Source organism: Podarcis erhardii (assembly GCF_964252035.2).
Source record: "Podarcis erhardii genome assembly, chromosome: 1".
Lineage (NCBI taxonomy): Eukaryota > Metazoa > Chordata > Lepidosauria > Squamata > Lacertidae > Podarcis > Podarcis erhardii.
Genome location: NC_138497.1, coordinates 21,692,297 through 21,810,150, shown reverse-complemented (window position 1 = coordinate 21,810,150; position 117,854 = coordinate 21,692,297). Strand labels below are relative to the sequence as shown.

At 42.3% G+C, this 117,854-nt stretch overlaps 2 protein-coding genes across 4 annotated transcripts; one reads left to right on the top strand and one right to left on the bottom strand.

Annotated features, from left to right (window-relative positions):
• The first annotated feature begins 8,755 nt into the window (after positions 1–8,755).
• On the top strand, positions 8,756–93,787 carry PPP4R4 (protein phosphatase 4 regulatory subunit 4). 2 transcript variants are annotated; one of them, XM_081859671.1, is made up of 25 exons: positions 8,756–9,664; positions 10,616–10,689; positions 40,174–40,276; positions 55,928–56,075; positions 57,087–57,160; positions 61,588–61,694; positions 64,002–64,109; positions 66,907–67,028; positions 67,183–67,305; positions 69,873–70,042; positions 70,844–70,963; positions 73,873–73,950; positions 75,437–75,520; positions 75,969–76,151; positions 77,835–77,940; positions 79,707–79,854; positions 82,092–82,236; positions 83,039–83,080; positions 83,171–83,245; positions 84,646–84,721; positions 85,926–86,003; positions 86,667–86,760; positions 88,375–88,442; positions 89,297–89,439; positions 93,592–93,787. In XM_081859671.1, exons 1-25 carry the CDS (start codon positions 9,545–9,547, stop codon positions 93,667–93,669), a joined length of 2,667 nt encoding a protein of 888 aa, XP_081715797.1. In that variant the 5' UTR covers positions 8,756–9,544; the 3' UTR covers positions 93,670–93,787. The 2 variants fall into 2 exon arrangements, with proteins under 2 accessions (XP_081715797.1, XP_081715798.1); XM_081859672.1 differs by having other exon boundaries at positions 89,297–89,447.
• Positions 93,788–98,307: 4,520 nt separating this feature from the next.
• Positions 98,308–113,793, bottom strand: SERPINA10 (serpin family A member 10). 2 transcript variants are annotated; one of them, XM_081838950.1, is made up of 5 exons: positions 113,667–113,793; positions 110,972–111,697; positions 107,339–107,612; positions 99,346–99,493; positions 98,308–98,521 (listed from the first exon to the last, which is right to left on the bottom strand). In XM_081838950.1, exons 2-5 carry the CDS (start codon positions 111,669–111,671, stop codon positions 98,330–98,332), a joined length of 1,314 nt encoding a protein of 437 aa, XP_081695076.1. In that variant the 5' UTR covers positions 111,672–111,697; positions 113,667–113,793; the 3' UTR covers positions 98,308–98,329. The 2 variants fall into 2 exon arrangements, with proteins under 2 accessions (XP_081695076.1, XP_081695077.1); XM_081838951.1 differs by having other exon boundaries at positions 110,972–111,693; positions 113,667–113,747.
• Between the last annotated feature and the right edge of the window lie 4,061 nt (positions 113,794–117,854).

The following is a 117,854-nucleotide window of genomic DNA, read 5'->3' as shown; positions in this document are numbered from 1 at the left end:
GCACTTATATCATTTCCCTTTAAGTGTCTACTGTTCTGACCCAGCAAGGCTGTTAATGTTCTTAATACAATGGCTGTATGGATTTGAATGTCACTTCAAGCTTCACCTAAGAAAGAACCATGTTATTTTCTCTTACTTTTCCTATTGTTCTCCTCCTCTTGCCCTCCCCGCACCTCCGGTGTTTTTCACTGAGAGAAGGGGCATGTGGAGAGTAACATGATGAGCGGGGAGGGGGGGGGTGAGTTCCAAGTAGCTAAAGTGCACTGCCAGAAGACACAGCATGCTATTTTCTCCTGTGCAATCGAGAGCATTTTGCAGGTTGATCTTGGCAAACCCCCCCCCCAAAAAAAAACATGTACAGCTTAAATTATACACCAGAAACAATGGAGAGTTTTTGAGTTAAGCATGAAGACAGACAGATGGCCGGAACAGCTTCTCTTATACTGTGACACATAGGCAGAGACAGCAAACAGGAGATTTCTGGAAGGGAAAGGATGGGGCCAGATAGTGAAATGCAATTATTGCAATAATTAGTATGATTTCATCTCTCTAAGACTATCTCCAGTTGTTTCTCAGTCATTAAGGTGTTTGAAAAATATTCCTTGATGCATCCGTATTAGTAAAGAGAGGCTGAAAAGCAGCACCTTGAAACCATTTTCTGTCCTTGGAAATCATTACTATACATTACCTCAGAGGCACAGGCATAAGGAGATTGAACCGCTCTGCCAACTCCTTAGGCTTTGAGGAGGATTGTTCAGGTGGCTTCTGCAACTGTGCCTTTAACAGACGCTTGATCTTCAGGGATTGTGCTTTTCAGAGCAGGAGAAAGATTTTATCATCTGCTAATAGCTACAGATCAAGCTGCTGTTACAGTAGGATAGCCATGTGTCCAACTTTACAGCCCTCTATTTCAAGGGAGGTCAAGAAGGTCCTATGAAAGGCTCTCTGATCCTAGGTAAAGGTAAAGGGACCCCTGACCATTAGGTCCAGTCGTGACCGACTCTGGGGTTGCGGCGCTCATCTTGCTTTACTGGCCGAGGGAGCCGGCATACAGCTTTCGGGTCATGTAGCCAGCATGACTAAGCCGCTTCTGGCAAACCAGAGCAGCGCATGGAAACACCGTTTACCTTCCTGCCAGAGCGGTACCTATTTATCTACTTGCACTTTGAGGTGCTTTCGAACTGCTAGGTTGGCAGGAGCTGGGACCAAGTAACAGAAGCTCATCCCGTCCCGGGATTCGAACCGCTGACCTTCTGATCGGCAAGCCCTAGGCTCTGTGGTAGTCCAGTTTAAAAATAAAAAAACTAGAGAAAGAGGAGCAGGGGCTTTGAAGATGCCCATCAGCCATTAGCATCCGGATAGGAGACTGAGCAGGCACACAAGCCACTATCTTCTCAGTTATGGTGAGATGTGTTTCTAGTAATTTTTTATAAATGTGCATCTATAAATGTAAATTAGACTATGCAAGGTTTACGCTAATTCTTTTGGCCGCTTTTTTGTGATGCATTCCCCCCCCCCCTCTTTTTGGCAACACATAAGTTGCCCTATGTTACAGGCACAGCTGCAGAAGCCCATTGGAAAAATTGGGAACCCTATTAAACTCTATCATGACAAAGAACTGACGACCCCAAATTATTATTTGTTTGTTTTGGAAACTGTCACCTTGCCTGGCAGCTCCTCAAAGTGGATGACACAAGAGTCCAGTAAAAATGAAAAAATGCAGAATTAAACTCAACATAAAAAAGGCTTTGATCTACAACATGCTTACTGACACTTCCAAATAACTCTAATAGCATTGTGAAACAGGGCTTGTCCTTCAGAAGCCATGCTGGCTTTCCTTCAGCAAGGTTCATTATATGCTTCTCAACTTTTAAAAAACAAAACAATAAATTCCACCAGTTTTCGCAGGAAAAATGTTAAGCTAACCAGCCTATAATCTCTAGGATCCCCCCCGCATCCTTTTTGAAATACTGGCATTAAATTGGATTCTTTCCAATTCTTCAGGAATGGAGGCTGATCTGAGGGACAAGTTATGTGTTTCCATTAGAAGATCTGCAGTTTCACATTTGACTCCTTCCTCCTTGAAGCATTACGTCTTCAAATCGACAGAATGACATATCATGCCAGTTCTTTAAAGTACAACACGCTTTAAAGAATTTGAAAGTTGTAACACATGAAGTTCCCAGTCTTCCCTACCAGCTGCACAAACATTGTTACATAAAAAGAATTCAGGGCCTTAATGAATTAAACATTTTTTTTGTCAAGCCCCTTCTTTACAACTTAACTGGAAAACGGTTTCTACTTATTTTTCAATGCTATTACAAACACCTTATGAGGAAATCCCTTCCACAGAAATTACTTGTGTCAATTGATTTTGAACCTCAAGGAGACATTTTCTTTTGAGAGACTGGCTCACATTTTTATTTATTTATTTAGTGGTTTTATGTAATGTGATCTTGTGCCACCTGATTAACAGAACATCAAGGTTTTAGGATAATGATTATGTTTGTGTTTCTTAAATATTCGTTGTGTTTTGTAAGCCTCCTTGATTTCAGCTTAGAAGACACGGTTGAAATTTAGAGAGCAAATGATGAATAAAAATGAGACCCTTTTTGAAAGGCGTTTATAAAGCCTTAAGGGCTTCAGTGAAGCAAAAAAATTCACAATAGTCCAGAATTTAAGTGCCATACTATTATAACTTCTGTCTGAGCCATAATGCCTGCCTTCAAGTTATCAAAACGTGTTCATGATTGTCTCCGACTCATATCAACTAAACAACCAATATCAAGGTTCTTGAGTCACAAACCAGATCCAGGCGCTCTTGGAGGAAACTGATTTTCTAAATCCATTACAGTTGGGGTTTAGACCTGGTTATGGTACAGGAACTAACTGCATTCATAGAATCTTAGAGCTGGAAGGGACCCAAGGGTCATCTAGTCCATCTCCATGCAATGCAGGAATCTCAGCTAAAGCATCCATGACAGATGGCCATCCAACATCTGCTTAAAAACCTCCCAAGGAAGGAGAGTCTGCCACCTCTTACTCTCAGAAAGTTTTTTCAAATGTTTAGTTGAAATCTCCTTTCTCACAACTTGAAGCTGTTGCCTCGAGTCCTACCCTTCAGAGCAGGAGAAACAATAATGTTCCCTCTTCCATGTGACAGCCCTTAAAATATTTAAAGATGGCATTGATTGCTCTGTATGATGTCAGGATAGAAACAGGGAAAATGTGTCCCTGTTCATTTTGACTTTTCAGCAGCTTTTGATATTATCAATGGTGGTATCCTTATCTGCTCCATCTGGGCTGTGCAGAAGAGTTTCCCAGGTGATTTGCAAACTTCTAGATCGATGCATATAAACTTCCACCCACCAGGTGCAGTTGGTTAAATGTGTTGGCCCTACCTGGTGCTAAGTTCTTGTAATATTGGCATAGCTTATTCTGAAGAAGAGTAGTAGTGATAGGGAATAGTAGTCCTGTTCAGTCCTAGTTCCTGTCCCCTTGTGTGATTAATTGTGTGAAGCATGGGAGTCTGTAGGAGTTTTTCTAGAGGAGAAGACTGACCAAGTAAAACACTGAAGGGGGCAGGCAAGCCAGTTTCTCACTATATAAAAATAATGGAAAGAATAGTGCATGTACAAATTTGTCTTATACCTTAGGTTCTAGAACTGTTAGACTTTTTTTAAAAAAAGAAAGTAGGGGATTCAGAAATCCAGAGGTGGGTGAGATTGGTGAGGACTCCCCCTACCCCATGGATGCCCATGGTATGAAGGACAGAGTGAAGCATAGATAGAGTTCTGCATCCAGAGGGAGTTGATGCATGTAGAGCAGACTTACCTCTATATACATGCACCCACAAAACACTTGGATTGTAGGGGAATTACACATTGCTGGGAACTGCAGCTGGTCAGAGTGCTGCTACACTCATTTCCAGCTTGTTTGCAGGTTTCCCATAGGAGGTCTACATGGTCTGATCCAGCAGGGTCATCTTATGTTTATTTATTAAATGCATTTCTATCCCACTTTTCTCCCAAATTAGGACTCGTAGAGCCAATGGGGATGTGGGTGTCATGGGTGCTGCCTTGCTCTCTCTTGCACAAACTGTGACAACTGACAAAGGCTACATTGTCTTCTGAATGTGGTGTAGCCTTTCTTCATAGGACTGAAGTCCTGCTTGCTCTTGGGAGATGAAGATCTCTGTAGCCAAAACACATACAGATACTACCATTCAGTAGAGCCCATGTGTTTTTGGTAAAGAAAAAAAAGAGATGGTACTTTTGAGGCTTTTCCTACATTAGTAAAACGAATTGTTTTCACTAGGTGAAATTCCTACTTTAAATATGTTGTCATTTTAAGTGTTGGTTTCTTTCTCCTTTTCTTGACAAAACATTTGTGCCTTTAAAAGCTGCACAACTGCCAGAACTTCAACAGACTAGACCTCATTACTGTTTCCAATCTACAGAAAAAACTGTCCTAGCTGAATTACTACATATTGGGCAGTTGCTAAATGCACAGTGCACCTATCTGGATAGAAGGTAGCAATCATTGTTGTCATCATAACCTCCTCATATATATGACAAGGGAGAGGGTGGGGGAAGTGAAATATCTGCACGTATAAAAATTCCTAGAATAGAGATGCCAAACTGCCAATACACACAAGCCCCGATAAAAATAAGAACATTACTTAACACAGCTTCCAGTTTGTTGCTAAGAAACTACTGCTTCATAGTTTCATTATTTTCGTTTGCAGAAACATTACTGGTTGTTCTCTTGCATCTTAGTATCTGCTTAGTATAAAAAGTATAATTAGAATGTGCATGAAGTCAAATAATATTTCACATAATTTGATTTCCCCCCACCCCAAGCCTTGTGGGGTCAGTCAGTCTACCATTTCCTGTTAGTGTAGTGAGTTATCCAGCATAACATGGAGGAAAAGGAAGAGTTACAGGAGTCTAGAGAGGCAATGCACTAGCAGCAAAGCATTTTGAGCGCAAGAATGTCTACTGAAATCATTTTTCAGTACGGCTTTCAGCAACAGCAGAGTAATTTGGGGCTTGTAGCCTTGGGGTGTAACCCTAAATCCATCTGTATAAATGGAGGTATCTCCTGTAATTAATGCTGTTCCGTTTGTACAATAGCACTCAGGCCTTTCCATACTGTGAGTGAAAGCGTGCCCCTCCTTCACTTCAAACCTTGCTTGCCTGCTGTTCCCAAATGCTCATCTCCGGTGCCATACGCTTGCTATCCATGACCAACTGTGCCTGTTTTCTGTTACCTGTCCCTGATAAATAACTGTCCCTGTTTGTTCCTCTTTATTTCTGCCTTTTCCTGAGATGCTTTCAAAACTCTGTTGGTGTGCCTGTGATGTAATGCTCTAGAGAGCTTTCAAGGAATTTATATATAAAGAAATATGAAAGATTGCACAAAACTGCATGGCAGCGCTATGGAGGTGGGATAGATGTGCATGCAACTCAGCGGGGTGCAGTAGAAATGCAGCCTTGTTTGGCACATGCAGTATTAAATGGAATGAGGTCACAACTCAAATAGAAAATGCCAGACAAATAGGATGCGAGCCATAAAGATGTCAGGGCAGAATCACACTGTTATCTATGTTCATGGAGAGTAATGACCAATGTCTGCTTGTTCAGGGTGTATGTCATTTTAATCATTTTATCCTATCTGTGGTATAACCCTGTTTCTTTTCAACATTAAGTACATCTCAGATTATTATTCCTTACTTTTTAAAATGAAAGCTAAGAGTCCGGGGGCCCTGCTGCCATGGGGTATGGTACATGTGCACAAACCTGTGCTGTGTAGAGCAGCAACAACAAATGCAATTCTTGCCTTTGAGCTGATGGCAACATTCCAGTCACACACAACTCAGAGGGTTCTGTACCCTCCTCACACATATCTCCATGGAAGAGGAAAATTTCCAGCCCAGCAAAACAAACAAACAAAAACAACTCAAGGAGACTGCAGGGCTGGTGAGGGTGCATGGACTTGGGAGACTCAGTGCTTGCCAGACAGTGTGACCTGGAAGGCCACATCCAGCCCCAGGGCGTGAGGTCTCCCAGCCCACTGAGAACACAAAATTGAGGAAATTGGTTCTCCATATTTATTCCTAGCAACTCTTGGCAGAATTTTCCCCAGGGAATGTCAGTTCACCCTGCCCTTTGTAGGATCTGAACGATGAAAATCTGTGTATCTAGTTCTGATTCTCCAGTGCTCTATGCGAACAGATTAATTGACATTTATTGGTTAAAAGTAACAGTTAATTGACTAATTAAATTGGCGGGCTCACCAATAAATATATAAAGTGCCAGTAAAAGTGTATTCAGTCTTCCATTACATCTTATTATTGAAAATGAATTTTGACATGCCTAATTAGGAAGCAACCACCTCCAGGCCCAACCTTAACATGAAACAGCATGAAAGGTTTGCCTTGGGTAGCACATTCCAAAGGGGTTGTCCCTCCTGTCTCTTTGCATATTCAGAGTCACCTGATTCTTAAAAGTGACTTCTGAAGTATAAGCAGTGGAATAAGAAATTGTTTATGTCCACAGCAGTATGGGCAAGTTGCAGAGACATCTAGGACTTGTTCCATCCTTCCTGTGGGTGCAGAAGTGAGGAAACACCACCACATTTAACTATTTCTTTACCATGAACCAAAGCAACTCTCAGTGTGCTTCCAGATAGGTGTTTATTGTGGAAAGGTACTCCTCATGCATGCAAGCTTTTTACAGCATCCACAAAACAATGCTGGCCCCCCCACCCTTTTTTTTTTTTACGTCTGTAATTTCCCAGATATAGCTGGGATTTGGCTTTAAAAATAGCTCAAAAACTACTTTTTTTGAGATTCTGCAAAAAATGCTCCACAATCTTCAATCTTTTGAAACATGGCAACCTTAACTGTTGTCAGTGACCAAGGACCAGCTTGCAAATGAAGCTCCCATCTGGATGTATGTGCCCATAAGGTGGCCTGTCTCATTACAGTGGCCAATGGGCCTGAGTTGATGCAAAAAACTAAAGATGAATTTCAATAGGGACAAATGTAAGGTGCTAAACTTAGGCAGTGATAACCAGCTGAACAAATATAAGATGGGGGGCACCTGGCTTGCTAGCAATACATGTGAAAAGGATCTAGGGGTCTTGGTGGACCAGAAGCTTAACATAAGCCAACAGTGTGATGCCGCAGCAGCAGCAGCAAAAAGCTAATGCTATTCTAGGCTGCATCAACAGAAGTATAGTGTCCAGATTGAGGGAAATAATAATACTACACTATTCTGCCTTGCTGCGTTTTTTTCGTTTTGGCAGGGGAGGCCCAAGAGCATAAGGAGGCCCTGCTGGATCAGGCCAGTGGCCTATATTTTGATTACATATTTTGTTCTGTGAACTGCCCTGAGACCTCTGGGTATAGGACGGTATATGAATTCAATAAAGAAGAAGATCTGGTCCAGCCTCCTGTTTTCACAGCGCCCAACCAGACGTCCCAATGGGAAGCAGGGCCAATACATTTTGGCACCTGAGGCAAACCATTGTGAGGCCTGTTGTACAGGTGGCATGGTGGTGTGCGCATGTTGCTAATAAGGGGGCAGATTTGGCTTTCACAGAGTGCGCTGCTGTCGCTGTGTCAGCGGGTGATGCGTTCCTTGGGGGCCAGGTCTGCTGCCCCTGCTGATCCTTGGCCCCCTGAGGCCATCACCTCACCTTGTCTTACAGGTGGGCCGGCCCTTGGTCCCTGAGCACGTGACCACCCCCCTCCCGAGAGGGAAGAGAGCAGCCAACCAACGGCCAGCAGCCGTGGATTAAAAACGCCGTTTTATCCTTCACCACCTGAAGCGGGGCAAAGGGGTTGACAGTGCGCGTAGCAGGCGGCGGCGGCGGCAGCGGCTAGTTTCCTCATGAGGCGGGCCCATGTAGCAAACGGGAATGTCAAATTTGCCTCCGGGAGAGGGGTGGGAAACAACAAATTAAGCCGAAACGGAGCCTTGCCCCGTCATATATAATATAATACTGTATATATGATGTGCCTGGACCGTCTTTCCGGGCGCGTTGCGATATTGGCGCGCTCGGGTCGGCCCTTTTTGCCCCTCCGGGGCCTCTGTAGCGGCTTCGTTGCCCTGGCGACGGGCTCGGCGCTGCCACACTGCCCGCGGAGGCGAAGGCGGCTCCGGCTCCCTCGCCCCTCGGGCTCCTCGAGTCGCGGGGGAGGGAGCGCGGCGCCTCTGGGAGCTGCAGGGCGAGGGAAAGCAGGCAGCCCGCCTGGGCCCATGAAGCCGCGTCCCTCGGAAGGGCCCTGAGTGGCCCAGCATCTCCCGGGGTTGGCATCCGGCCTTCCCGGCTTGGCGCTCTCTTGTCTCTCTCTCCGCTCGCGGAGCCCCATCCTGGCCCGTCACCAAGAGGGGGGCGGGGGAATCGCTGCGCTTCGGGGGCGGCGGGAAGGCAGGAGAGCCGCTCCTTTGGCGGGGGTGGGAACGCACCGCACTCTCGGGCTTGTATATATGATAGAGTCGCTGCGTTTCCCTCCGTAAGCGCCCCCCCCCAAATCCATCTTTCCCGCCCCCCCAAAAAAGGGGCTATAGATCTTGTCATTCGCCCACCTCCCCGTTCTACCACCCAAACCACCCAGTTCCCCCCGGGAAGCTTCTCCCCTGTTGTTGGAGCATCTAGGAAACGGCGCCTGCCCTCCCTAACCAACCAACCCTTCTTCTTGCGGGGGTGCAGGTCCGCACGCCCCCTAAATTCACATTTAATCTAATCCGCACGCCCCCTAAATTCACATTTAAAATACAAACCGATAATCCCTTTGCACTCGTTCGGGGAAGAAGTTGTCGATTTCTCCTCCGCCCCCCCCCCCCACTACAAAACCCTCTTCAGTGTTAGCTTTCAGGTGGGCACCTGCCCCCATCTGGAGCAGGGGGTCCCAAGATCTGCCTCCTTTCCTGAGCCAAAGAGGAGAAAAGTTGCAGCCTCAGACCCGCCTCCGTGCCCTACCCCCACGCCTTGCATTTCCACCCTTAGCGCCCCCACCAAAAAGAGAGAGGGAGAGAAAAGCAAGCAGGAGCGAAGTGAAAGGAGGGCGTGCGTATATGCGTATGTGTGGTGGAGGAGGAGGAAGGGAGATGTTGGTGTCTCCTTCTCCCTGGAAACGCTGGAGGGACTGAGGCGAAAGTGAAGCAGCAGGAGTGAAAGTTTCCTTGCCGGAGCCTGGGCTGAGTGGCGAGTGATGCTCTTGGAGCAGCAACGGCGGCGGGCTGTGCTGGTGCCGCATTGTGTTTGCTGAGGCTCCTCCTGGGCGGTGGGGGCTCAGTAGCGTCCTACGAAGAGGAGGAGGAGGAGGAGGAAGCAGCAAGAGCAGCAGCAGCAGAGCAGCCTCTACTCGCCCACCTCCACCAGTGCATCCTTTTAAGACGAGAAGAGGGTGTTTGTTGCCTGCTTGCTCTCTCCTCTCTCTCTCCCACCCTCTCTCCCTCTCTCTGGCCTCAGTGCAATGTGAAGCTTGCACACAACCCTGGTTTTGTCAAAGACTGGAGCTCCAACCTAGTACATGCATCCGATAATCATCTTCTCCTACAAAATGGATTTTAGCCAGAACAATCTATTTGGTTATATAGAAGATCTGCAGGAACTTACTATTATTGAAAGGCCAGTACGCAGGAGTCTAAAGGTATACCTCTCTCTCTCTCTCTCTCTATATATATATATTTAAAACTGTACTTTCTAATCAAACTGCAGTTATTTCAGATTGGAATCTATTAAATAAATGGTGCTACTATCTGCTATATGCAGGCTCAGCTTGTTTTACACAGATAAGGGCATTAAATCATGTCATCCGACAGTAGAATTATTTCAGAAATGGGGTTTTAAGTGTGAGGTGGGGGGAGAAATACTAGATATAAATTGCTTTAACTTGAATTAGGTTTTGTGATTATATAATTTGGGATCTTTTCCCATTCCTTGCTTTCAGGATGTAGTTTAATAAATGGTGTGGGGGAGGGACTATTCCTGATTTTAAAAAAGTGCACTACCTAATTTTTGAAATGTTACCAGAGATTCTGAGTATTAAAAACCAAAGGCCTCAAAACCCTGGAACTGTTTATAGACTTCCAGGAGACTGTTCCAGAGAAAGTGAGTTAAAAATTACAGCCTGACATTCTGATTCAGAAACTGAGGAAGGGGACAGCTATAGACCACATGTTTTGCATGCACAAAATCCTAGCTTCAGTTCTTACTGTCTCTAGTTAGCAGGGTCAGGAAAGATCCTTACCTAAGAGCTTGGAAAGCAGATGCTAGTTGGTATAGATCATATTGAGCTAAATGGATCAATGGTCTGACTCATACAAGACAGCTTCATAACCAATTAAGCAGGAGCACTTGAATTCATTTTCCATTGGCATCTTTTTAATTTCATGTACTCTGATTTAACTTATTTGTGTTTCAAGCTGTACAACATAATTAACAGCATCATCCTAGGCATAGTCACTCAGGAATAAGTCACAGTGATCTCAATGATTAAGTATATATATGTACTGTAAACTTGGGGTGGAAGTAGTTGTTAACAGATTCAAGCATGGACTTGAGATGTTAATTATGTTAATTTGTGTTTCACACTTGACAGACACCAGAAGAAATAGAGAGATTGACAGTTGATGAAGAACTCAATGATATTGAAAGGGCTGTATATCTACTCAGGTATTTCTTCAGATAATGTTGTAGAGGGTTTTTTAATGTTACTTTTTATCTAAATGTTTCCATCTCCATGCTTCATGGTTTTTTTTAAAGGGTTTTTTAGGGTGTGTTTTTTTTTTTTAAAAAAAAAAGGTTTGGAATAACACCATGGAAGAAAGTTTAAAATGTGTGATGGTAGCATTTTATTTATTAAATTTGTATAAGGCCCTTCATGCACATAGTAGCATGAGGAAACGATGGGCATGCACAGATGCTTAGCTACTTTCTATTAAGTTGGCTACTTTCTACTATGGTCCTTCCCTCTGATGAGTTGGGCTGCTGTTGTTTTTCTTTTTGAGGGTCACCAAATTGTGTGGTGGTATTAATAAGATTTCACATTGACTAACTCCATAGTACAACATAATGTTTTAAAGGATTTGTTGTGTAGCACCTGAGAAATGCAGAGATGCAGATAACATAGACACAATCATATCTGGTACCCTTCCCCACCCAGTCTGCTTGAAATGCTTACTTAAAAGATTTTTAACTGCCTTGAACATTAACTGTCCGAAACATGGGCTTCCATTGACTTTCATGTAGATATCATCTCTGAAGGAGGTGCTGTTCTGAAAGATTTTCATTTAAACTTGCATTTTTATACAATGCTCACTAATTGAAGTGCCAGCTGTAAGCTTCCTTTCAGTTTGATCAGTTATTTTTAGAGTGCTCCAGAGCCATGTTTGTCTCGGTCTTTAAAATGTGCTCTGCTAATATAATCTATTTGTAACTTTTTAAGCCAGCATTTTTATTTGCCACTTATGATTCTGATAATAGTTCCTATCTGGCAATAGCCATCATCTTGCTCTGTTTTTTGTTTTTGTTTTTTAATTATCTCACTCACATGTGATTTGCAAGTACTTGCTTGAATTCACCATTTACCTTTTTCAGTGTTATCAATAGTATACTCTTCATGCAGATATTGGGTTCCATAGCTCTGGGTGACCTTTGCGTTGTTTGGAGACATAAAATAATTTTGTACAAGGCTACTACCTCCACCTCATGAATATTGTTCCTCCAGTCTGCAAACCACCTCATATTTAATCACTTGCCTGGTCAACTTAGATGAAAAGGAATTGTATTCAGGAAAGTGAATGGACGGCCAGAGGATGGATGGAACACTCCATTGCTGCTGCTCCAACCTCTCTTAGCAGGCTACAAACCTTTTAGGAGGCTAGTAACTTTGGGGGGCCTGTTTAAAAAGATATGGTAAATAATGAAAAATTGTTCTTGCACCATAGTTTGTTATTTTTCAAATGGGAGCCACATCTCATTTCCTTGGGCAGCCAAAAGAAACTGACCTCCACACAATCCAATATTTATGTGTCTTGACTGGGTAAGCAGAGATTGGACCAATGTCTGCTCACTGATCACTGTAGTAGAGGCCACTCTGGTGGCTGTCATTGGTGATTCTATGCCTACCCTTAGCGTTTGCACAGTCTGAAGATGCAAGGCAGGTTTCTGCCACTTTTTGGCCTCACATGAATAGAACATGTTGCAAGCTGTCAAAGATGGAGAAAGAGAATAATGCAATTGTATTGGAAGGTTGCAGGCCTCAAATATTTTTTTGAAACAAAAAAGTTTCATTAAGATAAGATTTTATAATTGCTGATGTAGCTAGATAATTGCTAAGATATGATATATTTAACAGTTCTTAAGAGTTTAAGAGGACTCTTAACTGGTTTTGTATTCTTCTTGACTCCCCCCCCCCCCACTTTACTATATGGTGGCCCAGTTCACCTGTCATAGTATACTCTAGTTCATGGTTTACTATGAATGCACTGAGTTGAGCTGTTTCTCCGCTCTTTGATCACAATGGGGAGAAACAAACTATGACCTCTAGTTTAGTATTACAACAGTTACGTCTGATCCTGTTTTGTTCCAACAAACCTTGGTCCCTGTTTTGATTGTAATGTTAAGCCAAATGTCATGGCTTGTTTCTTCCTGGCATGAGCTGGGAAGAGGGTGGGGCAAAACCGGAGCAATTTGCTTGTGCACAGTAAGCCATGGTTTATGGCATATGGCATGAGAATAAGGTCAATTTGTAGTCTCGTGTTGGTGGAACACAAATTCTTTTGAGTGTTCCTTTCCTCTGTTTTGGCTTTTAATTGTTTTCTTTTTGAGACATATGGTGAAATAAATAGTGTTGAGTGTCATCAGTGTTGCAACACTAGCATGCTTTTCTTGTTTGGGTAGTCTAGTTGTTCCTTGGTGCATTCCCGCCGCCCCCCCTTGCCCCGGCCAGTGATGCCAACCTCAACTCCTATTTTTTTCTGTACATTCAGTGGCACATAGAATACCTCTTCCTGATTGACCACACTTTTCAGAACAGGCTTTTCTGTAACAACTGCAACAAAATGGGTTGTGTTTTTCCCCCTATAGACTAGTTTTGTTTGTTTGCTTGTTGTTTTTTGTAATTCTATTTTCTTCCAGTTAGACATTTATTGTCATATTTCTGGCTGAACATCACCAGCATGCTGTTGGCTTGACTGATATGTGTTCTTTCTTTATTTTTTTGCTGTATGATTCTCTCCTTGAATCTCTAGCATTATTACATAACTTTTGGACATTATTTCATTATGGGCTGGTTCACATTGTTCCCCAGAACACAGGCTCTACTTGTAGTAGGGTGCAAGAATGAGCTTTGGGCAGACATTTCCTCCTTGCCTCTGTCTTGCACATAGGCTTTTTAGAATCTTTTCTAGAATCATAGAATTGTAGAGTTGCAAGGGACTGCAAGGGTCATCCAGTCCAACCCCTTGCAATGCAGAAATCTCAGCTAAAGCATCTATGGCAGACGACCATCCCACCTCTGCTTAAAAGCCTCCAAGGAAGGAGAGCCCACAACCTCCAGAGGGTGTCTGTTCCACTGTCAAACAGCTCTTGCTGTCAAGAAAGTTCTTCCTGATTTTTAGTTGGAATATCTTTTCTTGTAATTTGAAGCCATTGGTTTGAGTCCTATCCTCCAAAGCAGGAGAAAATAAGCTTGCTCCACATATTGTTGTATGCAGGTAGTTCCTGTCCATCTACCTATCCCCTTTTTGCAGCACATAGATGACAGGACTACTTTTGTAGAAATTTTTACTTAATTGTAGTGTGCAAATCTGCGAATTGACCCAGGGTGAACGGGGTGCTGCCACTGTGTGCTGTATCAAATAGCAGAGCTTTCTCTCGCTCTCTTGCTCTTTCTTTCTTTCTTTCTTTCTTTGCCTTGCAAGTGAAACCTGCCTTATTAGGACAATTGACCTCCAAACTTTGCTAGTTTCCATTTTATTTTGAAATCTGAAGATTTTTGTGTGAAATGTGTAAAAATGAGTGTGCTTTTTGAATCTGGATTGTAGGGGGAAATGTGTTGAAGGTAACATTAAAAAAATATATATTTGACAAGTTGTGCCCCAGACAACATGGGAATAATGAGGTCATTTGACTTGATTGGTCAAACCATGGAACTTTATATTACTCCGATTTCATGTTTTGTACCAGAGAAATAGGAATAGCATTGAGATACTCAATGACCTGTTCATCCCAGGATCCCATCTCTAACAAAGCCACTTACTTGGTCACCTGTGCCAAGTAAGAATTGCTCCAAGAGGTCAGGAGTTCTTACACAGCCACCAGTCAGCCTCATGGATGTAGGTAGGGGGAGGCACCTGCCCCCCTAAATCAGTGCAAATCAATGCATATCTTAGGTTCTGTCCCCTTAACAAAAGCCTGCATCCCCAACAAAAATCCTGGCTACACCCATGGTCACCCACTTCCCCTTGCACCTGGAAATACTTTTATTAGAAACAACACAGAAAGCATTCACAAGGTATACACAGGGTATACAAAATGTACAAAGGTATACACAGGGTATAAAAAATGTACAAAGAGAAATACTCAATTGACAGCCAAAATGTTAAGGAAAATTAATTTGAAATATCCAAATTGGGGGGTTGGATGGAAGAGAGAAAAATCTTATATGAAAATGAATCTGTAATAATAATAAAAAGACAGCTATTTCTGAAAAACATTCCTGAGAGCATTGCAGACATTATTAATTATTTTACATTTTATTTATTAAATTTATACCGCCCTTCATCTGAAGATCACAGGGTGGTTCACAACACAAAAAGGCAAAATACATAGTAAAGCAAAAGCAAAAACAAACCAATAATACCCCTCTCTCAAACACATTTAAAAGGTCGCTGAATGTTACTTAGCCAAAGAACTGGTTATAGAGAAATGTTTTTGCCTGGTGCCTAAAAATAGGTAATGAACTTGCCCTGGGATATTTCAATTGGAATACTTTTTGCCCTATTCTTTTTGTGCCAAAATTTGGCAATCTTTCCCTAGTTTGCCCCAAAAGAAAGCATTGTGCTTGTGTGTCCTGCCTTTGCAGTTTATTTGCACATGATCAACACATACCAAATTTTCTTACAAGTTAAGGTGACTTCTGATTTTCCCATTTTTGTCCAACATTTTGCTTGTCCTGCTTACTCCTTGCAGTTTCTCCTAGTTCATACTTATAGCTTACTGCTATCCTTTTTGCCTTTTTTCTTTAACTGATCAAAATATGTTCATAATAGTAGCTATACAGTGGTACCTCTGGTTAAGAACTTAATTTGTTCTGGAGGTCCATTCTAAACCCGAAACTGTTCTTAACATGAGGTACCACTTTAGCTATTGGGGCCTCCTGCTGCCGCCGCGCCGCTGCCACACAATTTCTGTTCTCATCCTGAAGCAAAGTTCTTAACCCAAAGTACTATTTCTGGGTTAGTGGAGTCTGTAACTGAAGCGTCTGTAACTTGAAGTGTCTGTAACCCGAGGTACCACTGTATGTACTCAAAATGTTCTCACATACTCTTGTCATCCTTTCATCAACTCTGTGGGGTAGATCAGTGTTATTATCCCCATGCATAATACTAGGGATAGGAATAGGGACAGAAACGGAGATAATATTGGCAACTGAGGTGAGATTTGAATGTTGAACTTTCTGATTCATTGCTTAGTCACTGTGCTATACAAGTGCTGTACTTCATTTTAGGCTTTATTATCCGCCTCTGAAAAGCAGTTCAACATGCAATTGCATTCAACCCTTATGATTACTAATGTTACAATGATGTGAGCATGTGGTAAGGTAACATTCTAAATATCATTTCCCCCCCAGTACAGAAGTTCTTACAAGGGAAAGTACACAGACTATGATACTTTCCTGTTCTTGAATTTGACTTCTGTTGCTTTTGCTTTGTTATCCTGTTCCATATGTATTTGGAAAAGCCACTTTAGCCTCTCAGACCACCTAATTAGAACATAAGCTCTAATAGGTCTTGCCTCTTGGGGCTTAGCTTCTGACTTGGGAGAGCCTCAGGACATTACTTTTTGATGCTCAATACTCCTCCGCCTCCTTTATTGCATTCTCCCCTCCCCTTTAAAACCAAGGCCTTACACTTTCAAAGAATAACATAACCAATGGGTTATGCCTCTTGGGGTATTATGTATTCTTCTTAAAGATTGGGGGAGAAACTGTTTGCTGCTCATTATCCTTGTGAGGAGTCATTAGAGCTGCCACTCATGGTAAAAATGAAGAAGAATCTTAACGTGCGCATTTATCTAGTCATACATTTTATTGCCTAGGATCATGCCATTCATCTCATGTACCAAATGGTCCAAATATGTAAGCCAAATTTCTCCTCTCGACCCTTCAGTGAGGAAGGATCTTGTTCCTCATGCACTTTGAGGCTTTCGTTTGAAGAGAAAATGTGATCACCTGAGGGAAGCGGATGGGGGTGGGGATCTTGGCAAGGGAAGCCTTGTTACTCTTTCACAAAGGTAGCTTTCATGAATGGTTGTGTGTAACAAGTGCTGTCAGGGTTTCTACAGCAATTACAGAGTATTCATCAAAAGCTGGAAAAGTTTTATGTACAAGGGAAAGGATCCAGGAGAAGGGCACAAATGGAAAACAGGGACCAGCTATTCCTGATAGCCAGCCTAGTTGCCCCAGAGTAAGACAATGGACAGAGGGTGCATTTCCTCTTTAAGAGGTGGCATTCAAAAACATGTACAATCTTGATGCTGAACCAAATGTATTGAATTTAGAAGCACATATAGATATGCCTTTGCATGGCATTTGGAAATGCATTTATGGCAGAAATAGCACACGTGTTGCAAAATACCCACTGCAGCACTTCTGGAAGTTTGTAACGCTGGCTATTGAGCTGTCAATATTTTTGTCCCTTGGGTCACCTCCTCGCAGATTGTACCAGATCTTGAGTTTGTAATAAGTCAGGGACAGCCTTTCATTTTAAACACCCATGATATTTTATGTTTGTTGTAATTGTAACTTTTTGCACTGAAGAGAAATTAATTATTGCTTCAGAACAAATACACTTGAACCAGAGAAGGGGGAGGAGAGAGTGAAGGACCCATATGGATGCCATGTACACAATACTGAAAGTATTAGTTATGCTGTCATGCAGGCATTCAGATGAAATAGTTAGCTCTGGGAGGAAGAGCAGAGAAAATGTTGCTCGTACTGATGCAGCCGAGCTTTTGGATCAGGAAGCTTTGCACTGATATCAAGCAACGGATGAGTCACTGGCTCAGCGTTGCTTGTCCTGAAATTCCACTGATAATTGTAAACAGTAAAATCCTTCCTATTGTTTTCATTAAGTATCTGTTTCAAGATTATGGCGTGCAGTGAGATGTTGCTACTTCTTCCAGTTTAAGTAGTAGTGGGGTGTGTATGTGTATGTGTACATGAACACAAATGCACACATGGGACCTACAGCAAAATATTGCATTGTAACGTGCTCGTGTTCAGGATGCCAGCCAGCCAGATTTTTCAGGATACTTCATTCTGGCATCACTGAGCCCTGGATTTCTAACCACATTCTTAAAAGACACTCAGTATTCTGTGGACATTGAGCATGCTAAATTTGGATGTTTCTCCCACCCCCAGGGCCTCCTCACCCTAATTTTTAAAGATTACATCCTCAGTCTTGAGGCTCCCCAAGCCTGCTGCTTCCTCCATCCTATGTGTGAATGGTGCCATTTTAGCTACGTGAGGCTTGACACTTGGCGAATGAGTTCATTATCATTGTGTGTGGGATGCTTTTGTATATATATTTGTATTTTGGACCATGAGAAGAAAAAACAAGTAGGGGAAATAATATATGGATAGATAAGAACAGAAAATTATTCTGCATGTTGAGTATATTGTTTTTATATAGGTTTATTCTTGTCTCCTTTTATTTGTGATTCACAGGTTGAAAACTGTTTTAGCAGCACATTAAGTACCCTTTTAATGTCACCCTCACTTGTGATGTGCTTACTTTTTTAAAAAAAACACATTTTGTTTAACATGTCACTACTACTAGTCAAACTATTAAATTATTTTTGCATATAATGTAAATTTAATAGGTTTTATGGTGGTCAGGGCAATACTTCCTTATTCTCCTGATATCTCTAAAATTTAAGATGCTGGGGGGTAGTAATGAATGATAGGAGAAGCAGAACTCTGCTAGTACCTTTGGTTTTTGTATACCATTGGACTGATCCACCAAGAGTATTATATTTTCTTTTTTCATATATTTTTAAGTGTGCAGTTCAGCTCTTGGGCATTCCTTAATGCTCATCCTTAACTGTTACACTGTAGATGTTTTTGTACTGTGATTTTCTTTTCCAGCTGTGGAAGGATGTTAATTCTCTTACTGGAAGTTTTACCAGCTGAGCCCTGTCCCTGTGTGTGTCATTAAGATACACATAAAGAAATAAAACACAGCAATCTTAATTTTGGAAAATGGTGAATTACAATAAAATACAGTAAAACTGACAGTTAAATTAGAAGGTGAAACCATTTTGTTGGCTGAGATCAGAATACTGGAATTTTAGTGTATGAAAGTGGTGAGGGGCCCTGATCCAGAGAAAATTAGTTACACCAAGAGTTCCGCTGAAACCAAGAAAATGTTGGTAGTAACTCACTTAAGTCTCACTGATTTCAACATCATTCTAGATTCAGGTAGGTAGCCGTGTTGGTCTGACGCAGTCAAAATAAATTAAATTAAAAAATTAAAAAATTGTCCAGTAGCACCTTAGAGACCAACTAAGTTTGTTCTGGGTATAAGCTTTCGTGTGCATGCACGCTTCTTCAGATACACCTGAAAAAATCAATTTTTTATTGATTTCAACATGGCTTAGGCAAGGATCTGTTCCAGGATATGCATGACTGTGTAAAAATTAAGTTCCAAAAATGATAAATTAGATATTTGTTTCATTAATTATTTGAGTGTGTGTATGCCAACCTAGCAGTTCGAAAGCAAAAGTGCAAGTAGATAAATAGGTACCACTCCAGCGCGAAGGTAAACGGCGTTTCCATGCGCTGCTCTGGTTCGCCAGAAGCGGCTTAGTCATGCTGGCCACATGACCTGGAAGCTGTACGCCATCTCCCTCGGCCAATAAAGCAAGTTGAGCACCGCAACTCCAGAGTTGGCCACGACTAGACCTAATGGTCAGGGGTCCCTTTACCTTTACCTTTATGATCTACACATATGAAACCTTTCCAGTGGCTTAAATGAGACCTGGGCCTTTTCAGTAAATAATCACTTACCACCATTTTTTCATTCCTGTGTTAATATAAGTGCTCTCTCCACCCCCCCTTTCTTTTTTCTTTCTGTTTTCTTCTCCCCCTAATGCCTCAACAAATGAAACGGATTTGTAAAAATGTTACATGGAAGAAGAAGGAAAAAAAAAAAATACGAGGCACTACACTTCTGTAAAACAAGAAAATCCTTAATAAAAAAAATATATATATATAAGTGCAGCACCTTTTAAAAAGCTGAGTATGAATCAGCTGTGGCAAGAAAGCAAAGTCACCTTAAATGATTCATTCATGCTGTAAGAAAGCTGTCTCTGATCTATGGCTAACACCTAATAAGAAAGAAAACATGGCAGCTTAGCTTGATATGGTGTAGCTGTTACTTCTGAGAACCTGATCCTGGGCAATGGAGACAGTTCAAAAGATGAAATAATGTGGGTGGGGAGGGGATCCTAAACTTAACTAGTGATCCCATTATTTAGCTAAGGTCCAGAAAACTGGCAACTCAGAGAATGGGATGACAATAAGACATTAAAATGGTCCTGTCAGGTGGTATTTTGGGAAGAACTGAGAGAATGGTGCTGTTTGACTTTGTCAGAAGGTAGCAGACGTTATCAACAGTTAATTTTTTGATAAATAAAAGCACACACAGAGACATGAAATAGCTAATATTTGGAATAGGCTCAAAATATTCTGTAACTTGAACGTCTTCATTTGAGGAGAGCATGGAGCAGGGTGTGTGTATGTGGCCTGAGTAGGGGTGTGGCTTGGGAAAGAGGCCTGAAGAGTTTTTTGAGAGCTGAAGTGCCACATTCAGTCCCTGGTCCTGAGGTTTCTTACCAATGTTTTTGAAAATCCTTAAAGAAGTTGCACCAGTTTACATCACTTTAAATTAAGATTTGAGTCATGAACATACATGTTTTCAGTGTTGAAGATTTAAATGAACAAATTGTCTTCCCAAGAATTTGGATTGTGTGAAACTTTGCAAAGTTTGGCATGCAGGGAAGTACGGTGTGGTTGTTTCATCATAGTATTCATTTACATTAACCTCACTCATATTGAATGAACTACAGAGCATTAGGCAGATTTTGTGATAATCATTTGTGAAGTAATCACATGGCAGCTTCACCAGCTACTACAGTTTGCTTGTAAGATGACAAAGCAGTGCACATTTGTAAGATGACAAAGCAGTGCACATAAACTTTCTATCTTTGTACCATTCTACTGCACATAAGGGTGATGTGGAAAAAGTAAGATGTTGATAAAAGCAGATGCAAGTTTGCTGTATGTTGGTTTGTACAATTATAGCACAATCTGTGCATGCTGTTAGATCAGTTTGTTGGATATAAAATGGTTTCTTAAAATTATTCCCTTACGGTGACATAGAATGTGCAATTTTGTGGATTGCACATTTATCTGAAATATGACACACACAGCAGTGATTTATTCATACTTTTGCCTCTGCTGTACGTCACGCCTGAATCACAGTTTTCCCCGTAACAGTATAAGCAGGACAACTCAGGCCAAGCAATTTGAGGTACACAAAGTGCACCATTAAAATGCATTGCCCTAGCTGGAGCATTCCCTTCTTTTAAGTGCTGACCCATCTTTAACGGAGTTGTCAGGTTTGCATGTGCAGACTATGTTCATGAAAGAGTCCCATGTGTACTTGAAAAAGCTCTGAGTCGCAGAGCTCTTGATCAGTGTGCATGAGTCCAACTGTAAATAGTTGCCAGCTTCTCATTCTTGTATCCGTCTGTCATTCCACCTGGAGATCTCAAACTGCTGCTTCTCCACTGGTGATGGAGGGGTGTGTGTGTGTGTGTGTGTGTGTGTGTGTGTGTGTGTGTTGTAAACTGCTTAGAGATTCTGTTTACATTCAAACAGTATGTAAATTTTGTACATTATCACAAACCTAGCCTACTCTAGATACGCCTTTCACATTGATCTGCAGACAGCTTCATTCATGATAGCATTTTATACCTCAGTGGAACTTTTGCAGGCAAAAACTGTAGGACATGATGGAACAATAAATGTTACATTGTATTATCCAGCAGTGCTGCATCTCATGACCAAGATCCTCCTATGTTTACCTGCAAGCAAATGCTGCAAGATTCCCCACAATGTTTATTAATAGATTCCTCAGTGTAGGTTCTACCTCTTTTATTGCTTCTTGTACAGTGGGGCTGAGGGAACTGATGAATTGGGGTGGGGGCTTTAATTATTACATTTCTTTTTTATTTTATTTTACAGCAAACTTTATAAAAGAAAGAAAAAGTGATGAAAGGAATAGATCATTAAAGCCTCATCAGGAGTTGAAGATAACCAAGGGGTATTAATTGCTATTCTCACATGGAACAGGAAGCAATAAAATGAGAAGACCCTACAAGCAGGAAGCTTTTAGTTAAAGGCCTAGAAGTTTCACTAGTGTAGATCATATTACCCTATTGTATTATCAGCCACCTTGTGAAGTAAGTAGGTTAAGGACCAGTGCCTGATTCAAGGTCACAATTGAGTGTGGATTTGAATTCTGACTTTCCTGGTCCAAGTCCAGCACTATGTTTGCTATACAATGGTACCTCAGGTTAAGAACTTAATTCGTTCTAGAGGTCCGTTCCTAACCTGAAACTGTTCTCAACCTGAGGTACCACTTTAGCTCAGGTGGCCTCCTGATGCTGCCATGCTGCCGGAGCACGATTTCTGTTCTCATCCTGAAGCGAAGTTCTTAACCCAAAGTACTATTTCTGGGTTAGCGGAGTCTGTAACCTGAAGCGTATGTAACCTGAAGCGTCTGTAACCCGAGGTACCACTGTACTGGCTTTCAGAATGTTTAAAACATGAGATCTCCCTGCCTTACCTGTAGTTCAAAGGGGTACAATCCAGGAAGTTCTGCAGTGTGTGCTATTTTTGCATGTTTGAATCTTTAGAACTTTTCTGATTACGACTGCATGTATGTTTCAGGTATCGTACCCATTGTCCATGACCTTATCCTACATTAATTTAGTGGAAGGTCCAAGTAGTGTCTAAAAACTTAAAACTGTATGCACAGTTAGGGTCCTTTCCTTTTTGAGGACACCTGATAATGCAGAGAGAGACCACACAAGTGCAAGTTGTAAACTTGTAGGCTTTATCCTTACCTTCTCCTGAATATGGAGATCAAAAGGAGGGATGGCGCATCCCTTTCCTTCCATTTAATGTGTGAAAAGGGCTTCTAGCTTCAAAGGCATGAGCGGAAGGATGAACACCCACACAAGCTTGTTGGTGATTTCCAATTACTTCTTCAGTAAGAAGGAAACAGCATGTCAGCTTGCCATTAAGGAAATGCTTTCCACTATTTCTAGTACTGTGTAGCTAAAGCTTTTCTAGACGGGAGATATATTTCCTTATGTTTATAGCATTTCTTTAATTTTAAGATTGTGAGTGGGGGAGTTTTCTGTTGGCAAACAGCAATTAAAGCTTGAACTTGGTGAAATAAACTCTGAAAAAGAAAGAAAGAGGTTACCGGCATACACTTGATTTGGCAATGTCTCAAAATAGCCATTTGTCTGAATTATTCCATTCTTGCTGGCAGTTCTTTCGTCAGAAAACAAAGGAATAAGAAACTTGGATTGAGCAAGCTGATCTTGGTAAACAAGGTTACTATGATACATAGCTACAGTAGCATGCAGCCAATTCTTGTTTTTATTTAATCATAGTTAAACAACAGTGGGCTAATCATGTTGACTATCTAATGGTAAATTAAATAAACCATTGAAATGTAAGGACTCCCTTCTTTAAAACAGAAGTAGTAGGAAACCTGTGTAGAATTAGCCCATTAAATAATTCAGACACAAGCTTTGTGGCAGGTAAAGGCCAGTTTGTAACTAGATATCTTAATGAGAACAGCAGCAAATTAAACTAAGTGTATAGAGTGCGTTAGTTTTGGTTCCAGACAACTGAGACAGAGAATGTGAGTAAGGTGAGATCTTTTGTACTAAAGGTCTTCTAGCTGTCGAAGTGGGAGGTGGACTTTCCCAGCAAGGTGTGGAGAGTTGCCAGATTGGCTTCAGATTTCTTTTTTTCTTTTTTATTGACATGAACAACTTAAAAAACAACAACAATCAAAGCTTAATAAAACATTAAAAGTTCATAACGGGTAAAAAATAAAGAAGAAGAAGAAGCTTGCAAAAAGCCCAATTCCCAAAGCCTTGTGAATAGTAGTGGTGATATTAATATAAAAATAGTAACAACAACACCTTTTCACCTGTGTCTCTGAAAGAAGACACGTGAGTCCGACAAATGGGCTTCCCAGGCTCTTGGGGCCACTATTGAGAAAGAAGGATGTCTTTCGACCTCCCTCAGTGTCTCACTTGGGCCAAGTCAGACAAACAGAAATGATGAGATTCTTCTTTTAGGCTTTGTGTTTCACTACAGCACCATTAGTGCATACTATTATTTACAGAGTACAGTGGTACCTCAGGTTAAGAACTTAATTCGTTCTGGAGGTCTGTTCTTAACCTGAAACTGTTCTTAACCTGAAGCACCACTTTAGCTAATGGGGCCTCCTGCTGCTGCCACGCCGCCGGAGCACGATTTCTGTTCTCATCCTGAAGCAAAGTTCATAACCCGAGGTAATATTTCTGGGTTAGCGGAGTCTGTAACCTGAAGCGTATGTAACCTGAAGCATATGTAACCCGAAGTACCACTGTATCATAAACCTAGCAACTCCCCTATGAGGAAAGATTACACTGTTTGGGGCTTTTAAGTTTAAAAAAAAGGTGATGTTTGTTTTTATATGAGGAGGTGCTCATTTATGCCACCAGACACCCACAACTAGAAGAGCTGCATGGTGTGCTATTTCTGCACATTTTAAATGGCTGCTGTCCTCCTGCCAGTCTGTTTACCTGGGGCCAAGTGTGAACTGTGTCAGAGGAATAGTATGGGCTCCGCTCTTTCCTGGGCTCAAACTATCCTAGGGAGACTCACTGTATGAAAAGTTCTGTTTTGTAAAACCATATTGAGGAAAGAGTGAATTGGGTTAAGACCTTAATAGATTGCTATAGCACCCTGTGGCTTGGTTAAATAACACAGCAAGCCTACCCCACCTTCTTTGTCCAGTTTATGTAGATTGCAGTTTGGTGCTTGCAGGAGTATTATGGCATTGTGTAAACAAAGGGTGAAATGTGACTAGCACCTGCTTTCCATTGCTCAGAATGTTCTAAGATGCTTGTAGACCGATAATTTCTTGAGTGTTAGGTATGCCTGCTCAGATTGCCATAAACTCAAAAACTTATGTTGACCCCTGTATTTATCTCTGCTAGCCATAACAGACTGGGGATAAGTGGAATTAATGTAGGCAGCACAAGGGGGGGGGGAGATTATTGTGCAATTGCTCCATGCTAGCTGGAACTTTTTTCCTGGTACCTTTCACTGGTTTTCAGGTTCAGGCCCGGGAATTTCCTATCCACAGAAATGGTGTGTGTGTGGGGGGGACATCTTTGGAGAACCTCTGATAGAGCATGCAGTATTGGGCAAGATGGACTAATGGTCGTGTGTGTGTGTGTGTGTGTGTGTTTCTGCTTGCTTACATAAGCACATGTGCCCCCCCCCAATATCTCAGATTCATATTTTCATATAACAGAAAACACATTTTTCTTCTGCATAAAATGTTTTCTTTATCAGATGAAATAAGACTGTACCTGTATTATTATTATTATTATTATTATTATTATTATTATTATTCATATGCATATCTTCTGTGGGTGTTTCTAATCTCTTTGTGTAGAGAATGTAAGCACAATCAGAAGTGGCAACTATGCCCAAAGCAATGTCAAACTTGTAACATTGTAATCTCCTAAAATTTTGATAACAAAATTTTAACAACAGATTAGTAACAATTCACACTGGTTGAAACTGATGTTATAACTCTGCTATCAGCACTGAAATTAGCAGTTGGGTTGCTGCCACAAAGGCAATGATATGTATCTGCAGTTCTTTTTTGTCTTGGCAACTAGTGCACTCTGGAGATGGAGAACTGAAAACCTGGAAGGGAAGTTGATGTTGACTAATCACTGATGCCATATGCTGAGTCTTCTCAGCTAATGGGTGAATGAATATTAGACATATCATGTCTTAAAGAATATGGTTCTTAAATTCTAATAGGTGAAACAAAGAGGATAGTAGCAATGGTTATTCAAAGAACATGGTATCATTGAAGAGGTTGTACATAAAGTACAGTAAACCCCAGCACTCCCAATTCAATTTCTATAATAGCTCTTGATATTGTTACAGGCTGCTACAATCTTTGTCAGCTGGTGTGAGATTCCACGGGTCTTGGCACTCAGCCAGGTTTGTGGTTCCTTCAGAAATTAGGCACAGCAGACACTGCAGTGTCTTTATGAAATGTGGTCTTTATGAAATATCTTTATCTAAGATTTAGTAAAAATCTTAAAAAGCAAAAAAGCCTCATAGCAATATATACACATGAGAGGGTAAGCTAAGGGTCTTTGCCACAACTGGGTGCTTGCTGGAGACTTCACATGATGTGATTCTCAGTTTTGTGAAAGTGTCTAACATATGTTCAGCTCCTGGGCTACTGCAGTGGTTAGAAATTCAGTAGAGTGTCAGCCGGGGCATGGATATCATATACCATACTTTTCTGTGTATAAGATGAGCATTTTTTATTAAAAAATTATGTCCAAAATTGGGTGTCTTCTTATACATGAATAGTGCATATTTGGAAGTTGGAATTGGTTTGTGTCACAAGCCGGAAATTGTCAAGCGGGTATTTGGCATGTTATTGGTGTCTGTTACAAGGGCTGTTGTTGACTGGCTGTCACTGCAGCTCTAGGGCAGGTGATTGGCGGCTTCTGGTGTTGTGGGGACAGACGATAGGTGGCCTTTGTGACGTGTGCAAGTGGTAGCGTAGGCCAGGCGAGTGAGCGATTTTTGACAATTCCTCCTAAAAAAAGCTGAACAACTTTTGGCCACCCCCCCAAAAGCTCAACAACTCAGGCCAATCTCCCCCCATTTTCTTAATTTTGTGTCCCCAAAAATAGGGGGCATCTTATACATGGGAGCATCACGGAAAAATAGTATGTTAAGTATGGTACGGTAGTATGTTAAGAATTGGAATGATAACCTAAGGAAGAGGAATTGTGGCGGGAGGAAAGAGAGATGCTTTAAAAGTGGTTGTGGGCCTTATCAAGCATTGGAGAGTAATATTCTACATACTTTCAGCAAAACATTTCCTTTGAAGACAGTAGGACACTCTGGATCCCTTGCCCTGCGTTTTACCTTTCATTTATTGTTCATTGCCACAAGAACATAAGCAGAGCCTTTCTGGATCAGAGTATCCATTTAGCTCAGCATTTCAATTGAAACACTACCCTGACCTGAAAACCAAAGCAGGCAAACAGTGAGCACAGTCATGCTTTTGATTTGTACAAGAGATTTCTTTTTTTAAGTACAAAAGGAGCCCATTGTGCTAATTTTAAAGCTGTTTCTTCAAAAGAAGTCTTCACCTGTTCTTGAAGTCTCTAGTTTTTCTTTGTAATATAGCCAGACATTTTCACACATTTGTGGCTTGACTTCCATAAGTATTCATATCCACATTAGTTCTTAAACCTGGCTATTAGTTTATGTTCCTGGATGAGCTTCCACCACTTTTGGTTTATCCACTTGACCCTTTGTGGTGATCATTGTAGCCTCTGTGTTGTTTTACAGTGGATGTGAATCAGAGTAAGTGTTTTGTATAGGAAAAATCCATAATACGAATCAGTATGAAGCATTGTAGCTTGACACCATTGGTACAAACTGAATGGAACAAATAAATGTCCATCTTTTGCTATTCTTGCCATTTGCATTTTGCAGTCACAAGTGATTGACCTGGTAGGAAAGAATTTGATCGTGTTTAATACTTTGTTCATAGCTATGTGAATTAAATAAACTAGATATGAAATGTACATTATGACTCAAATGCTTCTAGTTGTCCAAAAACTTTTCTGTTGTGTAATCTGCTGAATCACCATTAGCAAGCTACAGTGTCTGTGCATTTGAGCCGTTATTTGCAAAAAAACAAAAAAACAAAACAAAAACAGAACCACCAGTTGCTGATATTATGGAGCAAGGCTAAGTTTTCATCAGTGTCAGATATCCGAAGGAAAGATATGCTTGCTTTATTTAACCATGACCTTCCTTATAAGCTGCTTCCTATATTAGTTTCCAAACCAGAGTAAGTAAATATAGAACTTGTTCCAGTTGAACATAGGCAGAGTGCATGGATATATGCAGAAGAGTCCTAGTGGCCTTATTCCTTGTTTTCCTACCAATGTGAGAGTGTTAAGTTGAATAGCAGGGAAAAGGAGATTTATACATGTGTTTTGTTTCCCATGAGTTACTTGTGCTCCAGAGCATAAAAACCTCCATATGTGTGTGCTATGCTTGTCCTTGACTGAATCCATAATATCAGGGGAAGCTTACTGCAATCTGGGCTTCCCAACACATATATCTCTTAACAGCGCAGACATTTATACTGATTTATTGTTCTGATGGTTATTAGTGTGTTTATGTACTTCTGTATTGCAGCTTATGTATTGTGCCCCACCCAGACCTCTGATAAAGGCTGTACATATAACTACAAGTATCTATGTATTTGACCCAAATACTATTTGGGCAAAATAACTTAGTGATGCATTTGTATACATTTCCCTTAATTAAAATTCATACTGTGTAGTATATGTGTGTGTGTGTGTGTGTGTGTGTGTGACTTCATATGCCTCATATCTGTATGCACTGTTGGTGTGTGAGCATCTACTCTTGGGTTTTCATTTATTTCTGCAGCAGAGTTCTTTTTACATAAAAGTTTCCCTGCACTTTCTACTTCTTTACAGCAGCAGCAGCAACAGCAGCATTCCAGCTATCTCTTAGTGAAATTCCCATTACAGTCATACCTCGGGTTACAGATGCTTCAGGTTGCGTTTTTTTGGGTTACGGACCTGCTGAAACCCCGAAGTACCGGAACAGGTTACTTCTGGGTTTCGGCGGCCGTGCATGCACAGAAGCACCGAATCACAACCCGCGTGTGTGCAGACGCAGCGCTGCGGGTTGCAAACACTGTGGGTTGTGAACGTGTCTCCCGCATGGATCACGTTCGCAGCCCGAGCGTCCACTGTACAGGAATAAACACCATTTGGCTCAGAGTCTTTATTATTTACAAAACTTTACATTGGTCATCAATAAAGAACAAAACAAATAAAGAAACATAATCTTTTCCTCCTTTTAGCCATCCGGCCAGAGACCTAATGCTGACTCATTCACATACTCATTTACACTGACCCCAACTTAGTTGATCTCATGCCCTGATAAGGACACCTGTTCCTGGGGAAATTTTCCGTTCCCTAGCAACTTGTTCAAGGCCATTTACAAGTTTCTTCTAGAATATTCCAACAACCCTCCTGACTTGAAATTCTGCCTTGAACACCTGGTATTCTCCCCCCTCCTTTTATTCAGTAAGTCCCAATACCATAGTCAGCATTTGAAATTTTACAGCAGTCAAATGCTTTGTAAAAATATCTGTAGTCATAAGCTCTGTGGAACAATATCTGAGCTTGAGCCACACTTTAAAAATGCAATATTTCACATGTGCATAGAGTATATCTAAGTGTTTTGTTTTAGGTAGTATCTGGGTTATCGGAGTCTATAACCTGAAGTGTATGTAACCTGAAGCATATGTAACCCGAGGTACCGCTGTATGATAAATGGTTCCTTTAAGGTATCTTAAAACACGTTTCATTGCATTCCAATCTTGTTGTGTTGGCTTGGACATTTTTCTGCTAAGTATGTCAGTTGCATTTGATATGTCAGGCCTGGATATGTTTGCTAAATAAAGCAAACTTCCAATTACACTTCTGTATTTGTCAATATCCTCAAATTCTTTTTCATCATCTTGCTTTTAATATTCTAGAGTCATTGGAGTAGCAACTGGATTACAATTCTCCATGCCATTTGACTCCAGCAGAGCCTGAATTTTACTACTTGGGCTAATCAGAAAAGAGCCTGATTCATCTCTGTCTATTTGCATGCCTAGGTAATTTGCCTGTAATCTGTTAGAAGTTAGATTTTTCTATTTTACCTTATCCAGTCAGCTGTTCCAACTAGTAAGAGCTCACAAGCTGGGTGGTTAATAAATAAAAAAGGAGGAGACAATCAAGCAAATCAACATTATTCTAGAATAGAACACAATATGTATTACAGTGTCCCTTTACCCTTTGGGTCTGAAAATTTTAAAGTACAGTTGTACCTTGGTTTTCGAACAGCTTAGTTCTCAAACGTTTTGGCTCCCAGTTTGCGAACTATTTTTGGAAGGCGGACGTCCAGTGGGGATTCTGCAGCTTCAAATTGGCTGCAGGAGCTTCCTGCAGCCAATCAGAAGCCGTGCTTTGGTTTCCAAACGTTTTGGAAGTTGAACGGACTTCCAGAATTGATTCTGTTTGACTTCCAAGGTACGACTCTATTGTAAATTGATCTTGATTTTCTTGTTTTATCTATTTGTACACCACTTTGTTGTTGTTGCTGATGATGATACAATAAAGTGGTGTACAATTTTTTATGAAATACAGTGGTACTTCGAGTTAAGTACTTAATTCGTTCCGGAGGTCTGTACTTAACCTGAAACTGTTCTTAACCTGAAGCACCACATTAGCTAATGGGGTCTCCTGCTGCCGGCATGCCGCCGGAGCCCGATTTCTGTTCTTATCCTGAAGCAAAGTTCTTAACCTGAAGCACTATTTCTGGCTTAGTGGAGTGTGTAACCTGAAGCGTATGTAACCTGAAGCGTATGTAACCCGAGGTACCACTGTAAATAAAATCAGCTGGACTCCAACTTAGTCTATAGGAGTGGATCCCTTAGAACTTACCTTTAGAGATGATGGAAAGTTGACTGTAACCACCAGCCATTATTGTTGAGAAGGCAGTTCTAGATGAATTCTGTCTCTAGTATATTTAACTGTCCAATCCCTGACCCACTGACCAAGTTTATATAGCATGTTAAACTTTAGTGAAATGTGCAGAAGCAAGAAGGAGTTACCACGAGCCTTAGTCTCTTGTGGTCCCCCTCGCTTTTCTCCTCCAGACAGAAGGAAGACTTCAGTAGGCTTTTGCTTTGCTGAATCTTGCCTTCCTTTGTCCTGTGCATCACAGCTTGTGGTTTATAATAAATTCTGGTTAATTTAACAACCCACGGTTCAAAGTTTACTTGTTTTGAAACTGAGCTTCTTATATGCCCAGATGACAAAACAAGCTGAGATTTGGGGAAAGTGGTGTGTGTGTGTGTGTGTGTGTGTGTGTGTGTTGGGAAGCTGTTGAAGTCCTCTTCCTGGCTACCTGGTTGGAGGCTTGTACTGGTTCCTTCCATACCATGCACATTTCACTGGATGCCAAGTTGTACCCTAGCCTGTTTTGTAATATAGGTTTAACAGTTGTTGATGTAGGTCTGACTGTATATAAATTTAAATCTCCCATTGGTCAGTGGGAAAGAAAATCAAGGGGTAGCCACTAACAAGTTGTGCCCTCAACCGAGATCTAACCATGGACGGAAGGAGTATTGGGTATGACACATGTGTGCTCCTCTCCTGTGCTGCCCATGACCCATCTATGTTTCTGCCCTGTTTTGCCTTGCATATATGTTTGGTGGTGGAGCCGCTCAGTCAGCAGAACGACTCTGCTAGCATATCTATAACTGTGGTGTCATATCTTGTATTCCTCTAGTGCAGGGTTTCCCAAATTTCAGTCTCCAGCTGGTTTTGGACTACAGTTCCCACCAACCCTAACCACTGGTCCTGTTAGTTCGGGATGATGGGAGTGGTAGTCCAAAAACAGCTGGAGACCTAAGTTTGGGAAACACTGCAAGTGTATTGGGGCTTCTGCCAAATCCTAAAACCTTCTTGATCAGTGGTTCTTGAGAAGCCTTACCTCATGTCATGCACTCGGCTGATTAAATTATTGTTTCTTTGCATATGAGTAGAAACAATAGTTCTGAAGCAAAAATTATACTTTCTTTTTGGGACTTCTGAGTAGACTTGGCAAGGATTGTTTGAGCCCTAACAAAGATGATTGATTGGTTGTGCCCATGTTTTGGAAGAAAATAGGTTTTTAAAGTTGGTATTGGTCACGGGGACTTGCTTGATGCTAAAGACAGTTTCCTAAATATATCTTGAGTTGGAGGATCACGGTTAATATGCACACTTGAGTTGCATGAAATCTGTAATTTGCATATCTTTCTCAGGAATATGCAAGTTCCTGTTCTGTGAACGCCTTGTACTAATTCTATCGCACTCTGATAATAGTAACCTTTAATTGTGAAAAGCTTTCAGTAACTCATGGAAATTTTTACTATGTGGGTCAGAATATTGAGTGCTAATAATTCGTGGTGAATTTGGGCTCCATTTTATCTTGAGGTTTCTTATTTAAGTAAGTCACATATTTAAATGTATCTTTTAAATCACAAGGGATTAGGAGCTTGCTTTTTATATTTTATCTATAACAATAGTGAACTGAATCCTTATGAAGTCTGAATGGCCCTATCCATCAACAAGAGGGAGGTGTAAGCATAAGAGGGAGGTATCAAAGGTTTGCAGAAGTACAAAAAACCACATGCACAACCCTTTAGAAAAAGGCCCAAAGTGGTGGAGGATGTGAAAGACAGCCCAGTGAGGACTAACCATGCTTAGTGGGCTTAAGATGGTAGTGAAATGGAGTATCCTGCAAAAGGGCATGAACATTTCTTGCTGAACAGGAGCACTCCAAACCACAACATTTTGTTGCCATTCCTACGTGTATTAACTCAACATAAATATTAAAACCTTGACAGATTGAGCTTTGTAGCTAAATGAGACTCTGGTTATTACGATTTGTGGAATTGTTGTATTTTAAATTGATTTTATCTTATATTTCTGCATTGTTTGTCCTTTTTTGTACATCATTTTGGAATTTCTTCATATGTTAAAGCAGTTTATATATATTTTAACACAAATAATCATACTGTTGTTGTCAGGATTCCAATGAGCTTTCAGGTTGTTCAAAAGTTATTTGGAAGACTGCACATCATTATGATGGGAGACATGAATGGGGTCGTATCGACAAACATGGATAAGTCACAAAATCAAAATGTTACAAAAGACGGCAGACTGCCAAAGACCTTTTTTGAAATGGCTGACAATATGGACTGGATTGACATTTGGAGAACTAAGAACCCCCTGGGAAGAGAGGGAACATTCTTCTCTGAAGCCCAACTGACTTGGACAAGAATCGACCAAATATGGATATCTAGAGGTCTGGCACCCAAGGTTAGAAAAGTGGAAATCTGCCCAAAGACCTGCTCCGACCATAATGCGCTGAAGATGGATATGACACTTTTGCCAACCGGCTCCTTTAGATGGAAGATGAATGATAGCTTGTTTAGAGATCAGGAGATTGTCAAGAAGGCCCAAAAAACTCTGAAGGATTATTTTGAAATAAATATGAACACTACGGTGGAAAAAAGAACTATCTGGGACGCAAGCAAAGCTGTGATGAGGGGGTTCTTGATACAACAGAACACTGTAAAGAAAAGAACACAAAATGAAAGGAAGGATAAGATTTTGCAGAAAATCAAAGAATTGGAGAAGAAATTAAGATCAAATCCGAAGTCACAGCCGATTCTGAGAGAAATTAAACTGTATCAAGCTCAATATTCTAAATTGATAAACCAAGAAATAGAATGGAAGATTAAATTAATGAAACAAAAAACTTTTGAATCGGCAAATAAATGTGGGAAACTGCTAGCCTGGCAGTTGAAGAAGAGACAGAAACTAAATACAGTTACAAACCTAGAAATTGAAGGAAGAAATATCCAGAACCCCATGGAAATTAGAAAGTGTTTCCAGAGATACTTTAAAAAATTATACACTCAAGGGCCGCAAGATGAGGTTGAGATTAAACAATTTTTGGAAAGAAATGGACTAACAAAGTTGTCACAAAAAAACAGATTAATCCTGAACAACAAAATAACACAGCAAGAGATTGAACAAGCTATCCAGAACATGCAATTGGGCAAATCTCCAGGGCCAGACGGTCTGACCTCCAAGTATTATAAGACATTAAAAGACTATCTGATCCAACCATTGATGGAGGTCTGTAATGAAATTATGGAAGGGAAGAAGGCGCCGGAATCGTGGAAGGAAGCTTTTATCACATTGATACCAAAATCTGAAGCTGAAAAGACACAACTTAAAAACTATCGTCCCATCTCCCTTCTGAATGTGGATTACAAAATATTTGCAGACATTTTGGCAAGTAGATTTAAAAGAGTTCTTAATGAAGTAATTCATAAAGACCAGGCAGGCTTTCTCCCAGGCAGACATATGTTTGCAAATACTAGGAACATTATTGACGTTTTGGAACTTTTGCAAACAGATATAAATACAAAAGCAGTGTTAATTTTTATAGACGCGGAGAAGGCCTTTGACAATATTTCTTGGAAATTTATGAAGGGAAATTTGAATGAAATGGGAGTGGGACGGGGGTTTGAGAATGGGATTGACGCAATATATTCAGAACAAAAGGCTAAACTAATAGTTAACAATGTGGTCACAGAAGAGTTCAAAATTGAAAAAGGAACACGACAAGGCTGCCCGATTTCCCCTTTGTTATTTATTTCGGTTCTGGAGGTGCTCTTGAACTTGATCAGAGGGGACCGGTTGGTGGAAGGGATTTAGGTCGGAGCGAAACAATACAAATTGAAAGCTTTTGCAGATGACCTAGTTTTGACTCTGCAGGAGCCAGAATCTAGTACGAAAAGAGTATTACAACTGATACAGGATTTTGGTCGGGTGGCAGGATTTAAATTAAATAAACAGAAAACTAAAGTGTTGGGAAAAAATTTGACAGATATAGAGTCGGAAAGGTTTCAGAGAGAAACAGAACTAACTATGGTTAAAAAAGTAAAATACCTAGGGGTAAACATAACAGCAAAAAACCTGAGTCTATTTAAGGATAATTATGAAAAATGTTGGTCTGAAATTAAGAGAGACTTGGATAGTTGGACAAAATTGAAGCTTTCTTTGTTAGGCCGAATTGCTGCTATCAAGATGAATGTATTGCCAAAAATGTTGTTTTTGTTTCAAACATTACAGATTGTGGACAAAACGGAGTGCTTCCGGAAGTGGCAGAAAGATATATCCAGATTTGTCTGGCAGGGCAAAAAGCCCAGAATTAAGTTTAAGATATTAACAGATGCGAAAGAAAGAGGGGGCTTCGCCCTGCCAGACTTAAAGTTGTACTATGAAGCCGCAGCTTTTTGCTGGCTAAAAGACTGGCTACTTCTCGAAGACACTGACGTGTTGGACTTGGAAGGTTTTAACAATGCTTTTGGTTGGCATGCATACTTATGGTATGATAAAGTTAAGATCAATAAGGCCTTTAAGAACCATATTGTCAGGAAAGCAGTGTTTAATGTCTGGACAAAATACAAAGACTTACTGGAAAATAAAACTCCAAGGTGGCTTTCACCTCTGGAGGCTAAGGCCCTAAAAAGACCCAATATGGAGGCCAAATGGCCAAAATATTGGGAAATATTAGAAAAAGATGGAGACAATTGGAAATTGCAGAGTTTGGATAAAATGAAGGACAAAGTGCGAGATTGGTTACATTATGCTCAGATTAAAGAAGTTTTTAAAAATGATAAAAAGTTAGGGTTCCAGGTGGAGAAATCGAAGTTAGAAACTGAATTGTTAGAACCAAAGACTAAGGTATTATCTAGAATGTATAACTTGCTGTTAAAATGGAATACACAAGACGAAATGGTTAAATCGGTTATGATAAAATGGGCACAGGACATTGGGCATAACATTATGTTTGAGGACTGGGAAAGGTTGTGGGCCACTGGGCTGAACTTCACCGCATGTAATGCTCTGAAGGAAAATGTAATGAAAATGATATATAGATGGTACATGACCCCAGTTAAACTTGCCAAAATATACCATTCGTCTGATAATAAATGTTGGAAATGTAAAGAAAACGAAGGAACATTCTTTCACCTCTGGTGGACATGCCCTAAGGTGAAGGTCTTCTGGGAAATGATATATAATGAGCTGAAAAAGGTATTTAAGTATACCTTCACTAAGAAACCAGAGGCCTTCCTTCTGGGTATTGTCGGCCAGAAGGTGTTAAAGAAGGACCGAACATTCTTTATGTATGCAACAACGGCAGCAAGGATACTCATCGCAAAAAACTGGAAAACCCAAGATCTACCCACACTGGAAGAGTGGCAGATGCAACTGATGGACTATATGCAACTGGCCGAGATGACTGGCAGAATCCGTGACCTGGGAGAAGAGAAGATGGAGGAAGACTGGGAGAAATTCAAGAAGTATTTACAAAAACATTGTAATTTGGTTGAATGCTAAGAAGGATGCTAGATTATAAAAAAACTGGCCACCACTAAATTAGATTTGAAATTTGATGATAAGTGAGATTAAAGAAAATATAAAATTTTTTGGAAGAAGTGCTAGATTATATTTGAATGAGTGGACATGAGATTGTAAACAAGTTGATAATTTGTTTGGAAAAAACTTTTAACGATGTAAATGGGAGCGGGAGACGTGAGGGAGTCCAAAGAAGTGATGAAATTATGTCTGTGATAGAAGTAAGACTGTTTATTATTTGTGCATTTATATTTAAAAACTTTAATAAATATTTATAAAAAAAAAAATATTTGGAAGACTGCAAAGAATATATATTGCCCCCAGCCATGTGAAATGACTTTTTGATATACTGTGGAGAGTCTTGTCATTTCTATCCTTTGTCCCACTATGTTTCATGATGCGCAGCTTGAACAGATTAGGGCCCACTGAATTCAACTGGAGTTGCTCCCAAGTAATTTAAAAACTGCAGCCTTACTATTTCTGAGGCATGCATCCAAAACTGTTAATGGATCTGCTTATCCACTTAGTAATGGTGATAAGAAAGCTTTCTAAATATGTTTCTGAAGGCAAGGCATTGAGATAAGCTCATATTCAGAGTTTGCATCAGTCATTATCTTGAAGTCTATTTGAGCAGAACGCTCTGCCTTGACTTCAGAAACATAGTGCTAGAGCAGGATCCTCCAGCTTCTACAACCTTCAGCATGCTCTAGACTAGCTAGAAAAGTTGAGCTTTGTATTTATTGGGCGCAATCTATTCCTGTGTGTGTGTAGGGGAGGAATCAATAACGTACATGTAGATCTCGCAGCCTACTCCTTTACAGACCAATAGCAGAAGCATACCCATGACTACTGGATTGTTCTGTCTAGGAGGTTTTTGCATGGAAATAGCTGGAGCAGAACTTGTCCAACTGTGCAGATCTTCCTACTGGAATCAAAGAGTGTAGATATTGTACAGTCTTGTATGTATATAACAGCACAAAATGTAACACCCAACTCTGCCATTCCGCTAGCAGAGCAGATTTCCACTTGAACAATGCATAGTTAACTTGGTAACCCCCACTCAAGTTGCAATAAGACATACAAGCAAGGCAAACATTCCCATAATATATACAAGCATTCTAGGACTATAGTTCAGTCTTTTTCACAGGCTCCATCAACAGTCTTAAGGGAGCCCCAAGGTTGGTAAAAGTTATTTAGGGGGCTTGGCACCCATTCCCCAAAATGCCTAAGAGGACAGACTGTAGTCTGTAGCCACAGGATATTGACTTAGTGTTGCCATTGGGGTTTTTTTGTAGTTGGTGGGGTGATGACAAACTAACTGTGTGGAAGCTGGGAATGGGATGAAGCTGGGAATGGGATGAAGCGCTGAAATCCTGAGCAACAGCATTGAGCACTGCAACATTTTGTTGCAGCACCTGCTTGTTTGTAATCTAATATCACAATATACATAGCTTAACTTCTATAGAAAAAAATTGAAAATGTAGAAATGATTTTCCCTCCATGAAAACCTTAGCATTGTGAAGTTTGTTCACACAATGGCAGAATAGTTAAGTTGACTTTAAGTTTTGGGAGAGCTTTCCTGTGGTTAGTGCTTTTAATAAAACGACAGTTTCTAGACAATGCTGAATTTGCAGCAACCCCTGATTGAAATAAAAAGTGTGTATGTGTATTTTGATACATCTTACAGTGTTAAAACTGCTGGAGTGACCACAATATGATAGATGGTTTTAATTCAGAATCGCTAAAGAGCAGAGGATCACCAATTCTGCTATTTCAGTAGAAATAAAAGAAAAATCTTCCACAGTTGGAAAATTACAGCTTGTGTAGGTGTTAAAAACCCTCTGCTTCTCATTTTAAATTGACAGCAAGCCAGCCACTTGGAGCTTTTTTTTTTTTTTTAAAAAAAGGAAAGGCCTCATTTTTCTTTAGAATTGCATATCATCACACCACTTTTTTGCGTTAACATTCAGTTTACACAAATGCTGGCTTCCTCTTTGTGCCAAAATGAATGAATCTCTTCCCATCCCCCCCCACCACATCATTTTATTGGTTAAGTTCACGGAAAAGGATTCACATATGTGTTTATTATAGTATAGCATGTTAACGTGTGATGAAGATCTTTTTTTTAAGCAGGATTAATATGAAAAAGATTTATCTAGTACAGAATTAAGAACTTCCCATAAAGACAAATTGAATTGGAAGCAATTCAAAACTTTGCTATAGTTTGAGAGACTGACACTGTGTACTTAACATTTCCATCTGGACCCTTTTATTTTTTAAAATATGTGTGAATTTATTAACAGAAACATGAACATGTGAAAGTGCCTTATACTGAGTCAGATAGTTAGTGCATCTGGGTATACTGTCTTCAAGGTCTCAGACAGATGTATTTTCTAGTAACGCTATCTGAATTCCTTTTAACCATACATGTTGTAGTTTGAATCTAGAACATTGTGCATTCAATTAGGAGTTTTTTGAGTTATGTGCCTCTTTCAACTACAAATAAGCAATGAGCTTATTCTTATGTTCCTTATCTTTCTTCCCTCCCCAGCCCTTCAAAAGGACCCCAGTTGAATATCCCTAAAGTTTTTATAACAGATGTTATATTATTCAAGGATAATGATTCCCCAGTATGAGAGTTGTCTAATACATATACATACATATACCGGTATATCTATATTTCTATCTATTAGTTAAATTAGTGAAATCCAATATTCTGCATAATAGCCTGCCTTATTACTGAAGAAACCCATTCTGATTGTATGTCAGGATGTAGATTGGAGTCCGCAACTGAACTACTGTAACTGAATGTTGGTTTTCATCTCAAATTTGTCTACTAAGGGTATTTTCCCAGCACTCAAGTTACAGTTTCCCCCATATATAGCATAAGGCTCAAGTGCCAGAACCAGCTATTGTGAAGCTCCTAAAATATCATCCCATACTCATGTTATAAATTTGTCTCCTGTCCTGTCTGTAGAGAATCCCATGGGTGAGAAGAGATTCTGGAAGGAGCAGGAGTAGGCAAAGGGGAAGGGCCATAGCTCAGTGGTAGAGCATTTGCTTTGCATGCAGAAAGTGCTTGGTTCCATCCTTAGCATCTCCAGGTAGGGCTAGGAAGGGATTCCTTGTCTGAGACCCTGGAGAGGCACTCCCAGTCAGTACAGATTATACTAAGCTACATGGACCAATACTCTAATTCAGTATTATGCAGCTGCCTATGTTCTGTTCCTATGTAAGCCATAGACAATCAAAAGCATACCAGCCACTCAGTCAGTAGCAAGTACTAGCCTAGAGGAGCCAGACTTTGGACAACTCCATGTTAACAACTTGTTCCAACAAGGTCTGGAACTCAACTGAGCTGTTGTGGCAAGAATGGACAGCCTGCAGCCCTACAAATATTGCTGGACTCCAGCTCCCATTAGGCCAGGAAGCATGGCCAGTGGTCACAGATAATGGGAGTTGCAGTCCCACAGCACCTGGAGAGCCACAGGTTCTCAATCCCTGCTTTATGGGGAGGAATATAGAAGAACCTTTTCCAGGTTCTGCTCCCTCTGGATGAAATGGTTGGTGGATGAAGGAGGAGTATCTTACTTTGAAAGCAGAGCTACAATAATTTGTTTCCAAGCACTTAGCATCTTCACTCCTTTTGGTCACTGAGATCCAGCTCCAAGGGCCTTCTGGCGGTTCCTTCACTGTGAGAAGTGAAATGACAAGGAACCAGGCAGAGGGCCTTCTTGGTAGTGGCACCAACCCTGTGGAATGCCCTCTCATCAGATGTCAAGGAGCTAAGTAGCTATGCTACCTTTAGAAGGCATCTGAAGGCAGCCCTGTATAGGGAACTTTTAAATGTTTAATGTTTTATTATGTTTTTATATATCTCGGTAGCTGCTCAGAGTGACTGGGGCAACCCAGTCTGGTGTTTGGGGTGGTATTATTATTATTAATAATAACAATAACAATAACAATAACAACTGGTTAATTGTGGTTTCAGGGTTGAGATTACATTCTTACCAAGCCCCCTCAAGTTAGCAGTTGCTTTTTTGGTGATGCAAAAATACTACTTGCTACGCATCTGGAAATGATAACACTTTCATTGGCTTGTAACAGTTTCTTGCCTCAGCTGCATGTTGCTTCTGTTTTGGTAAAGCAATTAAAATGGTGTTTTAAGGATACATTGTGACTTTACTGAATGCATTTCAATCACATCACATCGGAGGTAGAATGTTTTCGTTGTGTATTGTTATGCTACTTCTAGTTAATTAAATGAAGATTTGTGTTGCATGCACTTTTAAATTAAATTTCAAAACGTTAAATACGTGTAATTTATGTATTGTAATGTTTAAACAAAAGAGATATGAGCAAAATTTATTTTTTTTGTCTTTTGCTAAAGATGTTCTCATTGCAAAATACTTTAAAACAAATGTGTTTTTTTATAAGTTCTGGTCAGGATATCCAAGGAACAAGCGTGGTTGCAAGTCTTCCAGTTCTGATGCGACAGAATCCTGCAGAGACGCTAAGGAGAGTCCTGCCAAAAGTTAGAGTAAGTATAGTTTGCCTTACTTTGATTGTTGTTTTTTATCTTCTTTAAAATAATTGAATGCGACCCACATCCCATTCTTGCTAATGACAAAGCTCCCATTGATTTTAGCAGTTGTGAGTCAGACCTTCAATAAAGAAGGCAACAACAGAAAACATGTTTTTCAGATTGAATAACATACTCCAATAGCACTGTATTGGTAACTCTTTATAATTAGTGTATTTGTATGAGATTTTAGTTATTTAACCATATATGGAAAATTAAAACTGCTAGCTATCCTGATGAGATGAATGCATGTTTATTGCATTATTCTGGGATATCAGTGCTATTGGTTTCCAATAGTTGTCTCCAGTCAATAATTTGTCTACTGGTTTATTTATGCATTTAAGGCTTGCTTATACTATCCAGGGCTGAGGGCAGATTACAAAACATTTATATTTTTTTTAACAAGGGAGTGACAGAGGCAGGTTTTGACTCAAAAGGGCTTGCAATCACACACACACACACACACACACACACACACACACACACACACAATGTTTTAGTTTGAAAACTTTAGACTTTTCACAAACCCTTAGGTATAATTTTAATTTCCTCCTCCAAAACCCTAAGCTTTCACCAAGAGAACTCCTTCCACCCAGTTCAAACACCTGCTCTTTCACTTACATGTTTTATGTGATCCAAAGAACCCATTATTTAAGGAGCTGTTCAGCTAGCTCTGGGCACTTAGTGTGGCCTTGGACTTGTCATTCTTGAACAATAGTGCTCCATCCTGTGTTGTAAGATGAAAAGGCCTATGGAACACGCAGAAGCTCTTTGGTACACCTAAAGTAGTGGAGGGATTGCAGACAATAGTGCCTCTGTGTAGACTGCCTGTGCTAATGGAATCCTGTTGTAGCTTGGAAATGCTTGTATAAAATATGAAGTTGTTTGAGATCCTTATTGGAAGCCATGGTCCAAGTGTCCTTCCCATCCGAGTTGAGGAAGGTGGAGACTGGTGACAGTGTCTTCTTGGTGGTGGCACTATGGTTGTAGAACAACATCCCAAGGGACACTTGAATGGTGCCTACCCTTCTAACTTTTAGGCACCAGATAAATACATTCATGGGGGGTTTGGAGCTTTTAATTAGATTTTTCTTTCTGTGCTGTTGTTTTTATTGTTTTCTGGTACGCCTATGAATTTCTACTTGTATACATTCTTAATCTTACTATTTCCTTTTGGATTTTTTCCCTCTAATTGGCTTTCTATGAACTAGTGTTTTATTTTTGTTGTGGCTGCTTTGGATATTTAGAATGTAATTCTATGCTGCAGTCTGACACTTGAGGTCCTATAGGTTTAGACATGAGCCTTCCTATGCTGGTGGAATGTGGTCATGACTCAGTCATCCAAGCCATTCTGCGTATGACGTTGTGCTGTCAGAAAGGCTGAAATGGGATGGGAATGTGGGCAGCATGGCAAAGAAGCACACTTAATTTGTATCCTGCAAAATAAGTCTCCATCTCCATTGCAGAGCTAGAACCAAGAATTTTACTCCCACTGATTTCAGAGTAAGGGGATTTTAAATTTTTTTTAGCCAACAATTAAAGATTTTGACTGTGCTGAGGTTTCAGAAGGAGACAGGCTTAACATTGGTCAAGAAAGTGAAATACTTGGGGGTTAATATGACAGCTAAGAATGTGAATTTATTTAAGGATAACTATGAAAAATGCTGGACGGAAGTGAAAAAAGATTTAGAAATATGGTCAAATTTGAAGCTTTCATTGCTAGGCCGTATTGCCACGATAAAAATGAATGTATTGCCAAGAATGTTGTTTTTGTTTCAAACACTGCAAATTTTGGATAAAATGGATTGCTCCAAGAAGTGGCAGAGAGATATTTCTAGATTTGTCTGGCAGGGCAAGAAGCCCAGAATAAAATTTAAAATACTAACGGATGCAAAAGAAAGAGGTGGATTTGCCCTGCCAGACCTTAAACTGTATTATGAATCAGCCGCATTTTGTTGGCTGAGAGAATGGCTGCTTCTTGAAAACACTGATATTTTGGACTTAGAAGGTTTCAATAATGTATTTGGGTGGCATGCATATCTGTGGTATGACAAGGTCAAAGCACATAAAGCATTTAAAAACCATATTGTTAGGAAAGCATTGTTTGATGTCTGGATAAGATATAAAGACCTACTTGAAAATAAAACCCCAAGGTGGTTGTCACCGATGGAAGCAAAGGCTCTGAAAAAGCTCAATATGGAGGCCAAATGGCCGAAATATTGGGAAATCTTGGAACAAGAGGGAGATAAACTGAAATTGCAGAGCTTTGAAAAACTAAAAGACAAAGTGCGAGATTGGCTTCACTATTATCAAATAATGGAGGCATACAAATTGGACAAGAAAATTGGCTTCCAGGTGGAAAAATCAAAATTGGAAACTGAACTGTTAGATCCCAAAACTAAGATTCTGTCAAGAATGTATAACTTGCTGTTGAAATGGAACACTCAGGACGAAATGGTGAAATCTGCTATGATAAAATGGGCACAAGATGTGGGACACAACATTATGCTGGCTGACTGGGAACAGTTATGGACCACAGGTATGAAGTTTATGGCATGTAATGCCTTAAGAGCCAGTGTGGTGTAGTGGTTAAGAGCGGTAGTCTCGTAATCTGGTGAACCGGGTTCGTGTCTCCGCTCCTCCACATGCAGCTGCTGGGTGACCTTGGGCTAGTCACACTTCTCTGAAGTCTCCCAGCCCCACTCACCTCACAGAGTGTTTGTTGTGGGGGAGGAAGGGAAAGGAGAATGTTAGCCGCTTTGAGACTCCTGAAGGGGAGTGAAAGGCGGGATATCAAATCCAAACTCTTCTTCTTCTTCTTCTTAAGAGAGAATATTATGAAAATGATATACAGGTGGTACATGACACCAGTCAAGCTCGCAAAAATATATAATTTGCCCGATAATAAATGCTGGAAATGTAAAGAGACTGAAGGTACATTTTTTCACCTTTGGTGGACGTGCCCAAGGATTAAGGCTTTCTGGGAGATGATTTATAATGAAATGAAAAAGGTATTTAGATATACCTTCCTGAAGAAACCAGAGGCCTTTCTCCTGGGCATGGTTGGCCAATTGGTGTTAAAGAAGGATAGAACTTTTTTTATGTATGCCACAACAGCAGCAAGAATACTCATCGCGAAGTATTGGAAGACACAAGATTTACCCACCCGGGAAGAATGGCAGATGAAAGGTGACGGAATACATGGAACTGGCGGAAATGACTGGCAGAATCCGAGACCTGGGAGAAGAGTTGGTAGAAGAAGACTGGAAGAAATTTAAAGACTATTTACAGAAATATTGTAAAATTAAGGAATGTTAGAAGGATGCTGGAATGAAGTTATGTGGCTTTTGCAGTAATGTTATAAAGGAGTATTTAAAGATGGATTGTTAACAGGTGAGAATGTAAAGTTACAATATATTAAGATAAACTATTAGGATAAAAGCAAAAATGGAAAGGATTTGCTGAAATAATTAATTGAACTAGAATACAAAAAAGGGAGGTGCGAGGAGGTCAGGGAAACAGGTAAATGAAAGTTAAGATATGGAAAGGTTGATTTGTTTTAATTGTTTTTTATCTTTTTGTGTTTTGTATTTTTCTCTTCTTTTTCTTTTCTTTTTTATTATTGTAACTTTTTTGAAATCTTAATAAATATTATTTAAAAAAAATATGATTTTGACTGTGCTGTATGTGTTGTTTCTTTGTTGTCAAGGATTGATATACAGGGATCCATTCCCCCCACCCTTGTAGCGGAATATAGTGTTTTTAAAAAATGTTTTTAGAAGTTCTTACTGTTTTTAAATACTTTATTTTTATTTTTAAATTGATTGCTTTGCTTCTTTGCTGTCTGCTGCCATGACCCTCTTTTGTGGGAGGAAGCATGGGAGTGATGATGATGATGATGATGATGATAACACTACTAATAATTATATATGACCTGGGGGGGGGGAAGAGGCTTGATGAGATCTAAGACAGTGAGCTCTCTTTTATCGACTCAGTCAGGTCCCCTGTTCCATGATGGATTCACAAGTGAAATGGATGCTGCCAGGGTGTACGAGACAGTGAGCGGGGTTCAAAAGAGATGAGGGGGGAGTAAGATGGGTTGAGAGAAGAACTCCATGCCCTCCTGAGTCGGCCACTGGAGGTCGCTGCTGTCAGTGTGTTTCTGTGGCTGCCTTCATTGCATGTCCTGGTCCCTGCTGTTGGCTGCTTGCCAGAAAAGTGGCTCATGAACCTTTGAGTGGCTGATGACCCCTTGTCCTAGGTGGGTTCTGTGTGCTTCTTGCAGGCATCTTGCCTAAGGAGCTATGTAGGTTTTCCGTTCCTGTGTGTATGTGTCCTCACGTGTGGTGCTTGTAAAACTGGTTGTGAGGAGCATTAGGGGATTCAAGCCCCTGTCTGTAGGGAGAGATGCATGGGGACTAGCAGTTGGGGGAACATCATTGTCTGCGCCACTGAGGCTGATGGAGTGGGGCGGACGTGGTGTTGTGCATGTTTTGTGTGTGGTGAAGCAGGTTGTGTACCTTAGCCCCTTCATGTATGCTTACCATGTGGTGGACGCTGGCAGAATTTTCAGGGACGTTGTGGGTGTGTCTGTCATTGCTATGCTGTTTGTGTGTTTTCTGTGTTGTGTGTTTTCACCTTGTCCCCCTTGGGCCAAGCACGCATGGATGCAGCAGCTGTTCCATCAGTGGAGTGGCAGCACAATATTAACGCAGAATTGCTCTGCCTATTTTCGCAGCCTCTTCAGTCTGACTTACAGGAAGCATTTCCCTTTTGTTTAAAGATTTGTTCCCTTAGATTTCCCTTTTGTTTAAAGAATTCTATTTTCTTTCTGTTACAAGTGTGACATCTACTGAAGGGTTCAGTTGTTGTTAGTTGTTAAGTATGTGGCCTTCTAGTAAGGAAGTAGTAGGAGTCCTAATGATAAATTGCCCCCTTTTAATTGGCTGAGCCATGTGTGGCATTTGAAATCTTGCCGACTGAAGTTCTGGAACACATCTGAACATTTGTTTGTGGGTTCTTCTTTCATTTAAGTTCTGAACAAAGTGGCAATTTTCTAATTTAGCCCAAGGGCTCTTTAATATATTTCCAGCATACAGTATTCCCATCCGCCTCTTTCTTCCTGTGTTTCCCTGAATTATTTGATAGACTTTAAAGGTCATCCATAATAGTGACTGTGGAGGCTTTGGGGGAAAAAGAACAAATGGAAAAGGAGTAATAATTGTAAGTGCTTGCAAGAGCCTCAGACTATCATTGCTAATAATTTGGGCTAATCTTTTTCATGTTGTCATGGCTCTTATTCTTAGGTGGTCTGCAAGTTGAAAATTACGTTGGTTCACTTCTCTCTTTAAAATGACAAGATGAGAATAAACCTTTGACTTATTAAAAATGTCAGCTTACATGACTATAGTGTTGTGATATGGATATCTTCTGACTTTTTACTGAAGGAAGAAGACTTCTAAGAATAGCTTGACTGTGAGGTCTCCCTCAGCAGAGGAGGTGAAAAGTATTTTGAAACATACTGCCTGTTTGGGTGCTATTTGGCCCTTGGGCTTCAGGCTCCCATGTAACCCTCCTCAACTCTCACCTTTGCCCTCAGCACAGAGAAAAGGTGTTGAGTGAGGGCAACCTTCTACCTTTAAAATATGAGTTCAAATAAATAGGAGGTTTCTCTGGTGCATTCTTTTGTCTTCTGCAAGCAACAAGATAAATGGGATAGGAAGTGTACAAGCCCAGAGATTATATTCAGAAAAACATGTGGGAGCTCAAATTTTGTAAGCCATCAAGGGTGTACACACTTAGTGTCCCTCCTTCAACCTTTTTGCATTCAGTTCTGCAGTAACAGCATTTTACAGAATGCAATTAGATTTCTCCAATTAGGAATCCTGATTATGCAGGGTAGGACCAGGAGCCATTTGAGTCATTAGGGGAAGGGCTTGTGTGGACAGGCATCTCTTCCCAACCCATTATATGCCCACATGTACTCTTTTGTTGCCTGGAGAGGGCTTAGGCCTGTTTCAGATCCTACTCTAAAAATAGCATCCTCATCCAAAGAAGACCTGGGCAAGTGAAGTTTCTACTTCTTTGAGTTGCTGTTCCTAGCAGTTGAATGTTATAATTTGAGATGACTGTTGTTGCCATTAGTAGTATTGCACAAAGTTCAGGCTTGCTAGTAATTATTTATTTCAATACTGTGGCATCTAGATTTTTCAGAAGTATGTTAACATATTAATTTGCATTTATTTGAATATACTGTATAAGCTAAATCATTTTGAGATTTCAGGATAGCATACAAACAATCATTGGGGGGGGGAATCTAAATATAACAAAATGGCTTAAAGCACAACACATTTTGCATTCTGTCATTCTTATCCTGCTCAGCTAACACAATCAGAAAGGTCTTATACTGCTTTCAAAATATTCACAGGTTTTCTGTAGGTAGTTTCACCATTTCTTAGAAAATTTTATTTCAGTGGAGTGGAAATGGTTCTTCAACACATTTTTTAACACACCCAACAATAAACATGGTTCTTAACTTTGCCTGGGAATGTGGTTGATAATTGGATAATCTTGCACTAATTATTATTTCACGTCAGAAAACTAGCTGGTCAGCTGATGTGGAACAGCCAAGCAGTGACTTGTTCTTGGGTGCCGAATAGCAAGTAAATCCATGACTACTTTTGCCTCTCTTCTTAGATGGTATATCATTCTATTATGGCTGTAGTCCAACCTGCTCCTGTTGACATTATTTTGTCATATATCATGGGCTGAATAATGATTTTGCATATCAGCATTGGTGAGGACTTGGCAAAAGCAGCAATTATGCCTGCCCTGTGTATCCTTCCATGCTTTATGAATCATGGTTGGGCTACCATGAAACCCAAAACTCCTCAGTCTCCCAGCTCAGTGCAGTCTTCCTATTTCACTTGCAAATGGCAGTTAAAGAGCACTCAAGCCAGGAGGCAAGAAATGAATTATTATTATTATTATTATTATTATTATTATTATTATTATTATTATATTTATTAAATTTGTATACCACCCTATACCTGCAGTTCTCAGGGTGGTTCACAGGATAAAATATGTGAAGTCCCATTTGTGATCATGCTTCAAACTAACGTTATAATAGTCTGACCTCATGTAGTCTGGTTCTAATCTCTTTCACATGAATAGGAAGTGGATCTGAGCTGCAGAACTGATACAGTTGAGCCTTTCATCCCATCCTTGGCTCCTAGTCCTTTTCATCTGATTTTTTTCATGACAGGATGCAGTGGGAAAGGAGTGAAACGAACACCAAGACTTAGGGTTTCTTCCATAACTGGAACAGAAGCAAGGGGGGGGGCGCATCTTGCTACATCCTCCAAGGTTGTCACCTTTGACAAATGTCTTATTTGTCTAATGGGCAAGCCAGCACTGTTCATTCTGAGTTTCTTGCTATTGCAAGCTAAGCAGCTGGTATGTGGGAGAAGATTGGAAGGAGATGCTTAGTATGCATTAAAAAAAGGACATGTAATGGTTTGCTCCCGGAATCTTGGGATTTATGCCACTGTTTACAAGCTAGTTAAATGTAAACCATTCTGAGAAGATGGATTTAGACAGAGGAGTGGCTCATGGGCATGCTCTAACATCCTCAAATTATAATAATGACACTGGTCCTCAAAACGTTCTTATCAAGGTGTGGCAATGTGATAAATACAGATTCTGTAAATCTGTGACTCCTGGCCTGTTACATACGTTCTAAATAATAGAATTTTAGTGTGAGGACGATTGCTTTTGTTCTGGTAATGCCTTAGGGGTGTATCCAACGCTGCTCATGTATAAACAGAGCAGACTTCCGCTTATGCAATGGGACTTCACCTTCCGCTCCTGCTTGTAGTCTGCTGTGTTCCCTCAAAATCTGCTCCAAATGATTGAAGGAATGCACTGGGACAGCTTTTGGTAGTGCAAGGGGGACTGCAGGGGAGAGCAGGGAAGTTAGGCTCCTCTTGTGTAATATTGGGTCATTCCCATAGTTAATTTTCTTGCTGAAACTCAAAAGCCAAGTTGGCTTAGTGCTCAATATGTCTTGCAATCAGTATTGCAGGAAGTGTGCACATTACATACAAGGATGATGCATTCTTTTATTTCAAAAAAAAAACTGTATTTTCAAGGAGAAGGAAGTGAACATCTTTGTAAATCCTGATCGCTAGGATCCTTTTGGGTCAACAAAAGGAGTAGTGCACTTATGGCAAGTTCAGTTTAAGTGCATGTGAGTTAGAGCTCAGGCTGCCCAATGGCCCAGCACAAGGTTTGGTTTAGTAACTTCACTCCTCTAGGTCACAGTTCCAAAGCTGCCATTGTTTATCTTGGGAACAGAGAACTGACCATCATTTGAGAAGGCTTTTAGATATCATCTGTTACCTTTCCCAAGCAGCAACCACTATTGCACGAATCCCCATGGGACCTTTCTTCTGGGTAGGCTCTGATACTTTTAAAAGACTGTGGCAGGCAGCCTTTTGATCATTGCGTTTATTTATATACCGCTTGATTTTAAGGAAAGCTCCAAGTGGATTACAAAAATACTGGAATGAAATAATGAAATCAACAGTGGCCAAAAAGAAATAAAACATATGTAACTTCTCCATGTCTCTATAGGCTTGCCTAATCAAAAACATTTTAAGCAGGCACCAAAAAAGAGTACAGAGAAGATTCCTGCCTGATGTCAATAAGCAGGCAGTTCCAAAGTGTAGGTGCTGCCACACCAAAATATTGATTTCTTAGAAGTATGGATCTAGTATTATATGCTACCCATAACAGTGCCAGTTCTGCAGATCCAAGTGGTCGAGTGGGTATAAATGAGATCAAGTGACCCTAGTCTGCTCATGCTCCTAATCTGTTGGTGCTTTCTTGCCTTTCTCCCCAATGTTCTGTCACTCTCAATTTGTTTTCCCACCACAAGATATCCGTGCCTTGTTCTATGAGACTTTAAGGGATGTTCTATGTTCTAAGGGATATTTAATGGCATTCAAGGGCAAACCCTTAATGAAAAATCAGAGAAACTTGGAATTGTAAAATATATTTGAATTACACTTATCATCCAGTAAAATGCTAAATATAGCTCTTTAATCAAGGCACACAGGCACTATGGTGAACATATCTAAATCTTCCTCATTAAACATGAATAATTGATTTTCCTTATAGTTTTATGTTTCATATGTGTAATTCTGGGTTGACATTTCCATTTTGAGCTGTCATGGTTGTTCGTCTTGCATAGAGGAAATGACGTGCGCACGTTCTATTCTTGCAACAGCTGTCAGCAAAATCTTTAAGCCAGGATGTTTCACTTGGATGTCAAGTGTTTCAGTTTTGTGCCATAAATTTCCACCTTGGTGCAGCTCTTTCTATGTATCAGAGTCATCAAGGAAAGTTGAAGCACTGCACCTTTTTTATTCCTTTGTAATACCTTTGTGTAGGTTTTAAAAGAGCTTGACAGTTTATATTGTCAGCTTTCACTCTGACAGCATACTAGAAATTAGAACTTACTTAACATTTCATTTATTATATTGTTAACCATTTGAGCAGATTACTTTACCATTTAACAAATAGGCTGAGTGTATCAATAAATCTCATTCTACGCATACTTAAAAATACGGAATGTCTTGCCTTCCCACCTCCCAGATGATATACCTCATCTTATGCGCATTTGACTTGTGCAATTTCAACTGTACACAGTGGGAGACAATCTGGTTGAAATTGTGCAAGTCAAGTCCCAAGCAAGCCCAATAACTTAGAATCATAGAATCATAGAGTTGGAAGAGACCACAAGGGCCATCGAGTCCAACCCCCTGTCAAGCAGGAAACACCATCAGAGCTCTCCTGACATATGGTTGTCAAGCCTCTGCTTAAAGACCTCCAAAGAAGGAGACTCCACCACACTCCTTGGCAGCAAATTCCACTGTCGAACAGCTCTTACTGTCAGGAAGTTCTTCCTAATGTTTAGGTGGAATCTTCTTTCTTGTAGTTTGGAACCATTGCTCCGTGTCCGCTTCTCTGGAGCAGCAGAAAACAACCTTTCTCCCTCCTCTATGTGACATCCTTTTATATATTTGAACATGGCTATCATATCACCCCTTAACCTCCTCTTCTCCAGGCTAAACATGCCCAGCTCCCTTAGCCGTTCCTCATAAGGCATCGTTTCCAGGCCTTTGACCATTTTGGTTGCCCTCCTCTGGACACGTTCCAGTTTGTCAGTGTCCTTCTTGAACTGTGGTGCCCAGAACTGGACACAGTACTCCAGGTGAGGTCTGACCAGAGCAGAATACAGTGGCACTATTACTTCCTTTGATCTAGATGCTATACTCCTATTGATGCAGCCCAGAATTGCATTGGCTTTTTTAGCTGCCGCGTCACACTGTTGGCTCATGTCAAGTTTGTGGTCAACCAAGACTCCTAGATCCTTTTCACATGTACTGCTCTCAAGCCAGGTGTCACCCATCTTGTATTTGTGCCTCTCATCTTTTTTGCCCAAGTGCAATACTTTACATTTCTCCCTGTTAAAATTCATCTTGTTTGTTTTGGCCCAGTTCTCTAATCTGTCAAGGTCGTTTTGAAGTGTGATCCTGTCCTCTGGGGTGTTAGTCACCCCTTCCAGTTTGGTGTCATCTGCAGATTTGATCAGGATGCCCTTGAGTCCATCATCCAAGTCGTTGATAAAGATGTTGAATAAGACCAGGCCCAAGACAGAACCCTGTGGCACCCCACTAGTCACTCTTCTCCAGGATGAAGAGGAACCATTGATGAGCACCCTTTGGGTTCGGTCAGTCAGCCAGTTACAAATCCACTGAGTGGTAGCATAGTCAAGACCGCATTTTACCAGTCTCTTTACAAGAATATCATGGGGCACCTTGTCAAATGCCTTGCTGAAATCAAGGTAGGCTACATCCACTGCGTTCCCTTCATCTACCAGGCTTGTAATTCTGTCAAAAAACGAGATCAGGTTAGTCTGACATGACTTATTTTTCAGAAATCCATGCTGACTATTGGTGATCACAGTATTCCTTTCTAGGTGCTCACAGACTGTTTGCTTAATGATCTGCTCCAGAATCTTCCCTGGTATTGATGTCAGACTGACTGGGCGGTAATTATTTAGGTCCTCTCTTACCCCCTTTTTGAAAATAGGGACAACATTTCTGAGATCACATCTGCCAGTTCTTTTAATACTCTTGGATGCAGTTCATCTGGCCCTGGAGACTTGAATACATCTAAACTAGCCAAGTATTCTTGTACTATCTCCTTAGTTATTCTGGGCTGTGTTTCCTCTGCTGAATCATTTGCTCCAAATTCTTCAGGTCGGGCATTGTTTTCTTTATCGGAGAAGACTGAGGCAAAGAAGGCATTGAGGAGTTCAGCCCTTTCTGTGTCCCCTGTTTGCATTTCACCATCTTTTCCTCTGAGTGACCCCACTGTTTCTTTGTTCTTCCTTTTGCTACGAACACACCCATAAAAGCCTTTTTTGTTGCTTTTAACCTCTCTAGCAAGCCTGAGTTCATTCTATGCTTTAGCTTTTCTGACTTGGTGTCTACACGTGCTGGCTATTTGTTTGAATTCCTCTTTGGTGGTTTCCCCCCTTTTCCATTTTTTTTGTACACGTCTTTTTAAAATCTTAACTCAGTTAAAAGTTCTTTAGATAGCCACCCTGGCTTCTTTAGGCACCTTCCATGTTTCCGTCTCATTGGTATTGCCTGAAGTTGTGCTTTTACTACAAGCTCTTTCAATGGCAGGTTCACTTGGGGTCACTCAGGCAAGACCCACTTGGTGGGCTGGTTCTGGGACTGGTAATAATAATAATAATAATAATAATAATAATAATAATAATAATTTATTATTTGTATCCCGCCCATCTGGCTGGGTTTCCCCAGCTATTCTGGGTCGCTTCCAACAAAGATAAAAAATACATTAAAACTTCCCTGAACAGGGCTGCCTTCAAATGTCTTCTAAATGTCAGGTAGTTGTTTATCTCTTTGACATCTGATGGGAGGGCGTTCCACAGGGAGGGTGCCACTACCAAGAAGGCCCTCTGCTTGGTTCCCTGTAGCTTTGCTTCTTGCAATGAGGGAACTGCCAGAAGGCCCTCGGCGCTGGACCTCAGTTTCCGGGCAGAATGATGGGGGTGGAGACGCTTTTTCAGGTATACTGGGCTGAGGCCATTTAGGGCTTTAAAGGTCAACACCAACACTTTGAATTGTGCTTGGAAATGTACTGGGAGCCAATATAGGTCTTTCAAGACTGGTGTTATGTGGTCTCAGCAGCCACCCCCAGTCACCAGTCTAGCTGCTGCATTCTGGAGTAGTTGTAGTTTCTGGGTCACTTTCAAAGGTAGCCCCACGTAGAGCGCATTGCAGTAGTCCAAGCGTGATATAACTAGAGCATGCACCACTCTGGTAAGACAGTCCGCGGGCAGGTAGGGTCTCAGCCTGCATACCAGATGGAGCTGGTAGACAGCTGCCCTGGATACAGAATTGACCTGCGCCTCCATGGACAGCTGTGAGTCCAAAAAGACTCCCAGGTTGCGTACCTGGTTCTTCAGGGGCACAGTTACCCCATTCAGGATCAGGGGGTCCTCCACACCAGCCCCACAAGAACAGTACTTTTGTCTTGTCAGGATTCAACCTCAATCCATTAGCCACCATCCATTCTCCAACCACCTCCAGGCACTCGCACAGGACGTTCACCGCCTTCACTGGTTCTGATTTGAAAGAGAGGTAGAGCTCTCACAAGATCTCGTGGGACAATGTGACTTCCCGCAAGATCTCATGGGAGCATCCCTAGCACTTTTAGAGCTGGTGTGCCAGTACGGCTGAGAGCTTAAAAGCTCTTTTCTTACTGGGTAACCCCAAGCGGCCCCGGAGTGAAAAGAGCTTTTCAGCCCTTGGCCTTGTTTGCTGGGCAAGGCCCACTCAGCACACTAGCTCTAGGATTGCTGGGGATGCTCTCTCTCTCCTGCCCCCCCCCATCAGCCACTTTAGAGGAGGCAGGCTGGCTAGCTGCAGGGCAGCTCCAAGGGTTTGGCTATACGCAATTTTGGCATATACACAAGGGTTATCCCTTGGAACCGAACCCCCATTTAAGATAAGGCATTGCTGTACTATAAACGTTCTTTCTATATCAATAATTTAGGAAGTAAAGTTAAATATTGGCCTGTACATTTTAGACGTCTCTTCTAGGTATGCAGTAGATTTGTATCTCCAGCTCAGAGGCACAACACATAAATTGAGATGAGTTTTACTTGATTTGTGGTGACAGACCCATGCTGTGCATGGAGGAAATCACATGAATATAGAAGCCTCACTAAACAGGAAAGATACCTAAAGCCAGAGTTAATGATATTCAGTACAAAACATTATAATCCATTTATATCTTTGCCATACTGATGCCTGATGCACAGGAGTCTGTCAGTGCTTTTGGTGTATTTATGCCATTTATTGATTATACAAATGTGCGTCATTGTGATAGACTGATTGTGTATGGAGAGAGGGCACCTCTCTAGACTCTGTATGAAGACCCACACTGTATTGCAGGGGAGTTTGGGCTGCACTTTGCTGGGGGCAGGGCAGGCAGGTGTTGCTCACACTGCCACATTTCCCCCTACTGACTTTACCTCTCCCCACCACAAGTGGAGTGAGTGGCAGCCACTCTGCAGGAAATAAATGAGTTCACTCAGTACTGGTTAAGAATCCCCATATCCTGCCCCAAGTTAACTCCGTATCTGAGGTGAGGCACAGGTTTTGCCCCCCAAACTGTGTTCCACATTAAAAAGGTAAAGGGACCCCTGACCATTAGGTCCAGCCGTGACCGACTCTGGGGTTGCGGCGCTCATCTTGCTTTTTGGCCGAGGGAGCCGGCGTACAGCTTCCGGGTCATGTGGCCAGCATGACTATGCCGCTTCTGGCAAACCAAAGCAGTGCATGGAAACGCCATTTACCTTCCCACTGGAGCGGTACCTATTTATCTACTTGCACTTTGACATGCTTTCGAACTGCTAGGTTGGCAGGAGGTGTTCCACATTACAGCCCAGTTATTTTGTCCAATAGAATTTAGCAGGATCAATTGAAAACAGAGCCAGATCCCATACACAACAGAATCTTGGGAATATACATACTGGGTGAACTCTCCTCAGCTTGTTTGAGAAATGGCTTTGTATTTTGAAGGTGGGTTGTTGTTTTTTTGTGGGTGTTCAAGAAAAAGCTTGTTTGTTTCCAATAACTCTGTTTGGGCTAAACACTGTGCATGCATGCTGATTGTGCTGCAGCTTATCAGATTGCCCACTCTGAATTGTAATTCCCAGCACCAGCGAAGGCTGAAAGTTACTTGGAAAGTGAGCCCCCATCCCACAATGCCAAAAAAAGTACACCAGGGAGCAAGTGGGGGGTTTAGAACTGGTTGGTGGCAGCATTAATATAAAGTTTTGGTAACAAACAATTCATAGAAGTGACCTGAGTGGCAAAGATGCCAAACAATAGTGGCTCAGTTTTGTTTGTTTGCATTTTTTAAAGCCAAGAAGAGTTTCATCAAGAGTAAGGGGTTAATATTAAAGAACAAATGTACATCCACAGACAAAGCAGCCTAAGCAGCCTTGACTGCTGAACTTGCACATGTAGCAGAATTCTAGTTCCAGAAATTAACTTTTGAGTGAAACGTGTTATAATTCATATCACTTGAGAATTAGCTGGATTATTTTGTATTCCAAGCCAGGAGTGTGACCAATACACAATATTGGGGCTGATTTATATAGTTGTGTGTGTATATGGAAAGGAACAACCAGTGTGAGTTTAGGTAATGAGGATGGGCAGAAATTGTTTGTTTATTTAAAATATTTATATGCCTCTGTTCATACAATGCCCCACAGCTGTTTACAAGATTAAATTATAATAATAATAATTCAGCAAAATCAAATAAAGGAAATAAGAACATGAACAAGGAAGGTATGGTACATGAATTTTTAGAAGATTTATAGCAGCCACCTTTAATGTTCATAGGCCATATTAGTGTCAGGACTGCCACAGAGTAGGACCTACTTTTTGTGGAAACGATCCAACCCTTTGATGAATGTTGCTGTTTATCACACCAGCGGTGAGGTCGGCCTGAATTCTGGTTTTTATTGGCTTTTTTCCATGAATAGTGATGTGACAGTCATATATAACAGAGGTACATAACGTTGGTGACCAAATCAAATGTAGGCTGGATTGTATTCTGCATACACATGGCACAATCTAAAATGGCAGCACCCATTGGATTGAATTTGATAGGATATTTGTGTGCATGTGGGTCAGTGAAGGGGGGGGGCAGAAATGAATAGTTCAAAACTGAGCTTCTTCTGCCTAGGCAAGAAACTCATCAAAACTAGCTGGGCAGTTTATATCTGGCAAAAAGAGAGGATTTAAGATGAATTATTAGCATGTTGCCTTGCATTCTCTTCTGGTTTTATAAAATTAGGGTGCATTTTGTCTGGTACAGATAATTTTTGGCCTGACCATGCTCTTTCTTGCTGTAATAGTTATGTTTGCCTTTCATATCTATAAGCCTCACTCTTTGATTTAAATCTTCTTCTCTCCCCTGCCTCGGATTACACAGGAGGTCCTGCCTGTTGCAGGGGTGGAAATGCAGTTAACAGCTGCTGTTTCACTTTTGACTATTCTACAAGAGGAGTCAATATCCATCCATACTTACTCCCACTCCTTCCTACACATCATTCTACAGAATCTGGAGCACAGAGATGCAGGTCAGAGGCATGACATGCTGCTGATTTCTTAGCTTGCTATGCTTTTTCTTTGCTCAGTGATATACTATTTAAAGCAGTGCATGCACCAATAAAAAAATAAAACAGTGCCATAGTGCGACCTTGCCAACACTCTGTATAATGCAGTATGCAGTTGATTACCCAACACCTGATTTTGAAGTACAGTAGAGCTTTGAGGGCCTTAGCTTGAAGCTCCTAGTCTACATTCCCCTTTAAGTGATCACTGCCTGTCCTTCGGTTCAAATAGCCATGAATTGTATCAGCAGATTTAAAACAGATCTCATGTTGTGTGTATGTGCTCCGGAAGCTGACTTGATTTTGTTAGCACGGTCCAGAAGAAAAATAATGTCCTAGATCAGGAAACAGCCCTTCAGCATCCCAGAAATGTTCCGCTTTTTAAAGATCTACGCAGGAAAAAAACTGAAAATGCTTCTGCTATTCTAGCCTGCATCAACAGATGTACTGTGTCCAGATCAAGGGAAGTAATAGTACTGCTCTATTCTGCCTTGGTCAGACCGCAGCTGGAATACTGTGTCCAGTTCATACCAGGCCACTTGCTTCTAATGAAAAAGATGGACAAAAAGCACTCCCAAACTCCAGATCTGATCCTTTCGGGTGAGTGCAGGCCCCTCCAGAAAAGGTGGGTCACCATTCACCTGGGAGGGCAAACCCACTTACTAGCGGTACTTTCATTTGGCTTAGATTGAGACTGAGTTTATTGATCCTCATCCTATCCACTGCTGCAGCCAAGCACTGTTTTAGCACCTCTGCTACCTTGATGAAAAAGAGAGTTGCATATCATCTGCATATTGCTGACACATCGTTCTTTAACTCCAGATGACCTTCCCTCAGCAGTTTCACATGGGTGTGTCCATCCTCATGTTAGTTGCTATTTAAGAGCTTGGTTAATTGAGGTCACAACCTGAAGGAGCTTCTTGAAATAGGAATATGATATAACATGTATATATCTACAGTCTTTTTTGTACCTCACAGGTGTCAGTAATGCATGGCTGGAAACCCTTCTTGCTGCAATAGAAGCTTTGCCAAAAGAAACCATCAGACATGAGGTAATTTTGTTTTCCTTTGAATATAACAGACAGAATGAATACAGTCTGGGAAGTGGGGAGGATGTAGTGTGTCCTATAGTTTTCTGAACATTTGGCCTAACAATTTATATTTAGAGTCAAACTACGCATGCTGTTCAATTATATTTGATTGATTAAAAGCACTTACATACCGCTTAATATTACAGAAAATTCCCAGCTGTGTGCTTCAGGCAGCAAAATGTAGTTGGCTCCAGCACTGTGCTATTGAGTTGCTATAGGGCTGCTGCAGCAAAGTCCATCCATCACTGCTGTCTGTGAACATAAGCCAAAGTAGGATCCCAGTTCCTGAAGCCACTTCTGCTGTTAATGACACATGTTCCAACTTCCATCAGCTCCAGCCAGCATCACCAACAGTCAAGGATGACAGGAATTTTTGTATTAATCACAGGAGAGCCACAGGTTACCCTTTCCTGCTTCAGGTGTTCTTCCAGCTGCAAGGGAGCCAGTTACCTGTAAGGGCTCCTGTGTGACTAGGAGAAGATCTGAATTCCCTCATCCCCCTGGAGTAGTGCTGATTCCATGAGAAGGACCCAGTAAATAGGTTTCACACCCCTGTGCTTGGTTCCTCTGAATATTCTCTCAGCCCCACTGGAGCTGTTCACAGATAGGTTGCTCTCGTGTGACTGGGAGAACATCTAAAGGGCACCGCAAGCGAATTTCAATCCATTCAAAGACAGCAGTGGTTGAGGCGAGGGTGTCTTGCTGGTGGCACTGCATTACATCTGCCACGATGGACGAGGTAGGGGTAGCTCTGGGTTGGTAAGGGTGCATGCATCTGACATACTGATTGTTTTAAAGCAAGGTTTCTCCAAATCTGGGTCTCTAGCTGTTTTTGGACCACAGTTCCCATCATCCCTGACCACTGGTCTTGCTAGATAGGGATGATGGGAGCTGTGGTCCAAAAAGAGCTGGAGACCAAAGTTTGGGAAACGCTGTTGAAAAGCAAGCATAGACAACATGTGACCCATCTAGTTGAATGAATGCAGCTTAGCAGGCCATGTGGCGGCCTGCCATTTTGGTGGTCTGGTGAGCTGTTCTTGTCCAGCTTGGTGAGTCACATGTTTGTTTGTTTGTTTGTTTGTTTGTTTGTTTGTTTGTTTCAAAAAAATTATACACTGCTTAATTGCCCCCCCCAAAACTCCACTCTCAAAGCAGTTTACAAAAAGATAAAGCAAAAAAATCAATAAAAATTTGCAGCCATACTTTAAAACATTCAGAAGTTAAAGTACTAAAATAGATTAAAATTCTAAATTGGTGCTTAGAAATTTGTGCAGGGCAGTTGTAAAGGTTGAAGGCACAAGGTACGTGAGGGTTTTTGAACAGTCAGAATATCCTGTACAAATGTCAAATATTATTGGCACAGGAATAGTTCTCAGTATGTTGTGCACACTCCATTGTAAATTCTGAAATGGGGCAGGCATCCTACTGAAGGAAAGCTGTATCAAATGAATGGTTGCATAGGAAATGAAATAAATGACAAGAATTTTTTTAAAAAATCAATCTAAGGGTGAAAAAACTATAAACTTTGGTTTCCGGAGGTGCAAAGCACTTCTGGCTTTAAAAAATCCACTTAAAAAATTAATTGACTTCTTGCATTTTCTCCCTGGAAACACTGTAAAACAAGATAATATTAACTTTAATGAGTAGCGTTGTGCAGAATATAATTGGTAAGATGTTTGTAGCTTCGTGTCAGGTATGGCATATAGGCCTTTTCATAATCTAATTAATTAGAGTAGACGAAAGCACTCTGGAGTTTCATTTGCTCTAAATGTCAAGCCTTCCTTTTCAGGTTTGTTTCTGATTTCACACATTTCATTCACAGACGCTTCCCCACAGGCCACTCCTGAGAGAGAGATAACAAAATGGGGATGGCTTACGGTGTGCTCAGACCACTGTAATCTTTCAAGTGGTCTGCAATAGAAAATAACATGAAATAACCAGTCTGGTTTATTTGTTTGAGACTGGGGATTTTTGAGCACTGGGTTTTCTTGTGCAGAATCATATGTCCTGTTAAGGAGAAGCAAATGTTCAGTCATTGTTCTGCTCAGGAATCTCTCTCTCCCCCCCCCCCCCCCCCCGCTTGTTCACTGCATCAAGACTGAAATTGAAATAAGTGAATGCATATTTATGGCAGTGTGTGTAGGTGTTGGGTGTGGGATGCAAATATGCAGATTCAGCATTTATTATTGGGAATAGCCTGGCAGGCCCTAAAGACAGGGAAAAGCCACATCCAGACATTTGAGTTAGGAAACAGTACTTCTGCTGTAGCAGTTAAGAGAGGACTGAGTGGGAAGCCATATGGAGGTTGGGGGCAGGTCAGCCACCAAAACTAACGTAGACGCAGTGCTATTTTTCTAGAAAAAGAGGTGCCAGAATTCACCATGAACACCTCCCTTGTTCTCTTAGAATGACAATGGCGCCCACCTGAGAGGCAAGTTCCAACTGAAAAAAAGCCCTGCCTAGAGGCTTCCAGAACAAATCCATACATATAACTGCACAAACTGGACTCAAACCAATGGCATCAAGTTGCAAGAAAAGAGATTCTGACTAAGCATTTGGAAAAAAAACTTTCTGACAGCAAGAGTTGTTTGGCAGTGCAACAGACTCCCATGAGAGGTGGCGGGCTCTCCTTCCTTTGAGGTTTTTTAGCAGAGATTGGATGCGCATCTGTCATGGAAGCTTTAGCTGAGATTCCTACATTGCAGGGGGTTGGACTAGATGACCCTTGGGTTCCTTCCAGCTCTATGATTCTATGAAATGACCACTCAAAGAGCTGCAGTTATTTCACAACAATCCTGTGAAGTAGGTTAGGCTGAGAGATAGCGACTGGCTAGTGAACTTCATGGCTGAGAGGGGATTTGAGCCTGGGTCTCCCCAACCATAGTCTGAAACTCTTAATGCATTCCCCAAAGAAAGAAGTGTCTCTGTTTTGCTCTTACCTGCTGCCCATCCCATCAGGCTGTCCACGTCCATCAGAAGTGCCCATGCGGCACTCCACAGGGACAGGCATGAGCCTCATAAATGTTTTCTTTTTGCTTCATCTTGCACTCAGTGCCACCTGCCATCCTGAGAGCAAAAGAACCCCCTGCTGTAAAAATCAATACACATTGTTCCCTACCATTCTCCCACCCACCCTATTCCTTTGTTCTCAAGATGGCGGTTCATTATATTGCATGCCCTGTTAAACGAATCACCAAAGGAAGCCTGTAGGTTAGGGCTGGATGCCTGGAGGCATTGTCAAAGCAGAAGACAGATGATCACTAAGTAAATAGGGCGAATGGGCTGAAGCAGAGCAGATCTTGGCAGAAAGATGGCCAGGTATGTGGGATATACAGCAGCTTGGCATTTTTCCTTCAACATATTTCTCAGAGTGAGGACCTAGGGGAAAATCTGAGGCTTTTTAGGACTGTGTGAAATTCTTTCAGTCCCTCTTGTCGCCTCTTAATTGCAGAGTCAGCAAACAGCAGTATCTTTTAATAACACCTGCTTTGGGGGTGTCCAAGGGCAGCGAATAGCCTGGCAGCAGCTCCATCATTTTGTTGCACTGCTGTGATGCTGCAGATTGTGGAGCTCTTTGGTTTGGCTGCAAGACTCCCTGGCTCCAGACCCCAGGCGCTTTAATGTGAAGCCAGGGAATGACAAACTGAAATGAAGTCAGAGTACTAGTCTGAATTCATCTATAAACAGGAATACATAGATGTGCTGGTTTTTTCTTGGCCTCTGGACTGCATGAGACTCATGTCTACAATTCTCATGGAGTGCTTTGTGGGAGCATTCCCATGAATGAAAACTGTAAAGTCAGAAGTGGTTCTTGGTTTATGTGATTCTTACTGCAGATAACTTACATGTTCCTAAATATTTAGAAATCATTTACAAAGCGACATGCTAGTCCCAATTAGTGGGAGTCACAAAGCCTCTGACAAGAAGCACAGAATTGAAAGCATATAATAGTGTTTTGAGCTACGTTGCTCTTAATTCACTTTAATGTTGTTAATGTATGTACTGTGAAAAGTCATCTACTGGAAGGGGGGGAGTGCTACTTTTGCAATATAATTATAAATGTCCTTGTCCTGTCTTCTTTCTGATCTTACATAAGGAGTACAGCTAATTTACACCAACATTCCCCTTAGTCTGCATTTTGGATTTTTTTGGAATTAACTTGAAGGCCAATAATTTTCTTACATGGAGGTCATTCCTCTGAAGGTGAAAGAGTGTACCCCATTTTGCTTCAAGTAGGGTGTGAATGTTGTAACTTGCAAGAATGCTGACTGGGCAGCTGATACTAAGATCAGTTTTAATATGTGAAGTGGTTCTTGATTATTTTTATTGTTTTTCTTCTGTTTAGCCCTAGATTTGCCATTTGAATTTCTTCTTCTGTTCCCCCATAGATCCTGAATCCTCTTGTTTCCAAGGCACAGCTTTCCCAAACACTTCAGTCTCGCTTGGTTAGTTGTAAAATCTTGGGGAAATTAGCTAACAAGTTTGAAGCTCATATGTGAGTAGCTTGTGTGTTTTTCAGATGTCCTAATAATTAAAACTTGCAGAAAGGGAAACAAATCTATGCTTTTGTGTGTTCTATGTGTAAATGAGCACTTTGTCAATTTATTTCAAACTGTATATGGTGGACTCAATCTACCAATGCTGCTGCTGTGCATCCTTATCCTTTCTCCAAAAGCTCACCAAGGTGGCACAGCATGAGTACTTCTTAGGCTGTACCCATAATAAAGACCACAGTTTTTTCTCACACTTAAGGCATGATCCAAAAAGGTGTTCATCTGCACTATTGAATTTTCAAGGTCCCTTAAATGAATTGTCCAATTTCATCCTGATTTCCATAATTTTCCTATTGGCTGCCATGTTTTTCTATGGGATCGTTTCCAAACTCCTTGCCAAGACCGCTGCCCCATATTAGAGATTGTGGATAAAATGGTAGCATCCCATTCTGCATGAAGCCAATTTCAGTAACAGCCAGGGTGTTCCTTTTTCATCTGCAAATGCTACCTTGTTTGTTCCTCTGATGGCCTTGGGATCTCTTTGCTTGTCTTAAAATTTCACAGAATAATAAAAATGTCACAGCAGATGCCCTGAAATTTATTAATGTTGGGTCCAAGTTCACAGTAGTCTTGTTTTAAAGGTGGAAGATCTTACTGTCTAATACTTTTTGCCAGTTTGCTTTCAATTTCTCTGCAAAACTCTATTATAATCCCGCATAAAGGTTTATTTTGAAGGCATGCCCTCAGCTGTGATGGGTACCCTCTAGCAACTGATTATTTATCTTCTGTCAAAGTCAGTGAAGGCCTGCTATTTGTGTGAGGTTCTGCTGCTGAATTCAAAGCAACGTTTTGCTTTATAGGCAGGTATCACAGTTCTAAATATTTTTGGTGACATATCCCCATGTGCTCACCAAATGTTAGATTTTACCAAAAGTAGGCTGATTTTGGAATGCCACATCCTGAACTCATGTGCTTGTGCACCAGATTTTAGGATTAAGCTACACAGCTGGTGCCCAAACTCAGTCCCTTTTTTGTAGCTATACTGATAGGGATGCCTGAGGAGTGCCAGCTTCACGATTTCTGATATGAATGCACCTCCTGGACTAATGTAACATAGATAACTACTGGATTCCACACTTTTCTGATGGTTGTAGCACAGTTCTCAGCTTAAAAAATGTTTCAAGATGCACAATTTTTTGTGAGTTTTTTGAAAACAATTGACATATTAATATTGACACTTGTGAATGATGCAAACAAGTAATATACTGAATTGTCCAAAACTATTCAGTTTGGGGGCTGGTTCACATGACATGCTAAGCCGCAGCCTCTCTGCCGCTTCCACCCTGGGTCACTCCCTCTTCCTTCCTCCTGGGGGGGGGGCAGTGGTGGCCGCAGCAGATGTCCCCCCCCCCCGTTCAGCTCAAGGGTGGCGCACTCATGAGCGTCCCTTCACTGACCTCAGAAAGAAGTGGGTGCTGCTGCCCCAGAGGCCTGGCCCTGTGTGGCGGCCGGGACCACATAACACCGGTCCTGAGAGACCTCCATTGGCTCCCAGTATGTTTCCAAGTACAATTCTAGATATTGGTGCTGACCTTTAAAGCCCTAAACGGCCTCGGTCCTGTACACCTGAAGGAGCGTCTCCACCCCCATCGTTCTGCCCAGACACAGATCCAGCGCCGAGGGCCTTCTGGTGGTTCCCTCATTGCGAGAAGTGAGGTTACAGAGAACCAGAGGGCCTTATCGCGGGTGGCACCCATCCTGTGGAACGCCCTCCCATCAGATGTCAAGGAAATAAGCAGCTATCCTATTTTTAAAAGACATCTGAAGGCAGCTCTGTTTAGGGAAGTTTGAAATGTCTGACGCTGTATTGTTTTTAACTCGATTGGGAGCCGCCCAGAGTGGCTGGAGAAACTCAGCCAGATGGGCAGGGTATAAATAATAAATTATTATTATTATTATTATTATTATTATTATTATTATTATTATTATTTTATTTATTATGGCTTCCCTTCCTGTGGCTCTGGTCTTTTGATGGGGGAGCATGTTGTGGGGGCGCCTTGTTGCGCCTCTCAAAATATGCCTGGGGCCATGGCCCCCCCAGCCCCCCATGCTACACCACTGGTCATACTTATATATTCCTAAAAATTGCAGTATCTCCCTTACATGTTACTTCATTATACAGAACTCAGAAAGGCAGAAATGCAGTTTATATGTTGAATGTTATGTGATGATTAAGGTTTTACTTTCACAGTATTCAACTTGTACATGTCAACTAAATGGGATGGGTTTTTTCTGTCTATTGATTTTAGAATTAAAAGAGAAATTCTTCCACTGGTAAAATCACTCTGCCAGGATGTAGAATATGAAGTTCGTTCCTGCATGTGTCGGCAACTGGAGCTTATAGCTCAAGGAATAGGGTGAGCATAATTACTACAGAGTGGAAATGATTTCAGAAGATTAACGGTGTAAATCAGGGTGGGCAACCTGTGGTCCTCAGCCTAACTTATGTGGCCTGTAGCCTAATTCAAGTAAGCCCTTTGCAAATGATCAGCTCAGGAGGAGGACGAAGGCAGTAGCAGAAAGAACAAGAGAGAAAAGGGGATAGACATGCCTACTGCTGGCTTCAGTCCTATTCTCAGTTGACCCCAGCCATTCTTAGAAAAAAGGTTGCTCATGCCTGATCTGCAGCAGAAAGTGCTGTGGCCCCTTAGAATATACCTATTTTACTCTGACGTCTACATATACACAGGCAAAAACCTACTTCACCAGATGTTTAAAATACTGGTACAAAGTAGTATAGAAGAAAAACTAGTATATTACTCCCTACCTATATAGACACTCTCCCTGTGCCCAGTGTGAATCACCTACTGCCCACCCTCTCACCCGCTGCCATATATCTTTGCTTCATTTGCTTTCTAACTCTAATAGCCTGCTTCCTCGGCCCTCTTCCTTCAGTTCTGTCTCCCTCCCTCTCAGTTTTGCACACATTCTCAGAGTCTCATTGCATATCGCATGCAGCCAAGTGTATCTTGTATTCACTGGTTCCTTTTCCTTTTCTCCTTTTCATAGTAACAAAAGCCAACTTCTAAGGCTCCTAGTTTGGGGAGAGAAGTTGCAGATGCCTCAAAGTACCATCCCAGTTGTGTTTTGCCCCATAGCAGAAAATATACAGGCACCTATATCTTTTGTATTGCAGGATGAAAAAGCAGCCTGGGACGTGGGTTTCAAAGAGAAAAATAGCCCAAAGTAAAGGACTTTTCTTCTGCTGAAGATCACAGCCCCAGAGGCTGCTTTCAGTTAGAAAAGAAAATATTGGACAAATTATGCATGCAGCTATTTGTAGTTTGGCCCTTCTCAATCTTTCTCTGGCTCTCCCTTTTTTGTTAAACATGTTCATGTCTTTCTACTCCTTAAAAAAATACCCTGCCTCTTAACTTTCTGGTCCAATGTTAGGGTGCCTTCTTGGTCCTCCATCTTCTTAACCTGCCTCCTGCATGCTTTTCTACCTCTGACATTTCATGCTCTGTCTCCATCAAGAGATTGACCTGCTGCTAGCTGTCCTTGATTCCTTCTCCCTCTCCCACCTCTGTGCCCTCTGCCTCTTGGCCTGCAACAGCTTCCTTCTCTGCTTGTCAAGGGATTTCCTTTCTGCATTCCAAGTCTTTCCTCAAGGTCCAGATCCTCAGCAAAGCTATTCCTGCCCCAGCATAATTTCACCTTATCTGGCTTTATCGCTCCCTTGTCACCTTTCGTTACCTTCACTTTTGTCATTCCTGTTTACATCTACTTACAATCAAATCTCACTAATTTCAGTGGAGGAAGCAAACCTACATACACACTCCTTTTTTGTGTGGTCTCTCTGGAAATGAATACAGTACAACAGTGGACTTCCTGGTTCATTGGAGGCTTCCTACTTTTTCTATGCATCCAGACAATGGGAGATAGGACTTCCTGGTTTGGCTTGAAAGAACCTGGGGGTATAACAGATTTTCCTTGGTAAAGAAGTGATTGCTGCCTGGAGGAAACAATAGAGAAATCCAGGGTTTCAATGTACCAATGGGGCCAGCCCCACACCCGCAGCTCTGGTGGTAGTGATGGGTGTGGGTGTGCAGACAATTTGCTCTGCTAGCCTGGAGGTGGTGTAGTAATCATCATGTGATGGCTGCGGGGCCATCTTAGGATCGGGTGTATCCCAGGCTGCCTCTCCCTCTCCTCTCCCATGGAATGCTCACTGGTCTTGAAAGACCTACATTGGCTCCCAGTATGTTTCCGAGCACAATTCAAAGTGATGGTGTTGACCTTTAAAGCCCTAAACGGCCTCGGCCCAGTATACCTGAAGGAGCGTCTCCACCCCCATCGTTCTGCCCGGACGCTGAGATCCAGCGCCGAGAGCCTTCTGGCAGTTCCCTCATTGCGAGAAGCAAAACTACAGGGAACCAGGCAGAGGGCCTTCTCGGTAGTGGCGCCCGCCCTGTGGAATGCCCTCCCATTAGATTTCAAAGCGATAAACAACTACCTGACATTCAGAAGAATGTTTTTAATGTGTGATTTTACGGTATTTTTGGTTTCTGTGGAAGCCGCCCAGAGTGGCTGGGGAAACCCAGCCAGATGGGCGGGGTACAAATAATATATTATTATTATTATTATTATTATTATTATTATTATTATTATTATTATTATTTCTGCTGGCTACCAGCACTGTGGATCCCACCAGTGTTACTTGTACCTGGCAGGGGGCTAAAAGAGAGCAGCATATGACAACCCTGCAGTGCTGTCCAGTGTTATCCAATCTGCTGGTGTATTGGTTGGGGTGTTCTAAAGTGAAGAGCAGTTAAGGGGGTTGTTGAGTGTAGTAGCAGCAGTGGGTGGGAGGAAAGGGGTGATTAACTTAGCTCCCATTCATGGGTGGGGGAAGATGGGGATTCTTGGGGTTGGGTTTTTGTTGCTCGGATAAACAATTATACCCATGCCAAAGGTCACATTGTTTCTGATAAAAATGAGAAAAGAGAAAGGAAAGGTTGGCCATTTGACCTCTGCCTGGTGACTTAATAATTTAACAAAACTTAAATACTGCTTGATTGTAATAAAACCTCTGAGCAAGGTACGTTGTATGGGGAAATACAAGCTCGTTCTTGAAGCCCTTCCTGTTTCTGGAGAATCTGGATAGTGCAGCAGTTGTCTTTTTTTTACTAAATGTTTTGATACTTTTTGTAGGACTGAGCTAACCAAAAACGTAGTGCTTCCTGAGCTGGTAGAATTAGCAAGGGATGAAGGCAGCAGTGTGCGTCTTGCAGCTTTTGAGACCTTGGTTAATCTGCTGGAAATGTTTGATGCAGGTAAGATCAGAACTGAGTTACATTGAACCTAGTACTACAGCCATTCCTCTGGTTGCCAGGCTATGTTCTTTGTCAATATGCTATTACTCACATTTTGATTAAAGATCACAAAAGGATAGCTATGTTCATCTTTATAATATTTTCTGTTTTTCAGATGATAGAAGTCAAACAGTCCTCCCATTAGTGAAATCCTTCTGTGAAAAATCGTTCAAAGCAGATGAATCTATTCTGGTTTCACTGTCTTTCCATTTAGGGAAGCTTTGTAATGGACTATATGGTACGATCAAATGGTCCTAGTATGATATATATTTTAAGGGGTGCTGGGTTGTTTTTATTTGCATTGGAATCTTAATCACTGCAACCCCAAATAAATGAAATAAATGATTTTAATAACAAAGTAAATACAATCAAGGTGAAAACTGTGTATAATGACTTGCTGTTGCTCTCTCCCTTGACATGTGACATTTATTTGAATTTATAGTCCACATTTGTTTGCATAGCAATAGCATTGGAAACAGATACAGTACATCCTATGAAAATTCATTTAAAACTTTGTTAACTACTAGCAGAAATGGCAGACTTGTCCGTGAACTGTTGTTCCTGACATTTTTCTGAATCCTTTATTTGATGTAACAGTTGAAGAGGAACAGAAGAGGGAGAGATTTGTTATTATTGTTTGGAGTTAGACTATTTTAAGGTCCATTCCTGTTGTGAGTAGTCTTAAGATCTCTGAACAGTATGCAAGTGCGAGAAATTTTAGAACTTTAGGTCTGACCTAAGCTTTTTACACTAAAATGAGGTTTGCCATGGAATGTCGTGAAGGGAATTTGAAAAGGGTTCTGTGCTCTTAACAGTCTGGTTCACATAAATAATTTCCTGATCAGTCAGTGCAGAGGTGTAGCACAGAGTCGAAAGCAGATCAGTGCCACAACACAACAATTCTGCCCCTGCCCCTTACTTGCTTCCAGCTATGAATTATAGAAGCATAGTATTCCAGAGTTAGAAGGAATCTCTAGGGTCATCTAGTCCAAACCCCTGCAATTATGATAGCAAAGACCAAAGGAAGGTTCCCACATAGTTCCAGCAAACACCCTCTTTATAAAGAGGACTGATGTGATGGGACCATTGATGGAAAAACCCATTCCTTTTCTCTCAGTACAGTAGCTGTACCCACACATTTGAAAGGTGTTAATAATAACAGATATAGCATGCATACCTCCAGTTACATTTCACATGAATATTCATTGATCTACATTTGTTATGTATATTGAAGTCATGAAGACTATTCAATATACAGTATAATGAATATTCAGTGTGTTAACAATGAATGCCAGCCTGTGGAATGTGTAATATTTTGTCCTTGGATTGTCAGTATTTTCCATATGCATGTGCAAGATAACAATACAAATAGCTTTTTCTCAATGAGTTCCTCCTCTCAGGATGAGAACTTGGTGTGCCTTAGTTCTTCCTGTTTTGGAATGTAAAATCTCTGCTAGTTTCAGCACTAGCCTCAAGGCCTTATAAACCACAGACAATGCCTTAGCTCTAAGGTCTTATCTTAAATGATCAAAAGTCTACTCCCACAATGCCTTCTCCCTGTAAGATCCAGTGCAGGTTAACACCTATCTGCTTACAACACATTGCAGAAGAGCCCTAAAGCAAGAGCTGCAATATATACCTCTTTCATATTAGATCCTCAGAGCTGGAGTAACAGTCCCCATGGCTGCTGTCTAAAGCAGAGTTTTTCAACCTGTTTGGGTCCACGGCTCCCTTGACCAACTACATTTTTTCTGCAGCACCCCTGTAGGGCTCAGGAGCCCAGTTATGTCACCCCTTGCCTTCAGAGCTGGCAGCCCCTCATCCCTTTCCAAACACCCTTCTTTGTGGAGTGTTCCCTCAGCCTCTTCTCCCCTCTCCTTGGGAGTCCTCTGGGCAGCCGCAGCTGCTGCCCCTGGTCTCTGAGCTGCCCCCCCCCAAAGAGAGGTGCCTCCTTATACTGCCCCACAGGGGCCTGGGAAGCACCCCCTGGCCAGCTCCAGACGCACCGTTTCCTTGGAGCATTTGTAGCCAGGGCTGCTGCAACAAACAGCTGTGCAAGCCTTTGGGAGGCAGAGACGCAAGAGGGCATCAGAGGAGGGAGGGAGGGAATGAAAGAAGGACAGAGGTCAGTGTTGCCCACAGCACCCCTGACCATCATTCAAGGCACCCCAGGGTGCCAAATCACACTGGTTGAAAACCACTGGTCTAAAGGAATATGTGGCTGAAATCACATGCAGTGGTAATGATGCCTAGCTTTGTGTCTTAGGGAAATTTCAGATCACTGTTTGCAGCATGATAGGGAGTGCTGGCTTTTGTGAAGGGGAAAGAAAGCCCTACTGTGTTTGAATAAGCCCTTCTGCATGCCTGAAGGTGCTTGTTGGGTTGTAGCACTTACATTTGTAAATTCTATAATACAGAAATAAGAATATTGTGCCTATGGATAAATAGCTAGTTCCTCCAAATTTTTAATGCCTTTTCACACTAACATAGGAAGCTTTCCCAGGGGAGTTGTCTCATGAGAATGGACAAAGGCTTTGTACTGTGATTTCTGGAACAAATGAGTTTCTTCCACATTATGGTGCAAATAAACCTCACAAGAACTCCGTGAGGTAGGCAAAGCTGAGAGAGGGTGACTTGCCCAATATCAGCCAATGAGCTTCATGGCAAAGCAGGGATGCGCACCCAAGCATTAACGGTCCTGACTCCAATGCTGTAGTTGCTATGCAAACATGACTCACTGGACAGACCATTTTTGTGCTGTTATGTGAACATAAAATAATAAACACATATTACATTTGTTTGAAGGGATTTTTACACCAGAGCAGCATTTGCGGTTTTTGGAATTCTACAAGAAGCTTTGCACACTGGGATTAGAGCAGGAAAATGGACACAATGACAACCAGGTGCAACTCCAAACGCTAGAACAGGAAAAGAAGTACATCTCAGTGAGGAAGAACTGTGCTTACAATTTACCAGTGAGTGGGCTACTATTTTACTTAAAAATCCATTTATATTATGTGCATAATGTGTCTGTAATTCATATAAATTAGTTTAATAGTAATAATGAAGTTGGTAAATCTTCTGGCTTTAAAGAGGTGGAATGTCCCCACCTCCAGGATGCTTTCCCCAAACTAGAAAGTGTACTATAAACAGTGGTTTTTTTCTGGGGGGGACACAGGGGTACACATACCCCTAAACATTTTGTGAATCTTTGTACTTTGGTCCATTTACTGTATTTATTTCCCCCAATTTGAACAAAAAAATGGTGTTTTTCTTGAGTCAAAATAAGAGTACCTCTAAACATTTTTTAAGAAAAAAAGCAGTGACTATAAGGCTAGCAGGGCGACATCCCTTGCTGTTACACTGGCAGCGGCAGAGGATGGTGGAACAGGCACTACCACTTGCCTGCTCTCTTGGGATCTGCAACAAAATGTTGCAGTATAAAGTGCTTCTGTTCAGGTTCCAGCTGCTCCATTCCATTTCCCCCCCCCCCATCCTCTATTCCCTTTCTCCTAAATGTCAGTCAGCATTATGTGGCCACAGCATACTGCCCCCACCCCCAGTTTGTTTGGTTTTAATATAAAATTGTTGTTGTTGTTTTAAAAGAACACCTTGCAAACCTTGGGATTCCACACAGCCCAGTGTGATGCTGCTTTCTTATATTTTGATTGTTCCATTTTGGCTACATAAGGGTAGGCATTTGGAGAAGGAGTCCACTCTTTGCGGTTATAATATGTTCCTGTCCACATTAAATGTTACATCATTTCTATTCCTAGGCCATGATGGTTTTCGTGGATCCCAAAAATTTCAGTTTGGAACTGTACTCAACATTCTTCTGTCTTTGTCATGACCCTGAAGTCCTAGTCAGGCACACGATGGCTATTGGCTTCTATGAAGTAAGTCAAGGAATACTCCTTGGATTAATTTCAGCAACTGTTCATTGTATACAATCTCGATGATATGTTCATCTTTAATATACAGTATTAGTGTATGCTAACCTCCCTAATTGAAAGCAGTGCAACTTATAACTTACTAACTTCGGATTCTTACTAGTTTATGGTTGTTTCATATGACTGCATTGAGGTGTCTTTTATGTATAATACATATAATACGATATAACAGAAATCCATGTATACTTTTTCCATTACAAACAAATAAAGTGCATGAGGCTATGAGCAGGTCATTTTCAACACAAATTGTGTTATTAGGAGTCTTGATTTTTCCAGTTGTTTATGTGCGAAATATTTCTTGCTGAAGCAAGTTTGAGTTCACAGGAAGTAAAGGGCAACGGATTAATAAAGCTATTGTAGTCAAGATTTTTAAACACAAATATAAAACTCCTTCATTTTATTTAATGGTGGCTACTGAGTCTTGTGTGTGTTTTATGTGTTTAATATGTCTGGATAACCAATGTTTTATGCATTGTTTTTTATGGTTTTTATTGTTTAAATTATGCCAATAAAGGCTGAATGAACAAATAAAGCTATTGGCTGTATTCATTCTTCCCCTCCTCCCCCCCTCCATGTACCCCACACCCCCAAATTTGCTCTAGGGGTTACCCCAACCCCTCCAAGCAAATCAGGAGTGGAATGCAGAGAGGCATGTGGGGGATGTGAGGGAAGGGAAGTTTCTGTTCCTCTTGCACGATGCTTTAATTAATTTGGGCCAAAGGAGAGTTCTATTTCCTTGTCAACAGACAGAAACAGTACAATGACTGGGGAAAGAGGGAATCGAAACAGAAGGGAATTAGATACAGATATGAGAGGAGGTGGGAGTGGTGTACTTGGCAATGCTTCTGCATAACTTATGTCGGACTGTAAGACCTGGCATTTTAATTGGCTGTTGCTGTAGAATAATTTTATGTACTCATTTGAAGCACTTTTCATATGAATGAAAAATTACTTATTAGACTTTAAAAATACATATCTTTGGTGCCTTGTGTTAATTACCACCTTGGATTACATCAGCTGTCCTGTACCATAGTAATCTACATATTTCTGCTACTGGATATATTTTAAATACCGTATTTTTCTCTCCATAACACTCACTTTTTTTTCTCCTAGAAAGTAAGGGGAAATGTCTGTGCGTGTTATGGAGTGAATGCCTACGGATGGCGGGGGGGGGGGATCTGCTGCAGTCGTGAGCAGAGGATCCATGGTTCCCCTTCCTTCCCTCCTCCGTGGCTCGCTTTGAAACAGCAAAGCGGGAGAGGAGCCGCTTACACAGGTGTAAGCGGCTCCTGTCTGGTTGGCTGCTTTAAAGCAACCGTGCTCTCTGTCCCTCTCTCCTCCCCACTTAGCTCGCTAAATAGCAGCAAAGCTTTTTAGCGAGCTGAGCTGGGGAGGAGGGAGAGAAGCAGAGCCTGCTTGTTTTAAAGGAGCAAAGCGGAAGCGCAGAGGAGCCGCTTACACAAGTGTAAGCAGCTCCGGTCCTGTTGGCTCCTTTAAATCAACCGTGCTCTCTGTCCCTCTCTCCTCCCCACTTAGCTCGCTAAATAGCAGCAAAGCTTTTCAGCTAGCCGAGCCGGAGAGGAGGGAGAGAAGCAGAGCCTGCTTGTTTTAAAGGAGCAAAGTGGGAGAGGAGAGGAGCCTTCTTCCCTTATACCCCTCTCCTGCATTATTAGCAGCATCCTTCTCACACACCCCATGTGTGTTCCTTCTCCCCTTAAACCCCTCTCCTGCATTATTAGCAGCATCCTTCTCCACACACCCCATGCGTGCTCCTTGTCCCCTGAGTGCTTTTCCTTCCCTCCCCACTTAAAACGTGGTTACAAAGCACGGATCCACATGGATCCTCAGGATTTTTGCATTGGGCTACCCCAAACTCACCATCAGATCACATGTCTGTGGCCACAGCATGAACCATAAAAATCATACATCCACTGTTTCGTTTAGAATATTGTTTTCCTTGTTTTCCTCCTCTAAAAACTACGTGCGTGTTATGGTCAGGTGCGTGTTATAGAGCGAAAAATACGGGTATATAGTATTCTGCAGATGACTACAGTTCCCTCTTTCTGTTCTGATAGTAAACAATCATAGCTCTTAACAAGTATGTTTCATCCAGAGAGCTAGATAATTTCTTCCCTATTGTTTTGACATCCTCATAAGAAAAAGTAATCAACCAATCCAGTTTATAGAATCTATCAAATGATGACAATTCATTAATACATATTTTTTATTTTTAAAGTTTCCATTATATTTCCTAACCAAGAAGCTACTTGTGATTCAGTCCAGTCAGTGTCACCATTCCATGGACCTGTGTGGGATGGTGGAAAAATATGGGGTGGTTTTCAACTATATTTTACTCAAAGTAAATGTACTCATTAATTTCAGTGGGTCAGCTCTGAGTAAAACCTAGCTGAATGCAACCCATGGTTTCTGTTGGGAATGAGGAAAAAGTGAGGGAACTGTGTTTAGTACAGTAGTATATGTAACCAACTAGGAGTAGATCAGCTATATTATTTTAAGTTAATCAGAATTATGTGGCAGAAGGCTAAAATGTTTGGCTGTGTCAAAATATTGGATATTTGAAATGTAAAAAGAAGCAAAATGTCATCTCAGTACCCAAGGGCACAATTTGAAAGTGTGCTGTTGCCAGGATGTTTATTTTCTGTGCTACTGTGTGATGCCACACTGCTTAGTAGTGAAAAAAGGACATGACCTCAACTCTCTTAAGTATGATTGTTGGTATTAGAGATCTAGTCTACATCCTTGTTTCCTTTTGGCTATTCAGACCTTGTTGAAAAATAAATAAGACCAGATTAAGAAGGCTAATGTCCCTGTTTTGTTGGTTCTGTATTTTTCAGGTTGCTAAGCTTTTAAATACTGATGTGTATGTAATACATAAAGAACTGGTAGCCCTATTACAGGATGAGTCATTAGAGGTAATAATAACCTATTTGTTGCTTACGTTAAGATCATTTACAATTATCCTAAATGACACTATAACAAAACTAAGTAAGAAAGGCTTGGTGGAATGAATCATTTCTGCTTGTTGCATGGTCTAGTCATAAAGAACATGATAAGTGTTTAGTAAAGATTTATTTGAAAGTGATGACTGAACTCTTTTCACTTAAGCCCATATGTCATCTTCCCCAGAGAGGTTAAAAAAATGTGGAGCCAAATGGACTAATGTACAGTAAACACAGATGTGCCCTTCAAACAGTACTGATTCGTGGACTAACATTAAACCAGAGTAGGGTCAATCTTGGATTAACTATCCTTCAATACCTTTGTAGAATACTTGGGCTTGATCAAGTCATCACTTATCAGCAGATGATGGCACAAAGCAGGGAGAGACTACTGATATTTTATAGGCTAGGTTAAAAAATCATATTCAGGAGTCATCAGTGATAATTCTCTACTTAACACTAATAACAACTCATTTTGCAATGAAGTGTTTAGTTGTGTCACAAAATTTATGTTGCTAAATCAAAATGCATGAAGTCAGACTGTAGAATATACCATATTTTCCCGTGTATAGGACTAGGTTTTTTCCTAAAAATAATGTCAAAAATTTGGGGGTGTCTTCTACTGTATACAGATACATCTCCCTCCATTTTCTTAAATTGGAGTCCCCCAAAATAGGGGGCGTCTTATACATGGGGGTGTCTTATAGACGGAAAAATACAGTAAGTTATAAGAAGAAAAAATGAGCAGATTGAAGCATGTTCAGATTAGAAAAGAATTGTTCGATAGCTATGTTGATGGTTTCTCAGTATTTTAATACATGCTGGAAAGAAGAGGAATCGTGGAATTGGAGCGGGTTTAGGCCTCTGTCTAACCAATGCTTGATGCAGGAAATTCAGAGATAGACAGATAGCTATCTAGTCTCTGCTTGAAGACCCCCAGAGAGGGTCTGCTTACTACTTTCCTAAGTAATTGGTTGCATTGTAAAACTGTTATTTCGGTTCAGAAGTTTTTCTTAATTTTCAGCCAACTTAATCATCTTGTGACTTAAGCACATTAGACCTGGTTCTGCAACAGTGAACAAGGTTTTGCTCCCTCCCATGTGACAGGCTTTCAGATATTTGCTCTTTTTTGTAAGTTCTGGGAGACAGAAGATGTTTTAGCACCACATGAGCATACCGTTGCTGACTGGATAGGCATCTCTGTTGATGTTAACAGCCTTCATCTGCGCCACAGCCAACTAACTGTCCAGTCAGTGAGTGTAGACTTTTATAGTGTCTTACCTTCACCAGTGCCTCCTGGCTCCTACAGATAAGGGTGGGAATTTTCCTTTCCCCTTCAATTCCCCACACAGCAGCAGCTGTAGTCCTGTGGAGAAGACTAAAATGAAAACTAGAGAGATGTAACGTGAATGATGTCTTTGTCACATAAATGTCAGCGACTCATCTTTTCTTTAACTAGGTGTTAGATGCATTAATAGGCTACCTTCCTGAAATTCTTGAACTATTGTCTACTGGAGGAGAAAACATTGGAACAGAGAGCAAGGTAAGGTGGCAGAATCCTGTTCTGAACATCGGAAGTGTTTCCCAATTGCCGCTTTGAGGCAACTGACTACCAGCTTGTAGCACAAGGCAACCAAGATAACTACTTCTGCTGCTTGGTAGACATGGCCCAAGTATCAAACTCACACAACCTAAGCTATTTCTGGAGCTGACATTGAGGATTTGGTTGGGATCCAAAGAGTCCATGTGCATATGCAAAGCACTTGTGTGCACACTGGGTGGGAGTCCGGGTCCTCCTTTTCAGCTGTAGCCCCCTGTTCTGTCGCTCTAGGGAGAATTCAACTGGGGGTGGGGGAGAACCACAGTGAATGTCCAGAAGACCACGTATGGCAGAGTAAGTAGACTGTGTGCATTTGAAAGATGGCAGTTTGTTGTTCAGTGATATAATTTGCATTTCTTCTCCTATCCCCTGGATCCTTGCCATTCTTTAGTTACTGAATTTCCCAGAGTTGATCCCAGCGCTAACAAGAGCGGAGCAGAGAGCAGCAACCTCTTTGAAATGGAGGACTCATGAGAAGCTACTACAAAAATATGCCTGCCTGCCTCATGTCATCTCAAGTGATCAAATTTATTATCGCTTTTTGCATAGAATGTTGAGCATCATTATGACAAACGTGAGTTCCCTGTGATCTCTCTCTCTCTCTTGCTTCCTTGTACTTCCTTCTGAAATATTATAGGAGGCATGGGCATATCCGGGGGGGGCAGTTGCCCCCCTAAACCAAGTAAAAAAACAAAAATACTTAACAAAATTGAAATGATCTCTGAGGTCACCTAGGTGATGTTGTGGTGCATTCTAACGATGCAACTGGCTTCCGAAATGGGAAGGGCAAAAGCAAGCTTAGAGAGCAGCCCTGCTCAGAGAGGGCTGATATATAATTTTATGGTATTACTCCAAAAAGTAGTGGTGTTATGAGCCATCAAACCTCAGAAATACACGTTTTCCAAAAGGTTTCTGCAATTTTGGCCACTAGTGTAGTTGTATGGGGTGGGATGAGCAGAGATTAAATTGTGCTCAGTTTGCCTTCACACTACTGTCCACTGCTGGGAATGGGTGTGCAGCCAATGCAGAAGTTAACAATGCCCAAGCACCCATTAGATGTGTCAGGAGTGATGTCAGTGGGTGGGCATGATTTGGGGGAAATGGCCTTGCAGACAAACTTGGCAAGTTGATTCCACCCTGCTGGCACTATCTGTCAGGTGCAGTGGTGGATCTTTTGCTCTCCTGCTCTCTGAGTAGGGCTGCTATCTAATCTGAAGTTAACCCCACTGAGTTCAATGGGTCTTATCCCCAGGTAATTGGATGTAGGATTTCAACCTTAAACAGTAAACGACATGGCAGTATGAAATGCCAGGTAGTGGAAAAACATTTGTTAGCAGTGTGAAGCATGAGAACTTTATTTTGTTTTGTTTTAATGTTCTTCATTACTATTAAGTATATTTTGTCACTGAAGTATTCAGCAGGTAGCATAACTTCTGAAAATTAAAAGTAAAGTGGAATGTGGTCAAAACTCTACTACTTGTGCTGAGACAGCAAAAAGAGAAAGAGCTCTGTTTGAAGCCTCCCAGAGGGTTTACACCTCTATTCTAAATCCACTCATTTGGAAAGCCAGCTTCTTGTATGTTTTGGATGAAGACCTCAAAGGCATCTGTCTTAATCTATTGATTGCTGCAAAGTTAGCGGTTCAGAAGCACATGGGGTTTGCCTAACGCCAAAGCCTACTCCATTCACTTCAGTGGATTGGGAAGATTGACGTCTGCATTTAAACAAAAGTGTTTCCCTCCCCCCATTTCCTGACTCATGTGTTCATGAGGGAAATAAAAACTTGCACTGACTTCACACATTTCCCTGCTCCCCTCCCTGCCCAATTGTCTCCCCATAGGAATAATGTCACATTATGAACGCTCTTGGCATATGTTATGTGCAAAAATAAGCAAAATAAAATAAGCTGTAAAATGCAATATATTCAGTAAGAAACCAATCAATTGGGAACGATTTTGAGAATTTACTACCCGCTATCACACAAACATTTGAAATTGCTTCATTTTTTAGATTCAAGTTTTAAGGATTAGACTTTGGGGAGTAGTGGCAAATTCAATTTAAGTGCATTTCAGATTTCTTAAGTACCAATTCTTCAGTTGCTTCTACTCTCTCCCTTCACCCCCCCCTCCATACCATTAGCCATTAATTATCCTTAATGCTCTTCAATCAATGTGAATGCAATCAATCAACAATGTGAAAACAATCTGAATACTTACAGAGACTGTAGGATTAAATGTATTTCCTTTCTTTCTTGAAGAATGTTTTACCTGTCCAAAAAGCAGCTGCTCGAACCCTGTGTGTATATTTACGTTACAATCGCAAACAAGAACAGAGGCATGAAGTCATCCAGAAACTGATTGAGCGTAAGTCCTGATTTTCTCTTTGTTTTGAGGACAGCAGTGTAATTTGGGAAAAGGGGTGGCAACTGTGTGTAGAGTTGTACAACAGGGGAAGATTCCTATCTTTACAGTGCAGCAAACATTTTACAATCTTAAGGTCCCAGGTTCAGTCATATCTTCAGTTAAAGCAGGGATGAGGAACCTGTGGCCCTAGACATTGTTGTACAGCTTCCACCATCCCTCAGCAGTGGCCCATGCAGGTTGGGACTGTTAGGAGTTGAGTCTAATAAGCTCTGGAGGGCTTCAGGTTCCCCATCTCTGAGCTAAAGGTGTGAAAGAGCCAGTGTAACATAATGGACAGAGTGTTGGACTGGGACTTGACAGAGCAGGGTTCGAAACCCCATTCAGCCATGAAGCTCCCTGAGTGACCTTGGGCCAGTCACCATATCTTAGCCTAACCTACCTCATTACAGGGTTGCTATGAAATAAAATAGGGAGGGGGAAAACCATGTGCAGAATCCTTGGAAGTTATGTAAAGGTAATAAATAAAGTAAAATAAATGAAGGATCTCAGTTTAGCAAGTCCTTATGGAACCCCTGCCAATTGGAATAGAAATGGACCAGTGGTCTGACACCATGGTGGTGTAACATGTTCAGACACTTCAACACAGTTATATTGGTATCAGAGTAACCAGAGACTCCATTTTCAAAGTGCTGCATTTTAAAGTTTCTGAAAACTATCTAATCTACATCTATATATCTATACAGTGGTACCTCAGGTTAAGTACTTAATTCGTTCTGGAGGTCTGTACTTAACCTGAAACTGTTCTTAACCTGAAGCACCACTTTAGCTAATGGGGCCTCCTGCTGCCGTGCTGCCGGAGCACAATTTCTGTTCTCATCCTGAAGCAAAGTTCTTAACCCGAGGTAATATTTCTGGGTTAGCAGAGTCTGTAACCTGAAGCGTATGTATCCCGAGGTCCCACTGTATCTATAAATTTAGAGGTTTTAAATAATGTAATAATGGCTGACAAACACTGACTTTCTGTTCTGCACTTGTAGGCCTACCAAAAGAATACGCAAAGGATGAGAAACAGTTGATTAATTTAAATGTTCATACTTCAAACTTTCTTAGGCAATAGCATCAAATATATCTTGGTTTCCAATTCAGGCATTAATTATTCCCATGGGAAACTGCATTTTTCTGGTGGTCAAATCAAATTGAGAAAATAAATTGGTCCAGTGTAGATGAAACTGTAGTTATGGTGTGGTCATGGGACCCGTCTGCCTTCGTTGCTCCCTAACATGAATTTCCTCCACTTCTTTCCCTTGTCAGCTTTAACCCTGTACCATGGTACCAATGTCAACCATGGTTAGTGTTAACCATGGCAAGCTTCTCTAACTAAGATTGAAAACCAACCTGGCTTGAAGCTGTTTTGCTGACCCACCTTAAGTGGGAGGCTGGCTGTTGGTACAATGTAATGCTAAACTCTGGTGGATTTCATGCTAGAGAACCGGAAGAAGGGGGGGGGAGGGAACCCATGGTCATCTCTTGATCTTTCAGCTTTGTTTTAAAGATTAACAGTGTTCTGTCTTGACAGGACTTAGACTAATCTTTTCACATTATTGAAAATGACATAAAACATTTTCCAGGATCAGTTTGTATTGAGCTCATTCCATTAAATTAACTTTGAGATTATATATTGCATTTCTATGCATTTCTTGTGCAGTAAAACAAAATGAAAATCTACATATGGTGATTGTCAGTTTCTTTTAATCATTTTTTTCCAGAGTTGGGCCAAGGAAAAAGCTACTGGAACAGATTGCGTTTCTTAGATACCTGTGAATTCATCATAGAACTCTTTTCCAAATCTTTTTTCTGTGAATACTTCTTTCTCCCAGTGCTTGAGCTTACACATGATCCAGTTGCAAACGTGAGGTACTGCACAAGTTGTGTTAAAAAAATCTATGTGGCTTGGTCAAGATGTTTTATATTGATGTTGTCTAGAGTGGGTTGGCAATTTGCTTGGGAAGCCTTGCATTCATTTCTTGAGTAAGAATTCACCTCTACACCACCTTGTTCGTTACCCAGTATTATCTCAGTATTAATGCTGCAATATATTATACTGTTGTGTAACAGTGGCATGGCAGTCCTCAGAAGAGGTTATCTATTCTGAGTTGAGTCCTTAGCCTTTTGAAGTCTGAAGCTAACATTTCTCCTGATTTAAGCAGGTTTGATATTGGCTGTTTGACAAATTCTGTATTAAGCAGCACAGAAATTAAAATATATAATAGGCATGATGTTGCCCAGAGGCATATGGAGGAGAGAAGGAAATATGAGGAGAGAGGTGTGAAAAATGTTTACAAGGAAGAAGCTGAAGTGGTTTTCTATGTAACCTTCCAGATAATATAAAAAGGAAGCATGAGCAAAGAACTTTTTGAAGTTGAAAGGGACTCTGTAATAGACAACTTCAGACACAAAAAAGCAGGTGGAGATGAGGGCCACACTCCAGCAAGTCCCTAATGGGTGTGTAGCAGAGCTTGTCATGATTATTATGTATTCATTATATTAAATACATTTCTGACCCACCCTTCATCATAAGATCTCAGGGCTGGGTACAGTAAAAATTGCAGTCCCCCCCCCCCAATATGTAAAATACTATAACAATCAAACAAAGAACAAGTATAACTTAGAGTGCAGTACAAAGTTTAAAATTACGGAAACCACAAGGCTGCTGCAGATGCCCAGGGAAACAAATGAATCTTTCTCTGGCAGTAATAATGTTAGTGCCAAATATGTTTCCAGGAGAATGACATTCCATAGATGGAGTGTCACAGCACAGAAGACATTTTTATGTCTCACCTCATGATATACGTGTCTCAATGGTAGAATGTCAAGAGAGGCCTCCTCTCCTGATCTTGGTTCATGGGCAGACAGATACAGGGAGAGGTGTCCCTCCAGCTCTTTGGACCCCAAGTCTTTTAGGGCTTTATAGGTTACCAGCATCTCAAATTCATCCCAGAAGCATGTAGATAGCCAATGTAAATCTCCTAGAATCAGCGTCACATGATTCCAACTAACTGAACTGAACTAATACTATGGCAGCTGCATTCTGCAGTAGTTGAAGCCTCTAAGTCATCTTAAAGTACATTGCAGTAGTCCAAAAAGGAAGTTATTAGAGCAGGGATTATTGTGGTCAAGCTCTTTCTACCCAGAAACGGATGTAGCTGGTGAACCAGCTGGTTTGTTTGACTTGTGGACACATCTACACAAATTCACATACATAAAGGATAGTGTATGTTTTAAGAGTGGTTTCTTTGAAGGGAGCTTCTGCCCAAAGTGGCATGTCCCGTTGCTCCGAAATGTTCAGCAGATTGTTACTGCATTGCCTTATTTTAGCAAAGACTGCAGATTTTTACTGGTTCCTTACTATTACTTTATTGCCCTAAACTGTACACGAAAGGATAATTAAAAAGCAGGCCAGGAGAAATTGGTTGCTATTAAGTGATGGAACATTATAACTCTCCAACAGCTCATAACATTTATTGTTTAGCGTTTCTATATTGTACGGTGTCTATTGTACTGTTGAGAGGACACATAAATAGCATGGTCCTTGCCTCAGAGGCCTAAAACCTTATATAGATAGACAGGACCAAGCTAAAGAAAAGGACAGTACTTTCTGTTCCTTTGCAATCGAGAACTCAGGAATCCTTTGACCTAGAAAAGGAGAGCGTTTGAAGTGACAGGGCAGAAGAGATGCATGGTTCAAGGTGGATGCACACTTTTAAAACAAAACAAAAGAAAACAAAAGAAAATATATAGGATAGAGCAGTCTTTCTCAACTTTGGGTCCCCAGATGTTGTTGGACTACATCACCCCTGAGCTAGGAATGATGGGAGTTGTAGTCCAGCAACATCTGGGAGACCTAAGTTTGAGAGGCTGGGGAAGTGTGCTGTGCACCACAGTATTTTTCACTAAGCTGCTACCAGTCAATGTGGACAATCCTGAGCTAGATGGATCAAAGGTCTATCTTGGTATAAGGCCACTTCTTCTCGTCCTATGTACATAAACCAAAAAAGGGATACTAATAAAGGAGAGATACACTGTTTGTTTTTCTTAACCTATTGCCAGATCTTTACTTTCCTCCTATATAAATCTTGCTTTTCCCTCTGTAGAATGAAGCTTTGTTATTTATTGCCAAAAGTGAAGTCTACTCTCAAGGTTCCCACAGATAAGCATTTACTGCAGCAGCTAGAACTGTGTGTAAGAAAACTTCTGTGTGAGGAGAAAGACAAAGATGTTCTGAGCATTGTTAAAAAAGTATGTGGGGTGGTTTCTTCTTTTACTCATCCAGTATTTTTTTCATGTTGCAAGTGCATTTTAGTAATTTCCTGGGGTTATATCAACTGCTAGTCACACACAGAGTAAACCCACTGGGTTGTGCTTAACTAAGTCCTACTTAGAGTAGACCCATTGAAATTAATAGGCCTTAGTCATGACCATTAACTTCATTGGTTTTACTCTGAGTAGGACTAGTGTTGAATACCAGCCATGAAATATAATGAACATTACTAACTTATGCCCATTAGTTTCAATGTATCTACTCAGTATAATTTAGTTGGACACAACCCTTGGTCATTCAGTGATTGCTAATGTCTTACTTCTTAAAATTCTGTTTATATAGTGTAGTGGGAAGATTCTGAATATGTTTTACCAATTTGCAAAAGTGTGAACTGTGATTTAGTGCCTGTATCTAGAGCTGAGACAGTAAAAGACAGTAAATTTCACAATTGTTAGAAATAATTTTCAGTTGTGTTCATCTAGATTTCAGTAGATCGGAGAATGCTAATGATGACAGAACACTAGCTGGGCTTCCTTACTATAATGTCTTACTGTTCTACTCTAATAATGTAAAATGTCTGCACACGAAAAACTTTAGTGAGACTCTAACCCATGTTGCTAGTTAGTTCCTTTTCTTTTTTCAATACCTATACCCATATTTAAGTGGAAATCTCTCTGGAAAATCCCACAAATATTTCAAGACTCAGTGTCAGGAGATCAAACTGGCTTTTTAAACAAAACATTAAAACAACCTAAAATAATAATTCAACTTTTTAAATAGATGGTGCTGGAACTGGACAGAATGGAAACCTCTTTGGATGCGGTAAGTATCTTCTAAGATGATAACCTGAAATAACAAGCTGAAACCATTGGCATGATCACTGATGGCTTGTTTGTTTTAACCTTCAAACAGTTTCAGAAGAGGTTTTATGAAAATGATCTATTGGACCAGCAAAAAGAAAGAGAGGAGCACCTACTTTTGGAAATGGTATGTTTACGATAGACATTAAGCTAACTGAGTATCATGTAGACTTTCCAATGGATCCAGAGTGAAGATTTAAAATAATTCCCTGATAAAGCAGGGCCAGGGAACAGCAATCTTAAACATTCTCCATATATGTAACCTAAGACATACTGTGTCACGGTGCTTATTTGTCTGAGAGGAGGTCCTGGTGCAGGAGGAAATGGACAGAGCCTTTAGTAGTTGCAGTCTACATATATAGATTTCAAATTACTGGCAGGAGAAAATGCCCTGTAAACTACATCAAGTTTGTGATTCTTTTAGCAGTAATAATAATATTTATATAGTATAACCTAACATTATCTCAATAACCCATACAGTAATTCTGCAAGGTAGACAGAAGCAGCTTGCTGGGATAGCGCTGCTCACTTCCTGGCAGATGGGCCCCTGTTGCTTACCAGGAGGGCGAAGTGGTGGGGAGATCAGGGTGTTGCATACGCACTGACAGAGCCAATCTGGCACTCCTAATGGTGTGTTTGCAGTGTGCCACCCTTTCTGCTGCCTTGCCCCTGTGCCTCTGTCTCCTGGTAAGCAGCAGCGGCCCACCTGCCAGAAAGCTAGCGTGGCAGCTCCGTCCTTCGCGGCAAGCAGCTTTTGAAGGTAGGCTGGCACTGCGATGCAAATAAAGGAATAGTGCCCTAGGGTATCAGATTTCTTAGTCAGTTCTAGCAGAAGAGCTTTTGCTGGGTGAAATGGAGCCCAAATGCTACGCACACCCTACTGAGGACGACACTTTGCTGCACTATTCGAACACCCTCATTTATCCTCCCTGTGGCCAGTGGTGAGGTTGCTTCACCCTGCTGCATGGCAGACCTGTCCCTGTTCATGAGCGAGGCAATATTTTATAACTGGGACATCTTGAATCCCAGTTTATATTCTTAGCCTCTGTGCTAACTGTTTTCTTGCAGTAGTCTCAAACGTTTCACCATATATGTCCAGGTCATGAGTTCAGGTTTGGGTTGCACATGAGTTCAAGTTTGGGTTGCTCAATTTTCAGCATAATTCCTATAGTCTACCTCGACATTTCAGAGAGGGAAAGCTGAGGGAAAGCGACCACACTCTGCTTTGTATAAAATATCACAACCCTGTGTGATATTACTGGAGAGGTATTTGTAATTGGGGAGGGGGGCCGCAGAGGAGAGGGACAATTTCTGGGGAGAGTGTGCTATGAGCAAATGGCTGTTTAACCAATAATAATGATAATGATAATAATAATTTATTACTTATAATTGGTGGCATTTCAGCTGCATCTTCCTCTCTTCTGAAGCTGACTGGGTTGTGGAAGCATGCCTGTCTGCAGCTTGCAGCCAACAAATTTTAGGTTTTAAGTTTCCATTACCACTGTTGTTAAATTGTTTCCATAACAGGAACAATTAGAAAAAGAGAAACAGCAAAATGAGGGCAGGTCTACCAGTATGAGCGATAAAATGTATGAAAAGAAGCGTAAGTGTTCTTTTGTTTCTTTTCCCAGAGGCTTCTTAATTTCTTTCTATGGGGAGTGGAGGATGCTGAGGTGGAGGTGGCAAGGACTATTTCTAAACTGGGTTAATGTTGCATTCACAGACACGGGGGATGGTCATATTAATCTTCTGGCTGCTACTAATTTAGTGTGAGAAATGCATGTCAAAGCATTGCACACTCTTACAACCCAACATTTAGGAAATCAATAACTTGTGTGACTGAAGTCGGCAAGTGGGGCAGATCCTGTTCTCTGCTGCTTACCAGGCAAAACCTCATTCAATACACTGGAGCAGATGGTTCCAGAGTAGCAGGGTACCAGGCTTTCTGGATCTGTGGAATCTGAAAATGTCCTTTTGGATAACTTGTTAGGTTCCTCTGACCCTGCCTCCTGTAATCTACAACCATCTAGCCTCCCTTCAATTACTAGGCCTGACTATGTTTTTGTGTTACATGTGCATTGATGCAAACTATTATTAGTGAAAGCTATGTTCCTTTCAGAAATTCTAATTTGAAGTGGGCTTGCAAACAATAGTTATAAGAGAACATGTCCTGCATAAGTAGCACAAAACCATAGTCAGTACTGGAAGAGAAGTTGGGAGGAATCGCTTTGGAAAATAGAAAAGGAAGGAATATATTTGCTCCTGATTTCAATCCAATCCAAATAACTTTACTGAACTAGCCATTGGCCATGACAAATCTGAATCAAAATTAAATACAAGCAAAACCATGGTTTTCCGGGAGCCAGCATTATATCTACACTAGGCCAATACCTTTTGCTGCATCAGCAACAAATACATTCTAGATGTAGACCCCAAACCACACTTTCCTAAGTTCTTCATGCATCAGTTTCAATGGTCAGCCCCTTAGAGCTGAAAGAAATAACATGGGGCACTTAGTCCAGTTCATGCCCTGTAGCAGGAAAAATTCATATCTAAAACATCTGCAATAGATAGTGGTCTGCTCTTCAGTATAGTCAGTTTCTGCTGTGATTGAAAGCATGGCATTGATACATTGATGGGACACGTGACAGATTTTACTCCAGGATAATGTATTATCCCATCTGCTTTCTTCTAGAGTTTCAATATGGTTGTGTGGTGTTTAAGATGTTATGACAGACTGTCATATTGTGCAGTATTTGCTTCTTCAGATAATCTGAGTGGAATGCTTAAAATGACCTTTGTTTTAGGTAGAGACAGTAAAGCATCAACAACTTTGGCCAAAACTATACCGATGTCTGTTTCCGGAAATCCGGGTGCTGCAGCAGGTAAGAAAAAACAAACAAACACCTTTCGTCTGTTTTAAAATATATGTCCACACCACAATGAACATAAGAAAACACAGGTAGAAAACCCCAAGATAGACAGCTGAGTGGGCTCCAAACTCATTGAAGTTGCCACTGCAGAGTTGAACAAAATGGTGAACGGTAGGAGCCAAGATTCAAAGGTGCTCTAAGAATGTCCCTGCAGTCTTACGCTGCCAGGAACAGGTGTCCTTGCAACCATAGCTTCTATATTCCCTGTGGCTGCCCACCCCTCTGCAGTTGTTGCTTGAACATCCTACTTGTTCTTTAGCTAACTGGACAGTTTGGGTTTCAGGCAACCTGCCTACTGGCTCTGCTTCCGCAATCTCTCTCCTTAGGTTTCATGGCCATATACCTGATACAAGTTTTTTCTGCTCATTCTCCTTCAGTTATATCAGGCCCTGTAAATTCGGGTAACTGCTTACATGTTTTGACCAAAAATCACACAAAATTATAGATAGACCTTTATGCTCAATGATGAAAACTGATTGCCAGAACTCCATCATGCTTTTCTAGGTCTCTGTTCCAATTGTTCTTTCCCTGCAGCGTGAATCCTCCTATTGTTGCCAGCAAATTATGTAATAAGCCCACAATAAATTGCGTTCGGTTTTTTTAATTGTCCCCTAGGTAAAGAAGTGAAAAAGTCAAAATTGGTTCGAAGCCAGTCTTTCAGTAGTCAAGCCTTGCACTCAAAATATGGAAACATAGACAAGTGTCCCAGGTATGTAATATTTATTTTTTCGATGTGTCTGTGACAGAGATGGCAATCCTATAGACCACTTTGGTTGTTCTTTATGGAAACATACTTACCTTTCTCTAGTTGTATACTAATAGCATGGTGTTATTCTTTAGTTGATTTCTAGAGAAATGATGGACAGTTAGGGATGGGTGGATCAGACAATTTCCATTCTGCATTAGCTTGGCTAGCAGTCTTTTCTTTCCCAATTTTTTGCAGTTTTTTAAAAAGCACATCTAAACTATTATTGCTTTATATGCATTTTTCCTAATATGCATTTTGTGTGCCTCTTGTCTGAAAAATAAGCATTTTGTACGTATGTTTGATCAAAAACCACACTGCAAAATTTGGAGAAGTGTGTAACCAATTGAAAGTTTCATTCTAATCCCCATGAAGTCACATTGATTTCTCCTCCATCTGCAAGAACAGCAATAAACTGTAATGATACAGTGGTCATTTAGCAGAACCAGTCAGGGATGAAAGTTACAGCCTGTTCTGGATGGAGTAGCACTTCTACTGACCAGGTGGGACATCTGGGGTGCTGCTGGAGTCAGTTTTACAGGACTGCCTTTGCAAAGTTTCAGTTAGTATACCATTTGCACCCTTACCTCACATGCCCTAGTTCTCAGTCGGTAGAACACAAGCCTCTTAATATGAGGGTGGTGGGTTTGAGCGCTACATTGGGGAAAATATTCCTGCATTGCAGGGGCTTGGACTACATGACTTTTGTGGTCTCTTCCAATTCTACAATTCTATGATTCTGTGTTATCTAGATGAGGTGATTGGATCATGCTCTGTGTGGGGCTGGCCTTAAAGAGTGTTCAGAAGCTTTAGCTGGTACAGAATGTGGCAGCTCGAATCACAACTGGGCCATGCCATCTTTATGGGCACAAATTGAAGGTTTTGGTCACTATGTATAAAGTCCCAAACATACCTGTTTTCTCTCATATGAGCCAGCCCACCTACCGTGTCCATCATTGGAGGACATATTCCATATCTGTCAGTTACCTGCATTCTGATGGGCTGGGATGCAGGACAGGCCCTTCTCTGTAGTGGTATCCAGGTTGGAGAATTATCTTACCTTTAAGGCCCAGCACCAGTAGCCTTAGTATTGATATTTATGGACCATTAGGATATTCTTGCACTGTTATGTCTTGCAGTTATTTTATGTCTCTGCTGTATTTTATGACCCATTAATTTGGTTCTCCCCTCCTTTAAAGCCTTTGTATTATTAACGTATTAGAGATTGTTTTAGTTTCTGATGTGAACTTCTGTGAAGATTTTTGAACTGAATGGCAGGATACAAATGTTTTACAATAAATACATAATGGAGGTCCTGGTGTCAGCCTTCATTGCTGCAAATTCACCAGGCACATTTGGGGAAAGAGGAAAGGAAAGGTGGAGGGAGGGGCTCATGAGAGAAGATTTGGTAGAAGTGCTTAGAATGGGATTTTAAATCATGCAAGTTCTTTTCCATTTGGAAAGGGAAATTATTTGTTATTTACCCGGGCCCATTCTGAAATGTGAGGGGGAGGGCCTGCCCATGACTAAGGATGGTTATGCTTTATAACATCATCACATATTTTTGTACCCCTTCAGCAAAAGTTCTTCAACAGGATATACTTCAGTATCAGCAGTAGGAAAAGGTTCTATGTTCTCCTTTTCAGGTAAGCAGCTTGGTTACTTTTTGGGGGGCGAGGGGAATGTGTTTTTTAGAATTCTTTTATTAGATTCCCCTTGTGCTCAAAGACATTTGGGGCCCATTGTCCTTAGCGCTGGCCAGACTGAAAAAAATAAACAAGCAGCAGGTCTAATATGTAGAATAAGAGAGCAAGGAGAACAGGTATTTGAGAGCCAGTGTGGTGCAGTGGTTAAGAGCGGTAGTCTCGTAATCTGGGGAACCGGGTTCGCTTCCCCGCTCCTCCACATGCAGCTGCTGGGTGACCTTGGGCTAGTCACACTTCTCTGAAGTCTCTCAGCCCCACTCACCTCACAGAGTGTTTGTTGTGGGGGAGGAAGGGAAAGGAGAATGTTAGCCGCTTTGAGACTCCTTAAAGGGAGTGAAAGGCGGGATATCAAATCCAAACTCTTCTTCTTCTTCTTCTTAAAGAAGAGTGGAAAAATTTTGTTGAGTATATTGAAAATAATTGTGCACAGTTGAAAACACAGGCAATATTAAAGTAAATTTAACAGTATAACATATATTGAAGTAATGTAAGATAGGAGAACAGAATTAGATGGCTACACTAAAATATGCAGGAATGGTGAATAAGTTAAATGAAGCTTGGAAGGGGAGGGAGGGAAGTCAAAGAATGTATGGTATAATAAAAGATAATTTGAAATGTAAATTGTTTGAAAATTCAATTAAAATTATTTTTTTAAGAAATGAAATAAATAAACAAGTACACATGATCTTTATAAACATTCTGTACAAGCAGCTAACAAAATCACAGCTCTGGTAGCAACAGCTGCACCCAGATATTGCCAATTACTGTGTTAACATTTCCTCCTTGTCTTTCAGATGATTCCTTCCGTACTCGCTCTAGCAACCCCAGTGGGACTGCTGCGTTCTCCTCGGCTTCCACCTTACCATCTTCCTCTCGTAATACAAGTAATTCAGTTGATCAGAAGAGCAACGGGAGTAAAGAAAGCCATTCGCGGAAGGTTAGCTTGTAAGTGATCGACTAAAGTTAGGGCACAATTTTAAGGCTATGCAGCCTTAAAGTGAAAGGCTAATTTTCCATCCTTGAATTTTTAGTTAGTTAGCTTTTATGATGAGAATATTCTCCATGTAGACATTTCTGCAAGTATAAAGGAGCCTAGTTATTTAAAATTACTGCGTTTACCCACAGCCTCAGGATCAGTGTGAAGCTGGTGGTTGCAGTAGATTTGCAGTTGTTGCCATGCCTATTCATTAATAGGACTGGACAAGCCAGAGCTAAGTTACATAGCAAATCAGAATTGAGCCCTCTGCTCTGGTATTTGATAATTTCTTATTGGGGAGGCTGTGCCTATTCTGTTTTTTTGAAAACTATTGCTATTTATTTCTTAAGGTTTATGTACCGCTCTTCCTCTGATGGAGCGGCAAATATGTCCATTCTAAAACAATACAATCAAAACTTCAAAAAAACAGTTTAAAATGTGCAACCTTCCTTCCTTATTTTACCTTATTTCCTAAAATTATTGTTTCCCAAAATGGCTCACATCAATAAATAAAGAGGGAGAGAGAAAGAAACAAACAGGCCCTGCCATGAGAATTGCAAACTAACTACAAATATGGTGTTCTTGTTCCCTGGATGTAAGGAGAACTAGAATTCTGGCATCCTGGCTAGCATGAGGGCTAGAATAATGTCTGCTCTGAAGAAGTTTCTAGAAATATATAAGTCTGTAAGGCATGGTAGGAGAGTTCGACACTGCTAACAGTAATTTTCTCCTACCTGGTTTTCATTTTTATGATGAGGGTATTTTCTGATGATATTTTAATGCATTTTGTGTTTGTCTTATTGGATATATATTTTATTGATGTAAACTGCTTTGGGTTTCTTCTTGTGGGGTGGGTGGGGGGAGGAAACTATAAGGTTTTTTTAAAATAAAAAATTCACCCTCCATGGACTGTAATAGATGATTGTGCTGAGAATTTGTAACAGAATTCTTAGCACCTTCACCACACTACAAATCCTGGGATTATTTGGGGAAAGTCAACATAGGTTTGTCTAGTATAGCTAAACTTTGTGTGACTGCATCTGTATGCCCCCAATATATGAATGCTGGAAGGAGGTTAAACTACCTGTAGATTTATGGATCAGAGAAATGTGAGATTCCAGAAGGCACATGTGTTCAGTGTGCACACACATGTTATTTCAGTGGCGTAGCGTGGGTTGTCAGCACCCGGGGCAAGGCAAGTAATTTGCGCCCCCTAACCCGTGGATTTGCGCCCCCTAACCCGTGGATTTGCCCTACCCCCAGATGTTGCGCCCGGTGCGGCCGGCCCCCCCTGCACCCCCCACGCTACGCCACTGTGTTATTTAATCTGGTTTTGTGGGCTATGTATTATTTCCACCTGAAAATATGAGTGTTACACACGGTTGCACCCCAACGTGTATGTGTTTTGGTACTACTTAACTCGGAGCACTGGGAATCCTCAGATATCTGAATCAGCCCTCTGCTACAGAAGGCCCATGAATTTCATTTGTAGCACATGGTAGTATGTGGAAGGGTTTCATCCAGCACGTGCCTCAAACCCACAGGAGAACACACATAGGGGAGGTATTCTTCAGGGGGGCAGGAAGGAAGCACATACAAACTCATTGCTAAATGAGTTTGCGTTAAATGAGTCATCCTAGAATAGACGGCAGCCCTGAATCATAAACATGGGGATTAACAAAAGAATCTGTTCTGCTACTATTATGCTGTTATGCTGGGCTTGGTTTTATTATCCTCTGTGTGTCTGCTCATTGTGAAGGGCTTTAGAAATTTTCTCTCAACATAATAGCTTACACTTACACTCCTACATGGCAACAGATTTGAATATATATCTGGAGAGGAATCAGGTGTCCTTACTTTGTAAGATGAATCACTGCAATATGGGTTAGGGCGAGTGTGTGCGTAATAATTTACCACATGGGCATACAGTGCTGAAATACATGGCAACATTCTAATTAATTCCAGTAATTTAACATCTGCTCCCAAAAGACAGGTATCTTTAATGAGAAGTGAGTTGTTCACATATCAGTGATTTATAATGCTTCTTTTCATGTATACTTTAAGACACATTGTTCAGTGTTGGCTGAACACAGTGTGAGCTGGGAGGACTTGACTTCTCGGCCGAGCTCTGTTGCCATCTTAAATTTAAGGAAGGTGGTTGCTTTTAGGTCATATTTTCTCACAGTTTATGGAAACAAGTCCTTGCTGAAGACAAGATAAAGTACAGGAGTGGCAAACTACTTTGCCCCATAGACTGGGTCTGATCCCCCCCACCCCCCACATTTGTTTTTGGCCCCAAGACCACCATCCAATTTGGTCTGCAGCCTGGCAGTGGAATCTGTGGATAGAGCTGTGTGAAAAAATAGAGGTCTGAGCTGCACATCACCCCCTGGACCACCTCTGAGGAAGAACCCTCCTTCCCTCTCTTCTTGAAGCACCCCTCCCTCAACTGAAGCAGAGCAGAAAAGGAGGGAGGACTTTAGCATGCTTTAACATTTCCTGAGTCCTTATCACTTGGTAGACATAAGTACAGCCCTGAGTGCCCTTTCCTGTTTCTGATCTGCTCTGATCAGCGTAGAACTACAATGATTTTGTCAATCATTGATTTGTCAAACAGTGAGGATAGAAAGAGAAAGGGGCGAAATTTCTCACCATAGCAAAGCCAGAGAGCAGGGCCAAAGTGTGCTGGGTGATCAAATCAACTCCTCTCCAGATTGATCAAGGAGTGGGTGATTTCCATCTATGATGGCAGTGGCATGGGTGGAAAGATTTCAATAACTCTTTTCAGCCCCCGACATACAAATGCAAATCATTCCTCCTCAGTCCTCAGATCAATCATCTGAAGAGCAGAAGGTGACAATAAGCCCTCTCCTTCCCTGATCAACACAGATCAGATGAGGAAGGCAGAGGTGTGTGGGTGTGGGTGTGTGCATGCCTCCAATATGTGGTTTATGGCTAAGATCAAGTGAGCTAATGGTTAGACTTGGTTGTGCCCAGTGGAGTTGTTGACTTTCCCCCCTCACTGAACAAAAGAGACACAGACCTATGCTTTGCAACAAAGAGTATTTACGAAAACCCCAGTTTCCAAAGCAGTTTCATGCATGCTATGATGTGCTACTTCCCCCCAGCTGTGCAGAACTAGAAGTGCAGTTCTTTGGATCCCAGCCAAAGAGTTTAGAAAGTCAGTCTTAGTCCGCTGCCAAGGCATCAGCCTCTAGCTGGGAGAAACAAAGATGTAATAGCCGGTTAGCCACTTGAAATGGCCCTTCCAGATGACACTGAACATATGCACAGGGAGGTGGGGAACAGAACATTCTTATCCCTCACCACTGCCATGCCATAGTTCCCACCGTAGACTGTATGTTGTATTCAGGGATTCCTAATGGGTTTTTATGCTCTGTGGCTCCTCTTTTGAATCAGGAGGAAATGTATTGCCAAGGCACAGTTTGACTAGGAGCCCCATATGGACCAGTGTGAAATTTAGAAGCAGATCGCATCCTGCCTACTTTGAACTGTTGATCAGTTTTTAAAAACTGATGAGAAATAATACTGTGATAGCTCATATTTCTAATAAAATACTCTGCTTTAATAGATTTAGTCCTCTCTAAATTGTTGCCTCAGTTGAGGCCCCAATATGTGCCTTTGTTTAGCAAATGCGAGTTTCCACGCTCATTTCAAAGTATGGAATGGTGGAATCAATACCAAAGAATGCATTCATTGATTGATTCTCTGCATAGAAACAGATGTGCAAGTTCTTTTACGTGAGGGAGAATTCCATCTGCATTTGGGAAGCCAGACTTCTGAACACCAAAGCCTTTATGGTGGCCAAGGTGACGTTGGAGGGATGCAGGAATGGCACACGGAGACACCAAAGTTGAGGCACAGATATCATAACTTGTTCTAGTTAAGGGAGGAGAATGGCTTTGGGTTTTTACCTTGCAATAAATGTGTTGAGGATCACAAAGTCCATAGGAAAGAATTTTTAAAATATGGCTGTACTAAGTCAATATTTTTTTCCATTGATATACTTAAAAGCAGTGAGGTTCAGCAGTTCTGCTTTATTCTATTCCCATCTGACTTGTGTGATTTTGGTTCTTTTGTTTTTGCCTGAAGGAAAAACAGGAAGTCAAACTCCTAGAGCTGGTGAAAAAAAGGATGCACACCAAAGACCACTGGAGGCAACGTGGATGAAGGATTGGCAGGAGTTGGAGTAAAATCTTGAACAATAAGGACCAGAGAGGAGAGACTGACTACATCTCACAATGTTAACATCTTCTGTCAGTTAAATAAATTCCTATGTTGTAAAATATCTTCATAGAAATAATGTAATATGTGCAGAATTCCAATGTTGTAAGTGAAGTGTTTAATTCAATGTTACTTTAGCAATGTGCTTAAAAACTGCTGCAGCTAAAGAGACAGGGTTTTACCTCCCCTTCCTCCCTCTCAATTATGCCTTTTAATAGTTCAGGTTCTTCAAATTGGAATACAAGTGCCCCCTACTTTAAAATATACTTATTTATGAGTGTAGGGCTCCTAGTATATATTTGCTATGGAAATAGGACCATATAGGTGAAATTGCTCTGCATATAGGATTAACCGACCAAGTAACATCTTATCTCTGAAAAAAAGCTTTAGTATTGAACCTGGAAGCATGGACAAAGAAATATTGAGTAGTCATTTACAATACAGTTGTGCTATAATTTTAAGTAAGATTGCTTACCTGGTGTATACAAATTTTCAAGAGGGTTTTCCTTTCACCTTTTAATAAGAACAAATACCTCTAAAAATGCATACAAATGATTATTCATGAGTTTCATATCTCAGTTTCGTTGTATAAATACTTTGTTTTAACTTCTATTTCAGGTTGTAGTTTCTCTTTATCCAACACTTTAGAAATAATGCAATCTAGTTTTTAATTAGTTGTTATTTCAAGCTATCATGCTTTTAGCTATGTCAACGGCATTTTGTTTGTATTCATCCTAACATTTCTATCAAAATTTGCCTGCAACATGCAGTTCTATTAAAAAAGTTCTATTTATGCCAATACTTGAGAGAGACTGTATGAAGCTATTGTCAGCTTCTCTATTTCAGAGATGCAATCAGCAAAACTATATTGATATCAGAAATCTGTTTTTTAAAATATATTGGTGTATGATAAAGATAATCTAATTTGTGAATGAATATGTGTGTGGTTACTTTTTACAATGTGGAATAATGAATGCTTTACGCACAATAAAACGTAGGATATGAAAGTACTTGCATGTTTTGGGTGGGAGAGATCTAATTTTTGCAATTAAGAAGTGCAGTTGAGACATAAAGACATTGATCCTATGTTCACTATACCAGGAGCTCTGGCTCCAGGCCTAACACTAGTGTAATATTTTACATTTCCATAACCAAAGGCTGATATAGCAACTAGGGATGGGTTAGTTTCGGTTTCTCTTATTTTTCCACTCTTGAGTTCAGTTTTCCACATAAGTTTCTTGATTTATTTATTTTCAAGTCTTCATGGAGGTTCATCAGCATTTTAGAGCAAATTTCTCCCAGTACACACGTTTTGGGTACAATCTTGCCCAACATAATTCTTTCCCCAGAACGGTTTCCCCTAATATAATGCACTTTTGTAGGATTTTCATTAATATATTTTCTTAACAATTTAAACTTCACCACCTTATATGCATTTCTGTACATGTTATTGGGCTGGAGAACTGTACTGCGCAACATGGAGAAGTCTGAATTGCAAACCAGTGCCTTTGGCTTTCCCAATGTGGCTAGCAAGAGGAAGTCCGGGTCACAGAGTCCAGCGGTGTGACCACTACCTTCACACACAATAGTCATGATCCTTGCGCGTAACATTGATATGGGTATGAGAAAATCTTTCGGCAAGGAATATAGATGGGAGTCACATGGATAAGGTAGAAGATGCTGCACCAGCAGGGCGACACAGGGCCAATCCATGAAATGCCCAATGGATGCAATGGATTTAAGATTCATCCTGGGAAATTGCAACTGTGGCTTCTACAGGGCAAAGGATACCTTAGTGGTTTGGGTGATGACAGTAATTTTAGATGGGGAAAGGAAGGTGTATGGAGATAAACCCCGATCTAGCTGGTTCTCAAATAGCTCAGTTGGTTAGAGCGTGGTGCTGATAGCACCAAGGTTGCAGGTTCAATCCCTGTAAGGGACACGGCATATTCCTGCATTGCAGGGAGTTGGACTAGATGATCCTGAGGCTCCTTTCCAACTCTGATCTATGATTCCCTCTCAGCATGCAAAAGATTGGTGCCTTTTTGGTAATATTTGAGAGTCCAAGCGCAGCAGCAGCAGCACATAGGTGGGGTGGGGATGTCTTTGAACTGGCATGTAAAGACAGGAGGAATTAAAATATTTGTACCTACAGAACAGGAACTATCAGTGCAAAAACCAAACATCGTGAAAATTTGGTGCAGCGTCAATACAGTCTAATACTGAAAGAGATTTCTGGGGTGTTGCAGCCCAGCTTTAGCAGGTGTGTGGTGGTCCCTATCTCCTGCCTCCCAGGTTTAAAGTGACATGAAGAGTTAACATATGCTTACTTGCAGCATATGTAGTGAACCAGCATGGCAAAGCCCCTGGACCAATAGCCTCAGGAGATTAGCCAGTTCATCCTCAGGGTGCCTCATCCTCATTTATCACATTCCACCACACCTCCCTCCCACTAATTAGGATGATGTCTCCGTCTGCTGGTTGGTTTTTCCATGCTATCCCTTCATACCCTCCTACCCTCCACTAAGGATGGTCAAATCTGTCGATTTCAGTTCCTCTCCGTTTCTCATTTATCCACTCTTCAGTTCATTTCTCCACATGTCCGCATCATGCAAATGCATTGGCACTTTAGTGTGAAGTTCTGCATATATCTCCTCTTATGAGTTGGGAGAGGGTCATTCTGGATGTCCCCCCTGGGTCGCTTCATATTCTCGGGCTCTTGTATCTGTGAAGCTTGAATGTAAAAGGGACAGCTCAAACTAGTCCCTGTCAAGGTAATGGCTTTAGCTTGCCAGTTCACTGCTCATCAGCATCTCAAAGAATGAGCCAAGTGATGGAGCTCTCCCAGAGGCGGAGTAAGCATTTCTCCACTCCCCTCATCTGGCTGGAGAGCATGTGAACCTAGGTAGAAGAACAATAGGCACAGCATTTGGTGAGAGTGTTGGTGCTGACCTTTAAAGCCCTAAATGGCCTTGGCCCAGACACCCTGAAGGACTGTCTCCACTCCCATTGTTCAGGTCCAGCTCCGAGGGCCTTCTGGTGGTTCCCTCACTGCAAGAAGGGAGGTTACAGGGAACCAGGCAGAGGGCCTACTCGGTAGTGGCGCCCCCCCGTGAAACGCCCTCCCATCAGATGTCAAGGAAATAAACAACTATCTTACTTTTTGAAGACATCTGAAGGCAACTCTGTTTAGGGAAGTTTTTAAATGTTTAATGTTTTATTCTGTTCTATTATTCTGTTGGGAGCCACCCAGAGTGGCTAGGGAAACCTAGCCAGATGGGTGGGGTATTAATAATAATAATAATAATAATAATAATAATAATAATAATAATAATGAGAGAGCTGGCAGGCTGGATGCTAGTGACAGAGACACACACATTGGATTGGTGCTGGATTTTGCTGCTCCCCTGGAAACCTAAAGCTGTCATTGTGTTAATGCTGTGAGCCCCTCTATCCTCTGCTCAGGTTGTGTATATGTATAAATAAAGCCAATATATCCTAAAGACACCACAGTCTGCATCATTCCAAGGCTACCAAGCCAAATAAGGGCAGGAACCCCTGGAGTGGCTCAGAGATTGGGGTGTCATGGAATGACATTTTTGCAAAGCAATTGGCTATAATATGCATTCCTTAATGTTAATGTTCAGAAATACATGCATTTGACCTTTGAACATGCATATGACTGAGAACAGCAGTGCAAATTTTGGAGAAGTGTGAATTTCGAATTCAGCTTCTGAGATCTTGCTAGTGCTCGGGTGGCAATGCAACAGGCAAGGTTCAGACCTACATCCTTGGGATGTTTGTTTGTGTGTGTGTGTTGAACATCTGATGCATGGCCTCATCAGAAAGACATCTGTGGTGAATAACAAATGGAGGTGGGAGAGGTTCCCTGGTTGCTAACCCTTGTGAGAAAAAGCAACAACATAGCTGAACTTTCAGTGTGTTTATTGAGCAGCATTAGGAGCAGAACGAGTTCTGACTGCAGTTCTTCTCAGGCATTATTTGCATGAATGGGACAAGTGTGGTGAAAGGGGCTGTGTTTGTGGAATGCCCGCCTCATCCCCAGAGCTGCATGGCTTTTCTCACTGTCAGGTTGGGATGCCTGAATCAGGGAGACAGCTTAAAACGTGGAGGCTCCCAGTGTGATCTAGAACCCTGAGCACCTGGGATTCTGCACCACACAAGAAGCTTCTGCATGCAGGAGAGGCTCCCCACTTCAGTAATTATGGTCCACTGCGGTGATAGTTATGGTGGAAGAGGGAGGACCCAACCCCAGGGCTAGGGCTAAATATGCATCCGCTCATCTCCTTTCCCCACATGGCCACTTTCACATGAGTAAGACCAGCAAGCTCCTCTTTGCAGGTGTTGCGGAGATGCAAACAGCACCTTTAGAGGCAAAGAGCAGCTGTCTCCAATCGAACCATTTGTAGGAAGGAAAGAGCTGATATCTTCCCCATGTGCTGAGGTCCCAAACACCAGCTTTTTTTCTGGAAGAGGAAATGCAATAAACACAGTTTGAAAAGAGGCATGCTTAATGTAACCTGTAGCTCAACCCATAAAGGACCATTAAAAGAAGATGGACCGAATAGAAATGTGTGGCTTTTATTCACAGCTCTGTAGGGTCGATAACTCTGCCAAGGAACAGCAGTGCATTTATGCTCGCTTCATAGATCATAAAAAGGAACGGCCGGTTCACATGGATGACTGGCGGCAGCGAGTATGCCATGATTTCTGATCCACTGGCAGCTACAGCTTCGGTTCCCCACTCATCCACTTCAATAGCTGCTCTTTGGAGAACCTAAGAATGTTGGAAATGGATGAGGTCTCATAGTAAAGCGGCCTGCATTTCATGCAACACTGATCTCCATTGGTCATGTTAGCTGGAGCTGATGGGAGTTGTAGTCCAATATCTGGAGGGCGCTATGCTGGGTACCCCTCATGGGGGTCATTAGAGATTTATATGAGAACAGGACTCCAGCCATTGTTGAAGTAGCTTCAAATAGCACAACCGTTGCCAATGTGCTTCCCTCAAGTTTGGGGGGTTCGACTACAGAACATCTAGAGGGCATCAGGTTGGCAAAGGCTAAGATAGCAAGTTCAGAAAGGTGATTTTACCTAGCAAAGAGAGAAGGTACCAATCTTCTGCTTAAACTGCACCCTCTCTTGGTCTCTCAAGGCTGCTCCATCACTGCAATTAATATAACAAAAACTTTTATTTTAATTGCAGTCATGTTGTCCCATTCCAGCAAAGGTGGTTATCCACACAACTGCAACACGGTTCTGCACACAGATGATTTTTTGGGATTAGGTCCTGTGAAAGTGAAAACACCTCAAATCCAGCATGGTAGTCTGCAAGTTATTGGGTAGGTCAGAGAGACGTGCACACCACCAAAGCAATCTAAGCACCATCACTTTTGATTGCTTTAAGATCCTAGTTTCCTTTCTCTTTTCCTGCCTCCAAATGGGTGATCAGCGTTGTCTAATCTGGCAATGCCAATCTTCCCAGCACACTGATACTGAACAAATGGTACCCAGCAGTGTGCCTGGATCTCAATGTTGGGGCTGTTGTGCCTTGTGAAATGTGGTAGCATGCACTTCTGCAGGAAAAGTGGTCGCACTTACCTGGGATACTTTTACATCTCTCTCATTTGTGAGGTGGCTGAGGTCTGCTTCATTGGAGAAAAGATCTTTAATTCCCAGATCTTGAAGCAACTGATGCATGTGGTATTTCTGGTCTAGCTTGAACTTTGGAAAGTAAATGTCCATTTTCCTGTAATGCAAACAAACAATATTTGGTGACGAATGTAAGTTGAATGGAGATTGTGCATAAAAACTGCTCATTGTGCACATTGACTGGACAGCTATGAAGAATGGGCATAAATGAACATTGACAAACAGGTAGGGTTGCCATATTCCCAAAAGTGAAAATCCAGACAAATGTTGCTGAGCTTTCATTTGTGGGGGTGAGGTGGGGGGTCAAAGTTGTTCAGTTGTGTGTGTTTTTTCCCCTCAAAGTTGTTGAGCTTTTAATAGGCTTTTCTAGGTTTGTTGAAGATTTTTTTAAAAATAAAACCCTACTTGCCCTACATCTGGGTTTTCCCCAAACATTTTGCCAATTCACAGAAATCCCCCCTGTACTCCATTTTCAAGCCTGTTTCCTGGCTGTGTCCAGGGAAATCCGGACGTATGGCAGCTCTACAAGCAGGGGATTTTGTTTATTGCCCTCTCAGTCTGCATACTCTCTGAATGAACTCAGGGAATATGCAAAGCAATGAGTGTTGCTTGGTCAGTGTGCATATTCTTCTCTTGGAGACTGCACCAGTCAATGTGTAAAATATATCATCTGTCAGAGTCACCCGTGGTCCCAGCTCACAAGAGACCAAAGTCCTCTCCAGCTTATGTACAAAAGCTTTTATTCAAGAACATCAGTAGCTTTAGATCCGAGGTCCGTGACCCTACGCCTGTTACCCTTAGACCGCTGAAGTCCCCTCTGACTCGCTCCCCCCTCGACACCAGTTTAAGAGGCTTGTACTGGTCCACCTCTTTCTCTCTTTCCTTTTCCGCAGGGTCTTTCTGCCCCCCTGTGTTCTCTCCCTTCGGGACTCTCCCGAGGCTGAATCCTCTGCCGCCTCCTCCCCCCTCCTTCGGGCTTTGGGACCAGGCTCCTCCCCAGGACTCTCTTCATTTCCGCGCGCCTCCCATTTTGAACTTGGCGCGCTTACGTTGCTCTTGACCTTCCTTTCGACAGTTACATTGCCCTCAATACTACTTTCCTCCCCTTCCGGCAGCACGTTTTGCCCTGATCTCCTTCCCCTCTCTGCTTCCTGTTCTGCTCCTTCTGACACACTGGTCACTCCTCCCCCCTCACTCCGTTCCAGCGGAGCAGCCGGTCTCGCTCTCCAACTCCCACTGGGGGTTCCCCCTTCCTTTCCCTGCTCCTGACTGCTTCCCCCTCTAGCTCCCCTTGGCTTGACCAGAGGGGCTCCCTTTTGGGAGTCCTCCGATTCACTGGACGGACTCATGGACAATCTTGGGTCATTGTCATCCTCTTCCTCGTCAGTCTGGAATCCTTCCCCCTCACTCTGCGTCTCTCTCCCTGAACCCCTGACATCCATCCCCCCCTCGAAGCCCCCCCTTCCCCCCTCCCGGCCCTCGGAGGCAGGTCGTGGGAGCCGCATCTCCTCGGAGGTAGATGCAGGATACAGTTCGTTTGCTTCAATGTCCTCTGCTAGCAGCTCGGTGTATGTGTGTTCGAATGCGGGTTCTTCACCCAAGGTGTTCTCGGCTCCCTCTTCCATTGCTACTTCGTCTGGTGCTGCCTGCCAAGGCCCCGTCAGCCATTTCTTGCGCCAGTCGTCCTCTGGTTGCTCGTCCCACCAGTAAGAGGGTTCTGTGTCTACCCCCGAACTCGATCCCCTGGGCGGGCTTGATTCTGGCGTTCTCTCCTCGGCGGAAGAAAAGCCCCTGAAAGTACTGTCTGAAAGTGTGGGCGTAAAGAGCCAGTCATCAAAATATTCGGCTGGCATGGGTCTATGCGGGAAAAGTGCATGGAACTCGTCTTTCAGAAGAGGTTCGTCTAAAGCGTAGTCCGGCACCCAAATATTGGCACTGGCCGGGGTACCCTCTCTGGCTAGAAAGTATTCTACTCCCTCTACCCCCCATCTCGAGTCCAGGATCTCAGTGACCTCGTTGAGTGGTTCGGCCCTGGGCGCCCCCTCCCTCTCGGGTGACTGAGTGCGTGCGTGCGGTACTGTGTCAGACTCCTGAAACCTGTGCGGGGTCTTGTAGGGAGTGAGCACCGACCTATGAAAGACCGGGTGCACTCTGGAACCTTCGGGGAGGGCCAGTCGAAAAGCTACAGGGTTAATCCTAGCCTCCACCTGGTATGGCCCTAGCTGCCTGTGTCCCAGCTTCTTCTTAGCCAACGACCTGGCTGGCATCGCTTGGGCCGCTAACCATACCCAGTCCCCCACCTGGATGTCCTCTCCCACTCTCCTGTTTTTGTCTGCCTGCACCTTATATGCTTGTTTGGCTAGCTCCAAATGTCTCCGCAGCTCCTCGTGCACCTCTTGCAGCTCTGCTGCGAACTGGTCGGCTTCTTGCGTCACCCCCTCTCCCGGTGTTACGAACCCCGGGAAGGTTCTGGGATGACGACCATTGTTCGCGAAGAACGGCGTCACCCCCGTCGACGCGTGCTTCGTGTTGTTGTAGGCAAACTCCGCCATCGGCAGGTAGTCTACCCACGCCGCCGGGCGCTGATTGGCGTAACATCTCAGGTACTGCTGCATGATCGCGTTGACTCTCTCTGCTTGGCCGTTGGTCTGCGGATGCCTTGCCGACGTTAGGTTGATCTTGACATGCAGGATACCTAGAAGCTTCCGCCAAAAAGTAGAAACAAATTGGCGCCCCCTGTCGGACAGGATGGATTGTGGCAGCCCATGCACCTTGAACACGTGATCGATGAAGAGTTTGGCGGTCTGTTCCGCCGTCGCCACCTTCGCGCAAGGAATGAAGTGCGCCATCTTGGTGAACAAGTCCACCACCACCAGCACCGCCGTCTTGCCTCTGGAGCTGGGCAGGTCAGTGACGAAGTCCAGCGCCACCCTCTCCCACGGTTGCTGTGGCGTCTCCAGCGGTTCCAGTAACCCCGCTGGCTTCTGGTGCACTGGCTTGGACCTCTGACAAGTGTCACACCTGGCGACGTAATCCGCTATCTCTCCCCGCATCTGGGGCCACCAAAAGTCCCTGGCCACCAGTTCTATTGTCTTCTCCTTGCCGAAGTGGCCCGCACTGGGGGCGTCGTGCAACTGCTGCAGAACCCTCGTGCGGAGCTCTTCGCCCGGTACGTAGAGGGCACCTTTGTGAGTTAACAGCCCGTCGCGTAATTGGAACTCATCTTCTCTCTGCGAACCCCTGCGCAGCGCCTCCATCTTGGATTGTGCAAATCGATCTACTTGCAACGCACGTCGCACCGCGTCCAGGTCAACTGCGATGGTAGCGCACGTCCACGCCTGCGGTGCGAAAATGTGCTTGGCTGCCACTGGCGCTGCTTCCTCGAGATATTGCGGTTTCCTGGAGAGCGCGTCGGCTATAACGTTGGATTCTCCCGGGATGTATTCTATCCTGAAGTCGAAATCCGCGAAGAATTCAGCCCAGCGCATGTGTCTTTGGCTCTGGAGCTTCGCCGTGCGCCAATACTCTAAGTTCTTGTGATCTGTGCGGACCTGCACTGTGTGCTTGGCACCTATGAGGAAGTGTCGCCATGCTTTGAAGGCAGCGTGGATGGCCAACAGCTCTCTGTCCCATATGGTGTAGTTTTGCTCCGCCTTGCTGAGCTTTCGGGAGTAAAAGGCACAGGGTCTCCAATCTCCTTGGGAATCTTCTTGCAGGAGTACGGCTCCCACCGCTCTGTCTGAGGCGTCGGTCTCTACTCGCATGGGTCTGCCCGGATTCACGTGCAGCAGCTGCTCCTCGGAAGCGAAGAGGCTTTTAAGCTTCCTAAAAGAGCGCTCTGCCTGTTCCGTCCAAGCGAACTTCTTCTTCTTGGAACTGAGGGTGTCCGTGATTGCTGCTGTCTCCTTTGCAAAACCCCTGATGAATTTGCGGTAGAAATTGGCGAACCCGACAAATCTGTGGACCTCCTTCCGATTGCGTGGGCTCTTCCAGTCTAACACGGCGCGGACCTTGACGCTGTCCATGGCCAGCCCCTTGTCAGACAGCTTGTAGCCGAGGAAATCCACCTCCGTCACATCAAACTGGCATTTCTCCAACTTGGCGTAGAGCCTGTGTTCTCGCAGTCTCTGCAGGACCTCCTTCACGTCTCTTTCATGAGCCTCCTGCGATTCCGAAAAGATCAGGATGTCGTCGAGGAAACACACACACTTCTTGTAGAGGAGCCCCGCCAGCACGTGATGCATAAAGGCTTGGAAGACGTGAGATCCATTTTGGAGACCAAACGGCATAACTCTGTATTCATACGTGCCCAGAGGCGTGAACATGGCCGTCTTCCACTCATCGCCCTCCCGGATACGGATGAGATTATACGCTCCACGCAGATCCAACTTGGTGAAGATCTTCCCCTTCCGCACGGTCGCTAGGAGGTCATCAATCTTGGGCATGGGGAAGGCCTTGGGTTTGGTCATGGAATTTATGGCCCTGAAATCCACAATGAGTCTTTTCTGGGGCGTGTCCTTCTTCTTTACAAAAAACACAGGACTGCCCCCCACTGCTTTGGACTCCCGGATGAATCCACGCTTCAAATTATGCTCTATGAACTCCCTGAGTTCTTGCATCTCGTCCTCAGACATGGAATACAGCTTTGCAGTCGGCAGCTGCGCCCCCGGCAACAGGTCGATCGCGCAATCGTAAGGTCTGTGGGGCGGCAGCCGGTCAGCTTCCTTCTCGCAGAAAACCTCCAGGAAACTCTCGTACTTGCGAGGAACTGCCTGCGCCATGCCAAGTTGCAGCTGCTGCTCCGCCCCTTCCTCCTGGCTGGACTGGATACAATGTTGAGCACAGTACGATGAGCAAAAGGTGATCTGCCGTTGGTACCACGCTATCGCAGGACTGTGTCTCTCCAGCCAACTCATGCCTAGTACTATAGGCGTGTCCGACAGGCGGGTGACATTGAAGCTGATGACTTCTCTATGATGTCCAATCCGCATCTCCATGGGAGGCGTCTGTTGCACAACTTGTCCTCCCAGCAATTTCCTGCCATCAACCGTGACTACGTTTAGAGGCGTTGTCGCGGGCAGAAGCGCTATGCGATGCTGCTTGACGAACTGCACCCCCACAAAGTCCGCGTTGCTCCCAGAATCGATCGTGATGGGGACTTCCAGGGTGGTTCCGTTCGGCAACTGGAGTGTTGCAGTGAGCTGCACCGTTGGCTTGGGTGGTAAAGGGTCTGTACGTTGCAAAGGCACTGGGGACTGCTCTACAGATTCGCCTGGCTGAGCCCCAGCAGCTCTGCTTCCAGCCAGGCACTGTCGTTTTCCTGAGGCTGCTCCTCTTGCATCACTTCTGCTGCCACTGTTGCTAAGGCTGCAGTGTGCTTCTGGGGCCTCTGGGGGCACTCCTTCGCCATGTGTAGTGCACTGTCACAGATGTAACATTTCCTGTTCCCTCTAGGAGGCTTCGCCTTTACTGCACCGGATGCTGGAACTCTGGCTGTTGCCTGAGCCTTAGCACCACCAATTTCCATCGGTTCCTCCCCCTGCCGCGCCAGAGGCGAGGGATGTGCCTGGCTGAAGTCTCTGGGGAGAAAAGGAGGCGTCCTTGCGGGTGCACGCGCCTGGCGTCCCTCCTCATCGTGCCAAGGACGTTCTTCGTGGCGTACCCCTATTGCAAGAGCCCTCTGCACGACGTCCTCCAGGGTCTGAGGTCTGTCTCCCCTGGCAAGTTCATCTTTTATGGGGCCGCTGAGACCCTCCCAGAACAAATCTCTCACTGGTTTGCAGTGCTTCTCCCAGCCCAATACAGTCAGTAAGGCGAAAAATCGCGAATGATACTGACGCACAGTGGCTCTCCCTTGCCGCAACCCGTGCATTTCCCTGCGTGCAAGATCAAGATCCACGGTTGACTGGAAACAAGCATCCATCGCTTTAATAAATTCATCAGAATCGCGGCGGGCAGGGCCGTCTTCGCGCCACAAATTGCGCAACCAAGCTCTTGCCTCCCCATGCAAATGAGACACAATAAACCCCACTTTCTCCTCTTCATCTTTAAAGTCATTACGAAGCAAATGCAGTGCATACAAGACGTCTGCTCTGAAACTTGGGTAGTGCTTTAGGTTCCCATCGAAGTGGGTGACTAGACTGCCCCCCCGCCTTCCAAGTCCAATTCCCTCTGATCTGGACCCTGGGAACCCCTCCTTGCTAGCACGCTCCCACCTTATTTGCAGGTCCTGGCAGCGCTTCTCCGCTTCATCACTCTTCTTCTGAGATGCAATGACTGCAGCGGTGAGTTCCGTAACTGCGTTGCGCAGTGTTGTCAGCTGTTCCTCCGCACTCATGGCTGCCACCGTTCGTGAGCTTTGCAAAAAAAAAAATTGCGTTCTTCGAGAGGGGACTTGCTGTCAGAGTCACCCGTGGTCCCAGCTCACAAGAGACCAAAGTCCTCTCCAGCTTATGTACAAAAGCTTTTATTCAAGAACATCAGTAGCTTTAGATCCGAGGTCCGTGACCCTACGCCTGTTACCCTTAGACCGCTGAAGTCCCCTCTGACTCGCTCCCCCCTCGACACCAGTTTAAGAGGCTTGTACTGGTCCACCTCTTTCTCTCTTTCCTTTTCCGCAGGGTCTTTCTGCCCCCCTGTGTTCTCTCCCTTCGGGACTCTCCCGAGGCTGAATCCTCTGCCGCCTCCTCCCCCCTCCTTCGGGCTTTGGGACCAGGCTCCTCCCTAGGACTCTCTTCATTTCCGCGCGCCTCCCATTTTGAACTTGGCGCGCTTACGTTGCTCTTGACCTTCCTTTCGACAGTTACATTGCCCTCAATACTACTTTCCTCCCCTTCCGGCAGCACGTTTTGCCCTGATCTCCTTCCCCTCTCTGCTTCCTGTTCTGCTCCTTCTGACACACTGGTCACTCCTCCCCCCTCACTCCGTTCCAGCGGAGCAGCCGGTCTCGCTCTCCAACTCCCACTGGGGGTTCCCCCTTCCTTTCCCTGCTCCTGACTGCTTCCCCCTCTAGCTCCCCTTGGCTTGACCAGAGGGGCTCCCTTTTGGGAGTCCTCCGATTCACTGGACGGACTCATGGACAATCTTGGGTCATTGTCATCCTCTTCCTCGTCAGTCTGGAATCCTTCCCCCTCACTCTGCGTCTCTCTCCCTGAACCCCTGACATCATCTAAAAGACTTGGCATATCCACTGATGCAGTTGACTCGCAACTTATGCACATTTAACTTGAGTGAATAAAAAAAGAAAAGAGGATGGGCTGGGGGGGGGATATCGGCAATCCCCCCTCCAGCATTGTACTCAACTTGGGAGAGCATTTGGAGGTATAAGGAGAGTGTTTGGTGGCCTTGGGAAGGTGTTCAGAGGTGCAGGGAGAGTGTTTTGACTACACACGATTTTGGCTTTATGCACTATCCCCAGAATGTAACCCCCGTGTAGGGGAGTCAACTATATCATTCAGAGAATGTGGACTTTGACAAACATATAAAATTCCTTAATGTAGTTCATTTGTTCATACAAGTGTTAATTTGTGATTCCAGAAGCCATGGGAAATGTAACTTCTATGGTTCCCATCATCTCTGCATACTGCAGGATGTTTGGGCCTAGATACAGGAATACACACACACACAATTTATATATATATATATATATAATTATATTTAATATTATATCTATATCATCTATCTATCTATCTATCATCTATCTATCTATCTATCTATCTATCTATCTATCTATCTATCTATATGTTTTTGTGGTCCAGTGCTTGATCATTTCCCAGAAGAAGTGAAAGCAAAGAACTTGTCTTTGTGGAAAAGGTGACAAGCTCCAGGGATCCCTTTCCTTCCCTATTCAGGTACATTGCCCTCTTTCTTTCCTTCTCCTTTGAATATTCTAGCTTGCATCAATCTAGCATCTTAGCAACAAAAAGCACAACGTTTCCTGTACCTGCTATTCATGGTCCTAAGCCAAGACTCCACCAGTTCATTTGTTAAATGGTCTTCAATGGACATAAAATCAGCACCCTTCTCAGGTATGACGACCAGCATGTGTGTGCTCCCTTTGTATGGCAACTTCAGCACGACACAGCTCAAGCTCTTATCATACGTGATGGCAACCCTCTCTGTCTTGGACATCATCGGCACTTGGACAGTCCTGTAATTGTCAATATAGAAGGTGGCCACTTCTGTGTTCTTGGGAGGAAACGGGTGTAGCCAGTTGCCTGAGAATAGACACAGAAACACAACCATTTATTCTATAATGCTGACATAATCCACATCAGCTGCAGGAAACATCAGGGACAATCCAGACAAAGCCAAGTCCCCATTGATTGCCATTTCAGCATGTGCTTAACCCTTCCGCTGAAATGAATGGGATTTCAAAGCATGTAACTTTGACATGGTTGATCACTGCTTTTCTAATACAGTTCCTGGTGTATAGCCCTCAAAGGCAGCTCCTTCCCAAGCCATGCCTTCGTTGGCCATACTTCATACATATTTTTGTTGTGATGAAAGGTGTGCTTGAAGTGTGGTGATGCCTCAGGCTTATATGGGGGGGGTATATGTTGGGATACTGCCAGGGAGACAGAGGCATCAGGCAGGCCCCCAGTTGTCTCCAGACGATCACCGGTCTCCCATGGAACAGCACCAGTCAATTGGCGACACTAGCCTCAGAGACATTCTAAGACCCGTGCACACCCTTTCAGCAGAGTCTCCACAACAGAAGATGCAGACAGGAGAGCACATTTACAGCTTTATTCAACGTAGATCAGAACAAAGGAAAAACATGACTGCTTGCCTCCGTGTCCAGGAAAACAGCCAGAACAAAAACTATATACAAAATGGGAGTTCCCAGTGAGAAGCTGGAAGTAAACAGGCATGTGATACACAACAATCATGCCTGATCCTTTAAGGTGGAACGGAACTATCCTAACAGTATGGAGATGGGGTTTGTGTGTGCATGTGCAGGAACTAGCTTATTGTGCAAAAATAAGGTTTACATTCATTGCTGTTCCCACTTTTGCCTCTGGTCCTGCCTGGAAAATTGCCCAGAAGGGAATGTGGCATTTGGGTTACCATAACACCTTCAAAAGTCTCTTGTTTGTCCCCACCCTGAACAGTTGGCTAGATAGCTCAGTTGATTAGAGCATGGTGCTGATAAGTTGCAGGTTTGATCCCCAGAAGGGGCAACTGCATATTGGTTGGACTGGATGGTCCTCAGGGTCCCTTCCGATTCTATGATTCTATGACATCTTTTTCTCCCCACTCCACATAGTTTCTCTTCTTCTCTATGAGTCACCTTTTAGACCTCCCAGGCTTGCCCTTTCAATCGCAGAAGGGGTGCCATCCTGCATACTTGTAGGTTGCTTAAAGCCCACCAAAGCCAATGGAGCTTCTGTAGCCTCCCTGCGCTCAAGATAGCTCTATCTTCTTTTTTTCTCATCAGCACACTTTATCACAACTCAACAATTAGTGAAGGAGTGAAAAATCAGAACAGGAGCTAAAAATATAGAAGAGAGAAATTAGGGGATATTTAATTGCAGTGTCTTTTTGGTTGCCATGGAGCCCTTTGAAAATATTCCTGACAAGCAACACCCAGTGGCTGGAAACATTCCTTGCAGTCTTTTTCTCCACTTATTAAAAGGGTCGACAGAAATTGAGGGAGGACGCAGATGGCCTTGATTTTTGCCAATGTGCGAAATTCTGCAATAGCAAAGAGGACCCACGTGGGTCCGCATCTATATGACATCCCAAGAGGTGTGCTGATGACCACCAACCTGGATGACTTTGAAAGAGGATCAGGACAAATTCGTGGAGAAAGGCTCTCAATGGCTACAAGGCATGATGGCGATGTTCTACCTTATGGCTGGAGCCACTGCACTTCTGAATGACAATTGTTGGGAATCACAATTGAGAAGAGTGATATTGGCACCTGGCTGGTCACTGGATGCTGAACTAGACGAGCCTTTGGAATGACTCAAGAGGACTTTTTTTAATGTTCCTAACAAAACACAGTGCCAGACCCACCGGTTTCCTCTTTGAAAGTCATGTAAGTTTGTGGCCCCCACTTGATCTTGTGGGAGAAAACTCCTTAGTATCTTCAAGCGGCACATCTTTAAACTTTGAATTCACTCCCACAAGAGACAGTGACAGCCGCCAACTTGTATGGCTTTAAAAGAGTATTAGAGACATTCATGTAGGATACGACTATTAATAACTACCACTCATGATGGCTATATTCTGCCTCATTGTATGCCTGTGAATACCAGTTGCAGGGAATCACAACTGCTATTGCACTCCCATCCTGCTTGCAGGCTTCCCGTTGGCCTCTGTTTGGCCACTGTGAGACCAGAATGCTGCATTTAGATGGGTCATGGGCCTGATCCTGCAGGGCTCTTCTTGTATTTTTGTCTTATGTTCTTATGAGAGGACCAGCTCCTACATTGAAAACTGTAGGGAGATCTGCAATGGACATGCACATATTTTAAGAATCCTATTTTCACTTCCTGAAAGTCATTGAATACATGGGGAGAGAGAGCTCCTTTTACAACTTCCACCTTCTGCATGGAGGTCAGGGGCAGATTGCAAGCAGAACATGACTTAACCCTGAGTGTGGTTCGAAGGTTCACATAGCTACACTACATTGCTGAGAGGTGACTGGTCACTCCTGTTTTATAGATTTGGTTACAGTGGTACCTCTGGATACTAACGGGATCCGTTCCGGATCCCCGTTAGCATCCTGAAGCAAACGTAACCCACGCCTGCGTGGGTCGCGATTCGCTACTTCCGCGCATGCGTGTGAAGTCATTTTGACCATTTGCGCATGCACAAGCAGCAAAATCCGGAAGTAACGCATTCTGCTACTTCTGGGTCGGCGTGGAGTGCAACCTGAAAGCACTCAACCCGAAGCATATTTAACTCGAGGTATGACTGTACTGCTTTTGGGGGCAATTATGGCAACAATGCTAGCTTCAGATACATAGATTTCTTTGGACTAGCCCTAGTCTAGGGATGGGCAGCTGGTCCCTAGAACCCCTTAACGAGAAGCAGCTGACCCTTCAGGTGCCAATAAAGGAACAAGAGAGATGAGAGAAAAAGAATTAATGTGGTGATAAGACTTGCATGCCCTCCAACTTTTCACCAGTGAAAGTAGAAATATTAAGTGCTATTTTTCTAGAAAAGGAAGTGCTTGAACTCACCATGAACACCTCCCTCATTCTCTTAGAACGGCAATGGCGTCCACCTAAGAGGGGCAGGAACTGAGTTCTGGTGAGTTCCGGCTGAAAGAAAGCCCCGGGGACATCCTATTCCATACCTTCCAACATTTCTCCGATGAAAATAGTTATGTCCTAAGGAAAAGCAGGACATTGTGGGATCAAATAAGAAACCAGGATGGCTTCTGTAAATTCAGGACTGTCCCTGGAAAATAGGGACACTTGGAGGGTCTGGTCTTGCTCATAATGTAGAATGGCAGGCAGAAAGATTCTTCCATAAACCTAGCTGTTAACCACAGCTCTGTTCACCTCTCTTAAGAAATGAAGCAAAAAACAGCAAAGATATCTATGATCACCATAATAGTTACCTTTAAAGAGAATGCAGTTCACCAGGATGAGTCTAGCCTGGTGATCGACTTCATCGAACAAGCTAGGGATTTTCCCTCTAGTCTTTTGTTTCACATGTTGGTTGATGACGTTTTTGGCATGAGTAGAGTTGTGGAAATCAACCGTCAGAAACTCCATATCGAAGTATCGCTTGGACAAGTTGCGGAAGACGTCCTTGATCTGGAAGCCTTTCTGGATGAAAGAGAAGCTGTCCTGCAAAAGAGTGAACTCCTTGTTCTTGGCGAGGCTGACACTTAGCTGCTGGAACAAAGATGGCAGCCGGTTCTCTTTGTCATCCAGAAGGTGGAGGTTTAGAGTCTGGAGCATTTGGTGGTGCGTCTCCCCTTCAGAAGCCAGCAAGAAGGCTGCCAAAGCGAAGGACAAGGACAATGGGGAAAAGAACACATTGTTGTCATGCTTCAGCGCTATTTTTCTGTAGAGATTGAATCCAAAATTGGTGTTCTTTTCTGTGAAGTTGCGCATGGAGGACTCCGGCACAAACTCTTCCCCAGATGGATCTGGCACAGTATTATGTAGGGATAGTTTATCAGTGTCATTGAAAGGCCAGAGGTTTAGGATGATACTCTGCTCTGTCTCCACCCCTGAAACACCAGCTGTTTCATTTGATAAGCACAAGCCAGCCCACAGTTCAAGTAAGACAAGAAAAAAGGCAGATTTCATGTTGGAGTACAGCAATGAACTTCTTTCTGGTGAATAAAGTGAAAATAGGTTAGAGAAATGTATGAAGATACTTAATTTTTGCAGTCCCAGAATTTTTGATCCCAGAATGTCCCGCTTTTCCTTAGGACACTCCTATTTTCATCAGAGAAACATTGGAGGGTATGGAGTTATGCAATAATAATAATAATGATTAAAAAAAAAATATTTATATCCCGCCCTCCCCAGCTGGCTCAGAGCAGCTAACAACAGTAAAATGATAAGCATTCTAAAATCATTTCATTATAAAATCAGTTCAAATCAGATTAATGGCAACCATTGGGCTAGAGTTCTGTGAGGATTGCCAAAGGAGGGGGTCAGGCTGTGCCCTGGCCAAAGGCCTGTTGGAACAGCTCTGTCTTGCAGGCCCTGCAGAAAGATGTCAAGTCCCGCAGGGCCCTAGTCTCTTGTGACAGAGCGTTCCACCAGATCGGAGCCACAGCCGAAAAAGCCCTGGCTCTGGTTGAGGCTAGCCTAACCTCTCTGTGGCTCGGGACCTCTAAGATGTTTTTGTTTGAAGACCATAAGGTCCTCCATGGGACATACCAGGAGAGGCAGTCCCGTAGGTACGAGGGTCCTAGGCCGTATAGGGCTTTGAAGGTTAAAACCAGCACCTTAAACCTGATCAGTCAGATGGGCAGGGTATAACAACAACAACAACAACAACAACAACAACAACAACAACAACAACAACTGAATAGGGCATCCCTATTTCCATCAGAGAAATGTTGGAGGGTATATTTATCCCATGCATCATACTCATATCTAATCTTTTCTCCAAGATTGGCTTCCTTAACCTCGGGTTCCCAGATATTGGTGGACTCCAAATCCCACCAGCCGTGCCCATTGGCCATGCTAACTGAGAATGATGGAAGTTGGAGGCCAACAACTTCTGAGCATCCTAATTTGGAAAAGGCTCCTCTAAGGCTGCATTCGCATTATAAATTTACAGCACATTCCCAACCCAAGAATCCTGGGAACTGTAGTTTACCCACCACAGAGCTACAATTCCCAGCACATTTAACAAACTGTGTATGGTATGTACACAGCCTAAGATTAAATAGCCCCCCCCCCATTTTATCCTTGCAGCCACCCAAAGCACTTGCCAAGTTTAATTCTGCTCTTAAATACTTAGTGACTAAGTTTTTAATTCTTAGTTTGAGGCTGAACAATGTGAATGCAAATGGAAGGACCCCTGCAATGTCATTCTCAAATAGGTATAACAATGACATTCTGATTAGATGAAAAATTAAAAATGGGGTGTTCTAGGAGTGGGCTTTGGAATATACCTGAACTGTTTTAGAGGCACATTCAAAATAATGTGGGTTAGAAAGCAGGGTCTCCCTCCTTCAAGGCTCCCAGAGGAAGAAGGAGATGTGTGAATGCAGAATAAGAAAAGAGCTTGGTTTTAAATATTGCTTAGCTTGAATGTAAACAACACAGGCTTAGGGATACCAGTCTGAGAATGTTTTAAAGAGTCACATGGCAAGCATTAAGAAAGCATCGCCTGAGACCCTGGAAAGCTGCTGCCAAAGTAGACAGCACTGGGCTAGGTGGACAATTAGCCTAACCTGGTATATAGCAGCTTCCTATTTTTGGTACAGCTATTCCAAGCAAATGGTGCAGTTCCATAGTTGCTTGTAATGTAAGGCATTAATCCTAAACATTTTAAGGATTTACCAATGACATGCCACCACTGTTGACTCATCTTCTTAGAGGGATTGCTTTTGGAACAACAAAAAAGTTCAAAAATACAGAGGAGAATCCCTGTGGAGCTATTCACATTTCCCCTTAAGAGTAGTAAGGCATTCAAAAGTAGGAGATACGTTTTGAACTGCCCTGAAACACACACAAACCCTCAGTGTTTAAAATACAGCAGTGAATTAACTAGTGACCACTTTCAATTGACCTCCCTTCCATTATATTCTTTTAAAATGAATTTAGTTTTGCAAATCTTACCAACGGGACAGCTTCTCTCTTACTTTTCTGACTCCTGTGCAAATCAAGTTGCAATGTTATTATTCCAAATGAGTGAGATCCTGAGGTAAATATTTGCCGTTCCAAAGTGTAGCTTCATACTTTTGTCTGTTGCAAATTAACTAAAGGACAAACAGGACATATGACTTCCAGAGAAGGACTAAGTGCTGCAATGCCAGGCAGGTTCCAGTAAGTGACATGTGGAGTTAAAAGAAGAGCATGAAAGGGCTTTCAAGAAGTTTAACGTAAACACTTCTGAAAGGCAACACCAAAGCCAGTTTCCTGTCCACATACTTGGAAGAACAGCATGGTTTTGGTAGGTATTAAGCACTGGTTCTCAAGGACATGCACCTCAGAGCTTTGAAAGAACACTTCTCCCTCAGCTGGCTTCCCTTGCACAAACAATCTTGGGGTAATATTTTTATTATTACTAGGCATTTTGAAATGCTTATCATAAATTATTATTATTATTCGGCATTTTAAACGTTTATCATAAAACTGAAAACTATCTTAAAATGCTGTGGGAGCAAGAAAGTCAGGAACAGAAAGATCTAATCTCAGGGGGAAGGGAGTTCCACAGGCTTGGGCCCACTACAATGCATTCATGCCTTCTAGTAGTTATGAGCCATGGGGGACCGTCAAAGGAGACTCCCCCAAAGATCTCAGTGGTTGGGCCAGGATATAAAGAACCAGGTGGTCCTGGAACCATGTTGTTAAGGGCTTCATAAAAACCTTGAAATGACCCTGTAGCAAAACGGAAGCCAATCCAAGCATCTAAGCATCAGACCTATGTGCTGGCAATGGTCTTCTGAAAGAGCACCAATGAAGTAGCGTGTGACCTAAGTTGCATTACCCATAATCACTGTAATGGGGACCTTCCTCAGCCGGAGCCCAGAGAGAAAGAGCAGACTAGTGTGCCTATCTCAGTAGCACTGAGCTCACCTTTCCTTACTCCTCACTGGGTCCAGGCTACCTTGGGGACCACCTGAACCCTTGAATCCCAGCTTGACCACTGAGATTATCTGTAGGAGCATTGCTGGTTGCCCCAAATTGGTGAGGCTCATTTGACATCAACACAAAACCGAGCCTTCTGTGTTATTGGCCTGTTCTGCCAATAGAGATTCAGCAGGTGCCTTCTCCACTAAACCTCTTCATCACCATCATCTGAACAGTCTCTGTGTGGCGGGACCAGGATGATAAAATTGATCTGGAGTCTTTAGAAAAGTTAGGCCTTGAACCCAGTTACAAGATTAACAATAGGCCTTAGAGCACATCAGCTTCAGCCTTTTACAATAGGGAGGGGGGCTCAGACTCAAAAGGTGGCGGCAATAAGCTTTAAGATTAAACACCATTTCATTTTTAAAATATGTATCTTTTGAAAACAGCTGGAGATGCCATTTTAAATGGCTTGATTTATGCCTCGTTTCTAGGCTTATTCAGTTTCTAGGGAAACTGAAGTTCCACGGTTACTAAAATTGCACTGAGTTCAATTGTACCCTGCAGTTTCTTTTAAAAGCATGCATTCAAATACATAGGCCACTGCTGTGCAATTTTGAACTTTACTAAAATGAGCTGGACAAAACAATTTTTTGAAAGCCTTATATAATCTGCTAGGGATAGAAGCATCTTCAGAAGCATTTGGACGAAGACCACATAATTCTTGGATGGCAGCCATCCATCAAACATTATTGCACCATTTCCCAGAACCTGCAAATCTTGCAAAATGAACAATGAACAGGTGAAAACAGAATGAGAGAGAGGTGTGTGAAAATTACGAACAAAGACGTAATTCGTTTAGAGCAACAAGAAATGCTGCACAAGACTTTTTGCATTAGGCCAAAGTAGGAGAAATCTTGTCATAGTCTTTGGGAATAATTTCATGCACTCTTGCTAGCACTGCTAGTATTTCTGGCCAATTTGCCTTCATGATATTCTATCCAAAAGTAAAGACCTCCTTATTAAACAAATTCCAGAAAATGGTGCAATGGCCCTTGACAGAACATTTGTCATCCGAAAATTGTGTTCTGTTCCTTCAACGTGTGGTGAACTCGAAAAAAGAATTTTTATTGCACATTGCAAAAGTTGCAGCAGAGGGCAAATGTGCCTGACTGGATTATGTCCCAGATTAGTATCTGATGGGAGCATAAAAATGTGGAGTGGTTCCATCAGTCAATGCGTAGTTCACAAGCTCTTAAACATATTTGGGAAAGACAATAGAAAACCCTACTCAGTGATGGCAAAACAAACAAACAAACAAACAAACAAACAAACAAACAAAATTTGCAGTTGCAAAAAATAAAGACGCCATTTAGAGGTTCTTGTAATCTGTATGGTGGGATAGACTTTTGCCATTCCTTCACTACAGGTGAGAACCTCACACATCATAGCACATGCTAAGGATGCCACTGAATATTCAGGATAGTTCAGGCACAGAATGATGATTTAAGTTGTGACCAGGAAGAAGATGACCCCACCAAGTACAAAATGCAGAGATCATAATCCTCAGGAGTTTGCCACAAAACAACCCTATAATGGACTTCGCCTCATTATAGTCTGCCCGTGGACTGTCTCGCCAGAGTGGTGCATGCTCTAGTTCAGTGTTTCCCAACCTTGGGTCTCCAGCTGGTTTTGGACTACAACTCCCATCATCCCTAGGTAGCAGTACCATTGGTCAGGGATGATGGGAATTGTAGTCCGAAAACAGCTGGGGACCCAAGGTTGGGAAACACTGCTCTAGTTATCTCCTGCTTGGACTACTGCAATGTGCTCTACGTGGGGCTACCTTTGAAAGTGACCTGGAAACTACAACTAATCCAGAATGTGGCAGGTAGACTGGTGACTGGGAGTGGCTGCCAAGTAACACCGGTCCTGAAAGACCTACATTGGCTCCCAGTATGTTTCCGAGCACAATTCAAAGTGTTGGTGCTGACCTTTAAAGCCCCCTAAACAGCCTCGGTCCTGTATACCTGAAGGAGCGTCTCCACCCCCATTGTTCAGCCCAGACATCGAGGTCCAGTGCTGAGGGCCTTCTGGCGGTTCCCTCAGTGTGAGAAGCGAAGTTAGAGAGAACCTTCTCAGTAGTGGTGCCCTCCCTGTGGAACACCCTCCCATCCGATGTCAAGGAAATAAACAACTATCTGACTTTTAGAAGACATCTGAAGACAGCCCTGTTTAGGGAAGTTTTTAATGTTTGATGCTTTATCGTATTTTAAATATTTTGTTGGAAGCCGCCCAGAGTGGCTGGGGAAACCCAGCCAGATGGGAAGCGTATAAATCAATCATCATCATCATCATCTAACGTTAAGGCTTAGCTCCTTAGCATCCTTTCAGTTATTGGAAGAGAAACGCAGTCGGCTTTTGTTCAGATCCAGCTGGCGCCACTAGATGTCATGGCAGTCCTTTTCGATCGGAAGGAAGAAGTGGTGGAACCAGTTTGATTACATCCCTTTCTATGGCTGGAAACAGATGGTGCTTCTGCGCTCCCAAGTATTAATGTATATACAGATCTTACTTTGTTGGAGTGGCATAGGATGGAGCCACACAGCAATTATAGTGCAGCAGAAATGTAAAAAATTGAGTCTATGAGAAGAAAAGCTTAGATGACTTAAATCACGTGGCTCTTTGTAAACCACTTTGAGGTTTTTTTCTTTTTATAATCAAGTATAATTGTATAATTTTATAATTGTAGTAAATAAAACAATGGCTTTAAGGAACCTCCATTTTCAGAGGTGATATATCACTGAATACCAGTTGCTGAGAAGCCACAGCAGTGGAGGGCTATGAAGAACCTAAGAAGTGCCTTGCTGGATCAGAGCATAGGCCCAACTGGTCCAAGCACCCTGATAACCCCCCGCTCAAAAAAAAAAACTTCAAAAAATTACCACAAATCATTTTATGAATATATGCATGTGCCTTCATGCACCTAAAATGTCTTCCTTCTGAGGTAAAGCAGCTCTCTTCAAGGCTAGCTAGATGATTTACCAATGAGATAAAGCAGAACAAACAATGGCGAAATGTTGTGAGCCCACTCAGCCATCTTCCTTGAGTTGCAAAATACTTAGCGACTGAGTTACAGGATTGCAGTGTGGGGGTAATGGCCTCACTCACTAAAACACAGATATAGCATCCGAGAGCCTCCAACTGACTTGCGTTAAGGGAAGAACAAATGCC

Bases quoted from the DNA above. Each gene is read 5' to 3' on its own strand.
- PPP4R4 (XM_081859671.1), top strand. From the start codon at position 9,545: ATGCATCCGATAATCATCTTCTCCTACAAAATGGATTTTAGCCAGAAC. The intron at 67,029-67,182 runs GTAAGATCAGAA...TCTGTTTTTCAG, and splicing joins GCTGGAAATGTTTGATGCAG to ATGATAGAAGTCAAACAGTC. The intron at 84,722-85,925 runs GTAAGTGTTCTT...CCTTTGTTTTAG, and splicing joins TAAAATGTATGAAAAGAAGC to GTAGAGACAGTAAAGCATCA.
- SERPINA10 (XM_081838950.1), bottom strand. From the start codon at position 111,671: ATGAAATCTGCCTTTTTTCTTGTCTTACTTGAACTGTGGGCTGGCTTG. The intron at 107,613-110,971 runs GTAACTATTATG...GTCTATTCTCAG, and splicing joins GAACTGCATTCTCTTTAAAG to GCAACTGGCTACACCCGTTT. The intron at 99,494-107,338 runs GTACAGGAAACG...TTTGCATTACAG, and splicing joins CTTAGGACCATGAATAGCAG to GAAAATGGACATTTACTTTC.